Source organism: Lathamus discolor, chromosome 1 (genome assembly GCF_037157495.1).
Source record: "Lathamus discolor isolate bLatDis1 chromosome 1, bLatDis1.hap1, whole genome shotgun sequence".
NCBI classification, from domain to species: domain Eukaryota; kingdom Metazoa; phylum Chordata; class Aves; order Psittaciformes; family Psittacidae; genus Lathamus; species Lathamus discolor.
Window position 1 is genome coordinate 144,875,104 of NC_088884.1, and position 144,179 is coordinate 145,019,282.

Consider the following 144,179-nt stretch of genomic DNA (forward strand, 5'->3'; position numbering starts at 1 on the left):
TAGTTTTGCTGTAACTGTGTTACAGTTCTGAAAGGAATCTTCTTGGAATTTGAAAGTTTAAGATTCTCCAGATTTGGAGAATATAATGCAGGTTGTCCAGTTGTCACATTGCAAATCTGAGAAATAAGAGCCTTTTAAACTACTACTTGAAAGAGCTGAAACTAAGAAACAGGTGATGTTTCTTAGACGGATGTTCTGACCATATTTTCACTGTTTTTGAAGGAAGACATGAAAAAGAAGGCTGTAGGCAAAAAGAGCCTACAGGCAAATAGGACCTGTATTGAACATCTGTGCTTGCTTTTTATCTGCTACTAAAATGAATGTTAATCTGGTGATTTTTATATTATTTATGGTTGATAGTGTTCGGTCTAGTAATAGCAAACCAAACAACACCTGGTGTGGTGGAAACAAAACAATTCGGTGTAACACTTAAAAATCCCCATGTACAAGTAGGAAGCTTTTTTTGATGCTTCTAAAGGACATGTCAAGCCATCATTTTTAATGAATAATATGACAAGATGGGATGTGAATTCTTCATTAGCTTTTTATTTCATAACAAATCACTTCTTTTTCCTTTTTTTTTTTTCCCATTAGGAAGCTTGCAATAAAGGCAGGTATTATGCCTCCCCAAATATTCTCACTCTTTAAAGAAGATAATTATTTTTTTAATGTCATGTTTATTTCTATTTTAGCCTCTCTCCTGCTGCTTTCTTGAATGCTCAATGCTATGGACATATTAAAAAATCATTAAGATATACCTAGGACTATCAGAAAATGGAGTTTTAACTGAAGGTCACAATTCTTCAGGAACTGCGAAAACCTCTAACTGTATGTGAGGGTAGAATGCTGAAATTCAGTAATGATAAGGGCATGCTTCAGTGGGATTTTTTTACATATTACCTATCACAGCTACTTGCTCTAAGAGCTGTTTATAACATCATTTAATCTACTGTAAGTGTACTCTACAAATAAATAGTTCCTTTTTTTTTCTATCTAGAATTTATTATGATAATATGTCCACATTCTATACATGGCCATGGAATTTCCATAAATCTAGAGAAAGCAAAAATGGAACAAATAAGCATTCCAAATCTTTTCATACAAAATTCTTACCATGTGCAAACTCTTCTTATTTTTTGTCATAAGTAGAAGCACAATTAATGAAATAGCATTTTAAAACTTGCCTTTTTATTGTATTTATACCAAACTACAAAAAAGTTTTTGGGAAATTCACCTTTATATGAGCACTTGACTCATTGCTTAGACAGCATCTTAAAACAAAATGTTTTACCAATAATAGTTTGGATTCTGTTTAATTTCATCATATTGAAATGATTTTTTTTTTGTTTGACTCTGTATGTATGTGTGCATGTGTATGTATGTGTGTATTTACTTGGAAGATGTAAAGATGCTAGAAATGAATACGGAATCTGAGCCTGAAATAACACAAAAATAACTTATTGCTTTGCTTAAATTATGTTGTGGTTCATAATAACTCTGACAGATCTTAAAGATTTTTAAACTAGTTTTTGCATTTTGTACATATTACTTATTACACTTGGAAAGCATAGCTAATTGACATAACTGAAGTACATTAATAATAATGTGGCTTAAAACTACAAAAGGAAATTATGTTTGTTTCTTATAAATATATTATTAGACACTATGTATTATTTATGTTACAAATTTAAACAATGTATAATACATGAGGATAAATTTACTATATTTGGAACAAAATTAACTGAGCTGTCTGTTAGGACCTTTATTAATATTGCAAAATCACTATTATACTGCTGTATAATTGATTTTTGAAGATTATTTTCATATGCCCCCTAAACCACATCATTTAAGTTAGAAAATATTACATATCATATGCTAGTTGATGATATCATGACAAAAGTGTGTTACGATGAGTAAGACAAAGACTCTTAAAATTCTGGGAAACCGTGTTAACTTTGCACAAAATCTGAAATTGTTATTTCTCTGTGAAAAACTCATAACAAATTACTTAAATCTGAAGACAAAGAATTTTTACAGCTATATTTTTACAGTTATATTAAAATTCTTATATTTGAAAAAAATGAATCCCATACAGATTCATCTTATAATGGTCAAACTGGAATAAATGAGATATTTAGTTTCCTTAAAGCACCTGTTCGGAACTCTGAAATGTTTTTTGTCCCAGATTGTTCTTAACTCTAAACAAAAATAAGAATATTTTCTTCATAAATGGAAACTTAAAAAAAAAAAAGTACCAGGGAAATGAAATGTTAGTCAGAATTTCCCTTCTATTAAAAAGATATTTTCTTGGAAATATATTTTGTTTATATTACCTCAGGAAATGTCAGTAGAAACATTATTATATATTGAATATATTAGACAATTTTTTTCATGCTATTTTGTAGTAAACAATCAAGTTTGTAAAACACATATAGAATAAGTTTTATCAAAGCCGTATTCTTTATAGTAAAAAGACTTTTGTTCAAAAATGTTTGGTACTGGTCCAGCCCACCTGTCTTGCATAACTATAATGTGGGAAACTCAAACTATCTTAGTGGGCTGTAATTTTCTAATGCACTAAACACATCTGGTACCAACAAGGCACCTAGGTTCTTAAAATCACTGTTAATGCTTATACTGTAAATGTTTTAATAGAAAATTATCATAAGGCATATTGCCTTGTAGATGGCTCAGTTTGAACAACTAGTTGTAATTAAACAAATTCAGTGCATACTATGAACTATACACATTAAAGTTTTACCATCCTAATAAGATTTAAAAAAGAGAGATGTAGAAAATATTAGGGATTTCTTTTTTTAAATTTTATATTTTGTTTCTTAAGGCATTTTTATCTTTACTTCATTACTACTGTAGTCAACATAGTCTGAAATTAAATATTACAAACTAAAACACGCCTTTAGTACAAAATAAAGCAGACAGTCCGAGGTTCTTGGCCACCAAATAGTTAAAGCTCAGCGCCTTTCCTTTAAATTTAAGCTATTAGGGCTTTTCGTGTTCAGTATTTCAACCAGCTGAAGATCTTCATTGAGTGGACATATTGAAACCACTGTTTTGTGCTGGGAAATAATTAAAGCCCAATGATTTCTGCACTTCCTGTAGTTATCTCTAGTGTCACAGTGATTGATGGCAAAACATTTTTTCTTCTGTAAGTTTTTGGACTTTGTTCCTTGCCTTGAAGTGGATAATGTAGCCACAGCAAAATGTGAAATGACAGATAAATAATTTGTCTTGTTTTCTTTCCTGAGCTGCAACTAGAATAGCCGGGATATACTTGTTCACCTACCCTGAGACTGTTACTTGATAACATTCTGGTGGCTGACATCAGATATGTACAACAGATAACAGGGAAATTGGAGGAAAGCCTTCATTCCTCCTGGAAATGCAAGGTATTTTGTTGCCTGGATAATATTCTTGTTCAAGAACATTGATTTATCTGATAGATTCTGGCCTACAAATAACAGGATATTTTTAACATTATATGGTTTATTTTCTTTTTTCCAGATCTGAGGTAGTCCTGTGATCCTACCTTGTTTTACAACCAACATAGATGCCCAGGTGCCACCTGTTAAACATCTGAGTTTGGTGTAGACAATGACTGCCAGGTATGATGAACTTCTTTATTTTCTCAATATCTTCATCAGTCCGGTTTTGATAGCTTAATGGAAACAGTAAGAGCTAAAGAAGATCATGAGAAGGGCAGCAAGGAAGATCAAAGCTTTGATTAACTTCTCTACAGGGAATAAGTAAACAGATAAGAATCTTTTAGACTGAAAAAGGCATGACTCTAAGGTGACATGTTTAAGTCTATAAAATCGTGTTACACAATGAAAACTGAATACAGAACATTTTTTATTGTTTCTTCAAATGAAAGAATAAAGTGACAAAATATACTAATAGGTGTCACGTTTAAAATGTATCAAGAGAGACACACTTAGTTTAACTGTTGAACTTTATTGTATAATATGAAGACTATGAGTTCAAACGGATTAGACAAATAATGCAGAAAGTTCACCATGCCCTATTAAACACACCTATATAAATCTAGACACCTACACAGATAGTTTCAGGATATAAATGATATAATTTTTAAATAGTGTCAGGACTCTGAGTGCAACCACATGTCTCAGTGGCCCCAACCAGCCTCACCTGAAATTAACACCCTCACGCCAACACAGACACATAAGCACACATGCATACTGCCCCTCCACCCAGGAGCACCCAGTCCCTGTGTTCAGCACTGCTTTCTGAAGATCCTGACCTGTTTGGGTTTTTCTAAACTAACCCCAAACCTGACTTGTTACATTGTGGGTTTTGTGATGATTACTGAACTATCAATAGCTCTTCCTACTCCTGCTATGCTTACCCTACACAGAGACTGTAGGACTGTGCTCAGCTGGAAGGGCACTGCCCTGCCCATGCTGGGCTCACCCTTGACTCACTCCCAACTCACCTTTGTGGATAGCCTTGTTCTTGCTGCTCCTCAACAAAAGGCTGAAATAGATATTAATAAGAGTGTCTGTTTTCCAGATTTAGATACTGTACATTGGGAAAATGCGACTCTTTGTTTAACCTTGTAAGACATATTTCTTTGAAAACCCAGCGATGCTCCTTGCCAGAGACAAGCAAGGTATCAATCTAAACAGACTCTTGGTCTGAACTGGTGCATTCTTGTGCTCTTAAGCAACCAGAAACTCACTGATAGAATTGCTTGGGAAGCCCCCTTCAGCAATGTTCACCTGTAGCAACATTTTGGCTTTGTTAATGTAAGAACTGACGTAAGAGTACAAAAACTGCTTCTAGATAGACACAATTTATTGTCTCTGCATGCTGAATATAATATGCTTTGCACACCTACAAAACCTTTTTGAATCTTGTAATTTCACTGCAAAAATTACAAGGTGGTCTCAATTGCGTTTACTCTGTTTTCTACTATAAAGAAATTGTAGGGCCCCTATTTTTGTACATAACACTGTAAGCTACCAAATAATCTATTCAATGAATTATTTCCTACCTTTCCTGACCTATCCAGTAACTACTTTTTGTGTCAATCAATGGCACAAGTTTAACTAGCAGGAAAAACTGGCCTTATAAAGCAGACACAAATCTGTTTTAAACAAGGACAAGGACACAGGGCAGTAAGAAAAACTTCAATAGGTACGCTGGAGATAAAAGGAAGCCAAGGGAAAATATAGGCCCCCTCCAGAAGGAAAAGGGATACCTGGTCACCTGGCACATGTAGAATACCAAAGTACTCAAATATTTTTTTTTAACTGTAAAAGGGTAGATTTAGATTAGATATTAGGAAGAAATTATTTACTGTGAGGTTGGTGAGACACTGGAACAGATTGCCCAGACAAGTTGTGGATACCCCACCCCGGAAATGTTCAAGGTCAAGTTGGATAGGGCTTTGAGCAACCTAGTCAGGTGGCAGGTGCTCCTGCCCATGGCAGGGGGATTGGAACTAGATGATCTTTGAGGTTCCTTCCAACTCAAACCATTCTATGATTCTGTTATTCTATGAAACAAAATACTATGTCATGAGATACAGGTAAATTCCAGCTGCATGGGAGAATAACAAGTGTAGGCAAGGTGTCAGGCTTTGTAAAGAAAAGAATAAAATCTCATGTCTTAGCTTGATGGCATAAAAGACCTTGTACAACAGTGAAACAAAGTTCTCTGTGTAAAACTGATACTTACAACTCTGTGTCAGTCAAATAATTTTTCATAGCTGACAGCTCCTGAAAAAATTAGAGAAAAAACCACAACAAAACAGGTAAATTCTAATATCACAGAATGAGGCTTTAAGAGCAAAACGTTTCCTTCAGATTCTTCTATCTCAAAAAAAAAAAAAACAACTTTGATTTATATGATAAGACTTGCAAAAGTCATGCTATTAAAGAATCCTATCTATAGATTCATTGTAAACAATGGCCTGAAGAATTAATGGTATGGACAAAAAAAAAATTTAAATTCTTGTATACTGAAGGGACATAAAGGGACATAGCAATCTATCAGCACAAGTTACTATTTGGGGAGATACTGACTGGACATAAGAAGGAAATTTTTTAAAATGAGAACTACCAGCCATGGGAATAACCTCCCCAAGGAAGTGGTGGATTCCCCAACACTGAACACTTTTTAGGATTTGTCTGGGCAACGTACTGGGGCATCTAGTGTAAATCACGCTTGCTTAAAAAGGTTGGACTAGATGATCCTTGAGGTCTCTTCCAACCTTGTATTCTATAATTTTATGAACTCTTCAGAGACAGTAATCCTTTGATTTTTACCCTTTAAATGGGGGAATACTTGAAATATTCTCTATCTCTCTTCACATTCCTTGGAGGTCAAGGGATTTTGCTTTCTTTGGACAAATTTTGCAACTTCAGAGCAGCTGAAATTATTTCTCTTGACCCCCAGGCTTATAGCACATCAAAAGAAGAGATTTTGAAAGGATACGAATTGTAATAAGAACAAGCAAAAAAAAAAAAAACCAAAAAAGCATTCCATACAGAATATGACTCAGTCTTTATTTCTTGCAATTATTTTGTGCTTTTTTAGCTTATTGAATCTATTTTCTAATGTTCTTATGACATTTTTTTGTGCAGTGTTTTTTTAATACCATTAAATTTCCTCTTTCAACATAGTACCTATATGTACAATTTAAATAACTCTCAACATTTAAGTTTTCACTTAGTTACTATGGAAACCTTTCTTGCCCACTCCTTCCAGAAAGATAATTTGAAGGCAAATAGCCCTTGAAAAGGTTTGCACTGAAAAATTCTGACTTTTGATGGTTCAGGCTGCATATTATTGAAGCCAGAAAAAACACGCTGAAGTTAAACACCATTCCATCTTTTTCCATTCTAAGATCATTCTTCTTCTGCATAAAGGATCCTAAGCTTTGTTTCTGTATGTAAAATTATATTGGAGATAATTAATGAGTTTTTCTCTCTCATCTGTCCTCATGTGCAGCTAGACTCTGAGGGTCTTGATCATACCTTTTAAAATGAGTTCTAATAAGCTGAGATATGCAAACCTATTGAGCTGAATTTTGCAACATAACTCATGGACTTCTATATTTAATTTTATTCCACAATTAATATTAATAGTTGATAAATACCAGGCCCATTATCACTATCTAACACAGCTCATTTTACATTGGATTCTAAATCTTGCAATTTTGATTTGAGAGGTTCTATATAAATGTCCTGGGTTCAGCAGTAGCAGTCATTTTTCTCCTTCTTAGTAGCCAGTGCAGTGCTGTGGTTTTGAGTTTCAGCTTGGGAACAGCAATGTCTTTAGTTGCTGCTCAGTAATGTTTACTCTAACCAAGGACTTTCTGAGTCTCATGCTCCTTCAGGGAGGAGGGGAAGCCGGAAGGCAGCAAAGACAGGACACCTAACCCAAACTAACCAAAAAGGTATTCCGTACTACAGCACGTCATGGCCACTATATAAACTGGGGGCAGTCACCCGGAAGTGCTAGATCACTGCTTGGGTTGGGCTGGGTATCAGTCGGCAGGTGGTGAGCAGTTGTATTCTCTTCCCTTGTTATTTCCCTTATCATTATTATTATTGGTGGTAGCAGAGGTTGTTTTGTGTTATACCTCAGTTACTGAACTGTTCTTATCTCAACCCATGGGAGTAACATTCCTTCGATTCTCCTCCACATCCCTCTGGGAGTGGGGGGAGGAAGGGGTGGAGTGAGAGAATGTCTGCGTGGTTTCTGGGTTGCCGGCTGGGCTTAAACCATAACAGTAAATGAAATTAAATTTATGACAGATGTCAGTAATGATATTGCAGTTTATAGGCTGTCAATACTATTTTTGGAGATAAATAATAGTAGATCAGAAGAAATAAGTGCTATAATAGTGAAGATTCTTACTTACCCATAATGAAAATCTCTATTGTTGGTCAATATTGACTTCATTCTGTGTTTTAGTTTGATTTTTCTAATAAAAGTTAATATTGTTTTTGATTAATGGAAAATTCTAATAGAAGAACTAAAAGTTCTTCTTGCCTACAAGCTGTCTTCCAAAAGTATTCCACGTTTGAGATGAATGATGATGCAGAATATTTATAAATCTAGTAAAAACTAACTAAATTATACACATTGAGCTTCCCTCAAAACAGCAAGAATTTTCACCAAACTTCCTAAATTCATAATTGTGTCAAATATATGAACTAATGATCTAGTACTGGAACTGTTGGACTTTAAAAAGAGACTATTTTGTACAGTAAGGTAATTTATGCTTTCCAAATAAAAAACATGGAGAAAATAGAATAGACCCTACTTTTCATTAATAAATCTTAATTGCCTTCAGCAGTATTTCATAAACATTTTTCATCCATGTAGAATCATAAAGTAGCTAGGGTTGGAAAGAACTTAAAATCATTTAATTCCACCCCCGCTGCCATTGGCCTCACCCTAGACTATGTCACCCAAGGCTCTGTCCAGCCTGGCCTTGAACACTGTCAGGGATGGAGCATTTACCACTTATTTGGGCAACACGTTCCAGTGCCTCTCCACCCTCACAGTAAAGAACTTCCTCCTTGTATCTAACCTGAACTTCCCCTGTTCTAGTTTGAACCCATTACCCTTTGTCTTGTCGCTACAGTTCCTAATGAAGAGACCCTCTCCAGCATCCCTGTAGCCCCCCTCAGATATTGGAAGGCTGCTATGAGTTCCCCATGCAGCCTTTTCTTCTGCAGGCTGAACAGACCCAACTTTCTTAGCCTGTCTCCATACGGGAGGAACCCCAGCCCCTGATCATCCTCATGGTCCTCCTCTGGACTTGCTCCTACAGCTTCATGTCTTTCTTATGCCAAGGACACCAGAACCGCACACAATACTCCAAGTGAGGTCTCATGAGAGCAGAGTAGAGGGGCAGGATCACCTCATTTGACCTGCAGGTCACACTTCTTTTGAATCAGGATACAGTTGGCTTTCTGGGATGTGAGCACACACTGAAGCCAGCTCATGTTAAGTTTCTCATCAACCAACACCCCCAGGTCCTTCCCCTCAGGGATGCTCTGAATCACTTCTTCGCACAACCTGTAGCTGTGCCTGGGATTTCTCTGACCCAGGTGTAGGACCTTGCACTTCACATTGTTGAACTTCATGAGGTTGTCATTGGCACACCTCACAAGTGTGTCAAAGTTCCTCTGGATGGCGTCCCATCCCTTCAGCGTATCAACCAAACCACACAGCTTGGTGTCATCAGCAAACTTGCTGAGGACACACTCAATCCCTCTGTCCTTTTCACTAACAAAGATGTCGAACAGCATCTGTCTTAACGCTGACCCCTGAGGGACATCACTCGCTACCCATCTCCAATTTGACATATATATATATAAAATATGTATATAGCACAATATATGATAAATATAATATAATTAATATCTTATAGACAGGAATAATGGCAGATGTGTGTGATCATAATATGGTATGTCTCAAATGAGAAACCTATACAAAGACACATTGAAAGAGATGAACTCTAAACTCTAAAATGCTGTTTAAAGTGACTAAATAACAAATTCTTTCATCACTCAGTGTTACAGTCTCTGCTTCTGTTTGCACAGCAGAAGTCTAATGAACAGTGAAAATGACAACATACTGTAAACCGACAACACTGAAGCATTGGTTTATAAAGTCAATAAAACACACACAAAAAAAACTATTGTTTGCTAATTCTCTTTTTATGGTTATCAACAAATTCAGAATTTGGTGCAAGTGAACATGATACTTCTTCCAGTAGAGGAGTAAAGTTCAGCTGACGTCTCACAGGACTTCCTGACCTGGGGGAAGTTGTTATCTCAGCTAATTGAATTCTTCTGTGGGAATCCAACTAATTAGTCTTTTATTTCCTCAGGAAAAGGAAAACAGCTCTTCTATTGATGGATGAGAAATAGGGGGCAATGGAGGTGAGAGGATGAGACGCACTAAAGCAGCAGGACAATCTGGAAATCTTCAGCTTTCCTTCCAAAAACCAAACCTAAAATCTACCCCAAAACACCCTCAACAAGCAAACTACAAAAAACCCTACAAACAAACAGGCAAACAAGCACAACCCACTAAAAAATAAAAAACCTGAAAAATATGAGTACTCTGAGTTTACCAAAAATTGCAGATTGGTTTAATGATCAAATAGAGGTCTGCAAATGATAATATATACAAAACTATAACATCAGTTCAGATGTCTAATAGAATGCAACAAGGATGTTGCATTCAGCTGTCAAGTCAGAGTCCTGCCTAGATAATTGGGGAGGCTTTTTGTGCTATCGTTTGCTATTACATGAAATGTCATCGATAAAACTGTTTCAAATTAAGATTGACTATCTTGGAATAGAGTACACTGAAAGAAAGAGGATCCTGTGCAGAAGGATCTGGCTATCAGTCCACTCAACAGAAGCTTAGCATGCTGAAGAACATCTTGTATTATTTGGATTCAATCCATCTTTAAACATAAATGAGAAGAAGACTGAGATACACAAATGTGCAAATACCACATGGATAGATATATTAAGGAATCTGCAACCATCTGGACTCAATATGGAACCTAAAATATGCCCATTTATCAAATTATATTTCCCATGCAACATATCACATTAGTATTTCAGTGCCGAGTAAAAGTAAATTGTTTGGAATTTATCAAACTGAGTTCAGAAGCAATCATGTATCCTTTTATTTATATATTGTCTTGGGTTCAGCAGTAGCAGTCATTTTTCTCCTTCTTAGTAACTGGTGCGGTGCTGTGCTTTTGACTTTCAGCCTGGGAACGGCGCTGATAACGCCGATGTTTTTAGTTGTTGCTCAGTCATGTTTAGTCTGACCAAGGACTTTCTGAGTCTCATGCTCCATCAGGTAGGAGGGGAAGCTGGGGAGAAGCAGAGACAGGACACCTGACCCAAAGTAACCAAAGAGGTATTCCATACCACAGCACATCACACCCACCATGTAAACTGGGGGCGGTTCCCCGAAAGGGCTAGATCACTGCACGGTTGGGCTGGATACCAGCCGGTGAGTTATGAGCAGTTGTATCCTCTTCCCTTGTTATTTCCCTTATCATTAATATTATTGGTGGTAGCAGTAGTGGTTTTGTGTTATACCTTAGTTACTGGACTGTTCTTATCTCAACCCATGGGAGTTACATTCCTTCGATTCTCCTCCCCATCCCTCCGGGAGTGGGGCGAGGAAGAGAGTTGGGGAGTGAGCGAGGGCTGCATGGCAGCTGGGCTTAAACCATGACAATTCCATATATTCTTCACAGATTAAGTTATTCTCCACTAGAAATATGCAGCACTGAAGGCCTTGGTCCTGCAAAAACCTGTACATGTGCTTTAATGACTTAAGGAATTAGTCCTATTAACTTTAATAGGACCATTCAGTAAGTTAAATTAAATATATATAAGAACCTTTGAAATAAGAATGTTTGAAAAAGAAGCATTTGAACACTGAACTCTGTGTAAGAAAATAAGTATCAAGCAGCATGGAACTATCAAGAGGCCAGTCCCAAGGTTGTCTCTGGCTGGTTTTGAACATTAACAGACAGAAACAAAATGAGATAGACATTTCCTAACTTCCGAAACAAGGAGACTGGAATAAGCCATTTACTTTACCTATTCCCCTTGTCTCTACCACCTCATTGTGGTTGACTTTACAGCTTTGAATTATTTTAATTTAAACTAATTGAACAAGTTAATTAGTTAATTAACGAAATGAAATTCTTAGAACACAATTCTGTCTATGATATTAATGTGTCCTTTACCAAGTAAGAAATGAATAATGGTTTTAACCTAGTTTATGTAACAAACAATCTGGTGCCATATATTCTGTAATGGAAATGCAAGAATTACACTTGCGATAGAAGTCTTGTGGGACAACATGAAGCTATTAGGCAAATGTCTAAACCTAACCTTTGAAAGGACAATTACATAAGCCAAAATAAATTTTGACAAGAAAAAACAAATTTTGACAAGCTAAAATAAATTTTGATAAGAAAAGAGTGAAAATATTTTATTTTTTATAAAGTATTAAAAATGAAGATTTCCAGCAATCTCCATGTCAGAGCTATATGTAGAACGGTTTCTGTATCACAACTAGGTATAGGAGTACAAATGCTAAACAGTGACTAAATATAGTGGAACAAAATAAAGTCTATTAAAACCCCTAAAGTATATAAGAAAACCTAAAGTATATATAAACCTAGCATATAAAAACTATATATACTAGTATATATACTAGCATATATATATATATACAAGTATATGAAAAAATGAAGTATATAAAAAACTGGTATATAAAAATAACTAAAAACAAAAATATATAAACTTATGGAAATAAGTTTATATACTGGGCATGATGTGCACTGGTATGGAATAAGGGGTGGATACTGTCCTGGGTTCAGCAGTAGCAGTCATTTTTCTCCTTCTTAGTAGCCAGTGCAGTGCTGTGGTTTTGAGTTTCAGCTTGGGAACAGCAATGTCTTTAGTTGCTGCTCAGTAATGTTTACTCTAACCAAGGACTTTCTGAGTCTCATGCTCCGTCAGGAAAGAGGCGAAGCCGGAAGGAAGCAGGAACAGGACACCTGACCCAAACTAACCAAAGAGGTATTCCGTACCACACCACGTCATGGCCACTATATAAACTGGGGGCAGTTACCTGGAGGGGCTAAATCGCTGCTTGGGTTGGGCTGGGTATCAGTCGGCAGGTGGTGAGCAGTTGTATTCTCTTCCCTTGTTATTTCCCTTATCATTATTATTATTGGTGGTAGCAGAGGTTGTTTTGTGTTATACCTCAGTTACTGAACTGTTCTTATCTCAACCCATGGGAGTTACATTCCTTCGATTCTCCTACCCATTCCTCCGGGAGTGGGGGGAGGAAAGGGGGGAGTGAGCAAACGGCTGCGTGGTTTCTGGGTTGCCGGCTGGGCTTAAACCATGACAATAATTAATTTTTAAAATGTTATTAGGCAATGAGGTTCTATGTAAAAACTTCCTAGAAGTAAAAAGATACATAACGACAGCAACATTTCTTTATAAGTCAGGTCTCATCCAAATTTGTACTGATCTAAAAATGAATTCCATGCCAGGAAATGTGTTAATGGTGAGGAGGGGCTGAGAACTCCTGAAGCAATCTTTGATGCATACGAAAACAAACACATTTCTCTCACAACAGGACTATTGATGATGGCAGTATTGTATTGTATACAATTTCTCACCACTCGGTAAACATGATACCCAGCACATCCCTGAGCAGCAATTAATCTCTTCCAGTTAACTCTTTCCAGTTTATATACTGGGCAGACATGCTTTGGTATGGCATACCCGTTTGGATAGTTCGGGTCAGCTGTCCCATTTCTGCTCCCACCCGCCCAGTTTCCTGTGCCTCTCCTCACTGTCAGAGCATGAGAGACTGAAATGCCTTGGACAGGATAAGTGCTACTTAGGAGCAACTAAAACATTGGTGTGTTTTCAGCATTGTTCTCAGACTAAAGCCAAAACACGGAACTGTACCAGCTATGACAGAGAAAATTAATTTTAGCTCAGCTGAAACCAGAGCAACATGTAAGCTAGATTTTCTTTTATGGAGCTTTATATTTAAGGAGATTTTCACTACAATTTTTGGAGAGGCTAGAATTTTTCTTTAGTAACAAAAATCTTCAGTGTCATTCAAGTACTGTACTTAAGAGTATCTTCTATTGACTGACAGTTTTTAAACCAATACTAAATTGACCAAGGAACTACTGAGACATCAAACCTCATTGGAAAGCACCAAATCTCATTCTTAAGAATGCCATTTAGAAACTCCAGGGAGTTGCCTTGTTCTTACTGTTTAAGAAGGATAAGAAAGCATTGCCATAGCACTATAGCAGAAAATAAGTTTCTGATCTTCTTTCATCTTAGCTTCTCAGCTTCACTGGTCACTTCTCCTTTAGACTGGTTTTTATGCATTTAATTGCTGTAAACAGTAGTAATAGATATGATGACAGACAGAGTAGCTGGGCAAGTGATTTAGAGTGATGAATATTTTCACTGAATAATCAAATAGCTGGCAGCAAAATGGACTACATTTTACTCCCAATTACAGCAATATAAACCAAAGTTAAGTCCTTGGACTTACACAATTGATCTTCATTGGGGGATGCATCAATGTGTCAATAAATTCACCTGAGTACTATAGTATTTGACCCACCGTTGAGCAAAGGGCTGTTATATTTCACAAAGTGCACTGTGAATCTTGACCCTTATTTTGATGTTTGACATTTTCATTGATTTTTCTACATTTATTTCCATCTGGCTACTTCAGTTTTCATTAAAACTTGACTTCGCTTGCTGTCACTAATTGATATAAAGCTCGTTTTGTCAAGTAGTGTGGTCTTTTTCTAATGTATGCATTTAGAGAATTCCTACTGAGTTATGTTTCTCCTGCCTTTGTGTGATTGGCTTTCATTCTTTCTTTTTATTGTTTACAGCTGAAAGAAGGTAGGTTGATTTTTTTTTCTCTTCCTCGTCTTTTTTTTTTTTTTTTTTTTGAGATTGATGGCAAATTGGCATCAGTATACTAGTTTTTCAGCTGAAATAATTATTAATTGTATTGATGTCACTATGGGAACCAAGACATCATAGTATCATAGAATGGTTAGGGTTGGAAAGGGCCTTAAGATCGTATACTTTCAACCCTGCTGCCCTGGGCAGGGATGCCTCAAACTAGACTATGTTGCTCAAGGCTCTCTCCAACCTGTCCTTGAACATTTTCTTGGATTGAGCATTCACAACTTCTTTAAGCAGCCTGTTGCAGTATCTCACCACTCTCACAGTAAAGAATTTCTTGCTTATACCAAACCTAAATCTCCTCTGTATATTTTGAACCCGTTACCCCTTATCCTATCACTACAATCCCTGATGCATAGTCCCTCTCTGGCATCCATGTATGACATAATAAATAACCACCTCACCAATATATCAGATCCAAGTGATTAGTCAAGTATTACTCTTACTATGCATTTCTGTACATCTGTTTATTATACAAATATTACTTCTGACCAGCCTATTGTATCCAATATCTAGCTCTACTGATCAATATGTGTATGCATTTATATGTGTGTAATATACTTAAGAAGAAAGTTATTGTTATCTTTAATCTCTCTTTGATACTCTAAAGGTACCCTTTTTATAAATCTGCAAAACATCAAACCATATTAAGGTGCTCAGAGTATCCTGACCATATTCTCTTAATTTTTGAAACATGGGCACTATAATGTATTGTATTACTTCTTGCTACTGACATAGAATAAATATATCCTGACAGTTTGTTATTCACAATTTGAAAACAGAATTCACTGTATATAGAATGCATATTGTGATACATACTCCTTAAAGAAACCCAAAACAAATTCACGCACACAGGCATTTGAGATCGCAGGTTCTATCACTTGTAATTAGTGTTTGTAATGAGACTGAAATTAGTCATTTAGCTTCCCTATACAGACACAGAGAAACATACTCAGATAGGAGTGGAACGCAGTATACTGGGAAAGGAACTGATGGGTCTGTTCTTGGGAAAATGCTGAAAAAGTCAGTCTTGGGGAGGAGAAGCAACAATGTACTCCTGAGCATTTTTTATCCACTCAAGACACACAACCATTTTCCAGATTTCAGCTAAGTAACATTTTTCTTTAAAAATTCATGGACATATGCTATACATTTAGTCCAGAAGAGGAGGGGCATAAATAGTTTCCTTCCTCGTTCCCTCATATCCTCTTTCATTGGTTGTTATGCATGTCAGTGATTACACTGCTTGTCTAAAGAAACAGGTTCAATTACCCTCTTCCTCAGAAGCTATGTATCTGTCTCCTCCATTATAGTGTACTGTCTATTAAGTTATGGGTATTTTGGAAGAGCTTCAAAAGACTTTTTTTTTAGAAATCATAGAATCATAGAATAGTTAGGGCTGGAAAGGACCTTAAGATCACTTAGTTCCAACCCCCCTGCCATGGGCAGGACACCTCACATTAAACCGCATCACCCAAGGCTTTTTCCAACCTGGCCTTGAACACCGCCAGGGATAGAGCATTCATAACCTCCCTGGGCAACCCATCCCAGTGCCTCACCACCCTAACGGGAAAGAATTTCTTCCTTATATCCAATCTAAACTTCCACTGTTTAAGTTTTAACCCATTACCCCTTGTCCTATCACTACAGTCCCAAATGAATAGCCCATCCCCATCATCCCTATAAACCCCCTTAAGATACTGGAAGGCTGCTATGAGGTCTCCACACAGCCTTCTCTTCTCCAGGTTGAACAGCCCCAACTTTCTCTGCCTGTCTTCATATGGGAGGTGCTCCAGTTCCCTGATCATTCTTGTGGCCCTCCTCTGGACTTGTTCCAACAGTTCCATGTCCTTTTTACGTTGAGGACACCAGAACTGCACACAGTACTCCAGGTGAGGTCTTACGAAAGCAGAGTAGAGGGGCAGGATCACCTCCTTCGACCTGCTGGTTGCGCTCCTTTTGATACAGCCCAGGATACGGTTGGCTTTCTGGGCTGCGAGTGCACACTGCCGGCTCATGTTCATTTTCTCATCGACCAACACCCCCAAGTCCTTCTCCACAGGGCCGCTCTGAATCTCTTCTCTGCCCAACCTGCAGCTGTGCCTGTGATTGCTCCGACCCAGGTGTAGGACCTTGCACTTGTCATGGTTAAAATCACTTAATTTCTCATGGAGTAGCTAAATATTAATTGCCCCCCAAAGAAAAAGAGGAAATAAGATACCATACCTCAGAAAGGGGCACCCATTAGCCGTCTGAGACTTATATTTCTCCTCATTCCCTTTATTTAACAGATAACAAGCATTTCATATTTAGTATTCACTTCACTTTATTGTCTTCAGTAAATTCAGTTTGTGATCTCACCCACAATATGGATGAATGGATTGAGAACAGCCCTGAGGAGAAGGACTTGGAGGTTTTGGTTGATGAAAAGGTCAACATGAGGTGGCTGTGTGCACTTGCAGTCGAGAAAGCCAACTGTATGCTGGGCCGCATCAAAAGGACCTTGGTCATCAAGTTGAGGGAGATGATTCTACCCCTCTTCTCCACTCTTGTGAGACCCCACCTGGAGTACTGTGTTCAGCCTCCATGACACAGGAGGATTTTGGACCAGCATGAGCAAGCCATGAAGATGATCAGGCTGAGTTTGGCTTGTTCAGCCTGGAGAAGAGAAGGCTCAGGGGAGACCTTATGAAGAGTCTTCTAATGCCTAAAGTCACCTACAAGAAATCTGGAGGCCAGAAGGACTTTTTTACAAAGACATGTAGTGGTAGGACATGGGGTAATGGCTTTTAGCTGACAGAGGGTGGATATAGCTTAGACATTAGGAAGAAATTCTTAACTATGGGGGTGCTGAGACACTGGAACAGGTAGACCCAAGAATATCTGTATACCAAACCCTGGAAGTGTTCAAGGACAGACTGAATGGGGCTTTGAGCAACCTGGTGTAGTGGAAGGGGTCGGAACAGGATGATCTTTAAGGTTTCTTCCAACCCAAACCATGCTGTGATTCATTGCTGTGCACATATTTGTGATTAAAATGTGTTTCTTCCCTGGTTTTGTCTTCTTTTTTTTTTTGCAGTAAATATTTTACAATACAAGTTTAATGACCAAATTACCATATCAAAGAAGATCACTGTGACAAAAGGCACTGATAGGTACCCTTTTCAACTCTATAGGCAGAAGACAGACTCTAAAGACCCTCATCCCAGATTACTTTTTTCCTTCAGCGCTTAGAATATTTAAGAACAATGTAGAAAAAGTTTTTTAAGAAAAAAAAGATTCTAAATTTTATGACCAAACTGTTATTAAATAATATACTTTTCTGTTCTGTCTAAGCCCCTATTTCAAATATTTCATTATCTGGAAAAGAAGTATCTCTTAATTTGGCAAGACTATCTCTTGACACAGATAAGACAACAGCAACAGTGATCTCAAGTCATCTCTTTGACAAAGAAAGGATAACTATGAAATAGTTAGGGATTAATCCAATCTATTCAATAGCTATTTAAAATCTATTTCTGTTTTTTTGCTATTATAAATTACTTTGATGATTTTCTTCTTTTATAAAAAAAAATGATAGGCTTATCCACTATTAGAAGCCACTGGATAATTTTGATGGGCTATATTAAACTTTCTAAAGGAATTTCATGGTGTCTTCTTTTGCTTGCTCAGCTTTTTTCCATTCTCTAGTATTAGCTCTTCAAATTTTGGGCATATTTATATCCTCTTTGCTACCCTGTAGACTCGTTTCATGGTATTGCTATTGCCAGCAGGAAGTCACAGGCATTGAAATGAACTTGTAAGCCTCGGGTAAGGGAGGTCAGGCTTGTTTTCTCTGAACTTATTTTGACCTACCTTGGTCACTTGTTTTAGATGTAACAGCAATTGCTCTAGGTGACCATGTGGCAGTGGCTACTTTGTATGGTACTACCATAGTTTTAAAAGTCTACAGGGTTAAAAAGGGCTGGTGTGAACGTACAGGCCTGGAGTAGCAGAGGCAGAGGATGTGGTGTAGAAGATCACAGCCTCATGGTGACAAGGGATGGGGCACAAGGCCCAGAATGAGAGACCTCACCCTGGAAACAACTCACTGTGTGCCACAGAAACTGAAACTACAGCTGGACAAAACTGGTTTTAAGCTAAACACAAGCAAAAGCCATCATATAAAGTAAAACAGGCTGTAACATGAAGCTGTAGACCAACAAAGATAATCTGTAAAAGCATGTCAGCAGATGTACGTATGACCTTGAATAGATTTTGGAGAATGGAAAAAGAAACCGTATCAACAGCATCACATTATCACTAGTGAAGGATGACAGAGGCTGACAATGCATCATAACACACCTGCCACCTTGGGAATGAAAACACCAACCCTGAGATCTGGAAACATAAGGTCAAGAGTGAGCACACCACCAGGCAAAACAGTAGAAACAAAGAAGTGCACATATAACAGTTCTAACTCTTCTATTAGTACTGAAACTCTTTATGCGTAAAAGTATTCTTTCTTTTTCAGTCAGTAATTAGATCTGACTAACAGTGAAAAGATTGCTAAGATTTCAACTGCACCAGTAAAAAATTCCTGGCTTTAAATACAAGGTTTGTTTCCTCTTTGATCATAAACAAGATTGTGAGCTTTACAGCTTGACAAGATCAGAGTAGCATCTTTCAAGAATACATTTTTATGAAAATTATCCCTTGAACTTTGTTCCTTGAAAACAGAAGTTCAGATGATTTGAATCTAGACTTAAAGAGTCAAAATTTATGGTGGCTATTGCCACACACCTAGAATGGGTTTGATTCCCTTGCGGTGGAAGAACACTTGCAAGAAGGGGCTGCACTGATTTATCTGCAGTGAATTTATCCCACAGGATATATTTAAATTAATTCTGCTGGAATTTGTTTTAATGAACTATTCATAAAATGTTATGAACAGCTTTCATAATTGCTTAGAATTTCATCAGAAAAAAAATGTACATCAGTAGATTCAAAGCACTAGCTGGACTTTCCTATTCTGTCAATATCTTTCAGAGTTATTGCCTAGAGGGACAGCTAAAAGGAAGAAGGGTTAGGTGGAGAATATAAAAACCTCTCTGCCAGGTGAGGAAGAATTTATATTATTATTCTGTCTTTCTCTTTGTTCTTTTCTTTTCTATATGTTTATCTGCCTGTATTTTTGCAATAATTGCCATAGCAGTAAAAAACAGGTGATGTACATAAGGGTTCATTTTAATGGAATTGTGAAGAGATAATACTTTTATGGTATTCATTTCTGCTTCCTACTAAAAGAAACAAAGTATTTCATTTAATAGTCTAAATGCCACAACACATTCCTATATCAGCAGCTCAGAATACAGCCTGTTAGGACAGTATATTAAGATAAAAGTAATCAGAATAATTATCAAAATCTTCATTATGTTCCTTGAGGCACTGACGCCCATTAAGATTTATGTATAGTTCCACCTACCTATTTACCTACGTACTTTATGGCAATGACAGACAAACGAGAGCCTGATCAAGACTGCACTGAAATAATTATTTTAGGAAAAAGTTGAAATCTTTTCAGGTTAAAGTATAGTCTGTTGAAAAGTGTATATGTTTATATGTTAAATAAGACATAAATCATAAAAAATGATCTTCCTCCCAAACTCCATAGACTGATAAATAAAATTCCATTATGGATATTTGGAGAAAGAAAGCTCCTTTCCTATAAACCAATTCAGAAATTTGAATGCTCTGGCACCCCCTAGATACTGAGGTACTAAAAAAAGGTGGTATTATATTGCTTACAAGCTAGCTGATAGTCAATCAGCTAGATCTTCTTTCCATCTGACAATAAAATTTCCAACAAAACTTTCTATACTTTTTTAAGGACCAACCCTTTGCACTTGAATATTAACATTCACATTTAAATGTGTGAAGAAAAATGTATTTTTTACCAGTTGACTAAGAGATCTCTAAATACTACCCTGTTGTAATGTCAACCTAAAACTGAACACACAGAGCATTAAATTATATACCGTGGTTGGGTAGTCTTAGCCTTATTTGTCATCATTAAGAAAATAAATCCAAAAGGACTCTTAACGCAATGAAGTAGAAACTGTAGTATCTTTCTAGATTCTGATGTTAAGAAAAAAATCTGATGCAGTTATTCTCATACTGACCATCGGTCATCAATATCTGGTTCACACATCCATGAAAGGAATTGTGAATTTATATTTGAAGGGGATGTTAGTGACAAGTTTAAAAAATACTTTTGCATGTGTCTTTCAGTGCTACCCAAAACTTCAAAGACACTTTTTTTTCTTAATATGGTTCCTTAGAAAGTTATTAATATTGTCATAATGATACATAACTGAATAATCTTTATAGAAAATTATTCATATTTTCACTTAAATCCATGCTTTCCAGATGTGTTTCCAAAAGCATGTTCCCTCATGCGACATGAATAGTAGTACAGAAGATTCCAAAAGGGAACTCTGATGTCCTCCGCAACTTTATCTTTTACTATAAAAATGAAAGCAAACGCAAAGGATGCTGTGCTCACAAAGGAAGCTTTTGAAATTCAAGTGATGAAGTGTTACCTAGAGAGATATCTACCAGAGAAAGTAAAGGGCTAGATGCCATAATTCTGAGCTGTAAAATTTTTTATTTCATATGATGCAGAAACTGAGAAAGAGATTTTACAGTTTATCATTATTAACTATTTCACTCATTCTCAAACCATGTAATAAAAAAAAGTCTCATACTGGGGACATAATTTCTCACAGTGTTCATGTTGGGGGATAGAAATGAAAAAGTAGAAGAGGGATGTGTGAAAATACATAAAATGAGATGTATAATCTTGCTACACAGCATGATGGGGTTGCTGTGGGGGCTTTATTGGTTTCTTTAATTGTAAAATAGATAACCATACTTCCTTTTTGAAAAAAAATAAAGATATGCAGATGGATTTCAGTAAGGATGAAGTATGACATACTAAGGAATAAAAATTGGCTAAATATCCTTCTATCCCAAAGATGATGGAAGTAATTTTGAAAACAACTTTCGAAGCTGTTTAAATTAAAAAAAAAAAACAATAACCCACATCCCCACCCTTCTCTCCTCTCCCCCCTCCCCCCCCCCAGCCCTTTCAGTTAAAAACATGAACACATTAATGAGCCATCTAAATAACAGCTGAGCAATGTCTTCTAGTGCCAACTGTAGGTCATCCATAGAAAGAGAAGTTTTGCTGCTAGTGCTATTACAAGCAGATACCAACAAACAGCTGTATTATTCTGTGTCAGTGCAATGTATTATAGAAATGATAGAGATAACTGAGCTGCCACACAGAAAACTAAGATGCTTTCACCTACTTACAAATTAAATAATTAAATATATGTTCATTAATGTAATTATTTACATTTATGAATATTATATCTTCAACCATTTCTATCAAATATCTTGGACTTCAAAAGTGACCATTTTTCCATTTCTGTGATACTTCCTTTCATCTACCGAACTCGATTTCCCTCTGTCTCCTTCAGCTTCACTGTTGCCTATGCACAGAGGATAAATATTAGGTCTGCGACACAAAGAATATTGATTCATATTTTCAAAGAAAACAGAGACCACTATTTCAGAGGAACTTTAACAAACTTTACAGACAGGAAAGTTCCATTGTTAAATAGACACTGCATATAAAAAGCTTTTTTTTTCATTTGATACAGAAAAGTCTTTAAAAATAAATTTAGGTAGAATATGCTTTGATTAAATTTATACATCTGCTATGTAGTTGCCTGCATGCAAACACTGTCTCTGAGCCCCAGTTATAACCTCTGGAGTTCTAATCAATGAAGTTTATGCAGTAGTTGATGCAATGTATTTGACTAAAGGTATCCATGATAAGAAGACACAAATAATTTGTGTTTTCCATTGATCTTGCTGACTAGATTTCCACTGACTGTAGGAGAAGAACAGGCTCATGGTATTTGTCTAAATTTAGACAAAATCAAACTCTCCATATATATATACACACATATATACATTATGTGCTCACACACACACACATAAAAATTATGGAAATTATGGTTATATACAAAAAATTTAAGAACAATGTGAGCTGGAATAGACATCATATGCTGGTTTCCTCTGACAAATGGATCTTAAAGACATCATGGTATTGAACACTTCAGTACAGCGTAATAAGCAGAAGACATTCCTAAGACTGCCAGTGAATTTGGAGTACAGTATAAAATTATTAAAGAGTAATACCTTCTTTGATCAGCAGATGAAAACCAAGATGAATACATCTATCCAAATTACATGTCTTCATCCACTGTCTATTCTCATTAAAGCATGCTTTTAGTGATATTTTTTAAAAAACACCTATAGGAGAAACAGCCGCATTAATTAAGGGGTCTAGCTCCTTGTCCATGATTTTGTCATGGTGTTTAGTTGCTTGAATTTGTTCTTGTACTGTGCACATTTCTTCCTGGGATTAGAGTTCACAACATTGGACTCCATAATAGGACTTACTTAGGAAGAAAATTCAGAAGATTTTAAATGAGATGATTTTTCAGAGTATTGTCAGATTCTTTTAGAACAAGAGGGTGGAGGGTTCAATGTTTAATGTGGATGGTTTAATTTTTAATACCAAATTTACTTCTTTAAAGGTATTTGACATTGCACAAGAATTTGATTTAACAGAGTGATATGGCAATTTGCTTAAATCACAGTGCAGCCAGAAATTACATTTAGCAAAGCACAGCAATTGCAGTATGAATATGATTCTCAGCACTGATTTCTACATATTGCTCACTGGCATGATGCTGGGTGTCCACCATCTCTGGGAAGGAAGGCGTATAGCTTGAAGCAAGCTCAAGCTTACTGCTCTCTTCAATTTCTTTTTTTATTTTTTTTTTATACTTTATGATATATTTAGTCACATGTCCCGTCCACCTCTGATCCCATGCTTGCTGAGTTAGGAAGACATTTGCACTCTAGATTAATTCAGGGTTAAACATTTAAAGAACTGATACAGCTATTTATATATAATAAAGGACACCCACTAATTCTCTTTGTGTGAAGTCTGTCTTTCCTGCAGGTCTTTACAGCTGCCTTTACAGCTCAGTCTTCTCTGAGCTTCGTGAGCACATCGCCCTTCCCATCATCCCTGAGCCTTCTTCCATTGTAAGGTTGCAATGGATTGGTCACAAATAGCCATAGAATCAAATGGGGAATAGAAGAAATTAATGAATTGCAGGTTTTCCTCTTTTATGGCTGGTGGCACCATTCTGCACTCTCTATTTCATAATGTTATGATAAATTACTAACTCATTATGCTAGTGCTTCGAACACTGGATAATGTATTTTGGCAAAAGTCGTGAGACTTGCAAAAGAAGAGGTGTTTAAGTAGTGATTTTTTTTCAAACCATTGTTTGAGTTAAATACCTATGGTCTGCCTAAAAAAGTGCTTATGCATTTAAATCACTTTGAGAATCTCAGACTTACTGTCTTTTCTGAGAATGTAACAACTTAACAGGTTTTTAAATCAGCCAGACATGTGAAATGAAACACGTGAGTCTGCAAGTCTTCTACAAATTCTAAAAAGATTAGCAAGCTCTGACTCTAGCCTTCTTTTTTTGAAAACAAGCTTCAAGAAGGTAATGTTTGAAATAAAGTAAGCTCAGATTTTCTAAGGCATATTAAAAAGACCTTTTGAAAACACTCTTGCTTACTGTCTTCTTTCAGGATGGATAATTTTCTTTAGTCCTGTTTTACTCCAGCAAAATTCAGTAATTAGTGGTGCTTAGGAACACCAGTTATTTCAGAGACTTACTGTATTAAGTGCTATAAGAATGGGAGGATGCCTATCCTCTGATGTTTCTATGCGTCTGTGAAGTGAGATGATGGGTTATATTCACTGGATGGAGAATTTTACTAATGCAGACAATGTGCATAGTAAAAATATAAATTATAAACTAATTCAATTCCCATGTGTACATCTATGTGCACTTACCATATTTTAAACTTCTTAAGTATGTTCTTATGCAAAACTGAAAATTTTTAAAGTGTATCGTATGTAGCTGTCATATAAATTCTTTTTTTGTGAAAGAGGGAGTTATTATTAATACACTGGAGATCAAACCAGCTTGATCCATTGACTTTCCACCATATGTGTCTTCCCAATTCCTCTGTGTAATATCATAGTTTCTTTCTTGATATATGTATTTAGGATCATATAATGATGCTATCCTGATTAAAAGCTTTATTTCAAGCTGACTATCTGAAGTAATGAATAATAGCCAATATGAGTTTAGCAGGTGTGGAAATACTATTAGTACAATATTTTTGTATAAAACAGTAATTGTTATTGAAATAAATTACAAAGAAATTTACAGGACAGGGAAATAATAAGTTGCAGTATTACCTTTTCCCCCTCCACTTTCTTTTTTAAACACTATCACTTGTCAGAAAGCTTCAGCAAAAATAATTGAGGATCTTGTTTCTTCTCTCCTCCCCCCAGAATGAAAGATATTTTTCCTAACTAGCCCTAGAACCTTCACCTGGCTACAGCTTGTTTCTATGCATTGCACAGATTTGGAATCTTAAAATGGTTTTCCCTGCTCAAGCAGGAAAGTAACCAAGTTGGTCAGTACTAAAATGTCAAGGAAGTGGAGCAAATGATCATCTGACGCATAAATAAGCAGTAGCATATAGCTAGATGTACCTGTTTATTCATTTGTGATCCCCAGTGTGCTAATTTTTTAATATTTTACTAAGGAATTAAGAAACATTTCAATATTATCACTGTCTGGTGCTGCGCAGGACTTGACGTCAGACTCAGTGTCTATTTTTAATGCAGAGGAATATCCCTTTTCAGTGTGTCTTAAATCATTAAAAAGTTACAGAATGAGACAAAAATTACTAATCTCACTGCTCAGGGAATTTATAGGAAATGTGAGTTCAAGTGTCTCCTCCGATAAGTTTTGTAACATCATGTATACATGCATTGTTCTTCTCCCCAAAACCCAGAGTATGTTTGTGATTGAAGCTAGGCAGTCTTCAGGCACTTTACTTTTAGTATTCATGCTAGTCATATTTCAGTTTTAGGAAGAATTTTATCTTCCTTTTCAGATTAGCCTTCTGGAGGAAACATTTCATTTTTTTTGTTCAACACTGAAGGGACTAGGATGTACAGTTTAAAAACTTTATTGCACCAATGTAACAATTCCCTAATGTATGTAAACCATCAGATATGTTACCTCCTGTATGGCAAGGACTAGCTCTGTCACACTGATAGCAGGATTCCTGATGGTTGGTGTATAGAAGTGATGTCTATAGTTTAGAACATGTAAGCTCTTCCTACAGTTCTGGCCATTTGTTCACTATTCATGGGTCAGGATGGGGTAAGAAACTGCAAAGTGAATATGCCAGCCACAAAGCTGGAGACATCCCATATTTCCACAGTAAAAGTTCTTTACAAAAAAAAAAAAAAAAAAAAAAAAAAAAGAATACAAATCTGAGGACACAACAGCAGCTAGAGGGGGAAAGGGACTGTAGCTTTCCTGTACCTGATGGACAAAAATTAAGAGCAAGGAGATAGTTTACTTGTGTCACTATTATCTTATCTTTCATTTTCTGGCATTCATAATGGTTATGTTGGTAATGCACAAAGAGAAATGGAATCCAACCATATCAGCTTTACACCTTCTGACTTTGCAGTTCTGACAGAAATAAAAGTGTTAAGAGATGATTTTATAGTCAATGAAGTGAGCAGATTTTCTTCATGATACACTTATGAGAGAGTTCTGTTGAATAAGGTACCATTAAGACACATTTACTCTGAAAGAAATGACCAAATTTAGTTTTTACTTCACTTAATATGCTTAGAAAATTTTATGGAGACCCTTGAACAACCATCTTGCATTATTTCCTGCAATCTACAAAAATGGTGATGTCAGAAGGTGAAAAATAATATATAAACACATTTTGCTGCCAAAATGTATGTAGTAAAAAACTTTATATTGCGGTATTTCCTAACAGGGCAATAAGCCCGTATACCTGTGATCTTCATACCTGAAAACTTTATCCAACCAACAGTGTAAGCAAGAAACATAAAATCATAGAATCATTTAGGTAGGAAATACCTTTAAGATCTTTGAGTCCAATTGTAGACAAAACACTACCAAGTCCACCATTAAACCATGTCTCTAAGTGCCATATCTATGAGTCTTTTAAGTGCCTCCAGCAATGATGACTCAATCACTTTCCTAGGCAACTGTTCCAGTGCTTGACAACCCTCTCAGTGAAGAAATTTTTCGTAATAGCTGACTAAAACCTCCCCTGGTACAATTTGAGAGCATTTCCTGTAGTCTTAGATGCCTGATGCCTCAGCTGTAAGGTGTTATAAGGCACTTTTCCCTATAAATTGCTATCGCTAATAAAATTACCTTGATTTTCAGTTGTGAAAGAAAAAAAAAATAAGAGAAAATAAAAACCATGTACATAGCGCAATGAAATACCACCCCAAAATCAGTGTGACACCCAAGAGAATACGTTGACTGATTACAAGAAGACCTTTAATCAACAGTTGTGAGAATATAGTGGTTAACAGACACGTCCTCAGAGGTACCTTTTCAAAGGACAACTGTCTAATAGTATAATTTTTCTCTTCACTTTGATGTGGTCATTAATATACAGATTCAAAAATATACTAAAAGAGAGTAGGTCATAAAATCTTTAGTAACAAAATCATAACAATTCAGTGAGAACAAATTTTTAACGCACTACAGTGAGTTGAGACTGAGGAAAAATTTAGAGGCAGAACAACAACAGAAAGACAGAAGAAAATCTAATATTTGCAGTAGCTCAATTTCAAGCATGATACTCTCACTAGAACAGAGATGTTGTTCAACAGTGTTAGAAATGAAGAAGCACATAAATATTGGATGCACTAAAAATCGAAAATACAAATTGCATTTCATCTGCACTGCATGGGCAGTGATGTTGAAGACGTGATTCACTGACTAACAATAAGAAGTGGCAGAGATGAAGATGTCCTTGAAAATGCCCTTAGTATTACAGCTGACCTTTTCTTTCTAGGAAATAATATGGTTTATGAAACATTTGTCTTCAGGCAAGTCAGACAATAGGAGATAAAACACTGATGAGCTTTCCTGCCAGATCATACCAATTGGTATGCACATGGGAGTGTACTGAGCTGTACCCTTCAATCAAAATGTAAATCATGTATCATTACTTATGATCCAGGCTCTGAGCAAGCTCTTTGCAAGATGGAATTCCTGGCTGACAGTTTTGAACACTAAATGAGTAGTGGTACTGGTAGATACAGACTCAACACAGGAAAAATGATGTGCAATTTATTAGCATACCAAAAGGAAGCAAGACCACACTCCGGAAAAGCCAAGTCTCAAGAAATAGTATGGATTTTGAGATACTTATGAAGCTGAAGCAGATATCCTATATTGGAAAAGATATTCCTTTTATACAGCTTTGCTAATAGTAAACACAGTGAAAAAAAAAATACTTTATGGAGTTCGTTCTGTCTCCAACCACAATCATAGAGGAGTATAAAAGAGTTGTCATGGTGAATTTGAAAAAAATTGAGTAATTTCATCAAGGAGTATGGTGATAAATTATACAGATTCAGAGGAAAGAAAATAACATTATGCAAATCTGTCTGAAACACATAGAAAAATGTAGAAAGTGAAAGGTAAAAATAAGGCAAAATACTCAAGAAATACCACTGTTATTTGGAATATGATTTTTCAAGAGAGCAATCCACAAAAATTAACTGGGGAAAAAAAAAGAAAGAGGGAACTAAGAAAGCATATGCTGGAATATGTTACTTGAAAGCAGATTTAAGATTTCATGAAACTGGAGATTGACAGCACAGGATTCACAGGACAAAATAGAAGGATTTCTAAAAACCAGAAAACATGGTGGATCAGAGTGTAAAAAAGGACCATTGTTTAAAATAGATCCAAAAATTTAACATAACATACTGCTGGCAGAAATCCGAATGTACATTGATAGTAAAGACAAGGAGATAAATGGATCCTAATGTGCTTTTCTGAATGCTTCAAGGGTTTCAGAAATGAAGATGAGGTGATTTGTAAGGAAGAGAGAGATTAGCAAAAAGTTGACAGAATTCAGAAAAGTTCAAAGAGAAAAATTATTTTAATTCTTAACAATTCACTAGAATTATTAAAATCAAACTTCAATCTTGTTTTAGAGAATAAAGGAAGCTGGGCAGCGGGGAGAGTATGCACTTTCTTTCTCTGAAGAATACGTCAGTGTAGAGTAACAAAGATGTCCACAAAATTAGAACAGTAAAAGTGACTAATATAATATATTTTATATAACAATCATAGATTAATGGCATGGAACAAGATAGGATAACATAATAATGATGTTTGGTAAGTTAAGCATTCACATCAGAAGAAAACCCCAACTTGCATGTCATTTGTGTTACCTTATTTTCCATGCACTGAAAGCACCACCAGACCCCACAGGTCCCACTCGGCTTCCAGGCAGTCTCCCAGGACTGTGAGCCCTTGCCCCAGCAAGACCAGGCTCCAGCTTCTCACAGCCTTCCGTGCCCATGGGCACTGCCGAGTTGGGCCCACCTGCAGGCTCACATCCAAACTTGGTCTCAGCCTGTCCTCAGCCCAAGGGAACTGCCCGGTTCCAGGGCTGGACAGTGGTACAGGCCTGGCTGTGAGGCCCAGCCCTGCTGCCACTGGAGGACATTTTCTGGTCCATAGAAGTCCCGAAACTAAGATTACTAAGAACCCTAAGGCTTTTTTTAGTAATGTTTAGTAATCATGTTTTGTAGTCTATGTAGCAGCCACAAATGTACAAAAATTATTGCTCAGAGTTCTAAAAATTAATTCTGTGCTATATTTAATATTTTTTAAGTGATTTTCATGGCTAAACATCACTGCCAGCTTTATTTCAGTGTTCTGATCAGATAGGTGTTGGTGTTTGGAGCGCTCTCTCTCATGCACATTCGTAAAGGTATAAGAAGTAGCTTTAATTACAACACCATGAAGAAAAGCTGTGTTCCAGTGGCATCTCTGCTTCGATTACAAAGCAAAAGCTTCTGTTCATTATTGTTTCTTTAAGATCTGTACATCTTCTTCATTTAGGGCACCAAGTGGTAAATGTTCCATCCCTGGAAGTGTTCAAGGCCAGGATGGACAGAGTCTTGGAAGACATGGTCAAGTGTGAGGTGTCCCTGACCATGGCAAAGGGGTTGGAACTAGATGATCTTAAGGTCCTCTCCAACCCTAACCTTTTTATGATTCTGTGATTCTATGGTCAAATGGTTTATATGGATGATCTCTTGATTTTTGTTTTCTAATCCAACATCTACCTGTTGTGTATCTCTTAGAATGATATGAAATATGATTTTCCGACTACTGCAGGAATTCCCTTATATTAGTAGTGAGAATCACACTAGGCAGGACATGTAGCATGGAGCATGCAGTCCTATGAGCCCTAACACCTTTATTCCATTAAAATATTGTATCTTTAACACTGTAAACTGTGGGGTTTGATTATATCTTTAACAATATAGACTGGGTTTTGAGTTGCTTTGTGACAGGGTCTCCTGGCTTCCTGGAAATAAAGCAAAATTTCTCACGTTACTATAATCTCAGATATGTCCTTAATCAGGAGACTAATGGTCTTCCTCACTTTCTGAAATGCCTCTGCAGAGTGATTCCTAATATCTGCACCAGGTCAACAGAGGTGACACTGTCAGCCAGCCTGGCAGCTCTGCAAGTAGTGACAGATGTCCGTAGGTCACTCTTAGCCCTCAGAGGTACTTTTATGAAAAAACAAAAGACCAGTTTTATGGTCTGAAACTTGGAGAGGAAATGATTGTAGATGGGTAAGACCAGTTTGCTTTGAAGTGAAGAGCAAGGAGCAGTTAGCCGTAGCTGCTTAGCTTTTGAGGCAAAACAGCTATGCATTTCAGAAAAAAAAAGATTACCAAAGCATTCTCCTAGCCACATTGAAAAATCTAAACAAAATCCTCACTGAAAACAGACAGAAACTTCTTCTCAGAGACAAAGAACAAAGCCTTAAAAAGATGGAATTAATGGAATATAAGTACAAAGAAACACCCAAGTCAGGACCATGGTGTTTTTTCTTTTTTCTTCCCAAAAAGCAATGTGCTTCAACTTTGGCAGTTGTGGGGCTTGATGTTATGGCTGATTTTATTAAGAGTTAAGTTAGCTCATGCTCAAAATACTTGTTCTACTTGTGTAAATAATCAAAATGCCTTTCAATTTAGAAGGTCGTTTGGCTAGACTTATATCACAGAAATCAGACGCTTAATTCAATTACGCGCTTTGGAAAACTTCACTTACGGTTTGCCTGTTGCTGCAAAAACATGTGTCTGTGATGTTATGCTGTTCATCAGAATTATGTCTCTGTATAGTGTCCTTAAAAACTAGGTTTGCTGAGCTTTATAAAATGAATGTGATTTTTGGTTTGAAATAGGTGTTTAGACCTGTTGCAAGAATGAATGCTTGAAGGAGTCCAGCGCAGAGCCACAAAGATGATTAAGGGAGTGGAACATCTCCCTTATGAGGAGAGGCTGAGGGAGCTGGGTCTCTTTAGCTTGGAGAAGAGGAGATTGAGGGGTGACCTCATCAATGTTTACAAATATGTAAAGGGTAGGTGTCAGGATGATGGAGCTAGGCTTTTTTCAGTGATATCCAGTGACAGGACAAGGGGCAATGGGTGTAAACTGGAGCATAGGAAGTTCCATGTTAACATCAGGAAGAACTTCTTTACTGTAAGAGTGACAGAGCACTGGAACAGGTTGCCCAGGGGGGTTGTGGAGTCTCCTACACTGGAGATATTCAAGGCCCGCCTGGACAAGTTCCTGTGTGATGTACTGTAGGTTACCCTGCTCTTGCGGGGGGGTTGGACTAGATGATCTTTTGAGGTCCCTTCCAACCCTTGGGATTCTGTGGTTTGTGGTTGGGTTTAAACCTCGACACCTGTCTATATAGGAATGCCTAGGTTTAGTTTTGTTTATGTCAAAGCTCTGTTTTTTCAGGGAGAGGGGAAAGCTGTTTGCTACTTTTGTTCTATTTTGATGTATTTATTTTTATTAATTTCATCATCTTTATATGCACAATGTGGTTGAACCTTATTTTAATCTGAAATTACGGCAAAAATTGTTAAAACCCATAATATTCCAAATGTCACATTTTCTGATGAGATAAAAACATCACACAAAAGAATTGTGTTTGGTTTCTTAAAAACTTTTTCTCTTTTACTTTGTCATTTTGGTTCGTATAAAGTAATCTAATAAAAAATACAGTTTCACTTGTGTTTTTAATTTATATTCAGTATTCTATCACTAAGATAAATAAGAATCCTTTTATATTGTTTTCTATAATGAATAATAAACATTATTATATTAATAAATCTCTGCAAAATTAGTTAGAAAAACAATTATCTGTGTCCTGGGTTTAACAGTAGCAGTCAATTTTTCTCCTTCTTAGTAGTTGGTGCAGCGCTGTGGTTTTGACTTTTGGCCTGGCAACAGTGCTGATAGCACAGATGTTTTTAGTTACTGTTCAAATGTTTGGTCTGGCCAAGGACTTTCTGAGCCTCATGGTCTGCCAGGGAGGAGGGAAAGCTGGGAGGACGCAGAGACAGGACACCTGACCCAAACTGACCAAAGAAGTATTCCATACCACAGCACGTCATGCCCAGGATGTAACTGAGAGTTACCCGGAAGGGCTAGTCCACTGCAGGGTTGGACTAGGTATCGGTCGGTGTTTGGTTGGGTGGGTGGGGCAAGTTATTGGTCAGCTGGTGGTGAGGTGTTGTATTCTCTTCCCTTCCTATTTCTCTTATCATTATTATTATTGGTGGTAGCAATAGTGATTTGTGTTATACCTTAGTTACTGGACTCGACTTATCTCAACCCGTGGGAGTTGCATTCTTTTGATTCTCCTCCCCATCCCTCCAGGAGCAGAGGGAAAGCAAGAAGCGGGGGGGGGGGGGGGGGGGGGGGGGCGGGGGGCGGCGGGTGCTGAGAGAGAGATTGCGTGATTTATGGTTGAGCTTAAACCACGACAATCTGCCATTCTGCTTGAGCAAAATACATCTGGTAGAAGTGATTTACTTGCTTTTTTTCTATTTCTCCTTAAATACGATACAGGGATTTTAACTTTGCTCTCACATCAGAACGAATACATGTTAATGTTATTTAAATATAATTTAGCCTTCTTCCCATGCATGAGGTGACCTTGGTTCACCTAAAATATTCTGCTGATGCCCAATAATAAAAAACATATTATTGTCACTCTCTTAGTTTAAACCCAGCCTGGCAACTCAATGCCACTGAGCCCCTCGCTCATACAGTGGGATGGGGAGGAAAATCAAAAGAATGTAAAACTCATTGGTTGAGATAAGAACAATTGAAGAACTAAAATAAAGTACAATATAATACTACTGATAATAATAATGATAAGGGAAATAACAAGGGAAAATATTATAAAACTAAAAGGGGGGGAAGGAACCCCTAAACAGACAAAAGCCCAATGAACCCAATTGCTCACCACCTGCTGACTGATATCCAGCAAGATCTGAGCAGCAATCTGGGCCTTCCAGGTAATCCCTTCCCACCCCCCACGCCCCCCCCTCCCCCATGCCCACATACTGGACATGACATGCTGTGGTATGGAATACCCCTTTGGCTAGTTTGGGTAAGGTGTCCTGTCTCTGCTTCTTCCCTGCTTCTTGTGCCCTTCCTCCCTGACAGAACATGAGACACTGAAAAGTCCTTGATCAGGGTAAGCGCTACTTAGCAACAGCTAAAACATTGATGTGTTATCAGCATTATTCTCAGACTAAAGCCAAAACACACCACTGCACCAGCTGTAAAGTAGAAAATGAACTCTATCACAGCTAAAACCAGGACAGTCACCAGACATCTTTTTTTCTGGTGTGCTTCATATTATAATAAGCAACTTGTCATGTCAATTCTGACTTCCTTGCACAACTATATTTTTTCCTGTGTCTTTAAAATGTACAGGAAAGGTTACTAAGACCTTAAAAATGGATGAGAATCCAAGGCAAGTTCCCACAGAAAACAGCAAGATTACAGAAATTCTCCTTTTCAGCCTATCAGCTTAATGAGAAACAAGAATGATCTTATTCAAATATTAAACACTTACAGTGTAACTGCCTAAGTCATGGAGAAAAGGTGTAATGTGAGATTGCGGAGTGCCTAGCTTTTTCCTAGTGTCTATTATGATGTAAAAATTCTCTGTATAGTTCATTGACAGAATATGTCTGTCCTGTGAAGACTTTTGCTACATAAAAAGTGCTTCAAGCCACGTATCTACTGTGTCTGCTGATATCCCAGTACTTGATGCCATGAGGAAGTAGTCTCCCCCGAAAACCATGACTGCATGTGTTCCCCTACATTGGAGTAACTTAGTGTTAGACTGTAGTTTATGCTGTCAAAACTTGTGTGTGTGAGCAGATGCCAGATTTCTAGCGAGTTGATGCACAAAGTGAAAGTGCTGGAGCTCAAACTGTCAACACCTCTATTTGTGAACAGATGCCAGGTCTCGCCAGACTTACAACACAATGGAAAAATGCTTCAACTGTCAACACCCTATATGGGAGCAGATGCTGAGTTTTGGCAGAGTCAACATTAAGAGAGGAATATAGTACTAGCACCCATCTTGCAAGGAAAGTCTGGGCTTTGTGAGAGTTTATATCAAGAAATGATACAGCACTGACCAGTGCTCATACCTTGAGAGTAGATGCCAGGAATGAAAAAGTATTTGGAACCCTCCTCTAAAAATTTAAATCAATGTAAATTGGGACAACAACAAAAATGAAATAAACAAAGAGCCAAATATTTTTCTGTTTCCCTACTGTTGAATCTAATTTGTGGTAGCAAGGCTAAACAATCAATGTGTATCACTGTGGCTTGTAACGGTGAGAGAAAAAATGCTAAAGTAAAAGGGCTAAAAGACACAAACTTCTGCAATCATGTACTAGTGTGTCAGAAATGGTTGATTTATATGACTTACAGAGCTATTGCCAAAGTATCACCAGAAGTGATTTTATTAAGATGTGGTCTTATAAAATGTAACTTTATGTTCAGTGGCAAGGTTCATTCCATTACTTCACAAATATAACATTGATTCAAAACTACCAATACAGAATCAACGTTACCAAGACAAATTCAAACTTACTAATACAGAATCTTAGTGCACCATAATACAAGGTTATGCGCATTATCTATCACTTAACAAAGATCTGTGTATTGCATGATGTGTCTCTGCCTGTATGAGCAACCTTGAGAGGTGTCCTAGTTCAAGGAACACCATCCTGCATCCAGCTGCTTAGCAGGAAGGAACGTCCACTTAGACTGTCATAATTATGGAATAAAGTGGTTGGCTTGTAATCAAGTTACATGTGATGAGGAAGATATACATGAGACTCCCTATACCTACAACTTTGTTCCTTGAAAATTAGTCTTGGCAGAACCAACTGCTATTCACATGTCAATTGCATGATTGGTGTTCCAAGCTCATATGCATTAATGCTCACAAGCTCACTCTCTTCCTTTGTGGATTTTCAGAGAACAGGTTAGAACTAGATAAATTCTCGGGCCAATTAACAGCATAGCCCTTTACCTCCTTTGGAGCTAGAATCAAACTACTGCTAGTCTGCTTGAGGAGTTGAGTGTATCCATCGCAGAGGGCAATGCTTTGTCCTTTAACACTTACTTCTTCAACTACCTTTACAATCTTGTGTGTAGCTGCAACTGCATAGTTTGGGAATATTAATGCTGCTAACTAATAAAAGGGTTTGGGGGTATTTTGCTCAAAAAATCAATATAAGGGTAGTATTTTGAAGAAGTCCATTTCAAGTGATAAACAGAATTCTGATGTGCTGTTTGAAACCTCTGTGCAATTACATCTATACAAAGGCTTTCAAGAAACAAAAATTGTTAATATTATTAGTCTTTATGTATATAGAAGGTCATACTTTCTTTTTTTTTTTTTTTTCCCATCTTTGGAGGTGCTCCGAAATGGAATTCCTCAGAAAAGGAATGCTCAGAAACTCAGATATGAGGGCATTTAACATCAGATCTGCACTCTTTTCCTATAGGACTGAACTAAGTGCTGTGTTAGGAATTTTAGCTACTGTTTAGATCTTCCATTATTTTTTTTTTTTTTTCTGTTGTCAAGGTAGGTATGAAGTTGAATCAGACTTGACTGAGCAATGAAGAGTACTAATTCTAGAGATTAATCCCCAGGACTGGCTCAGGAGAACCAGAATCTTCCATTTTTGCTGCACAGGAAGTGCTGATAGAAGTAAAGGGCAACTCTGGATGGTGTCTCTGGGACAGTTTGTTGAATACCCACTAGCCACTAAAATAATTAAGTGTAGCCAGTGACTTAGGAAATTGAAGAATAAACTATTCCTGTTCACAGTATATAGGAAAAAGGAAAACATGGCATTACCCAAATGAAAATTGTGTAAACCTGCAGTTATTCTCAAGTACACCAGTTATGTCAATATGTCTTATGTCAGAGTCAGGTTGGAGCTTAATCAGGAAATTTTTACTGAATACAAACTATAATTTCTGCTTATTATTTGCTGACCTTAGGCAACTGAACCCAGCTAGTCTAACTCTTCAGTCACTCATAACTTTCTGAAAATGTCACGTATCAGTCTGAAGTTGACAAAATTTATCTCTATTCATGAGTAAACAAGGAGCTATGTTTTTCATTTTACTGAAAAATAATAAACAATAAAAACTTATATAACTTTCTAGGGCTTTCTTTTAAAGTAGCAGCTAATTAATATAATCAAGATATTCAGGATGAGAATGCCAAAGGTAATAGATCAGAAAAAAGGTATTGTAAAAAAAGGTAGAAAACTCTGTTAGAGCTCTAATAATAGATAAATTTGATTTGGAAAACAAACAAACAAAAAAAAAGAAAACCAAAAAACCAAAACCAAACCAAACCCAAATAACCAACCAAAAATGAAAAGCAAACAAACAAGCAAGATATGTCCTGCTTTATTTCCTATGTTGTATAATATCAAACAAGAAATCTCAAGGACCACCTAGAAAATCTTTCTTCTGATCTGTAGTCTGTAGCTTTAACAGAATAATAGACTTATTAAAAATGGATTCGACATATCTAAAGCCTGTTGTTTAGCTGAGAAAGAGTTTTTTTCCACAATATCATTTACTTAGTAGAATACTGTGGACTGGAAAATAGAACTGCAAACCACAACCATAGCTCCTATCCAGAAAAAGGATTAAAATACATATTGATAGCGATGAGCCTTCTTTCATTTTTAGCCTACATTAGAGGACAGTGGAGGGAAGGGAAACAGATCTCATATTCAGATCATAATGCACTTCTTAATAATCTGACACAGGTGGCAGGAATTCCTTTTCCAAAACAATTTATTTTTAACTATCAGTTTCTATATGGAGTGTCCCTGCCCATGGCATGGGGGTTGGAACTAGGTGGTCTTAAGGTCCTTTCAAACCCTATTCTATGATTTTATGATTCTATATACAACGAAACACCACCACACCCACCCCCCAAGACGCACAAACTTTGGGTCCCCCTTCCTAACTAGGGGTTTTCTGGGCATTTCGAAACAACATTCTGGATTTTAAAACAGAGAAATGCACTTGTTCCAGTTATATGCTACAGAGCATGTGTGCTAATTTACATGGCAAGCAAGAACAATTTAGCCAATAGAAGACAGAGTACTAATTAATCATGTATTTTTTAACTTTTGACCTATTTAAAGTAATTTCCTTGTTCTCTGAAGTGTATATACTCTGATGTATACAAAACTAAAGTGGGATTGTTTTGTGGAGCTTCCACCTAGCAAGCTGTTTTGCAAAATAGCTGACAATAAAAACAACTTGACTCTATGTATGTTGGTATTTTCCACACTGGGTAAAAATCCCGCTTTTGGGACAACAACAGAAGCTTCCATACATCATGCAGTAAAAGTCTGTGGATTATGAAAACCCTTGTTATTACTTTGGGAATGTCATTCTTGTTCAAAAAGTGGGAGCATAAATTTTGCAGCCAGTGAAAAGATTTCCTTTGTTTCTATGTCATATCAAGGTGGTGTACATAACAGTCTTACATATATGTTTTTTAAAATTGTTTGTATACAAACATGCAATTCTTAAAAATTCTTGTAATTTTGTTTTCATGTAATCCTAGAACCTGAAATTTAATGCCCAGAAAAATAGCGTGTGACAATTTCTTGTAGACCTGATGTCTTTTCCTGATATTCAACATACACTTAATCTACTCTCATGACATTAAATAAATATTTTTATCTCCTTGGAATCAACTTCTGGAAAATACTGTGCAGCTAATGATTCATAAGGTTCTTCTGGAATGACCAGGGAACAGATCTTGCTTCAGCTGTGCAAACATTAAAACTGGTTTGGTAGAAGAATTGATACAACTCCTTTCTGCAAAATGTATAAGAAAAATTCTGGGAACATATGTAGCTCCCATAAGTCAGCTTGCAATCTGTAGATCTCCTTGATGAGACACATTAGGTGACATGTACACATGACAACATCTAGTTTTGGTGGGCCAGATGCTCAGCTGTGAATAGAAGTACATGAAACTTATCTGTGAACTATTGAATCTCTTCAACTGATGTAAATCAATGCTGTTACTACCAAAGTCTGAGTGTTCTCACCTCTTAAAAAAACAGGTCCTAAATAGACAAACTGGTCGGAGTTATTAGATGAATGAATAATCACTTGTTAAAAATTCTATTGCATCATTTATCCATACTGTCACCAAAACAAGGCAACTTAAGAACTTTTTACCTGCTTGGTGTGCTTGGGGCACCAGATATACTCCAGTTAAATGATATAATTTCAGCTGTTCTATTGAGAAGCTGTCCCCTGCTTCAGTTAGATTTTTTTTTCTAAGTGTAACTTTTTAATAAGAAAAAAATATGTAGCATATACCTCAAGTATTCCCAATACCAAACCAGCCAGATAGAAAAATATTCAGACACTTAAGAAAACTTCCCTTTATAGTAAGTTTGCACTGCATACAGCAAAGTTTCTGTCAAAAAACTCGGCACAATTTGATAATTAACCATACTAGAAACATTTAAACTTTTATTACTCCACTTATAGAATTCTCAAATTAATCTGTGTTGAATCACTTACATGAAATTTATAAATGTTGAAGAGATTACATGCAAAGATTATAAAGGTACAACATAGCTAGCAGGTCAATATCTAATCTAATTAAAAATTAAAGTTATGCAAAAATGCAAGGTTAGCATTAGAAATTGACTTGCTTTTCAGTATGTGAAGGGAAGGGAAAAGAAAAAAGGAATTGTAAAAACACACATAACCTTATCTACAAAGTTTCAGGTCAAATGTTTGCCAAGCACAGTTTTGCAGATAATTAACAGTCTGTATTAGAGGAAAAAAAAAAAAAACAAACACAAGCAACAACTTATTCCTGTGCGGTATGTAGATGATATTTCACACTTCAGAAGTACTAGTTTTCTGAGGAATCTAATTAATCTTCATAGCATTCTTGTGAAGTAAATCAGCATTATTATCACCGTATAACAGATAAAAAAAGGGATAGATGACAGGCCAGGTGTCACCAGATGACAGGTGATTTAGCCAACATCATAGAAGATCTTTTCAGTGAACCAGTACCAGACTAACTTCTGGGCTTTTGAATTCCAAATATTTGCTAAACAACTTTCTTTCAAAACTGTGGGTTTAAATGACAAATTGCCATCTTTTTTTCAATTCTTTTAAAATTATTTCTCTCCTCTCTATGCTTATGGCTATCACTGAATTATACAGGTAAATTAAAAAAAATCCAACATGATGAATATGGGAAACAGATTAAGACAACAGGTACAGTTGCAGTAGAGCTATTTTTGTGATTCTGTCTATATGCTGACAACTCTTCTGTTCACCTTCAAGCTTCTTTGCTATAATTCATTTTTTCTAGGATATGTTGATATATAATCCTTCTAAAACCATCTAGGCCTGAATCAGGTTAGTATTAATTGAATTTGTAAGGCTGAATTGGTGTAGAGGTAGATGTAGAAGGTCCCACTGAAAGTGTATCTGTGCAACCAAATCAGGGAGGATATAATTTTTTTTAAAGCCATAGAAGTTCACTTGTTAAAGAGCAAAATACTGTGGACACTCTTATTTCCACTTGATCAGTTTTGTGATTTATAACAAAATTGCACTGAACTGAGAAGCTTCGCTTCAGTCTCATATTACTTCAGAATTGAGTAGGTTATTTGAAAAGCTACGGTAAGACAATTCCAGTTGTTGTCCGACAAGCAGATTCATGCCCGGCATGCAGTAAACCAATTCCACAAGCTCATGAGAGATACTGTGTTTATTCAGGCTTGGGTGCTCAGTGGACTGTTCCACAAATCAAGCACACCAATGCCAGCTTTCTCATTACATTTATATGCAAAAGTTACAAGGTCAGTTACAGTTACAATGCAACAATGATTGGTTGCAATCTACATATCATAGAATCAGTATCTGCTGTGTCACTCATTTTAATTACTATGCATGACCAGAGGAGGGGTCTTTGACTGACCTGGGGTCTTTCTGACCTGTGGGTGTGATTTTTAATATTATTATGAATACAGTTAATTCCAGGACACCTTGAAAGCTAGCTTTTTTGCAGAGTTACTAATTGAATGGTCACTTCAGCAAGCTGACAAGTAACTCATCCTTGGTATTACCAGTCCTGGATGTTCTCCCATGATTTTTCAAACAGGACCAGGACCAGGGTTTACTTGTGAATTCCTTATTATTAAACAGCCCAAGATGCAGTAACTCTGACTGCCAACTGCAGGTGTACACTATACCACAGTTTACTCTTTCTTGGCCATACGGATATGTGAAAGACTTCATAAACCAGCCCTAATAGGCCATAACCAATAATATCCAATATATATGGGATACACATATGAACCACTGCATGGGATTGATGTTAAAATTTCTGTATGTCTGTATTATTTTATTATTTTTTTTGGTTGGTTGGTTGGCTTTTGGTTTTCTTTTCTGTTTTGTTTGAGGTTTTTTTATTAATTTACTGTGCTCCAAATGGTCACAAGCAGCAAGCAGCAAGCAGCACACCCTAAACAAATTTACTTGCTTATTTCTGATTTTTTGTCATTATTTTTCATCAGCCAAATAATGAGAGCTGATTGTACTCTATGTTGTTGAAATACATTGCAAGCGTAAGATAAAAAGTTTACACCAGTTTGCACTCTACTAACTTCTGATAGTACTTGTGTTTTCTTGCAGTAAAATTAAAAAATATGAATGAAATTTTCTTGCCCTGTATCAGTGAAAAAAAGAAGCAAACAAAAACTGAGACCATCATGTAAACTTTCTAATATCCCACAATACTTTCAGCTGAAAAATATTCTCATATGTTTAGTACAAGCTATGTTTATACCCCATGTCTTTCTTGTGTGATCAAGCCTTAAACCATTACCTGCTTATCACCCTTTAGCCTCAGCTGTGAGCAGCCTAATGGTTATATACTTCCTGCCTGCTAAAGCTAGACTCAAATACCTTTTTTCCTTCCTATTACTTTTTAACTGATATCAAGCATTGATCTGAGTAGAAATTATTACTAACATCTATATTCCTGCAACATAATGAGGGATGGTTCCAGTGACTGACATTTCTTCCATGAAATGGACTATTTTTCATGTATGGCTAATTAAGTGCTTTTCTCTTAAAAGGACGAGCATGTTCTTGATTACATTGCCATATAGTACAGTAAAAATAAACATAACAAAGGTGTTTTTCGATTGTGGTAATGTGGGGTGGTTTGTTTTCTCTCAGAGTATAGAACTAAATTGTGGAAACCTTAAGCACAAAGCTATTTCAAAAGCTTGTTAAGAAATCTGGGGAGAGACACAGGACTACACTAAAAAAAAAGAACCATGGAGGAGGTAAGTGAAGAGAAATATTTGGAGAAAAAGGAGGAATGTGGAAGGGGATATTGTTGGGGACATGACTGAAGATGGTCTCTTGGAAGCAGGCACGCCTGATAAAAGAGGAATGCTCTGAAGGACTGCAGCCCATGGAGGACCTATATGGGAACAAGGACACCCTCAGAGGGACTGTGACCTGTGAAGGGCTCATGGTGGGGCAGGAGAATAGTAAGAAGCAAGGAACAACAGAAAGAAAATGTTGTGCACTGACTAATGCATCACTAAATGGTTGAAAGGGGTTCAGCGTAATGTGTGGTGAAAACAAGGGGAGTAAAAGGAAGGGGGTAGAGAAGTGCTGAGATGAAGCTAACCCTGGGGAGTAGATAGAAAAGTATTTTTGCTAAGTGTTTGTTTAATTTATTTTCCCCTCACACCCTGTTAATACCTGAATCAGTAATTAAAAGTTCCTGTTAATTTAAAATTAATAAAACTAAGTGAAGTTCTTCAAGTAAAAACTGTTTTGTTTATGGCAGGTTCATATGTGTAAATTTTCATTGTTAATGTAGCTACTATAAAAATAATCTATTACACATTTAACAACTAACACAAACATAGCATAAATATTATATCTCCCCTGTTAACATGTTAGCTTCTGTCATGGTTTAACTCCAGCCAGCACCCACACACCTGCTCACTCAAACCTCCCCAGAGGGATGGGGGAAAGAATAAGAAGAATAAAAGTGAGAAAACATGGGCTGAGATAAAGACTGTTTAATAGGTAGAGCAGGAGCTGCATGCACAAGGGAAGGAACACAAGGAACTCATTCACCACTTCCCATGGTCAGGCAGCTGTTCAGCCATCTCCATGAAAGCAGAGCTCCATCACACATAATGGTAACCTGGGAAGACAAATGCCATCACTCTGAATATCACTTTCTTTCTTCTTCCCCCAGCTTTTATTGCTGAGCATAACACCATATGATATAGAATATCCCTTGGGTCAGTTGGGGGCAGCTGTCCCAGCTGTGTCCTCTCCCAACCCCTTGTGCACTCCCAGCCTCCTCACTGGTGGGCTGGGGGTGAGGAGCAGAAAAGGCCTTGACTCTTTAAACACTGCTCAGCAGTAACTAAAACATACCTGAATTATCAACACTGTTTCCAGCACAAACCCAGAATATAGCCCTATACTAACTAGTATGCAGAAAATTAATTCTATTTCTGAAAAATCATCACAGTTATTTTAATATTTTCTTCCTTCATCAAGACACAGAACCAAAGCTCTTAATCCTTTTCTTGAAGAGCTTTCCTGATGGCCAAGAGAAACAGTCAGTCCCTTGACATTTACAGCTTCACATACGTGCATTTTCTAGGTGGAAACCTTAGTTTTTCCAAATTTTCTAAGTTTATAACATTTTGTCATTGAAAATAAATAGAAATGTCATAGAATCACAGACTGATTTGGGTTGTTAAAGAGCTTGGAGATCATCTAGTGCCAACCCCCCTGCCATGGGGAGGGACTCCTTCCGATACACCAGGTTTCTCAAAGCCTCATTCAACCTGGCCTTGAATACTTAAGGGGACTGGGCACACTGAAATTCGTTGGACAGCCTGTTACAGTGTCTCACCACCACAGTGAAGAAGTTTTTCCTAATTTTTAAATGTCATAATTGCTTACTGTTTTTCATTTTATCCTAAAAAGATGAGTTTTTATACAGGGAGCAGATCAAGCTGCTTTACTCAGCCTCAACAGAGGAAGAAACAGAAGAGTTTCCTATGAAAGGCCATCTGTCCTGGGTTTAGCAGTAGCAGTAAGTTTTTCCCCTTCTTAGTATCTGGTGCAGCGCTGTGTTTTGACTGCCAGCCTGGGAACAGAGCTGATAACACCGATGTTTTTAGTTGTTGCTAAGTAATGTTTATTCTGGCCAAGGACTTTGTGAGTCTCATGCTCTGCCAGGGACGAGGGGAGGCTGGGGGGAAGCAGAGACAGGACACCTGACCCAAGCTAGCCAAAGAGGTATTCCATATCACAGCACGTCATGCCCAGGGAGGTAACTGGGAGTTACCCGGAAGGGTATGGGCTCTCTTCGGTGGGGGGGGGTCGAACTCGTTCAGTGAGTGGTATTGTATTCTCTTTCCTTGTTATTTTCTCTTATCATTATTATCATAGGTGGTAGCAATAGTGATTTGTGTTATACCTTAGTTACTGGGCTGTTCTTATCTCAACCCGTGAGAGTTACATTCTCTCGATTCTCCTCCCCATCCCTCTGGGAGCTGGGAGGGTGTGGGGGTAGAAGGAAAGAGGGAGAAAGAGGGGGGGAAGTGAGAGAACGAGCTGTGTAGCTCGGTTTAAACCATGACAGTTCTTTTAAACCCGGGTCAACTGCTTGGAAGGCAGCTACGCTCACCACTATACCACAAATGCTATACCACTATACCACCAACGTTGTACCACTATACCATATTTTTATCCACCCCTTATTCCATACCATTCACGTCATGCTCAGATCCCACATTTTCACCATCTTTCTTACATATATATACATCCACATACACGCACAGACAGAGAGAAAGAAATCATTTCTTAGTGCATGGACCAATCCCAATAATGCTGTCAAGTCCATTTGGTCCATGATGTCAGGTTCCATCCTTTGTAACAGTCTTTCAGGGCAGGCTAAACCCAGGTCACTATCTCATTCCAGTAGGATCTAAAATGAAAAGTAAAACAATTATCCCACTCATAGAATTTGCAGTCTCCTTTATTTAAAATTCTAAAACAATTATTTTAATGTCACAATGATATTTACTGTTTTCTGACTAAATGTTGACTGAATGCTAAGTGGAGTTTAGTGATGACTGTACTTTGGTACTTGAAAGTGGCTTTTATTGTGTGCAGATCATTTGCATTCTAGATATGATTAGCTAATTACAGTAAGTGAAGTTGAAATCAAATGGTGGCATGAAGAAAACTAATAGTTTTTCTTGTTTACAAATACAGGTTCTGTTGAGAAAGTGTCAAGAACTGTGCTTGAGAAAAATGAAACAGCATAACTGTTAGTATCACATCTGACAAAACTTCTTAATCTCTGAGTATATAAAAATAATTCTCATATTCTAATAAAAATAATTTTAATTCTGTAGTAATTTTATTATTTCTCACTGTTGTTTATTTTACCCTAAAAAGATTGTGGATGCTTTAAGTATACTGAGATTTACCCTATATCTTTTAAAGGGCTACAATTTAGAAGTAAAAACAAGCACATGTTCTAAGCATCCTTTTTTTAATTTATGGTGATAAATAAATATTTCTCAAGCTTTATTTAACTCACTCTGAGACAAGAATCTAAACCAACTCAGATGACTAATTTCAAAAGTTTCTATTTCTCTTTGTGGCTGCAGAGAAAATCTAGACAATTAATATGAAGAAAATACGTGGATCACAGGTAGTTTTCCAGTATTTGCTTAATAATAATTTCATGACTAGAAAAAGATATTTGCTTCCCAGATTTTCTACCAGGTTCGATACTTCTAAATATAGGACATTCCATAACAAAATTATTTTTAAAAGAAGTATTTGCATGTTCTGCTGACATATATTTCATCTAGGGGCGTGAAGTTGATTTAATGCTTTTTCCTTCTACATGAATATAACGAACCCTGTGATATTTTTAAATTAATATTCTGTGTTGCAAACAAAGCTTAATGAAAGTTGTCGATTACACTTTAGTAGAATAGTACTTTACATCTGTCTTTATTCTCATTAATCGGGTAGCATTAAAACTATCTTGCAGAATTGTAAGGCAGAAACTGGAAACTGAAACATCTTCTGATCTGTTGGTCATGCTGAAATATAGTTTTCCAATCCCCTTCAAGCCATAAAGCGATAGGAATAATTTCATATCTGCATTGAATTTCTTACTAGTTAAAAATATGTCATTGGTATTTTGAAGTACAATATCAATATTCAACACAAGAATTGCCATCAAAAAACATCACCAAAAGGGGCAGTAAACAGTGCAGAAATGTCAAACAGAATTAGCAAGAAAAAGCTCATTTCCTCTGTGCAAAAGTTATCACCACAATCCCTCTGTCAAGTTTCTTCTTCCTCTGTTATATCTCCTCTCTGGTGGATGTCATATTACAGACGGCATCCAAAACATCCTTCATTCTTCACCTACTGGTGCATGAAGGAATTTGTGACAGATTCTGCAGCATCATGCAGTATTCAAAGACCAATACATTAATTTAATAAATGGTTTTGCAGCTTTATAGCCTTTCCAATGATTACATTCTTGCTTAAATGGAAAGATAAAGATTGCCTCCTACAGGAACTAAAGATGGTGCTCAATATAATGTCATACGCTCATATATAATGCTCATATAATTTCGTACAATGGCATACATCCAATGAAACAACCACAAAAAAATAAACAACACAGGTAAGAAATTTCTGAGATTTATAAGACAAATGGTGTTAAAGGAAATCGTAACAGTTCTGCCTAAAACCATAATAACAGTGGAAAAAAAAGATTTTAGGCTCACAGAATGACCTTTTTTGACCTACAGAATAAGTGTCATCTGAAAGCTGAAACTTTTCAATCAATGACCAACTGAAACTGAACTTAGATAGTTGTGGTGGTTTTTTTTTTTTGTTTGTTTGGTTTTTTTTGGGGGGGGGAGGGGCAGGTCAGGTTTTGGAATACTTTTTGTCTGAAAAATTAGTTATTTGTTGTTAGTAAATTTAAATTCCTCTTTTCTGGTTTACCTTTGTTCCAAAGAAATAACTTTTTTTTGGTGAGACTTGATTTACTGGCCAAAGTTCAGGTGCAAGAGGAACTCTGACTTGTTGAGATCATCATTGTGACTGGCCAGATAAATCATGGCAAAGGAGCACAGTATGGAAGGGGAGATTTAGTAGATGTCACTTCTCTCAGAAAGGCAAATAAGCACTTGAGATCCTGAGGCAGGGTAATGAAGAGAACCTTTGAAAATTGTAGCAATGTACACAAAATCATTGGAGGATATTTTCCTAAGAACTTCAGTGGCTAGAACTTAGTGACAGGAGTTGCATTGCGCAAACACAGGCAAGAAAGTACAATATTCACCAAATGTTTTAAGCAACAGTGAATATAGATACTTACAGAATCATAGAATCATAGAATAGTTAGGGTTGGAAAGGACCTCAAGATCATCTAGTTCCAAACCCCCTGCCATGGACTGGGACACCTCACACTAAACCATCCCACACAAGGCTTCATCCAACCTGGCCTTGAACACTGCTAGGGATGGAGTACTCACAGTCTCCCTGGGCAACCCATTCCAGTGCCTCACCGCCCTAACAGGAAAGAATTTCCTCCTTATATCCAATCTAGATTTCCCCTAAGTTTTAACCCATAACCCCTTGTCCTGTCATTACTTGGGACCCTTTAGTGATGTTCTTGTTAATGTGTAGGGTTTTTTTAAATGCAAATACATGCTATGCACAATGCTGGTCACATGGGATCATTTACTGAAAAGGAAAAGAAGTTGTAAGCATGACGGATTTACCTGTTCCATAGAATTTAGAAAATAAGAACTTTTTTTTTTTTTAGACAGTATTGTTGATTTCTACTGCATGTGCTTCAAATTGGGACTACAGAATCACAGAATCACAGAATCCCAAGGGTTGGAAGGGACCTAAAAAGATCATCTAGTCCAACCCCCCTGCAAGAGCAGGGTAACCTACAGTACATCACACAGGAACTTGTCCAGGCGGGCCTTGAATATCTCCAGTGTAGGAGACTCCACAACCCCCCTGGGCAACCTGTTCCAGTGCTCTGTCACTCTTACAGTAAAGAAGTTCTTCCTGATGTTAACGTGGAACTTCCTATGTTCCAGTTTACACCCATTGCCCCTTGTCCTATCCCTGGATATCACTGAAAAAAGCCTAGCTCCATCATCCTGACACCTACCCTTCACATATTTGTAAACATTGATGAGGTCACCCCTCAGTCTCCTCTTTTGCAAGCTAAAGAGACCCAGCTCCCTCAGCCTCTCCTCATAAGGGAGATGTTCCACTCCCTTAATCATCTTTGTGGCTCTGCGCTGGACTCCTTCAAGCAATTCCCTGTCCTTCTTGAACAGAGGGGCCCAGAACTGGACGCAATATTCCAGATGCGGCCTCACCAAGGCTGAGTAGAGGGGGAGGAGAACCTCTCTTGACCTACTAACCACTCCCTTTCTAATGCACCCTAAGATGCCATTTGCCTTCTTGGCCACAAGAGCACATTGCTGGCTCATGGTCATCCTCCTATCCACCAGGACCCCCAGGTCCCTTTCCCCTTCACTACTTTCCAGCAGGTCAACCCCCAACCTGTACTGGTACATGGGGTTGTTCTTCCCCAGATGCAAGACTCTACACTTGCCCTTGTTAAATTTCATCAAGTTTCTCCCCGCCCAACTCTCCAGCCTGTCCAGGTCTCGCTGAATGGCAGCACAGTCCTCTGGTGTGTCAGCCACTCCTCCCAGTTTTGTGTCATCAGCAAACTTGCTGAGGGTGCACTCAGTTCCCTCATCCAGGTCATTGATGAAAATATTAAACAGCACCGGTCCCAGCACCAACCCCTGAGGAACTCCACTAGTCACAGACCTCCAGCTAGATTCTGCGCCATTGACCACAACTCTCTGCCTTCTTCCTTTCAACCAGTTCTCGATCCACCTCACTACTTGATCATCAAGCCCACACTTCCTTAGCTTATCTATGAGGATGCTGTGGGAGACAGTATCAAATGCCTTACTGAAATCAAGAAAAACTACATCTACCGCTCTACCATCATCCCTCCACCTAGTCACTTCCTCATAGAAGGCTATAAGGTTGGTCATACATGACTTCCCCCTCATAAAACCATGTTGGCTGTTCTTAATGACCCCCTCATCCTTGATATGCCTAGTGATGGAGTCAAGAATAAGTTGTTCCATCATCTTTCCAGGGATGGAGGTAAGGCTGACCGGTCTATAATTACCCGGGTCCTCCTTCTTGCCCTTCTTATAGATTGGTGTGACCTTTGCCATCCGCCAATCCTCAGGCACCTCGCCCGTTTCCCACGACTTACCAAAGATGATGGAAAGTGGCCTAGCAATGACCTCCGCCAGCTCCCTCAGCACCCGTGGGTGCATTCCATCCGGACCCATCGATTTACAGATGTCCAGTTTGCATAGCTGATCCCTAACCCAATCCTCATCTACCAAAGCAAACTCCTCCTTTGTCCTGACTCCTTCTGGGGCTATAGAAATCCGGGGCCCTCGGGGAGAGTCTGCAGGAGTAAAGACAGAGGCAAAGAAGGCATTCAGCACCTCTGCCTTCTTTATATCCTCTGTCTCCAGGGTACCCACTTCGTTCAGCAGTGGGCCTATATTGCCTCTTGTTTTAGTTTTATTTGCTATGTATTTGAAGAAGCCCTTTCTATTGTCTTTAACCCGACTAGCAAGATTGAGTTCCAAGGAGGCCTTAGCTGTCCTAATTGCCTCCCTACATCCTCTAACAACTGTCCTATATTCCTCCCAAGCGGCCAGCCCCTCCTTCCATAATCCATAGATTCTCCTTTTCCACTTGAGTTTGCCCAGCAGCTCCTTGTTTAACCACGCCGGTCTCCTAGATCCCTTACTTGACTTCCTACTCATTGGGACGCTCCGATCCTGAGCTTGGAAGAAGCGGTCCTTGAATGCTAACCAACCATCTTGAGCCCCTTTACCGCCTAGTACACTTTCCCATGAGACTTCCCTTAGCAGTTGACTGAAGAGGCCAAAGTTGGCCCTTCGGAAATCCAGAACTGTGGCTTTGCTAGGTATTCTATTCCTCCCACACAGGATCCTAAACTCCACCATTTCATGGTCACTGCAGCCAAGGCTGCCATTGACCGTCACCACTTCAACCAAACCCTCCTTGTTGGCGAGTACTAAATCTAGCAGCGCTGCTCCCCTAGTTGGTACGTCCACCATTTGCATTAAGAAATTATCATCGATGCACTCGAGGAACCTCCTAGACTGTGAATGACTGGCTGTGTGAGTCTTCCAGCAAATATCGGGGTAATTAAAGTCCCCCACGACGACTAAGGCATGTAGTCGCGAGGCTACTTCTAGTTGCCTGTAGAAAGCCTCATCAACTCCTTCGTCCTGATCAGGAGGTCTGTAATAGACCCCCACAACTGTATCACCCGTGCCAGTCAGCCCCTTGATTCGTACCCACAGACATTCCACTTGCTCCTCATCCGACCCCGGACAGAACTCAATACATTCTAGTTGCTCTCTCACGTAAAGAGCAACTCCACCACCTCGCTTTGCTGACCTATCTTTCCTAAAAAGGACATAGCCATCCATGACCACATTCCAGTCATGTGAACTGTCCCACCATGTCTCTGTAATCGCCACTAGATCATAACCTTTAGCCCGCACACAGACTTCTAACTCCTCCTGTTTATTCCCCATGCTGCGTGCATTGGTGTACAGGCATTTCAGGGAGCCAGTCCTAGTACCCTTTTTCCCCTGCGGGACAGGGTCTAAAGAGCTATCCTTTCCCACAAGTGAAACAAGAGATTGATAGTCCTCCTTAGCCCGCCATCCTTCAATCCCTAGCCTGTTCCTCTTGGGCTTGTCCCCAACAGGCCCAGTTAAATCCCCTCCCCCCTTCATAACTAGTTTAAAGCCCTGTCAATAAGCCCTGCTAACTCCTGCCCCAAAACCCTTTTTTTTCTCTGGGACGGGTGTATCCCGCCTGTCACCAGCAAACCAGGTGTCCCATACAGCAGCCCATGACTGAAAAACCCAAACCCCTGCCTTTGGCACCAGTCACGTAGCCATACATTAACCTGCAGAGTCTTCTTATATATCCCTTCACCCTCGCTTGCAACAGGTATGGAGGCAAACACCACTTGCGCTCCAGACCCTTTAACCAGCCGTCCCAGGGCCCTGTAGTCTCTCTTCATCGCCCTTACGTTCCTCGTAATAATTTCGTCACTGCCAACCTGAAAAACCAGCAGTGGGTAGTAGTCAGACGGCTGCACCAGTTCAGAGAGCTTCTTTTTAACATCTCTAATCCGAGCCCCAGGCAGGCAGCAGACCTCCCTGTGGGGTGGATCCGGTTGACAAATGGGCCCTTCTGTTCCCCTCAGAAGGGAGTCACCCACCACAATTACTCTTCTTTTCTTCTTGGTTGGGGAAGTTCTGAGGCATGTGGGTGAGTGACTAGCCCTGGGTGACTCACTAGATAGATTTGCCTCTCCATCTCCATTCACCTGGCCCTGAATTTCCAAGACCTCGTACCTGTTATTCAAGGGCAACTGGGAGGGAGGAAGGGATTGTGAGGGTTTTCGCTTACCTCTCCGAGGAGGAACCTCCCTCCATCCATCCTTGTCCATTAAGCTCTCTCCTTCTGTCTGATGGTAGGAGGGAAGGGGATCCATATCTTGTTGAACCACTTCCCTCTGCCCTTGCCTTAGGGTGTGGTTCCACCAATCTATTTCACTTTCACACTCTCTAATGGCTCTCGACCTTTCTACCTCCTCCCTCAGTTCAGCCACCTGCCTGAGCAGGTCATTTATTTGCTCACAGCGAACACAAGCAGTGTCACTGGCTCCCTCCAATACAAGTGCCAGGCTCAGGCATTCGCTGCAGCCAGGGACCTGCACAGCTGCATGTCTGCAGGAAGGCTCAGTCTGGATACCCACATTAGTACTCACTACAGCTTTCGATTGTGTTGTAACCATGATCTATCTGGTCAATCAATCCGTCTACGTCCCTCAGCACTCCTTCCCCCTCCTGTACTCCAGGCGAGTCCTCTCGATGAGGCGGTTGGAACGCTCCCCTGCCCGCTCGCCTGCCAGCGCGAACTGCAGCGCAAACTGCCTCGACCCTCTGCCTCGACGCTCTCTGTTTGCCGGCTCTGTTCGCCGCGCTCCCTGGGAAGGTTTTTTAGCCACTCCCAGCTGGTGCCACTCCTCCTGGCTCCGCCCCCTGTGAGTCAGCCCCTCGCGGGAGCTGAGCTTCCGAGTCCTGGGCAAGTCCTGTTGAGGACTTGAGGCTCCCTCCTCAGTGGCTCTTGTCGCTCTGAGGTGAGGCTCCTGGACGCTGATCTCTCCCCTCTCCGCTCCGGTGTTGCAGGCGTCCTCTCTCAAGCTACTCACCTCAGCAACTCAAAGGCATCTTTGCAAATGAATTAATATAGACTGAAAGAACAAGATTAAGTTTATGGATAAGCAATCTGCTTAAATTAAATTTTGAATTTAATGCGTTCCGTGCTTGTGGTTTGTTTTTTTTTTATTTTAGAAAGTCACGGCTTAATCTTGAATTAGTTTATTTATTCAAGTAAATAAAAAAATAATGACCTTGGGGTTTTTTCTTTGGCATGAGCAGATTAAAGTGATGATAACCCTAGGTTTCCCAAGTAGCAAAATTGCATTAGTAATAAGCATTTACAAGCTACTGTATAGATGCTATAGATGTTAGTCTGTAAATCACAACTGAAAAATAAAAAATTACATTACCCTAAACAAAATACATTTAGGTTTTTTTCCTAATCTACTTATAAATATGAGGGGCAAAATCTTTAATAAGAGAATTGGAACATCAATTGATTTAACTCAGATCTAAATTATACAGATATAAACAAGATCTATCCTATTTAGGCAGTCTTTCATATACACAAAATCACATGGATTTCTTGTTTAGCACAAAAGAATTTTTATCCTAAGAAATGTAAATTGGTTGGGATAAAGTTTTTTTAATTAAATGCCTTCTCTGCAAAGCATGCAGCAAAATTTTGTAAGTTTATGTTAATTTGTGTCATATTTCGTTGTCGAAAACTTAACTGCAAAGATCAGTGTCTCATAGAATGGTAGAAAAGATATAAACGAAAACATGTTTAAAAAAACCCCCAACAAACCAGCAAACAAAAAAAAAACAACAGTCCAAAACCCAAGCAAAACCAAGATTCTATGCTGGCTTTTTAGATCAAATATATATAGAACACAATCTTCCACTTCATAATGGCTCACCATCGAAATATGGTACTACCACAAAAGAATCAAGGTACATTGTGTCCTCTGTACTTTCCTTACTACTTAGAAGCAGACTTACTCCATTAATGTTTAGTCTAGGTTTCATAACCTTATACAGTCTTTTCTAGTTATTCTAGAATCTACAGATGTGCATGTAGAGGTGCACTAAGTTAAAAGAAATCTCACTTAAGGCCCCAAATAAATTAGTGATAAAGTCAAGAAGAGAGCAGAGATTCCTGAATTCTTTACCATTGGTCTAATCAAGAGAGAGATTTTTTCCTTCCTGAAAGTCAGTATACAGATGAAAAAAAAAAAAAAAAAAAAGAGATGCTCAGAAGACACACACAAATTATAGAGCTGTGACTTATTCTTCACAGATCACTGAAAGTTAATCCTAGATCCTTCCTTTTCTTATACATACTTTCCACTTGAACATTTAACTCTGCTACGAGTCATAGTTCTTTTAAAAGAAAGTCTACAGCCAGTTTTAGATAAGAATAAATTGTCTGCAGTTGGTATACTTGGTGTCAGTTCAATGACTAATTGTGAATTTAAAAGGCTGCAGAGCTCAGTATCATCTTAAAATTCAAGCATCCTTTCTCTACATCTGATTAGTCCATGGCAAGAGGCAATGCTCCTTCTTCACTGACCTTGGTGTCTGCTGAGCTGTTCTTTCCACATATTCTCACTCCTCTTTACCGCTGCTATCTTTGCACAGAGGTTGGGTGTTTTTTTCACCTTCTTAAATGTCTTATCCCTGAGGCACTGCCACTGTTGCTAATGGCCTCTGCATTGCCCATCAGTGGGTCTGTCTTGGAGCTGACACTGGCTCTCTCGGACACAGGGGAAGCTTCTAGCAGCTTCTCACAAAGCCTATTCGTGTAGCAGCTCTCCTGCTACTAAAACCTTGCCACGTAAAGCTAATACAAACACTTAGTTAAACCTGTACTGATTTGCCAAACTTTGTTGATAAGTGCCGTGAAGGAAACTAAATACATTGCAAAATCTTACTCGCATTGCAAAATCTTACTCGCATTGCAAAGATTTGATTTTATTTTCTTGTGTGTGTCCTCCATTTTTGTTTTTATAATTATTCCTTGTTTGTTTCATACAACTTCTTTTGTTGGTGGATTTGTTCTCAGTTATTTTTGTTTTGGGTTTTCTTTTAGGGGGAGGAGTCTAAAAAGCGCAACACCAAAATAAAAATCATTGTTAAATAACTTTATTTTTTAAGTATTTTTGGTGTTTCGGTTTGTTCAGAGACATCAATGATAACAGGAATATTTTGTGACTGAGACAGCATGTTATCTTTTATAGAACCTTTAGTACTTGCTTTTCTCCGTGCTTCTTCAACATTAAGTTTTATTATACTTTCTGACATTTTGTAAAAATGAATTGGGTTTGTGCATTTGGATATTATTCCTTTTTTTGTATTATATAAGTGGTTAGATATTGTAGGCAGTGGGCAGATAGTGTGATATTATGTAGGCAATTTAAAAGCTTTTTATCAAAATTTTTTTAAGATGTCAATCTTTTCTCTTTGATAACTATCAGAAGCCCTAAAAAATTATCTCCTTATCTCATATAATCTCTTTCTTACTTATTACTTGCTTCAGTGCAGTTTTCAGTGCAGACTGGAGAGTGTTCATAGCAATTCAGGTTGGAAAAATACAGGTCTTAGAGTCTCTAGACAGATCAATCTGTTTATAATATTTTTTTTTATAATTACTTGGATAGTAAATATTTATTAATTTTAAAGATTTTTCTGACAAAGACATTCTGTTGCCATATATATGTGTACACCGTTTTGTGTAACAGAATCTTAACTTCTGCTCAGCTTTCAGAGAAATACATTTTGTACTGTAATTTTAATAAATGTCGTGTCTAAATTATATTACCAGTGTGATCTTTTCCTACTTAATCTAAACCAAAGTAATTTTAAAATGATCATGTGGGAATGTCAAACAATCTATGAGTTTCCTTTACAAAGGAAACTGTTAGGAGTCTGTTTGTATAAGAACATACCCTACTTGTTTTTATTCTTGCTAATAATAACCAAGATAGAAATCAGATACTGAATCATATAACTGTGTTGCTTGGAAGAGGCTGGACAAGAGAAAGACACATACAGAACCATTAAAGCACTTTCCAGAAACAGGAATTAGTTAGGTTGATAAAGGTTTAAAAATTATTGTAAATGAATCATAAAATCACAGAAAAGGTTAGGGTTGGAAAGGACCTTAAAATCATCTAGTTCCAACCACCTCTCACTAGACCAGGTTGTTTAAGGTCCTGTCCAACCTGGCCTTGAGCACCGCCAATAGAGCATTTACCACTTCTTTGGGTAACTTGTTCCAGTGCCTCACCACCCTCACAGTAAAGAACTTTTTCCTTATATCTAACCTAAACCTCTTCTGTTTAAGCTTGAACTCATTGCCTATTGTCCTATCACTACAGTTCCTAACGAATAGTCCCTCCCCAGCATCCTTGTGGGCCGCCTTCAGATACTAGAAGGCTGCTATGAGGTCTCCACAGAGCCTTCTCTTCTCCAGGCTGAACAGCCCCAACTTTCTCAGCCTGTCTTCATATGGGAGGTGCTCCAGCCCCTGATCATCCTCACGGCACTCCTCTGGATTTGTCCCAAAAAGTCCATGTTCTTCTTATATTGGGGACCAGAACTGTACACAGTACTCTAAAAATGTTAGAATGGAGGTTTGAGAAACCTAAACATATGAGGCTACCCTATTTGAATTTTTCTTTGCTTGCAATATAACTTAGAAGAATAAATAATGCTTAGATGTGAAGAAGATGTTTTAAGGAAAAAAAAAAAAAAAAGCTATAGGTGGGAAAGGGTATGTGCCAGTAAGATATACTCTTTTTGATATATATCCAAATAGCCAAAAAAGGACCAAAGTTTGTGTTTCAATGTAACTAAAGCATCATAACTGCTATAACAATAGCAGTAATAAGATCAATACTAACCTTACTAACATTTACCACTAAAATGTATTTTGTTCATTCCTTAAAAATTTATAAATACTTAGGTAAGTCATTAAGACACCAAAAAAGTTGATATTTTTTGTTACTTATAACTTAAGGACTATTGCCTCTCTTACCTTGACAAAATAGTGATCAGTGAAATAATTCGGAATTATTTCTGATTTTATATAAGGAGTGTGGACTAAAGAGATAAGGTACATTCAAGATACATTCTGTAGATAAACCCTGAATACCTTAAAATTGGTTAATATATTTGGCTTTTGAAATTAAGTTTAGGTAAGAAAAAAAAAACAAAAAACCCTATGAACTGAATTTAAGAATTTTTGATGTTCTTCACATACTTAATCTAATTGTGCAGGTTCTTTTTACAATATGATAGACAGCTTCAGGAAAAAAAAAAATGAAGGAGTAGTTACTGGTGCTAAGATTTGTACTTCTCTAGAGGCTTGTTAAGTGCCAGCATACAGTAAAGGAAAAAAAATTGTAAATCTATTGCAAAATATTTTTTCAGGTAATAAAATTTTTATAAACCTTCAGAGAAAAGTGTCTTGGTGTAATTGTAATGCAGGACTGCAGTTTCTTGCCTTACATAAATGAGAGTATTTCAGAAGGAAATTCTATATCAAGATAGGAGTTTAGCAGCTTAAAAGTATGTTTTGTGTAATAACCTTACATTGAAATATATTGTTTACTTTTCCTTTTTGTTTCTTAACATCTGTACTTCATAAATGTACTGAAAAGGTTAACCAGTAGGTATATTTATTCTAAAATAATTATTTCTTTTGTCAGAACTCATATTTGACTGCAATAATTATTGTTTTTATTTAAAAGATCATACTAATTAAAACTGTAGATGTGTGCATATTTAACACACATAAAAATATATATTAAAATATATTATTCTTTCACAGTGTTTAAACACATATTTTAGAATAGTCTCAACAGTTTTCCTCTTGTCAAATCTTTTTTTCTCAAGTATGTACTTTCTACCATTTCTCTCTTTATTCCTTCAGAGAAGAAACTACTAGGCGTATTGACTGTATCTTGGAGGGTGGCAAATACATAGAAAACTCCAATTAAATCCTAATAAATAGCTAAAACACAAAAAGACTGTTCTGAAAATTTCTGATATTTCATAGTTCAGAGACCTGAAAAAAAACAAAAACACAAAACTAACAAGCAGCATAACCCCCAAAATAGCTCCAACAAACCAAACCATCCAAACAACCAACCAAACAAAAAAAAAAAAAAAAGCCAGAAGCAAATCAATGAGTCATTGCTCTAACTTTTTATACAATCTATATTACTTTTACACTCAGCCAGTTACTGACAACCAAGACTACATGTCACAACCTTAATATGAACAGTGGAGCTGCAATCTTTGACTGTTCATTTCAATTCAAATTATACAAATCCTAGAACATATCTCAATTTTTCCTTCTGTTCTTAATTACAAAACCATAACTTCAAAACCATATTTTCTGCTTCTATTTTGCATATATGCAAACACTATATTTTATATAGTGCAATATTTTGTATTTAAAATAAAAGAACAGGTGAAAAGAGACTAATTCTATCATATGAAGTAGATATGCTTTAATACAGAGCTATTCAACTCTAAATATTGAACCCACAGCAGAAAAACACAACCCACAAACTGGATGCTGTCTTTTGCCTTAAGAGTTAAATACAATCTAAAGTCTCTTCTGAGAAAAACAAACAAACAAACAAAACAAAACAAAAAAATTAAAAAAAAAAAAAACAAAATGCAAAGCAAGAAAGTAGCTTGAAAATTTCATCAAACATTAAAATTTATTTTTTTTTTAAGAAAAAAATTCTGGCTCAAAAGTTGTCACTTTATAATTATTTGTATCATAAAATATATTTTGGAAAAGTATAAAAAATCCCAAATATATTAGTTACAATTTTTTTCTGATTTTTTTTTTTTTTTGGTTTGTTGGCTTTTGGGGGTTTGGGTTCTGTTTTTGGTTTTGTTGTTTGGTTTTTTTTTATTTAAAAAATGATGTAGTTATGAAGAATTCTCACTTTTGAAACATAGCGATTCTCAGAGGAATACCTGAGAAAAGATAAATGTTGATCAGCTCTAATTATAACACCAGAAACGAGTAAAAATTAAACCCAAAGTTCTTTCCATGTTGATGTATATATGTGTATATATATATATATATATATAGTTAGTGCATTGAATTCTTCTGTTCATGTTACCTGACCACTTGAAATCTGCTTTCAGATCCTGCTGACACAAAGAGGATATATTTTGAAATGGGCTGACAATATGTTGAAAAATCAGCTCTGTGTGCAGACGGGAAAGGAGTGTTTAATTTGTTGCATCTTTATTATTCCTGTTGTCCCTTTTAACACTTGGTAGCCCCAGAAATTGTATGACTATAGATGGTTTTCTCCATTAAATTCTCACACTGTAACAAATTTTTAAAAATAATTTAATGCAACAGATTTTTTTTTTTTTTTTTAACTTGGAAATAAAATGCTTGCTGCAGATCTGCAGGCTCAGTTTCCCAACTACTATTGCAAAGTGAGTCTATGCCCAAAGAAGTCTTACTCAAGCGGATGCTGCCAGAACATCAGAAATACAAAGCTTCTTTTCAACTCAGCTGAAAGATTTAGGTGCCTTGACTATCCTGTCAAGAAACCCCCTCTCCATGGAGTATCCTGTCTACAGATAGACCTCCCAGGTGATGAGGTATCCAGTTTTATGGCAGATAGTGGATATTTTCAGATTGCCAAAGAGATAGGCTTGCTGGCAAAACCCTGGGAAATCTGCCTGCTTTCTGTCAGAAAATTCAATAAATATCAAAGCCTTCCTACAAAATTTAACAATTTTACTCATAAGTACTCAAAATTTTAAAATACTTAAAAAAATCCACAAAGATCTGTTCTTTCAAAAAGCTGTCTCAATGACGTATGACTCAATACCAAGGCTGCCACTCTGAACCCTGTCCTTAATATTGACTCAGTTATGTTAACTTTAATGAGGTTATCTTACTTCATAGGTATAGCTCCAATTTTGCATTACCAATTAAAATGTCACCTAACCAGTAATGGGATCAACTATAACAATTTATAATTTTGCAGGTTTTAGAAGAGATTAGCAGTTCAGTGTTTTAATTTTTTTCTGCTTCTTCTTCTATGGAACATTATATGGGACTGTTTAACTAATACAAGTATATCGTAAAATCATCGACATAATAAAATATCCTTTTTCAAGTAAATAAATTTTCACAGTGCTTTACCCATTGTACTTTCCAGCTACCATTGATGGTTTTCCTAAAGTATACCTCAGTCTTTGATGGAGAAATGTATCTAATTTGAATGGATCAATTTGAGCAACATGTTTTGGGAGAGCATAACAAAGTAGAATCAAGACCAATTACATAGGTGATCTGAAATTATAAAATAACTTTGATTAAAATAATGTAGGTGTCACACTTCTCTCAGGCAAAGTAACATAATAATTCTTAGGTGCTCTCTAGATTTTTCTGATAAAATCACAGTCAAAGGCACAGTGACCCATTAAATAATTTTATCTATCTCAATGCTGGCAAAAAAATGCTTCACAGTTTTATGGTCCATGTATTTAAATTATGTAGGAGTGGGTGAACATCCGACTTTGGACAAGTCTCAAAATATAAAGTGGGATTTGTAAGTGGACTTACAAATACTAAAAAAAAAAGAAGCTTTGCTGATCCTGGTTATTTCCTCTTCGTGTCTCTTTTTCTGAGGCTTTAAGACTTTTCATTTTCCTAGTGCTAGATGAATGTAACATTATTTTAAGAAGGTGTACTGTCCTTAGCATGTTTCAAGTGTTCCTAGATCATCAGATACAATACATTTCTCATTATTTTATTACCGCATTCCTACCTTTAATATCAGAGATTGCAAAAAAGCCTACATAAGCCACATCGCTAGCTCAAAAGAAGAAATAGAATGTGGGTCTGTGGCAGATCAGAAGCACCAGAATTCTAGATGATTTATGTGTTTCTTATATTGAAGGAATTGCTTTGAAGGTATGACTTTAGTCTTCAAGCTGGATGTATAATATAGGAATACCCATCAGAGTCTGGAGTTTCTATAATGTGGAAACCCATGAATTTTATCAGGAGTATCTTAAAAAGAGTATCTTTTTAATTTATTTAATTTAAACCCTCATTTTTCCTTTACCCTGTGTTAAGCAGGGACTATAATAAAGCAATAAAGTTAATTATTCATCTGATGACTTGTCTCCTTTGAAACTCTGCATCCAAGTCAGTTTCCAAAATAAGCTGCAGACATGTACCCCATGTTGATCATGTTAGTACCTTTACAGTATTGCAACGGTGAGTAACTCAGTAAATTGAATCCTGTCCAATTCTGCACGATTATTGTTGGTTTTCCAATCTGCATGAGAAAAGACTCCTTAACATTGGGAAAGTCACCATAAAATGAGAACACTGTGAATGCAAAGCTTAGTAGGTCTTTGAATAGACTAGTAAAATTATGAAACTCTCAGAACTGAGTCTAGGCAGTATTTTTATCCTAAATAATACTGAAAGAAATAGAAAACTTCTAAACACAGAAATCCAAAAATATTATTATAATTTTCATAGTGAATTATTCCAAAAAAGATCAGATATGTTAATTTAACATATTGTAGAAAGAAGATGTTTCAGGTCATCTGGCTTGTCAAAAGCTGAGAATAGAGGAGTTGAGAAAATCAAAATATACAAAAAACAAAGAAAGAGAAGCTGTGAAAAGGTAGTGGCTCTTTGGCTTCTTTTATACTACACCTATTTATGCAACACAGTCATTTAAGTCTACATGGGCTTTACTACTTCAGTGACACAAGGTTTTATTAAACAATATATACTGCAATGAAAATAAGGTTTGAACATAAAGCCATAGAATCATAGAACAGTTAGGGTTGGAAAGGACCTTAAGATCATCTAGTTCCAGCCCCCCTGCTATGGGCAGGGACACCTCCCACTAAACCATGTCACCCAAAGCTCTGTCCAACCTGGCCTTGAACACCGCCAGTGATGGAGCACTCACAACTTCCCTGGGCAGCCCATTCCAGTTCCTCACCACCCTCGTAACAAAGAACTTCCTCCTTATATCCAATCTAAACTTTCCCTGTTTAAGTTTTAAGCCGTTACTCCTTGTCCTACCACCACAGTCCTTAATGAAGCGTCCCTCCCCAGCATCCTTATAAGCCCCCCCTTCAGGTACTGGAAGGCTGCTATTAGGTCCCCACGCAGCCTTCTCTTCTCCAGGCTGAACAGCCCCAACTTTCTCAGCCTGTCTTCATATGGGAAGTGCTCCAGTCTCCTGATCATCCTCGTGGCCCTCCTCTGGACTTGTTCCAACACTTCCATGTCCTTTTTATGTTGAGGACACCAGAACTGCACACAATACTCCAGGTGAGGTCTCACAAGAGCAGAGTGGAGGGGCAGGATCACCTCCTTCGACCTGCTGGTCACGCTCCCTTTGATGCAGCCCAGGATATGGATGGCTTTCTGGGCTGCAAGCCCACGATGGCAGCTCATGTTAAGTTTCTCATCGACCAACACCCCCAAGTCATAGAATCATAGAGTCATAGAATAGAATCATAGAATAGTTAGGGTTGGAAAGGACCTCAAGATCATCTAGTTCCAACCCCCCTGCCATAGGCAGGGACACCTCACACTAAACCATCCCACACAAGGCTTCATCCAACCTGTCCTTGAACACCGCCAGGGATGAAGCACTCACAACCACCCTGGGCAATCTTTTGCAGTGCCTCACCACCCTAACAGGAAAGAATTTCCTCCTTATCTCCAATCTAAACTTCCCCTGTTTAAGTTTTAACCCATTACCCCTTCTCCTGTCACTGCAGTCCCTGACACAGAGTCCCCCCCTAGCATCTCTCCACCGGGCTGCTCTGAATCTCTTCTCTGCCCAACCTGTAGCTGTGCCATGCATTAACTTGCATATAAATACCTTTCTACTGCATCATAAGTTAAGTATTTGTAATAATGTGGGAGCTAGTGCAAACATTTTGAAATGGTAAAGAAAGTGTCTGTATGTGTTACTTTGTGTTTGACAAGGGGTGAAATTGAATGTCACTCCAAGTGCAATTGGTCATTCAATGATATATATGCGATGGAAATTTAGGGGCAATTCAGGTACATAAGAGGCTGTGGGCCTTCTTGTGCTATTTATTGTTTTGAAGTTGCAACTTTCCATTAATGTTTTAAAGGTATATCTCAAGGAAACTTGGAAAAGTGGAGGAAATACAAATTTGTTAATAACAAAAAGAAATGTAAAAATTAATTTGTCTAAACCTTTTTTTTAATGAGCCTCTTGAAGCTTTTTGAAAGCCCAGTTTAATTTATTTTCCAAATTTTAAGTTTAATAGGTCTGCCTGGCCTTTAAGGAGAATAGGAAAATACAAAGTTAAAAAGAATCTTTTGGTGGATATGCATGGATGGTTGAAGGTAACGAGAAGAAAACCAGAGAATTTCTTGTTTTCCCTGTTCCTGAAAAAAGCAATCCCTTTTAAGAGCATTCAATGAACTTCGTATATGAAATTATAGCAACCAATTTGGCAGATCCTTTTTCAAAGTCATCACTCTAAAAAGCATCTCTCAGTTTTCAGCTGCATTAGACTTCATTCTCTCATTTTAAGAGCTAAAATCTTTTAATTCTTTAGCATATTATTTTTCTGTGAGTTTTTTTTTTTTTTTTTTAACTAGGAAACCGCTCTATTTTTTCAAAGCACTTTCCAGTCCTTAAGTTAGCTTTCATTTATTTTAACACTATACTTTAAGAAGCTGTATATGGAGATGTTAGGTGCAGATCTCACTGATCTCTTCTAAAGAAATAGTATTGTAGTATATCTAATGTGTTCTTCATGTCACTGTTTAGGGAGGGAGAAGTGCTGTGAAGACAGCTAAATTACTCTTCGTATGTAAAAGCTTGATTATAATAGAAGTACCAAATGCTTTTAAGGCTTTCTAGTATACCAGTGAATACGATGACCGTGTTTTACAGACATTTATGAGTGTTTTAAACTTCCAAGTCACATCTGTTTTGGAGAAATGCTTTTGTATACCAGAAGTTGTAAGCTTCTTGATTTTCTGGTCCCTTTTTGACATGTTTTCATTATGGAAAAAAACAAGCAATTAGATGAGCCTTGTCAGGGTGATCTGAGCAAGTCACATTGACTTCTCTCCAAGACATAACCTTGCAAAAATTAAGTATCTACTCTAAGCTGTTCTGATATGCTTGCTCCTTGAAGGTCTCTTCTTCCTAGAACTTCTCACATTTTTTTTTTTTTAATCCATGCAGATTCATAGACCTCCAGGGCAAACAGCAGCTTTCTCTTTGTATGCTCATTTTATTGTCAGTATCTCCAAGGATTCCCAAGTTTTACCAACTTACAGATAAATTGTCTAAAATCATTCCTCATTCAAATGTTAGACTTCTATTTTTCCCAAATTTTGAATGAAGAAAAAGATAAACCAATTGACAAACATAACTATAGTTGTGAGTGTGGGAATATATTGCTCTCAACAGTGTGTAATCATTTTAGCAGTGGAACACACTGAACTTGATTTCTTGATTGCATGAAAATTGCTTGTATAGTTTGTAATCAAGTTTTTAGATTTTACATTGTATATATTTTGTCTGAATGTACTAAGGGTACTCATTTATACTAAGTGTCACAACTACGTTTCAAGGCTCTTAGTACTAACATATGTGAATACAAATGGAATAGTTCTGTAAATCCTAGAACACATGAGACTTAATTCCTTGCAGCTCTTCCCTGCCTTTGTGGCCTTGTGTTTATAATACAACTGACCTCACCGATGATTCTATGATTCTGACCATTCTATGATCTCTGAATTCATACTGAGGGGGAAGGAGTGGCAGAGAAGAGACACAGAATAATCTGGATTATTTTTGTGTTCATAAAACATGCAATAATATAATATATTACATATATTATATTGGTATCTTAGTGAGAAATGATTGCAGACTGTTTAGGAAACCTGGTATAAATGATAATTCTTCCCTAAGTGCTTACAAGCTAGGATATAGCACATCATAAACAGATGAGACAAGCAAACAGATTAGAGTGAGGTGAGGGACTGTGTGCTTAGACAATTTTCAGCAAACAATAGATGTCACAATTATTTTTTCCATTGTCAAGCTGTAGTTAATTGATAATCTGTATCAATTTCTACTTTCTCAAATATCAAATTTCACAGCAATGCCCATTTTATTTAAAACTGGTAGGTGAAGAAACTATATAAAATACAGACCTTAGTGTAGAAAGAGTTAGTAAGTTCTCTTTAAACATGTTTAAATAATCTGTTCACAAGGTACACATAGTTCATGAAGGGTAGTCAACCCATAGAAAAGGAATGCCCGAAGCAAACTAAGTTTAGAGAAGTTTTTGAAACAAACGTTTGAATTCCTGCTTAATGCCATCAGAGAGAAGTGTAAAATAGGCTTTCAGTTGGGCAATTAATGCTACATGAATAATCCTCTCTAAGGGTCTCTCTTTTTTTTCCTTTTCCTGAAATAGTCCTGCACAGGTTGAAACCACTTGCCCCACCATGTCCATCTCCTTTCCAGGTGAAGTCAAGGTACAAGTTCTTACTGAGCCCTTAGGGTTCAATTCACCTGAAAAATAACTGTGACCTTCTGTATTAGCAAGTCTACAAAAAAGCAGCAGGTGGCTGTGGCAGTTTGACCTTTCAGCCTCAAGACTTGGCATGCAAAGTACACCCTTGTTATATTGACACAGGGCAATTTGGTCCTGGGGAGGAGGAATTAAAAATAGGAGTATGTTGTGGGAAATGGAAGAAACGGTTTTAACAGATGCTGCTTAAGGAAACTCCATTAAAATATTTAATGGAATAAATGGAACCTAGAGCAAAACATGCTAGCAAAATATATTGCCCTAGTTTCTAAAGAGTGACATGTAAATCTATAGCTCTGCATGGATAACTGTTATTAACAGTAAATTGCATAAGGAATGTGAATGCAATATCACCTACAACTATGACTTTTGATGGGCCTGATCTAAAACAGAGCAAAATAACTAAGATTCTCTTTGTTTTTTTAATGGGCTTTTGCCATAGTAAACTTGTCTTATTGAAGTGTAGTGGCAGTGCCAGGATACAACATTAGAGAGTTAGGTCCAAAACAACCATTTTTAAGCTGTCTTTGTGGTAGTGTCATGTTGTCAAGTAAACAATTAAAAAATAAAAGGGTCCTACAGGAGTGAAGATGTTCCCTTCTGCTTGAACACATTGCATTTAACGTTCTGCATGACACAAATTTTAAAAAGCAAAGCAAAATATCTCATGCAGCATTTTTAGATGGATTTGGTGTATGATCTTTGTCACTGGCTGCACAGATATCGTAACTATACTGTCAAATGGCCTGATTATTTGCAAATTTTTACACTTCATTGCTTAAGAGAACTTTACTTAAACAATTAAAATACTTTAAATGATATGAAATGCCTAATGAAAGTATAGATTTGCAAATAATGAGAAGGAAATTTTTGGTTGTTTTCTTGTTTCCCAGAATTCCCTTTTTCACCCTGTACTTTTTATCAAGATGGATTATGTGATTCTTGAACAAGATTTTGGACTTTATTGTCATATATTACCCATTCCAATTTATTTCATTGAAAATAAAGGTAAATATCTGGACCAGATTAATTTAAATAAATTTTAACTAAGGTCAGTGCCAAAGCTGATGGGTTTTACATTCTTCTTTGCTGAGATGTGATGAATCAATATACTTCTAGGTCAGTTCTGTTTTAGCAAAAGAAGTGGAAAAGAAGTGATAAAAGACAGTAACAGAAAGCATGAATTTACCAGTCAAACACATAGAATATAAGGTTTGGTTTGGGTTTGGGGTGTTTGGGGCTTTTTTCTGGAGAATACATGTACTTATCTTAGTTGAAACCTTACATTTCTAAATATGGCATTTGTGAATCTTTCTGAGTAAAACATTTAAGACAGTGGTGTGTAGTAAGATAACACTTTCTAATTAAGTATGAAACTTTCACATTATTTTATTAAAGGTTAAGATATTTTTAACTCAGAAATACTACTCAAGGACTTTCAAAAAAAAAAAAAACAACAGTGAGGTACCTTGCTTTCAGTAATTAAGTACCCCAATGCCAAATGCTTTTCTAACTGGATATTATATTATCTTATTGTGGACTAAAACACAGACTTTTCTGTCACTCTTCTGCAGTGTAAAATTTTAAACTTTTGTCTTCTGAGAGCTTTTTTCTGCTGCTAGATGGCATTTTTAGTGGGGTATCATTAGCTTGTTGAAATGAAACTACCATTTTTATGCAAAACTTCAGTACAGAACTAGCACAGGCTAACCTGGTATCAGGGTGGCTTTGCTGCCTTGACAAAGACGTGTTCTGATAAGGTCTGTCATGTTTGGCCATGTGCACATAGCAAGCAATTAAGATTAACACTCAGATAGCATAGTGTTAATGTTATTAAAAGTAGTTCTTTAGCTGTATTTGAATGTAAATTACACTAAATTGCAAGCATGTCCAGGAAAAAAAAGACTGTGGACAATTAACTAACTTTTCATCAGCAATAAATTATTCTAGCTGTAACAGAGGCATCTATATTTCAGTTTAGTTACCATTTTCTGAAGTTCTCTGGGTGTGAAACCTAAGTCTTCTATCTCTAGAAGTTCTTGATGCATAAGTGTAGATTATAAGACCAAGAGGTTTCTTGCTTCTGAGCAGGTAGTCACAGAGCTTTTTGAAGACTGTCCAATAGTTTTGTTCTATGAAGACTGTGCACTTCTACTCTGAGTATTGGTTTGGTTGATCTACTACCTTCAGAAAGGGAGGGCAAGGCAAACAAGACTCTGCCTCCAGTCTAAGGACAGGACAGATGTCTGCTTCATAGGGAAGGAGGCGGTGTGATAATTCTAATAGAAGAGTAGGAAGAGGGATTCACAAGAAAGGAGGATTTATTCCAAGAGTACAGGAGGAATTCTTAGAGCAGCCTGAGAATAAACCAGTGTTCAGCATGTACTCACTGTGGCTATTTCCCTTGTGCTGTCAAAGCAGCAACTGACCTGTGGAAATTCTGGTGGTTTTAATTTTGCAGGTGATGAGATAATAAGTTTATAAAACCAAATAAGAATAACTGCTGAACTTTTGTTAAGGCTAAATTATGCATCTCCCCTCTCTCTTTTTTGTTTATTAATGAAATAATAAGGAAGCAGTCTATATTTTTTGTTTCCACCAGTGATAATTGTTTTAATGACCATGATAAAACTTTCCAATCTTATGACCACCTGGTGTGTGATGTATAAGGGGTCACTGATCATAGTCCAAGTCAAGATAATTCTAAGAACCCATCAACAAACAATACATTTCAGTATCATCTATTTCTTCAGTTCAGCGCAAACCAAACTCCTCTCATTTTAGTATGAATGAATTTATTTTTGATAATAACTGCCTATTCTGTACACTTTGAAAGCTTTATTTATTTTAGAACAAAATGTTTTTTATTGTTCAGAAGTTATTTAATCTTTTTTTTTTCTTCATGGGTTTTTGTTTCTTTTATTTAGGTTCATTTCTGTAAAAGACAACTTAAAAATGTAAAAAGATTCATTTTCAGAATGCAAAAGTAAAATACTGACATTTCCAAGTGGAATAATTTTATTGAGAAAGTAAAATATTTTGACATTTTCAAAATACTGCCCTTGATTTTTGCAGGAGACAAAAGCTGCTAGAGCTGAAACTATTTACTGAGTTTAGCTCATTTTTTAGACCAGTCCAATTAACTTCTGGCTTAGTGGATTTACTTCTCATAAAACAATTATTATCATAGAATCATAGAATAGTTAGGGTTGGAAATGTCCTCACGATCATCTAGTTCCAACCCCCCTGCCATGGGCAGGGACACCTCACACTAAACCATCCCACCCAAGACTTCATCCAACCTAGCCTTGATTTTAAGCTAAATATAAAAATTTAAACATAAATTTATTTAATTATTAAAGTATAGCAATATTTTAATGTTCTTATGTTTATGATTTCAGTAGTACTTGCTAAACTATACCAGATATAAATCTTTCTACTGTTTTAGGCATGCTATTGTGTATTGTATGAATTAATCTCAATACACAAAAGATCGACATATTCTTCTCAATCATAATTTAACTAAACATCTCATAGACTGAATTTAAACAGTGCTGTAATTCAGCATCAAAACATTTGCAGGGTCCTAAACCATATTTATTTTCAGGAAAGGAATACAGAGAAAGTTTTAAAAATGCCTTAAGCTGTAAAACAAATTATCCTACTCTGTGTCTCTCGTACAGCTGATACTCTGTGAAACCTCATTGGATTGCACAGTAGGTTCAAATTTTGCATCTTTAATGGCTTGTGCAATTCCTGTAACTATATCAAGAGCATTAGGCAGATTTAAATCTTTTTATCTTAACATTTTTCCCCCTTTCTCTCTGTAGACTTCATGTTATTTGTCTTTTCAGCTATTTAAACATGAATCATTCTATAAACTGGGCCCTCAAATGTCCACATAGAGATAAATTCCTGCAAAGCAGTTTCTTCCTTATCATTTGGTTCTCGGGGATTTTGCTTTCCAAAGGCAATAACAGTTTCTGCCAAAGTATTTGTCCCCAGTCCAAGTTATTTATCAAATGCAGCAAATGTTTTATCCAAAGCTGTAAAATTAAGAAGAGTATTTGATATGGCAGTTAAGTTATAAAATGCCCTTCATTAATCTGGGCTTCTGAAAGTGCAAGACTAAAAGTGACAAGAATCCCACAGAAAAGATCTTGATTAAGTGAAAAATTAATCAATACAATCCCATAACTATTATCTCTCATTTGTCTGTTGAATAAGGAAGTTCATAACTGTTTAGCGGCACTTTTGCTGTTCATACCTTTCTGTGATGCTACTATTGCTGCATGTGATGAGGCCAAACAGATCCCAAAAAGGTAAGACTCTGTAGTAGTAGTAACAACTACTGTACATTATTTATATAATACAGTAAGGAATTGTTTATATATATGTGTGTGTGTATGTGTGTAAAATTTGCTATATTCCTGTATAATTAAATAAGATAAATTATGATAGCAGCTCTTTTTAATATACACGTTTACAGTGTGAGTGGGCTAGACTGAATAAATGACAAAGCATGAAATATTAGCAACCCAAATATCTCAGAAAATTATGGTCCTGGTCTTTATGTCCAAGATAAGACATAGAACTCACAGAGTACTCTTTTGTTTAGATGAATGGAAGCTACAAGAAAAGGTCTTCTGAAATTGTTGGCACCGTGATTTTTAGTAAGAGGGAGGAAAAAAGGCCATTTCATAAAGTGTGCAGGGGATCCCTGAGGGAACCCATAGCACAGTGAAAGTTAGTTTGATATACCACTAATAGATAAGTACAGCACTTTCATTATTAGTGCCATGTAGCTATAATGTTTCTCCAGTTTATATTTAAAAGCTGATTTTGTCTTGTTTTTAAATTTCAGAATTATCAAAATGTTTTATCCTCAGATACTATTAACGTCTAGCTAAAATGGCAATGGAAAAAATAGTGTGAATGTTAGTAGGATGACAAAATTTATATTATTGAAAACATATTAAATATATTTTAATATAAAATATTAAATTTTTCAACAAGACTTTAACAAGACTTATTTAATGTAGCCTGAATCTTTACCTAACTTGTAAAATCTAGAGCAGATGCATTATTATGGACCAAACTGTGAAGTATTAGGCTTATTGTAAAGCAGTGGACTACTAAACTCAGCACAGGTTGAGCTTGACATATGAAATGTAAGCTTCTTTTGTAACTTGATGATCATGAGAAGGTGCTTTGCTGGCTCATAATTTCAAAATCTGTGAAGCCTTCTTGTGCTTTGCCTTTCAGTAAAAGGTGCTAGCAACTGTCTTGACTTTTTCATTTATACTGCAACATTTGGTACTGAATTTTCAATTAATTGTTTCAAAGATGCAGCCTAATTTGAGTTCAGTAGGTAATTTTATGCATTGTCTGAAATGTCTTGCTTCATAGTAATAATAAAATCTTTTTCTAAGATGTTTATCAAGGTCTAAGTAATAAAAGATTTTAGAGTAGGCCTTGTCCTCTAAATTAATATACTTTTTTCTACAGAGACAGAAAACCCTGTATAGTGTTTCTCTAAGAAACATTTCACTTGTTTGAACTATAGTGGTTAATTTTCAACAGAAGTCATGATTTCTAAATTGAAAAGAAGAAACATGCACTGCAGCAGTGACTGATAATAAAATTCCTAATACATTCCTTCTTCATGAAAATAAAGGATTTCTTATACCTTAATTGACTTTGTCATCTTTTTAAGCTTCTCTAGATGCTGTGTTTTAAACCTTGACAGTTTGCCTGCAGGCTGCTGCAGAGGAGACTGTTCTTTGTACATTATATACCACAGAAAAATATTTTTTGAAAAATCATAATGCAGCATTTTGTGCTGAGGTGAACATTTCAAAATATAACTATAATGGTCCAAAGTGGGAGTATTTTATTGAAAGGAAAGTTTTGGATATGGGAATTCAAATTCATTAACCCTGAAGAAATATATTTTAAAGTCTGTTATTAGTTTCACAAGCCAGTCATTATAATTTTCAATGCTATGAATGCTATGAAGAGCCTTGTCATTTGGGAATTGGAAGGTTTTTGTGTGCTTGAAAAGAATACGTGTCTTCCTCACCCACTGCCTTTCCTTGAGCCCCGTAAAGTCTTGCAAAAATGTGCATGTTTATGAAGCACTGGGTGTTTGCATGGTCTGAAAGCTAGTTTGTCAGTTTGACCAGCAGATACTTATCAACATATATTAAAAAGGAAGGATGTAGGACAAAACTGACTCTTTTTCATGTTGAACCTCCTTTTTCCACTTTTTAATGAAATAAAGTACTTAAAGATATAAATAGTGTTTCTGTCTTTTGGCTTTATGTTAGTGCTAGTAATATTTACTATTGAAGTCTCAAAGTTGTGTTGATTTTTTTCTTCAATAAACTTTCTTTAATTAAAAGCTCATTATCAATCTACTGGAGGAACAGTCTTTCTGTATGCTTTATGATTCCTAAAACTTTGAAGATAGAAGTTCCAGTAGCAAGGAACACTAAATTTGCTTCTCAGGTCAGTAACAGGAAAAATAGCAGGTTTGAATATATCTTCCACATACCTTTTCTCTCCATGTCTCTTTTCTGATGCCAAGATGGTTAGCATATGGATGACTAGGTGAAGTTAATTCTAGATTCACTAGTATACAAACTGCAGAACGAACCGTTAACAAATGAGAGTGAGTGCAAACAGAATGGAATTGCTCAGTTTAACATGTAAGGAAGTATTTTACTTCAGACTAAAAATCAAATGGTAGAAGAACTGCAGTTGTCTTTTATCAATCTTTAATCTAAAACACCTAACTTAGTCTTCTGAAAGTAAAACAAAAGTGGCATTTTAATTGCCTGAATTAGGTGTTAAAGTACTTACTTACATACTTTTTGAGAAGTCCGTAGTGTCCTACAGACATTGAAAAAAGGATGAATAAAAGTTAAACTAGCAAATTACTCTTTTTTTTTAAATGTTTTTTTTTTCCAGCACTGCAGTATGAGACATACTGAAAATACAGACTACTGAAATCATGCATGAAAGTACACCATGGTGTAGTTTGCCCCATCCTGTAAATTAATGCATAAGAGTAGTAGCAGTAAAGGAGTTCAAACAAAAAACTTATTCCCAACACTGCTAATTCAAGAATGATATTAAGCCCAAAGAATAAAAATGTTGCCATCCCTTGATAAGTCTAATTTACATGGGATTTCTTCAGAGAACCCAAGTACCCTATTTTCTGGCTATGACTGAGTTCAAAACTTTTTTGTGTTTGAGGGGCTAAGATTGGAAAATAAATCGTCCAGTATGATCATTCCATATCTGCTATCTACAGATCAGCAAATCTACGTACATGCACCAAATTTAATATATCCCCCCAGAAGCTTTTTTCTATTGAGAAGTATGTTTTCCTGGCTTTAAATGCATTAATTATCTTTCCATTACTTGTTCTTTATTTTCTTGTCTCTTGGTAGTCTATCTCAAATCTCTGTTGCATCCACATTATTGTAACAATGCACCATCTGATTAGTTTTGTTTATTACAGCACAAACTTCCTAGAGCTTTGCCCTTTTTCTGTAAACTGAGGTTCAGCACATATGGTTCATATACCTGGGGGTTTTGCTGTCTCATCTGTAAGCTGTGCTCAAACAAGTTTTCAATGATAAGTTTATTTGTTTTAGTAGTTTCCTTTGCATTTAATGTGGATGTAGCAAAAGAGCTAGAGGAAAAGTATGGTAGAAAGCTTACATGTAAATCACCTTTGAAATTCTCTGGTTCTCCTCATATGCAAGTACATTCACATTTCACAAGGAAAACTTCAGAATATACTGGCTTTGTACTGAGACAGGGGGACACAAAATCACAAAATCTCCGAATCAGTACGGAACACAAGTAGTAACTGTGGCATTCTTAAACATATCAAAATCAAAACGATGTCCTCTCATCTAAGTGTATTACTGGAATGGTCAACAACCTTGTTTTACCTTATCATAGATTTCTTAAAACAGGGAAAGTGGTGTGCTTGTGAGAGAGCAGTTAGCCTTAACACTGTGAGTTAAAACACTTTATCAACCTTCATAGTTCAAAAATCGGTGTAGTCTTCATATATATATGTATATATTTCTCCTAAATTTCTTTGTATATTTTCTGTTTTCTAACACAATGCTACTTACATTAATGAAAATTTCCAGTGGAAAGCTTTAGCCTTTTTTGTCTCTTCAGCTGTATGTTGAGTACTCACTTATTTTCTGTTATTGGTTTCTTTCATTCCAAGGAGGAATAAACTAGTCAGTTGTTATGTCTGCAAACTCACCAGACCTTCAGAATTATTCCATATTTTCACTTGCTCAGTTTAAAGGTAAAATACCAAATACCCAAAAAACTTACATGACCTGCAAAACTAAGCTTTACACTGAAACAGTATGTTTTTAGCTTTTTGTATATGTAAGGACTCGAGGCTTGAATATTCATATACTTCATTAAGCAGAGAGGTGAACTGGTAAAAGAGTTCCATGAGTTGACTGATTTTTTTCTGGAGGTCAGACCTGAGGCATTTTATAGAACCTTTTTCCTGGGTTATTTTATTGTGCTTTTTTTGTTTGTTTGGTTGGTTTGTTTTGGTGTGTGTTTTTTGTTTGTTTCTTTGTGTGTGTTTGTTTTCTGCTTTGGATTTGTTTAGCAAAATAAGCAGAAAGTGACAAGGAGGGAATGGATGTCACTTCTATCCTTGAGAAAGGAGGAGGGGAAGGCATAGATCTGCAGTTTCAGAACACCTCCATCACCCTGGTAGAAGGTTAGAGAAGAAGACTCCATGAAAGGTGGCATCAGAGCCAGCCAAGCCTGAAATACAGGTAGGTATGAAGAGAAAGCAGCAGGTAGTAATAGTTCGAGACTCCTTCCTCTGGGGAATGGAGGCCCCCATTTCCCAGTCCCATTTGCTCTCTAAGGAGACATCACTTCCTTGGGTCTCAGGCACCAGGTGATGGGGAGACACTGCACAGCCTTGTCTCACTGCACAGACTTGTCCAGCCCTTGGACTATTATCTACTACTGTTCATCTACATGGACAACATTGGTACTGTGAGGGGGGTGACAACCATGTCAAGAGTGGCTTCACAGCTCTGGGTGTGAGGGCAAAGGCCATGGTAACCTCCATCCTTAATCCTGATGGTAAAAGGGAAAGTCTTGTTTAAGAGCAGAGGGCTACTGCAAGTCAATAACTGGTTGAGCAGCTGGCATCAGACAAATTTGGCTTTTATATCACATGACCGTTTTTGAGGATTGAGGACTCCTGGACAGGCAGCGGAAGGAAGCAGATGTAGAGAAGAAAGGAAGGAAATAATTGCTCCCTTTCTTATACTCTGCCATTAAAAATTTATTGATAATTTCCAAAACAGCAAATGTTTTCCTGTTTCATCAAAAAATATATTTCCCGCATCAGTTGTACATTTTGTATACCATTCAATTTATATCTTTACCCTTTTCCTCTGCCCCCTTTTTCACATATCTGGTGTGAAGACCCAGTCTTCCAATAAATACCTCAACATTAGGTGTATATTATGTGTCTTGTAAAGATTCAAGGATGCTGTCACAATTTACCCTTGATGAATTCTGAGAAAGTCATATATATTGGTAATTAGTGACGATTCTTCTTCTTGGGTATATGGTAATCATAACTGCAAAAAGCTGGATGGTATGTTGTTAATGAAAGGAATGCACTTTATGTGAGAAGCAGTCTGGAGATGAGAAAGAATGCAGATTTACAGAACTGTAATGACATGAAGGAAGGTGCATATTTTCATCATTTGACAAGAGGACATATTCTTTTTTAATCTCATCTAACTCACTTTTTCTGCTAATGTTACGGGGGAATGTGCTTAGGAGGAAAAGGATTATAGTCCACTGAAGGCTGCACAGTTCAATTTGCAAGTTTTACTCAGGATATCATGATACTGTAAATTTCTTATTTAACATAAACCACACGCAAGCCATTTAAAAGGGAATACACGTCTCCTCCTACTTGTACATATGCTACCCCTCAAAGAAAAATCTCTCCACCAGACCTTTCAACAATGGCTTCTGAAAGCTTGTGGGCTTTCAGTTGCAGAGGCACTGTCAGTGGTGCTTCAATAGAATATTGATGCTTAGAAGTAGGTGAAGACATGAAAGCAGTGGGTGTGAAGAGTTATCACAGAATGGTTCTGCTGTAACCCTAGGATCTACATAAACTACAATATATATTCATGAATTGGGACAAATTCTTTTAACGAGTTAAGATAAATGATCATGTAAAAATTGACTGAGCCACCAGAATCAAAGGGTAGTGATCAATGGCTTGACATCGTCAGTTACCTGTAACAAATAGAATACCTCAAAGGTCAGCACTGGGACCAATAGTGTTCAGCATCTTAATCAGTGATCTAGATGATAACATAGAATTGACCTTTAGCAAATGTGTGCATATTACTATATAAAGGTAGTGGCTGATGATAAACTAAATGACAGAGCTACAGTTCAGAAGGACCTGAAGAAAGATGATAGCTAAGTCAACAGAAATATATTGAATTTCAGCGTGTAGAATGTCAAAATTGTGCACTTTGAACAAAATAAATACTATGCATCACTGCAAGTTAAAATTCAGTACTGGCTAAATATCCATGTACCATGCATCTAGGTATGATTTCCTCCTATCTCCCAGTCTCCAGTTTCTTGAAGTTTAGAGATTATGTTAACCAACAGTGTAACCTTTGTGTAATCTTCTGGAAAAAATTCTAGGGAACTTTGAAGTGCTGAGCTAGCTCTGGACAAAATAAGTCAACAGTATCCTGAAACTTTTGTTTCTTTTTTAGTTGTATGGAATTGAAAATATATATGGTGCCACAACTGATTGCTCATACTCATTGCAAGCACTTGCTAAAGGAGACACTCACCTAAACTGGAGTTGGTGGAATTTCACAGAATTCTTATCAAAAATCAAATTTCTGCATCAAATCTCTAACACCAGCAGCCTGATTCAAACACTTCTGAAAGCAGTGCCCAAGGAGCTGGAGTGAACTATACTCCATTTTAGTGGCAGTTCATTGTTCATACACATAGAATAGTCAGTATCTGTAGCAGTAGAAGGAAGGTGTACATCTGCACAGTCATACGCACAAGGAGGAACATACTCAGAAATTTATTTGGGAACTTTGATTTGAAATCAAAATAATCAATTTATGTCTGCATGGTATCTCGAAAGTAGAATTGTAATCATGGAACGTCTAGTGGAAATATTTCTTGTGAGTTCCTGATCTGGACAAATCTTGTCCTGTTAGTGGTGTGATAGAGGATATTCATCTGAAGAGATGAAAAGAGGCTTATGATTGATGTACTCTGCTTTGTATCAATAGATGGGATGAGGAAGTAAGCAAATTGTATCCTAGTCAAACTAAATCTCAGTCACATATCTAGTAATGTGTAAGCTGTAATTCATGACAGAAAACTCCTTATTATTGTTTCTCAAAAGAATTTGGAAGCCACAGAGGAAAGTTAATGGAATAGGAAGTTTCCAGTGTGATACTGACCAAAAAGGCTAATATATTGCATAAGCAGGGCAATACTGGATGTCAGCGAAGTGATTATATAACCTGCATATGGGCTAGTGTTGAATATGATGGATTACCTGTAGCTAACATGCAGGAGGGATGTGAGAAACTAATAGAGGTTTGTAGAAAGAAATACAGAACTGAAAATCAGCTCTTGAAGTATCAGCTATTGAAATCATAATGGAAAATTAATTGGTGGAAGAAAAACATGACTGGTATAGGCTGCATTTGTTTTAACAAATACTGTGGCACAAAAGGAATCTATTGTTAGATCAAAGTTGAGGCTGTTTTATTTTTTATTTTATCAGTTCCTGTTTGGAAGATTTCACTTCAGATTAAGCTTGATTTGGTCTCCTGGGTGTAAAGTCCCCGCTATGCACATAGTTAAAAGCTTTCTGAGGAAGAGCTACCGTATCACAAAGCTTTGCTTTGGGCTCTTTGGGGAATCTACTTGGATGCATTGCACTATTTCTTATTTTGTCTCATGAAGCTGATGAGAGCAGATCAAGAGACATGTCAGGTGCCCCCACCACCATTGCCTATATAAATATTAATGTATAGAAACTAAAATTCTGGTCTTGAGCATTTTTCTGGTGGCACCATGTGCTTGTCACCTCCTCCATCTTCCTATTGAGTTTGGCAGTGCTCAGCATGAGGCACCTTAGACAGGGTATAGGAGATTTAACCCTGAACCCCCAGTCAATATATTTGCCTGAAAAAAAAAAAACCAGGAAAAGTGCTCAGGACACCTTTTTTCCAGGAACAGAATGGATGGGTGATATAAATAAGGTCACTCAGGCCTTTGCTTTCCACGGGTTTCTCTGTTGTGAGGACAGAAGGGAAGGTATGAGGGAATCTATCCAACCACAAGGTGTTGAAACCAAGGTATACATGAACACATATATTGCAAGGTCTATTACTCAACTGTTTTGCAAACCCTGATGTATGACTGAAGTACATCTATGAAAATATGACAGGTTTCAAAAGAAGGACTGAACTAAGAATCAAAGGAGAAACTGGTGCTTTCTTCCTGAGCGAGGACAGCAACATCTATGACATTCTGGCAGTTTTGCATTGTGTTAGACGTTGCAAGCCCCTGTGCACTGGGTCACAAGACTGTCATTTGACAAGGATAAATATATGAACAGTACAAGAAAAAGAGTAACACGGCATAAAGTTTCAAAAATCAAGAACAGAGGCAGAAAACTGAGAGAAAAATGTGGGATTTATACGGCCAAAATCAACATAGAATCACAGAATAGAATCATAGAATAGTTAGGGTTGGAAAGGACCTCAAGATCATCTAGTTCCAACCCCCCTGCCATGGACAGGGACACCTCACACTAAGCCATCCCGCCCAAGGCTTCATCCAACCTGGCCTTGAACACCGCCAGGGATGGAGCACTCACAACCTCCCTGGGCAACCTATTCCAGTGTCTCACCACCCTAACAGGAAAGAATTTCCTCCTTATGTCCAATCTAAACTTCCCTTGTTTAAGTTTTAACCCATTACCCCTTGTCCTGTCACTACAGTCCCTGATGAAGAGTCCCTCCCCAGCATTCCTATAGGCCCCCTTCAGATACTGGAAGGCTGCTTTGAGATCTCCACGCTTTTCTATCTACTTCTGTGAAGGCTGTAAATGATGTTTGAGTTTGTGATTTTGGTTGCCTGCTTGTTTATTTTAAAGGTCGTTAGACCTTATGCAGTCAGATTCTAAGCTCAGGGCTTTGGGAAATACATAAAAATATGATTTCAGGCTACCTCTGTAGCCTGAATAAATAAATACTGTAGTTCTCTTGGAGAAGCATCATACCCTTTGAACCACATCATACTTCTTGCACTGTAGTGATTGATGGCATTAATGGTTTACAATAAATACAATTAAGCAACCTGCAGTCATTTGGTTAAAAATTAAACTAATTAAACTTTTTTTTTCTGAAGACAAAACAAACAAGCAACAGAAAATAAAATTAAAAAATATAAAAAAAAAAAAAGAAAAAGAAAGAAAAACACTAAATGCACCCACTTTATTAGCTGTAACTTTTTCAATGTGGTGTTTTTTGGTTTAATGGTGGGGGTAAATAAGCTTTTCCTGCAGTGCAGGTACTGCCAGCATATGTACCTGTACTAGATGAAGAAAGTAATCAGAAATAGTCAGGATGTAAATGACTTCTGCCGCTGGGAATGCTTAGATATGAAAATTAAGTAGTAGAACATTAAAAGGGTTTTTGCTAATTGTTTTGGAAAATAAAAACCTGTGGACTATTTTGTAAGGGTCAGTTCTGAATGAGGCATTTGAGCACAGAAGTTTTCTACATTTCCAAAAATCAAGAACCCTATTAATTTTTTCATATTTCCCTCCAGAGTACACATATCATTTTCAAACCATTGAAAGATGACATGCAAATATGTAAAAATATGTGGAAAGATTGCACATAATTGAATGAGCAAACACATTTGAATGGGTGGAATTTTAACAGTATCTTGGTCCTTCATTTATTTTGCATATCAGAATAATATAGTTTAAAAAAAAAATAAAAATCTCATTTTCTCCTTTTCTTCCTCACACATGGCATTGGGTTTGTGTGGTAAGGTTTTGGTGGTGAGAAGAGAGCTTCTGTGAGAAGCTTTCCCTATGTCAAATGTCAGATGGCTCCAAGATGCGCCTGCTCATGGCCAATGCTAAGTCCATTAGTGACAGTGGTATCAGCTCTGACTTAAGAAGACATAAAAATACTGCTGTACAACAGCTGGGAGAGAGGAGTGAGAATATGTGAGAGGAACAACTCTGCAGACACCAAGGTCAGTGAAGAAGAAGGAAGAGGAGGTGCTCCAGCTGCTAGAGCAGAGATTCCTCTGCAGCCCGTGGTGTAGACTATGGCGAGGCAGCTGTGCCCTGCAGCCCATGGAGGTCGAAGGTGTAGCAGATATTCGCTTGCAGCCCATGGAGGATCCTGCACTGGAGCAGGTGGATGCCGAAGGAGACTGTGACTCTGGGAAGCCCCTGCTGAAGCAGGCTCCTGACAGGAACTGTGGGCCCGTGGGAGACCCGTGCTGGAGCAGTCTGTTCCTGAAGGACTGCACCCCATGGGAGGGACCCAGGCTGGAACAGTTCGTGAAGAACTGTAGCCTGTGAGAAGGATTCACTTTGGAGAAATTCGTGGAGGACTGTCTCCCATGGGAGGAACTCCACTTTGGAGCAGGGAAAGAGTGTAAGGAGTCCTCCCACTGAAGAGTAACAAATGGTAGAAGCCATGTATGATGGAGATCCTGCAATCCCATTCCTCATCCCTCTATGCCACTGGGCAGGGGCAAGGAAGGGAATTCAGAAGTACAGTTTAGCCTGGAAGAAGGGAGGAGTGGGGCAAATTTGTTTAAGGTTTAGTTTTTATTTTTTCATTATCCTACTCTGATTTGATTGCTAATAAACCAAACCAATTTTCCCAAGTCGAGTCTGTTTTGTCCATGACATTAACTGGTAAACGATTTCTCCCTGTCCTTATCTCAACCCTTCTGTTATATTTTCTCTCCCCTGTCTAGATGAGGAGAAGAAACAGTAATGCAGCTCATAGTGGGTACCTGGCATCCATTCAGAGTCAACCCACCACACAGATTGCTACCTACTTACTGCACACAATCAAATTCATCACACTTTGAGGGTAATGGCTAAATATGAAAATAAATCAAGACAGTGCTGTATACTGAGTACATTTGAAGAATCACCTCCATTGAAAAAAAAAATTTAAAGCTTTAGAGCTTTACAGTGACAGACCTCATAGGCCACACAGCCTGCATGAAATTGGATTCCATGTGATTATTTCTGGGCAATAATTCAGAGCAAATAACATCAAGAAAGGCTTGCATAAATCCTGACAGAAAAAGCGGATTTAAATCAAACTAATAGGTTGCAAAACATATGAAATATGCTTTGTACTGTGCCTTGGAGACACATGGGCAAATCCATATTCAAAAAGTAAAAACAAACCAGAGTGATTTGAAGAATAAATCACTTGTCATCGTGATCTTTAAAAATGCCAGAATTTAATGCAAAAATATAATCCTAACATTTATTGCAGCAAAAATAAATGTCAACATATTAGACGCAACTGGCTAAGCCTTGTGGTAGCATTTCTACAAAGTGAAAGGAACATGACAAGTTGTATTTCACATTTATTAGAATGAGATTTGGTCTTCTTTATCATAAGCAGTAGATTTAAACACTTTATTTTAATTTACTTCACAGTATTGAGAAAAACATTGACTCAGATAAGAAGTGGAATGCCATATACACTTTTCTCTGAAGCAATCAATCAATTTTAGAAGCTAAATATGTAATATGACAACACTAGAGCTTTGCGATATAATACAAAATGTAACATAAAATGTTTATGACATTTCACAGACACTACTTAGAAGCATACCTGCTATATCTAGAACATTGTAAAAGTCATGGTCTATTATTGGTTATAATCAATAAATCTTCATAAACATTACTACAATGAAGGCAAGGAAGTGCACAGAAACATTGTACAATATCAAAGTTTAAGAAGGAATTAGAACAATGATTGTATCTGGATATGTATCTGGCTGCAGTCAGAAGATGCTCAATTTCTTTCAAATAACAAATAGTATTTATGTAAGTCTTTTATGTAGAGTAATAAAGTAACATAGATGTTAAAACACTAGTATCATAACTGCACGAAATATCTATTTTGTATTGTATCTATATTGTAAAAAAGGGTAGAAACTGAAATAAAAAAAAAAGTGTTGAATGTTTTTTAACTTGCTGAAATTAAACAATTAGGAAAATTAAGAAACTAGGAGATGACAGATTTGTACTTCTCTGTGTGGTATTACTGCAACACCTCAGTGTTTTCTACCTCTACAATCACAGAGGTAGTTAGCTCTTTAAAAGTACACCAAGAATGTCTTGTTTGGTCATGTAATTAAAGAACAAAACCATGCAGGGTTGTTAGAATACAGCATAGTTATTTATGTGCGAATTACTATTTAGTACAACCTGTTCATTTTCCCATGCAGTTTCCTCCCCATCTTTCTCACTCCAGGAGTGACAGTGAAACAACCTTGCATGTGCCAGAGCTGCCAGGAGTTGCTGCTGTGTAGTAGCTGCTGTGCAACTGGTGATGCTGCTGGCAGTAGTCTTGTTGGAGCTCCCTGTGAAACCTAACCTGAGAACTAGGAAACCAGAGTAGATGAAAGAGGAAGGGCTAGGGAGAGGAAAGAGAATGCTGACGATATTATGAAGTTACTTGTAGCAGCATAGATGAGACAGTTAGGGGGGGTCCAGAGGGATAACTGGTCCTATTTACTAAAGCTAATGGGACAGGTAATAGAAAAAAAAAAAAAAAAAGCTTTCTAGTAAGTAGGCTTAAAAGCTTCTACCTCGGAAAGCTAAGATCACATGAGAAGATCAGATAGGATCAAAGACTGATTTGAGTGACTTTTTTTTTCTTTTGATAATATCAACCATAAATATTCATCCCAATCTTTTCATTAAAATAAACTAAACATTTTTAAATTTTCACTTAACTTTCTGCATGCGTAGGCTTGGTTAGTTGTTGCTATGAGCAGGCTAATTTTTCATGAAATAATTTTCCAGAAAACTGGATATTTTCAGTATCCTATGTATAGATGAGACAATCTTTATCCTTACCTACAGGCAGAAAAGACTTACACAAACGTGGTGCTAGGTCTGGTAGAAAGCTTTACAACCTCTGAGAGTGTTTATTTTTTAGGAGACTCTTCTATAGATCATCTCCTAACACTATTTTGGCATTTGGCATAGATCAGCTTTGGCTCTCAGGCGTTTTAATGGATTTCACTCCAAGCAAAAATTTCCCTTGGAATACAACTGCTGAAATAGCTGACTGACATATTGCACCCTTTTTTTTTTTTTTTTTTTTTTTTTTTCTGGGGGGGTTAACACTCTTATATGTAAATGCCTTCCCTCCTCATACTATAAATTTATTTCACCGTTCATACTCCTAACATATGACACATGGGTACCACCAGTAAAAGTATGTCTCTTAAAGGCTTGACATAACAAACTTAAGACATTCTGACATATATTATTCACAAAAGTGTATACTATATACTCCTTATATTTGTAAGCTAAGGAGATGAGTAATCATAGAATCATAGAATCATAGAATAGTTAGGGTTGGAAAGGACCTCAAGATCATCTAGTTCCAACCCCCCAGCCATGGGCAGGGACGCCTCACACTAAACCATCCCACCCAAGGCTTCATCCAACCTGGCCTTGAACACTGCCAGGGATGGAGCACTCACAACCTCCCTGGGCAACTGATTCCAGTGTCTCACCACCCTAACAGGAAAGAATTTCCTCCTTATATCCAATCTAAACTTACCCTGTTTAAGTTTTAACCCGTTATCTTACATTTGGATGACAAACTGTGCAATTACATATTTAACTCTTAAATGCATGCAGCGAAAATGAATTGCAACTTATGTAGATAACTTCATTTACATTTGAAACCAGTTAATACTTTTGATAATAAATAGAGCTCCCAAATGTCTTAAGTACTGCGCTGTTTTACACTCTTCATAAATAATATGGACAAAAAAATGTAATTATATACACTAAACATATGCTACAATGAAAGAGTGATAAGTTACTATAATGTGCTTTTTTAGAGGAAACTAAACTCCTCTTTTCGGTGGAATCTTATTTCCATATAGTTTTTATATCATTCAACTTAACAGACACATAAGGATGTTTACAGACCTGGAACACATAACCATTTGAAAATATTTAAAAATTTCTACAGAAAAAAAGTATTGAGCTTCTGACATATCACAAACTACATATACGTTTGGTCATATACTTTTGTAGGTTACATGAAAATTTCTCTTTTATTTTCCTCTCCAAAAAATCTCCATTGTATTTTTATGCGCTCATAAAACATTCACTAAAGCAAACAGAATGTTCAGGTAGTAATATTCTATTTTATGTTTCCTCTGCTTTGTAAAGAAGCTTTTTTTTTATTTCGATTTATGTTTCATTGCCCCCTGCTGTTTGAGAAAGTACCTTTTTTTTCCCTAAAGAATCAACATTTCAGTCTACATTTTTCATCAGTGAAAAAAAGAGTTGGACTTGAAATCATCTCTTGTTATGATCTCAGGTTCAATATGCTTTTCTTTTCATAAGAAAGAAGTATTCCAATAATGCAGTGAATGCAATTAAAATATTATGGCAATGCTGCAAAATGAAAAACTGTTTTCAAGTGCCAATTCCTGTCTTTTACACAAAAAATTGAGAGAATTTAATATTATTTTCATATGTAATATCTCTTCTTTTTCAAGTTACTTTCTTGGGATACAGAATGCCTTAGGTGAAAAAGGAGCTTTCCTTAAGTACGTAGATCTCTTAACCGTTACTCCTTCAGGAGGATGCTTGATGAAACTGTTCATATAGATCTGCTCATCACCTACATCAAGAGAGCTCTTTTATGTTTTTCAAGATATTTACCTAGGAAAGCTGAAGATATTAGTGGTGTTATTTTTTTTTTTTTCTTCTGGAAGATATGCAGAAATTTTGCCCAAGCTGTACTTGTTTGTGTGGAAAACAATACTTCCAAGACTTCTTCGGTGGTACCATGACATTATAAACCTGGATATGGCAGGAATGGACTACGTCCACCAGCAGAAAATCTGTGTACTCTATAAATTGTTCCATTCCTTTCTGATTTTCTTTCATGTTAGAGAAGCAACAGCTGTAGCAGAATGAGATACACAGGCAATGACAGCCAAACCTTGGTGTAAAAATCTTCCAGAAGTCACAAAATCACACTGCTATCATCAGAATTATGGGACTGTATTGAAAACTGTGGGATTACTTTAAAAAGTTATTTTGGCAATATTACTTGTTCAGTTGGTTTGTTTTTGTTTTTTCTTTTTTTTTTTTTTGCAAACCTCTGCATTTCAGCTTTTCTCTGCAACAATAGTATCTACCAGCTAAAAAGAAAAAAAAAAAAAAAAAAGATTTTATAAGTTTCAAACCAAATCCACAGACATTTCATAAGACTATTGTAACCCACGCAGAAGAGCAGTGGCATTTTTTACCGTTAACACTACAGCCAACAAGTAGGTGTAGTTACATAAAGTGTAGCCTGAAGACAGGCTAATATCTGTTTTATCTTGGCTGATGAGCTAGCCTGAATTAAAAAAATCTGATATCTGGTTGTACCAGAGATAGCGTGCCTTACCCTTCTTTTGTTAAGATGTCATTTCAATTCACATTTGTCAGAGGCAAACTAAGAACATAATTAATTAGCTCAAATTATTTGGATGACTTGATCATTTGTCTGAACCCTGAGGCTGCTTAGACAATAACCACAGTTTATAATGCAGTACAGAGCTAGTATACCCGAGTCAGATCAGATGCTGTGTAGACGTGTTACGCCAGTATAGATGCACAGCCCTGTACAAGATGATTTAGAGTGCTCCCTGCTTAAGGACAGAAGTAGCTACAGATAGAGCCACAAAAGAGTTTTTCTGCTTCTTAGTTAACCAGAATCACAAGTGGGGTCTTTGGAACAGGTAACTGTTTCTATCTGCCTATATCACAGAAAAGTGAGTAACTAAGTTGTTTGCACAAAGATTGACTTCGAAATTACCAAATGGCAGAAAGCTTTTCTTCAAAAATTATTGTTTGTGGATTTTAGTAAGGTTTTCAATACTGTCCCTCACAGCAACTTTCTGGACAAGTTGTCCAGCTGGGGGATGAGCAGATTTATGGTGCACAGGGTAAACAACTGGCTGAAGTGCGGAGCTCAAGGGGCTGTAGTGAATGGGGCTACATCTAACTAGTAACTGGTCACCAGTTGTGTTTCTCAGGGCTCTGTTCTAGGGCCCAGTCTGTCTGATATTTTTATCAATGTTCTCGATGGAGGAGTTGAACGCACCATTCGTAAGTTTGCTGATGATACTAAATGGGGAGGTGCTGTTGACTTTCTTGAGGGACAAGAGGTCCTGAAGAGGGATCTAGATAGATTAGAACATTGGGTAATCATCATTGCCATGAAATTTAGCAAGAACAAATACCATATTCTGCACCTGGAACAGAGTAATAGAATCATAGAATCATAGACTAGTTTGGGTTGGAAAAGACCTCAAGATCATCTAGTTCCAACCCCCCTGCCATAGGCAGGGACACCTCATACTAAACCATCCAACACAAGGCTTCGTCCAAACTGGCCTTGAACACCACCAGGGATGGAGCACTCACAACCTCCCTGGGCAACCCATTCCAGTGCCTCACCACCCTAACAGGAAAGAATTTCCTCCTTATGTCCAATCTAAACTTCCCTTGTTTAAGTTTTAACCCATTACCCCTTGTCCTGTCACTGCAGTCGCTGAGGAAGAGTCCCTCCCCAGCATCCCTATAGACCCCCTTCAGATACTGGAAGGCTGCTATTAGGTCCCCACGCAGCCTTCTCTTCTCCAGGCTGAACAGCCCCAACTTCCTCAGCCTATCTTCATATGGGAGGTGCTCCAGTCTCCTGATCATCCTTGTGGCCCTCCTCTGGCCTTGTTCCAACAGTTCCATATCCTTTTTATGTTGAAGACACCAGAACTGCACACAATACTCCAAGTGAAGTCTCACAAGAGCAGAGTAGAGGGGCAGGATCACCTCTTTCGACCTGCTGGTCACACTCCTTTTGATGCAGCCCAGGATATGGTTGGCTTTCTGGGCTGCGAGCACACACTGCCGGCTCATGTTCATTTTCTCATCAGCCAGCACCCCCAAGCCCTTTTCCGCAGGGCCGCTCTGAATCTCTTCTTTACCCAATCTGTAGCTGTGCCTGGGATTGCTCCGACCCAGGTGGAGGACCTTGCACTTGTCATGGTTGAACTTCATATGGTTGGCATCAGCCCACCTCACAAGCGTGTTGAGGTCCCTCTGGAAGGCATTCCTTCCCTCCAGTGTATCAACTGAACCACACAGCTTGGTGTCATTGGCAAACTTGCTGAGGGCGCACTCAATCCTGCTGTCCATGTCAGCGATGAAGATGTTAAAAAGATGCCAAGCACAAATAAAATTGGGATGTGTGGGAATGGGTCAAAGTTGTGCCAGGGGAGGTTCAGACTGGACTTCAGGAAGCATTTCGTTACCAAGAGGGTGATCAAACACTAGAACAGGCTTCATAGAGAAGTGGACCCCTGTCTGCCAGTGTTTAAGAGGCATTTGGACAATGCCCTTAATAATTTGCTTTAAATTTTGTTCAGCCTGAGATGATCAGGCAGTTGGAATAGGAACATGCTTTCAGTAGAGAAAGCTACAAGGAAAATAAACTTTGGAGAAATATGAAGGAAGATAGTGGAAATTTGGGAGAGAAAGGAAGAAATGTCTACAGAACACAGGCATTTACTTCTTTAGAAGTAAAGAAATTAATTGTAACCCACAGTATAAAGCTGGAACCTTTGATAATAGTGTTGTTATAAAGATATGAGCCTGTATCCTGTTCCTCCTGTAGCACACCAATCCACACATCCATATCCACATATTTCAGCTTTGTTTGCAATCATATCCCACTGAATCTCAACCTCGAACTCATAAAATAAGAAAATATGTATTTTTTCCCCAAGAAATTCTTCCCACAGCTTTTGGTCTAGTTTAGTGTTGCTTTAATTTTCCTGCAACCCAGCATAATGTGTTAATTTTTTTAATGTTTAAGTAAATTGATGGTATTACCAACTTAGAGTTTGTTTGCAGTCTTGTCAAATCTGGAGATTGTTGGTGGTGAAGCTTGAAAAGACAAATTATCTTTGCTATTTATATGGAAAGCTTAAGCATGTTATTACAAATCAATGGTGTTTCTGTTTTCCCCTTAACTTTCTGGCTGCAGCATTTATTGTTTTGACATTTCTTGACTCTTATTTTAGAGTTCTGAAATTCATTTATGCAAGTATTTTGTGGCATAGCTATTGGCACTACAAGCTTAATTGACTTGCATAAAGACTTCCCTTTGGTTTATTTGTAATTTACAAATGAGTATCATGCTACATAGTCTAAGATAGATCCACATTTGGGATAATTTTTCAGTCAGTTCTCTTCTTCCTTAAATTTATGACACATTGCTCTGATTTTCCATTGTGATCAATGCCTTTTTATAAAACAACTTTAACTGAACTGCATTACTTTTTTCTTTTAGTCACAGAAAGCTTAATAAAAGCCTCACTTTCTCTGCTGAGTCAGGCATTGCAAATAACCTTGAGTAATAAAAAGAAAAATAAATGTATAGCATAACAAAACATTCTGCCTGTTAATGGAAGTTCCTTCTTTGTTTTCAAAAGTGCAATGAACACAGAATGGTTTTTTGGGATGCAGAAAAGGGAAATGATAAACAAGAGATTTCTAGGGCATGAACAAAACAAAAACCAGTATTTTCAAACCTATTTATAAAAGATAATTGAATTTAATAAGTGATGAAAAAAAACTCTGAATCTTGATTTTCAATGAAACTAAGGAATTGCACATAAAGATTTTGTTTGGAACTTAAAGTTCCAGACCACTTCCTTGTGAAGAGCTCTGATTTTGAAATATTTAAATTTAAGCCACTTCCAGATAGATTCTATAGTCTGGGTCTTCTCAAACTTTGTCATGCCATATTCCCACATCCACTGAAACACTATTTAGCAGTCTAATGTAATCCTTGGTAAACTCATCTTCCAGGAATACAAAGTAGCGAAGTTACATTTAAGGATGCCCGGAGTCATCTTCTTTTTTATGAGGTCTCTGCTAAAAAACAGCAAGAAATTTGTTTTGTAAATCTCACACAACTTTTTAGAAATATGTTTTCTGTCTGTTTTTTTTCCTAGGTATTTGACAGCTTTGCTGAAAACTATTTTCTTAGAAAATGCCAATGTGTGCCAATCTTTCTCATTTGTTTCTCTTAAGGCTCCATGTCTCTTAAGGAGTGGTCTATTTATCTTTCCATACTAACTTTCTGCTATTGTTTTTACACATTCTAGCTGATAGTACAAGCATCAGAGATCAATCCCTTCAACTCTTATATGGAAACTATATATTAGGTCAAATATGTGTCAAATCTGAGGCAGAACTTTGTGGAGGACTGGTGTCAGCTCTGAATGTCTTACAATACTACAAGACTACTGTTTAGTTTTATAAAGAATTTTAAACAACAGCGTTTCTTTGAAGGCAATTGCAAATTTTCCTATTCTCTAACAAAGCCAGTTGAATGAAGTAGAAAATCTTCCTAGTTTGTGTAGAAATGGAAGAAGTAATCAGCACAACTTCTGTATAGGTTTCATTACTTTCAGCCACATTCTGCTCTCCTGCAATACATGTGAGGTCTTGTAATCTTCCCTGACAATGCTAATTGTTCCAGCTTGTTGCTTATAGAAACAGTAACAGAATCTGTTTCTAGACTGTAATTTAGCAGAACATTTAACCATCAAAATAACTGTGCAAGGATGCTCATTATGTACTCATGAGACATAAGGCCATTTCTGGAATATTTCTCAGTTTACATAAGCTATTCTTCCCAAAGTAGAAAGTACACACAAACATTTGTATTATACAAATATGTCAAAAAAGCCTGATGACATATAATAATAATAAACCAGTCTAGACATATCTGTTGTTGCAGGTTGCACTTTAGAGCTGTTTTTAGTTTGTTCCTACTATTCGTAATAAAAAAAATAAAAATGTCATAGTAGAACAGCTCACCATAGCAATAGGTTTGAAATACTAGGCTAAGAATACATTTGAGGCATATCTGAAGAGGTCTGTGTTAATGTTTGGGAATTTAGATCCTTATTTGAAAAGTAGATCTTTAATATAATTAAAAATGTGTCAGTATAAAATAGTTTTCAGTTTCAAATTTCACAAGAGCAGCTGAATACTGCAGTTAGAATATGTTAAGGGATGCAGCTGGAGAAATTAATTTATTTTCTTTAAGTGGAAATCCTTACTTACTTGTGCATCTTGATAAAATGAGACAAATGACAAACAGGCTTTGTTATTGTTTTCTAAAAATTCTGATCTAGATCACAATCCTACTGTTCTAAATAAACTCCAAATAAACATTAAGAAGTAGTCTTTGTTTCAACAGGTCATAATGTAGTCAACAATATGGGAAAAAGAAAAAAAGAACTGGAGGAAAAAACATTATTGTGAGGTTAAAGAGAATTAGCAATTTGTACCCAGCAGAACTCCCACAGCAATTTAATAGAAGAAAATAATATTATTTGTGAAAGGGAATCAAGGTTGCCATTAACTATAAGTTATAATTATGTATACTTATGTAGATGGAGAAGAATAATTAAAATTCTGTATATACTAAGAGAAAAAAATATCACATGGTCTATTTTTTTCCCACTGTTTTCTCCAGATGTTTTAGTTCTTTAAATAAGACCAGTATCTTTGTAGAATTTAAAAAATATTATTCCACAGCCAATATTGACTTCCTCATATACTTTTAACTTTTTAGTCTGCATGACAGCTGTAGGGTTATGAGAAGTAACAAGCTGAAACAAGCCAGGACACTGAAACAGTCTTCTCTCACAAGGTAAAATATTGATGGAGAGCAGATTCTCTGCTTAGGGAGAGCTTCCATAGGATTATCATAGGTAGACCATCCAGATGTTCAGATTTAACTCAGAAAGCATGATTTTACACGTTCAGGTTTAAAGATTAAAACCCCATTTTACCTGGATTGTTGTTTACAGTCATGCTAGCTTCTCTTTATAGTATTTGCAGGAATGGAGTAGATGGATGCTGGCAGAATTTGGACCAGAATAGACCGGGCATCAAATCAAAAGAAGAAAGACTGTTCATAAATCTCTGTTTCTTTAAGGATTACATAACTTTTTGAACTGTTTCAGGTTTTTGTTTTATTGTTTATTTGTTTGAGATTAGATCTTGGTAGAAATTTTTATTATTTTGGATTTGGAGTAAAAAGCTGATAATCTTTTTTCTTTGGAAGATTTACTAAACACACAGCCATGCTATCTATGCTAAAGACAGGTAGCAGTTGTGGGTGTATAGCTATGCTTATACATATATATATGTATATACACACACTTGTACAAACACATACACATATACATATCTGTATATGGATGCTCTGTAGACACATGTATAAATTTACCTTTGTGTGTAAATACATGTAAAGTGAGGGAAACATGGTTTCTATGTGAATGTAGTATATATTGTGAAAATAAGACAACTGTATAATATTTCTCATTATCTTCACCATTCAATGCATAATTCTAACATGTATTTCTGCAGTGTCAAAGGTCTACACTGAATACAGAATTATTTTATTCATGAGGCTCTCCTTCAGCATCGTACCGTATGAGTTTTTTGCCTTAACCCTCACAGTGAGGTGAAATACTTACTGCAGTTACAAAACTGCACAAGCCTTTTTCAAACTCACTGTCACAGTGAGGATTAGTCTTCGTGACAGTCTCATTCCCATGTCTTTATTTATTCTCCAAACTGACAGTTGCACAAATCATTTGCTCTGCACACTGGTTTTGTTTGCTATGTCTTATTCAGGAAGATGGCTCTTAGGTGTAACAAACTAAACATCCAGATAAAGTTAACATAGTTACAAATCATATAAGGTTTATCTTAGGCAATTTAACTAATCAGGATCCTGTGACATATATTTACCTTTCTGTGTGATTTTAGTAAATGGACCTTTATGTTTCTTGGCTGGTTGTTATACACTTGCTACGTTGTCTATTAAACTTTCTAACTTCTGAAGCAAAATCTTCAGTACTTACAAAGCCATGATGGCCTGTGTACTGAAGTTTCATTTTAATTTCGTCTTGAAAAAACTCAGTTATGAAATTTGATGCCCTGACACAATTATAGAAAACAAATTTTGTGACACAGGCATCCTTCCTTTAACAAACATTGTGGTTATCTCTGAGGCCCATCAGCATTATTGGTAGCACCTTGAGGTCATTTCCTTTTGTCCTACAGCCTGTTACTTAGGAGATGAGACCCACACTTACCTCGCTACAACCTGCTGTGAAAGTTGTATTAAGCAACTGTGAAACTTCAAATTCTAAAGAAAATTGTTGTTGCTGGATCACTCTGAAATCTGCAAACAGGCAGTGCTCTAGAAATGTCAAGTGGCATTGTTATTTTCATATGAAAATGCTGAGACTAATTAACAATACTTAAACCACATAAGATAAATGTCTGTTGTGGTTAAAGATAAACTAATGTAATTGTTCACCCATCTTTAAACCTGTGTCCTCGGACATGTTGACCCAGCAATGACCTGCTGGAAAACATTTAAACCAGTAATTCCAGTTAATTAAAAAAAAACCCAAAATATGTATGAATGTGTCTGAGTCTACATAATAATGTGGAGAACCATTAAAATATATTCATGGCTTAAACATTGTCATGGTTTAAACAAAAGTCATCCATAAATCATACAGTCACTCTCTCACGCCCCCCCTTCTTGCCCTCCCTCTACTCCCGGAGAGACAGATAGGAGAATCGAGAAGAATGCAACTCCCACGGGTTGAGATAAGAGCAGTTTAGTAACTAAGGTATAACACAAATCACTACTGCTACCACCAATAATAATAATGATAAAGGAAATAACAAGAGGAAAGAATACAACACCTCAATGCCAGCGACCAATAACTCACCCCACTCCCCCCAGCTGAGTACCGACCGATACCTTGTTCAACCCTTCAGTGCCCTAGCACTTCCAGGTAACTCTCCATTACATCCTGGGCATGATATGCTGTGGTATGGAATACCTCTTTGGCTAGCTTGTGTCAGGTGTCCTGTCTCTGCTTCCTCCCAGCTTCCCCTCTTCCCTGGCAGAGCATGAGGCTCAGAAAGTCCTTGGTCAGACCAAACATTTGAGCAGCAACTGAAAACATCGGCGTTATCAGCACTGTTCCCAGGCCAAAAAATCAAAACACAGCACTGCACTAGCTACTAAGAAGGAGAAAAAATAACTGCTACTGCTGAACCCAGGACAAACATATACTATACACTCCCATATAACAAGTATTGAAAAACAAAAAAAACCAACCACAAATAGAACTGATGCTACACAGGATTGCTGTGTTTAAAGTACATAAAGAACATCAAATCACTCTGTTGCAGTCTTTATTTTAGAGAGACTTTGATATTTTAAAAATTGATTAATTTGATCCCAGTCTCTTCAGGATGAAGTCTGAGATGATTAAGGAAAAATCAATATATATTTCTTCATTGCACATTGCCATAGTTGTTAGAGAATCATTATTATCCTTCTTAGCAAAATAACTATGCTATTATTCCTCTCTGGCATGGTGCCATTGACAGTATCTTCTAGACTTTCACTACAATTATATTGCACTTAAGACATCAAAGGGATTTAGAAAGCACTTAAGAACCTCATGTCCAACTTCTTAGCAGAAATAGATACATATATGCTCCTTCCAAAAACAAAAAAAAAAAAAAAAAAATTTAGGTTTAAGAAATTTCTTTTCGGAATTAAATGTTGCTATGCACTTTGTATGTAATATCCTTTAAGTCTTAAAACATATTAATTTTTGAAGTGTCTGTAGACTATCTGGGTTACAATGTACTCACTGCGAATACAGAAACAGTGACTTGTAAAATGAAGATTTATTTATTTTTAATATGAAGTCTTTTGTTAAGTGCAGTGTGATATTTTATAGCTGAAATTGGCGTGACGGGACACAATGTTGCCCCACCTTTATTATTGAAATTAACACCTACCATAAATCCAGAGGTTTTCTTAAAAGGCTGGCTCAAAACCTAAATGGTGTTTTTTGTGAACTCAAAATAATCTGTGATTTTATTTTTTGTAATTGTATAGTTTTAATACTCCTTTCTTTCCTTCCTCTGTAGAATTTGTAAATTCTTGGGGTTCCAAGCTACTTTGAGCTCACCCTAGTCACATGTCTATTACTTTGAGCATGGATTAAGGTCTGTTTTTCACATGTCTGAATATTTTTCTCATTCATGCTCTGTGAATGTAGAATTATTTTCAAGTATGTATATGTGAGGTCTGTCTCAGAGGGCCATGAAAATCTTTAGAAAGTTCTGAAAAATTAGGAAAATATCAACTATCCTATGCCAATCCACATCTCACTTGGGATCCCTAGGTTCTTTTTGGGAAATTCTGTCAGTTGGTATTAAGCAAACTAATGATCTCAACCTCTTTCTGGAAGTTTCTAAACTTTGTGTAGTGTGAAGAAAGTAGAAATTATGTTCATGTGGATGCGTAAGCCAAATGCAAGAAATGTGAAGGACTGTAGCCCACTTTCTTGTTAAGGAGATAACATATGGCATAGTTATTGAGTTTGAGACAAGGGGGGCACAAAATTACAAAATGGAATATATAAACCTTTAGAATTAGTTTTGAGTAATGTTAAGTTTGATGGCTTTGTAACAGTAGCAGTGGAAAATTACTGAGGTGCAGGATACATGGAGAAAAAATAGAGTACAGCTAGAGAACATACTGAGAATTCTCACACGAGATAAATTGTTATAGTTGACATAGTTTTAAGAAAAACAGTCTAGAAAAACAGGACATAGGGATAAGGAGTATCTGGGAACGGCAGGTGTCCAGGATGGGCTACAGCTAAACTAACTGATAAGTAGGAGGATAGGAGTCTCTGGTGCTAACGAACCAATTAAACTGGTATAAACATCTACTGTGCATGCTTCAAAGGCTGCCAGAAGTGATGAAGATTGTTGGAAGAAGTAAATGACCCTCAGAGACCACCACCACAATTCTGTACACATGTGGGGAGCTTTCTGGAAAATGATGTAATCAATACGTAGCCTCATGAATATGTATGTATGCCCAGTGACTATAAAAGGACAGCGTGTGTGGCAACTGAAGAGACACACGTTAGGAGGAGCTATTCCCCGTGTCTCCCGGCGCTGCAATAAAGAATACCTGCTTGTCAGCTTGAAAACTTTGTTGGCAAGTTTGTTCCGGGAGTTTTCTCCGAATCATCTTAGACTTAAGGAGTTTTATGCAGTATTACTTCCTTTTTTCATTCAGTGCCCAACTTACCATTCAGTGATATAGCATCTATATGGAGAAAACACCTGTGAAGCTGATTTTTGGGGTGCACACAGAAAACCTGGTGATATCGCAAATGCCAAAGTGAGATTGCATGGTTAAAGTAAGAAAACAGAAGTTTAAAGGACACTGAAATATTTAACTTTCAACAAAAAGTGAAAACACAGTTTGTAGGTATTGCAGCCTTTCAGGTGCACAGTTGTAGAGCAGGTGAATTATTACCGGATAGCTCTGGATGAATGATTTAAAACCCCTCTTGAGACTGAACTAAAAGTGACCATGATATATAGTTGTTTGGGCTTGAGAGAGGAAGATGATTTGGAATATGGTACTGTTCATAAAATTGCCACCTAGATCTTAGCTGCACACCACTTTGATAGTTTAATTACAAATCTATCACTTAAATCTTTCTGGAAGATGGGTTGTTGTTCCAGCAAATTCTAACTTAGTCAAGCAATTCAAGATGAAGTGCTATGGCTTATAAAATAAAACAGACTGCATTGTTATGTGCCAAAGATCCTTCACTTTTCCCAGATCTGAAATTTCAATCCTTATCTGCTATTCAAGGCTATTTGGAATGCTATCCAGTATCAAAAAATGATGTTATAGATCAGACTGGTTTCTAAAGTGCAAATTAAACAATTTTTTGTATAATTTTAAAAACTTAGCTTTTGTTGGATTCCCTTGAATATTGCTATGTCTCATGGGACAGTGGTCTTGACCTAGTGATCTGGCATCATTTCAGCAAGAATACTTGAAGTTGAATTTTGATAATATCATTTATTTATATTCAAGTATCTTATATTTTCTGAAAACTAGGGCTCAGACTGTCTATAATCCTTTCAAAATTATCTCAACTTCTTAAGGGTTTATTTAATTATGAGTAGCTTTTCCTATCCTTTAAGGGAATCATTATTTTCTAAGTTAATGAAGTTAAATTAGGACTTTGGACTGGTGCTAATTAATGTGGTGAAGACGATGCATCATGACCTTGATTTGGTTCAAGTCTGGTGGGTTTGTAAGTAGTGTGTTATAAGAACTGGGTTACTGGAGAAGACATGTTTGGATGATGCATGCTGTGCAGTATCTTGAAGACATTGTCATAAAAGCTGTTATAAATTGGGTCAGCGTGACTCAAACATAACAAATACTGGAGAAGTATTTACTGCAATAGGATGAAATAAAGACTGTTTAATTGGTATAGCAAAAGCTGCACACACAAATAAAGCAGTACAAGAAATTCAGTCACTACTTTCCATGGGCAGGAAGGTGTTTAGCCATGTTCAGGAAAGCAGGGGTCCATCATGCATACTGGTTACCTGGGAAGACAAATACCATCACTCCCAATGTACTCTACTTTCTTCTTCCCTCAACTTTGTATGCTGAGCATGGCACCATACTGTATGGGATATCCCTTGGGTCAGTTGGGGTCAGCTGTCCCAGCTGTGTCCCTTGCAATTCCTTGAGCACACCCAGCCTCTATACTGGTGGGCTGGGGTGAGGAGTAGAAAGGGCCTTGACTGTGTAAGCACCTCTCAATGGTAACTAAAACATCCCTGTGTTATCAATGCTGTTTCCAGCACAAATCCAAAACACAGCCCTGCAATAGTTGCCATGAAGAAAATTAACTCTACCCCAGCTAAAACTAGCACATGGTGTTATGCAAAATTTAATATTAGGTGTTAATATATAATATAACGAGTCCAGTAGCAAAATTTCAGCTTAAGAAAAGAAGCACCAGCAGAACAAATATTGTTTCTGTTAATGACTCTTCATGTGACCTTTTATGGAGTGAGGTTCTTGTTATGCCTTAAAGACAGTAGAAAAGATAGAAACATTCACCATGCCTGCTTCATCTATGATGAAAAGCAAAAGCTAAAAAATTATGAATTAATTTTCAATGCTTTCTGTGTCTCTATGCAATATTAGTATAGATCTAACCTTTCAGCGTGGTGATACCTTGAATAAGGATGACATTTTTCATAAAAATAAAAACTTAGCAGCATGATTTTAAAGAAATTATGTTACCATGTCATAATTAGAGAAAACAGTATACAAATATCTATTTTCAATACCTTCAATTAGAACAATCACGATTTTTCCCACCAGGAAGTACAAAAAAAAAAAAAAGACTAAAAGATTTCAATTCTGTCTTTTCTACTCTTTCCCTTCCCTTAACAAAGGAAAAACTCTACTGATCATTGACAATCTTCTCTCAAGAGATGCTTAAAATGACTGTGTCCTTCATAGCACTTGTCCTAATTTGGTGTCTAATTAAGAGCCACATATCTATTCTTTACTTTCTTTCCTTTACAACATTTCTGGTGGTCAGGGCTAAGGGTATTAAAATTCCTAATGTTTCAGAAATATAATAAATAAGAACAATGAAGTTTTTAAACAAACAAACAAACAAAATCCCAAACAAACAAACAAGCAACCAAACCAAATCCCCAACACTTAGCTTCAGAGAAACCATGCTGACAAAATAGGAGTGGGAATCTGCTGTGAAGTGAAGTTGCTAAGACACTGGCCATCATATCTGAGAAATCATGACTGTCAGGTGAGGCTTCCAATGACTAGAAAAAGGGAAACATAACCCCATTTTCAAGAAGGGGAAAATGGATGACCCGGGGAATTACAGACCAGTCAGTCTCACCTCTGTGCCTGGCAAAATCTTGGAGCACATTCTCCTGGAAGGCATGCTAAGGCACATGAAAAACAACAAGATGCTTGGTGACAGCCAGTATGGCTTCACTAAGGGGAAATCCTGCCTGACCAATTTGTTGGCCTTCTGTGACAGGGATAGAGGAGTTCACATCATCTGCCTGGACTTGTGCAAAGTGTTCAAAACTGTCCCACACAAAATCCTTGTCTCTAAATCGGAGAGACATCAATTTGATAGCTGGACCACTCAGTGGATAAAAAATGGGCTGCATGGCCGTGTGCAAGGAGTTGTGGTCAATGGCTCAATGTCCAGCTGGAGACCAGTAATGAGTGGCGTCCCTCAGAGATCGGTGTTGGGACCGGTCTTGTTCAACGTCTTTGTTGGTGACATGGACAGTAGGACTGAGTGCGTCCTCAGCAAGTTTGCCAATGACACCAAGCTGTGTGGTTTGGTTGATAAGCTGGAGGGAAGGATTGCCTTCCAGAGGGACCTCAACACACTTGTGAGGTGGGCTGATGCCAACCTTATGAAGTTCAACCATGACAAGTGCAAAGTCCTCCACCTGGGTCGGAGCAATCCCAGGCACGGCTACAGATTGGGTAAAGAAGAGATTCAAAGCGGCCCTGCGGAGAAGGACTTCGGGGTGCTGGTTGATGAGAAAATGAACATGAGCCGGCAGTGTGTGCTCGCAGCCCAGAAAGCCAAACATATCCTGGGCTGCATGAAAAGGTGCGTGACCAGCAGGTCGAAGGAGGTGATCCTGCCCCTCTACTCTGCTCTTGTGAGACTTCACCTGGAGTATTGTGTGCAGTTCTGGTGTCCTCAACATAAAAAGGACATGGAACTGCTGGAACAAGTCCAGAGGAGGGCCACGAGGATGATGAGGGGACTGCAGCACCTCCCGTATGAAGACAGGCTGAGGAAGTTGGGGCTGTTCAGCCTGGAGAAGAGAAGGCTGCGTGGAGACCTCATAGCAGCTTTCCAGTATCTGAAGGGGGCCTACAAGGATGCTGGAGAAGGACTCTTTATTAGGGACTGTAGTGACAGGACAAGGGGTAATGGGTTAAAACTTAAACAAGGGAAGTTTAGATTGGATATAAGGAGGAAATTCTTTCCTGTTAGGGTGGTGAGGCACTGGAATGGGTTGCCCAGGGAGGTTGTGAATGCTCCATCCCTGGTGGTGTTCAAGGCCAGTTTGGACGAAGCCTTGTGTTGGATGGTTTAGTGTAAGATGTCCCTGCCCATGGCAGGGGTGCTGGAGCTAGATGATCTTAAGGTCTTTTCCAGCCCTAACTATTCTATGGTTCTATGATACTATGCTTGAATTTCTGTATAGCATAATACTGTGCTTATGATGCTGCATTAGCATACAGTATGAATGAGCACCTCCACTGGAAACCTGGCTTTTCAGAGTTTCTTTCAGGTAGAATATTGGGCCATATTACCACACCCTTTGTGTTGATTTTAAGTATTGAAGTTTCAGTAAGGTAGGCAGGGGTGCTGCAAGGGTGACTTCTGTAAGACAACAGAAATTTTCCCCATATCAGACAGAGCCACTTCCAGACAGCTCTAAGGCAGACTGCTGGCCAAAGCTGATCCCATCAGTGATGTTAGTAATGCCTCAGAGACAGCATATTTTTAAAAAGGATAAAAAATACGGTGCGGAAGCAACTGGGAGAGAGGAGTGACAAGATGTGAGAGCAACCATGCAGACATCAAGGTCAGTTAATAAGGAATGGGAAGAGGTGTTCCAGGTGCTGGAGCAGAGATTCCCCTGCAGCCCATTGTGAAGACCATGGTGACACAGGTTGTCCCCCTGCAGCATATGGATGTCCAGAGTAGATCACCACACTGGAGCCTGTAGAACCTGAAAGCATCCCATGAAATTCATTTTATGTCAATAATGATGCAGGGGGGTTTCCTGTCTTGCTGACAAGATATTAATTACATCTTTCAGCACATTAAGAGGAAAATCTGGCTCTTGCATACAAAAATTTGTTCATATACTTGAATTAAGAAATAGTAACATAAGGACAGGAAGTGATTCAAGACAGTTGGCATGGCTTCACAAAGGCAAGTCCTGCCTGACAAGCCTAGTGGCATTTTGTGACGCAGTTACTATCTCAGTGGACAAAGCAAGGACTACAGATGTTGTCTATGTGGGCTTTTGTGAGGTCTTTGACACAGTCCCCCACACCATTCTTCTCTTTAAATTGGAGGGATATTGATTTGATTGGTGGACTCTTTGGTGGATGAGAAGTTGTCAGGATGGCTGCATCCAAAGGGTAGTGATCAAGAGCTTGATGTCAAGATGGATATTGGTGACATGGGCTATCCCTCAGGGGTCCTTACTGGGACTGGTACTATTTTCATCAATGACATAAACATTAGGATTGGGTTCACCCTCAGCAAATTTGCAGGTAACACAAAGGTGACTGGTGCAGTTGACAGACCTGAAGGATGGGATGCCATCCAGAGGGACCTGGACAAGAAGTAGGGCCATGTGAACCTTATGAGGTTAAAAAAGGCTAAGTGCAAGGTTCTACACCTGGGTCAGGGCAACTCGTAGTATCAAATACAGGCTGGAGGATAAAGGGATTGAGAGAAGGCCTGAGGAGAAGGACTTGGCAGTATTGCTGGGTGAATAACAGGTTATGATGTGGCATTGTGTGTTTGCAGCTCAGAAGGCCAACTGTATCTTGGGCTGCATCAAAAGAAGTGTGGCTAGCAAGTCAAGGGAGGTGATTCTGCTCCTCTGTCTAGTCTGGTAAGACCCCCTTCTGGAGTACTGCATTCAGCAAAGGAGAGGCATGGACCTGTGAGGATCACAAAAATTATCAGAGGGCTGGAGCACCTTTCCTATGAAGAAAAGCTGAAAGAGCTGGGGTTGTTCAGCCTGGAGAAGAGGAGGGTCTGGGGAGTCCTTATAGCAGCTTTTCAGTACATAAAGGTGGCTTATAAGAAAGATGAGGACAAAATTTTTAGCAGGGCCTGTTATGATACAACAAAGGGTAATGATTTTAAACTGAAAGAGGGTATATTCAGACTAGATATAAAATTGAAATTTTTTACAGTGAGAGTGGAACAGGTTGCCCAGAGGGTTTGTAGATTCTCCATCTCTGGAAACATCTGATATTATGTTGAATGGGGCTCTGAGCAACATGGTCCAGTTGAAGATCTCCCTACTCATGATGTCCCATTTCTTACTGGAGACAAGGATCCAGTATGACATAGACCAGTTCTTACCATCTTGATTATCACTAATTCCAGTAATCAGAAAGAGTGGTCTACTGGGTTCATCTCAATAACCTCCAGCAGTAGGAGAGATTCTTTTGCTGTTGAAAGCCAGCATCTGCACTGCATATATATAATTCAGAGGATTTTAGTTCAGGCTGTTTTAGATAGCTATATACCTGCGATTGTTAGATGTGCTTCTGAAACATATTTATCTGTTTAGTTGCATCTGGAAGGAACCTACAGAAAGCTAAAGCAGTAAGTAGGAATGATGAAAAGACTTGCTTAAAAACACAGTTTTTATCTGAATTTAGAAAACTTGAAGAGATACGTCTTGACTAAGAAGGTGAATTTCAGTTTACAGGTTGTTTTGCAGTGTGTTTTGTATCTCATGTTTCTGTGATATGAAGTAAGGTACTGTCTGCCTTTCTAAGCATACCATAGATTAGACTGTGAAATTATATCAAAATATTCCACACTCCATGAAACATCACAGGAATTATGCAATATTTCATCTTTCAATTTCACCTAGGCAATTTTACAAGGCCTGATTTTACTGCTAAAAACTGAAAGCCATTCACATGACGTGTAAACCTGACAATGTCATTATATTCTCCTTCGAAATGTTAATACTTATCACATGCTCAGTGGTCAGTCTGATATTTTTGGTTACAAAGAGATCATGTAATCTCTTTGAAGAGATGAATCTTTATAGCTGTAAAATGACAGTTATAAAGTAGAAACATGGTGTAGTCATATCTTACTTTTACAGAAGACGTTAAAACTTTGCTTGGTAACAGAACAACAGCTTAGACTGTGAATGCAACTTTATCTGCATGAGATTTTTCTTGTATTCATGCTATTTGGTGTTAAGGTGGTGTACTTTTCTCCTTTTCCCTCCCAAAAGGAGTTGTCAAACACTTGGACTAAGTTGTGTTTTTTTGTTTGTTTGTTTGTTTTTTCCTTCTTCCTCTTCTTCCCCTTAACATCTCCTTTAAAACTTCACTTGTAATTAAAAATAAAGAAACTTAAAAGTTGAACTGGTACACTAAGGCAACTATCTGTCACTCAACACAGTAAAATCTCACTTTCTTGAACCATACACTTCACCTATTTTAAACAAATTCTTTCATTCTATAACCCTGATTGAACAGTTGCTTTAATATTAAATGAAATTAATATTTTTTGCACAGTATCTAGCAGCCTGAAGCCAATTACTTCATTCTGTTAATAATAATAAATATAACTAAGTAATATTGCATGCTGCTCATGAATAGAAGACACTTTAATAAGAGCAAACCCCTAAACCATATCTCACTATAGAGGAATACTTTCTTAAAAATTACCCTATATAATTGCTTCAGTGTTCTTACCTTCTGTTCTTAGTTCTCTATAGAAAGTTTTTACCCTACTTCTCTTGTCCCATGAATACCTTTTTCTTATTTCAATTGTATCTGAATGGAGGGATTTACATATTGTTAATTTGTTCCTTGACTTCTTTTTTTAAGCGTCTTGATTCTCCCTGAACAACACTTTTCAAAATAAAGAATGGCAAGACTACAAATTGGCAGAGGTTTGGGAATCTTCTTCCAGAAATTGGAGGATTTGCAGCAGGAGAACATAGTCTAACATCACCCTTGGGATGCAACGTTCAAAACTTCATTTACTAGCCTTATGAAGGAATTCACTCTTTAATTAGCAACTTGGAGTGTGAGAAGGAAATTACATGATTGGTAACATATGATGGAAATGAAGTATGAAATTTTTTTCTGGACCAATACTGCTGATATATGAAAATCTGGTATTATAAATATTACTTACTCTGAATTCTGCAGCTGCAGGCTGATTAAAACTCAGCAGGAACAGCTATAATAAACAAATACCACCTGCTGCAAGAACAGGTGTTTGTGTCTTCATTTAGAAACCAAAGTAAAACAGAAGATGCCAAAGGGCTGAAGTAGATCAGTATTTGTATTAACATAAGTTGTTACTACTTGTCCTTGAACTTAGAAGCATATTATTCTGGTCTCCTTGATAGGGATTCAACACTCATTTCTAATAGTTAAGCAGCTCTCTGCCTTTTCTGTGAAGCTGTCCATTCTTGATACTAGGTGCATTCATTTAAAGTATTTGTTTCTCCATTCACTGGTGTATAGCATAGTATTTTTGACTAAAAGCACATACACACTAAAACAAGTAAAAAGCAGCATTTGATATTTTATTTAATTGCATTAGTCTCATGATTTGTTTGACATTTGTAGTCTAAATAAATAAATATAGTCATGGGAATCTATCATGTCTTATTTGTTTCTTGTTGGATTGTATAGATGTTTACAAAAGAAGATATATATATTTTAAAATCAAAGTACAAATCCTTCTGATTCTGGTATTTGTCTCAGTGGAACTTCTGATGCAAAGGAAGCCAAGGAGTATCTCAGTGAAAGTGAAGGTCTGTTCATTGTGTGTCTTTCATATTTGCAACTTCTCAGGGATGAAGAATTTTTTCTTCATAATAGAAGAACTTGAGTAATAGCAATCAGTCAGAGTAGTTAAAGTCCAGATAAATGCAGCCAGCAAGGAGACAATGACAAGGTAACAAACAAAGTTTCTGACAGCTCTGCTGTTTTGCTTTTTTGTTTTTTTCATTTGCAAGAGATGTCATGATAAATAAGTTCTGAAATCCCAAAAAACTTAAAGATGTGAAGAGTTAATACTGGGGATACAAGCAATACCACAAAGTCATTTAAAATCTACACACTGCCAGAAGTGGATTATAAAAAGGGGAAGCTGAGAACTGGAAAGCTTTGGGAAGATTTAGCGTACTGAAGATGTAAAAACTACTTTCCTGCCTTGTTTAAGGAGCCTGCATAGGTTAACAGGAGCTGGAAAAGTATGCTGTCAAAGGTAGGATTACGTGGGGTTTTGTTAGGTTGGCTTTGAATTTTTGACAGTCTAAACTCCTAATAATCTTGGGGGTAAATGGTGTTTAAATCCTTCTTAGGTCAATATCCTAAAACAGACAGTAGAAAGCCTAAGTTATTTCCTTCAATAGCCATAGAGCATTTTGACGACAAGGTGACTAGATGTCTTTCATGCTACTGAGTACTGGAGGAAAAAACTTCACTCTCTCAAAAAAAAAGAAAACAAGCAAATGTTATTACATGGGTAAAACCCAATTGCACTAATAAAAAAGATTCCTGGAATTTATTTAAAAATGCATTTTCTATATTAAATATAATGAAATATTAAAATGAGATTTGACGTAAGGGAGAATACATTTTTATAATAGAACTAAATATCACTTCTAATTCTGTTCACAAGAGCATTCGCATTGTTATTATAAATTATTTAGAATTTAACAACTGTTATATTTAAATCAGTAATGTAAATAGTTTTTTATTTGAAGATTTTTTTTAATATAACTAGATATGAGTATGAACCAAAGAGCTGTGAAGGAACTTAAATATGTTTTTAAAACTAACAAAAAAAAGTAATTGTCGAAATAGTCTTGAAGTAGGTTATAAAAGATGTAACTATATTGAGTGAATACTCAAATATATATAGAAATATAAGCTATCAGTACAGTCCTTTTAATATGGAAGTCAAACTAAATGTTCAGTTTAACAAAGTTAAGAGAAAGCTCAATTAGTCTGTAGAATTATGAAAATAAATAAAGCTGATATGTCAAATATTCTGTAGGTAAAATCTTAAAATAGATCAATCACATATCACTGAAACTTGTAATTTTAGTTACAGTTGCCTATTGGCTGTTGTAATTAGTTGATTCATTGGTAGATAAAACTTTCAGTGACATGCAAAGTTGCTGCAGAATTTGAGTGGGGTCAACACTTTTTAACTTACAATCTCTGGAACTTTGAAATAATTTATTGGAAAATGAAGTTGCGTTGAATTTGGAAAACTGTATCATAGAATCATAGAATAGTTAGAGTTGGAAAGGACATTAAAAATCATTTAGTTCCAACCCCTATCATGGGCAGGGACACCTTCCACTAGAACAGGTTGCTCAAAAGCCCCATCCAACCTGCCTTGAATATTGCCAAGGATGGGGCATCCACAACTTCTCTGGGCAGCCTGTTCCAGCGTCTCACCAGCCTCACAGGGAGATTTTCCTCTGGAGCCTTCCACTCTCCAGGCTGAGTAATCCCAACTCTCTCAGACTGTTCTCATAGGAGAGGTATGCCAGCCCTCTGATCATCTTCACAGCTTCCTCTGAACTCACTCAAGCAGATCCACATCCCTCCTGTGTTAGGGGCTCCAGAGGTGAATGCAGTACTGCAGGTGGGGTCTCATAAGAGAAGAATAGAGGTGCAGAATCACCTCCCTCAACCCGCTGGCCACACTTCTTTTAATGCAGCCCAGCATACGGTTGGCTTTCTGGGCTGCAAGCACACACTGCCTGCTCATGTTGAGCTTCTCATCAACCAACGCCCCCAGGGTTCCTTCTCCTCAGGGCTGCTCTCAGTCCATTCTCTGCCCAGCCTGTGTATGTGGTTGGGGTTGCACCAACCCAGGTGCAGGACACTTCACTTGGTATCAATAAGTATTGCCTTCACATCAGTAAGTAGAACAGTGTAATACATTCTTATCACTCTATCACATAACAGAGTAACAAAAAATATCTTTCACCCACTGCCAGAATCAGCCTTCAACTTTTTTGTATTTTAAAGTATTTTTTTATGTTTCTTGTCAATCTGTTTCCCCTGATAAGGTTTCTTCTTTTTGCTCTTTTAAAGCTATTTCTTTGTTTATTTGAAAAGTTGTTTTCTGTGATAGCTATCAAAACAAGCAAGACCAAAAGTCTGTCCTCCGTGGAGGTACTTCTGTGCCAAAATCTGTTTCATGTTGAGCAACAGTGCTGTATTTTTTTACCTCACCTCCATGCAGGCTGAGGCTTTGTTTCTTCAGTGTCACATGGAATACCTATCACACCACATAGTTATTATTTCCCTGTGCTATTATATAATATATGCTATACAATGCATAACTGATATGTGTTTTTTTTTTTTTCCTCCTAATGGTCTTAACCATTAAAGCAGTTGCTGTTGGGAAATACTCAAATGCCTAGGAATGTAGCGTTGCATACATGCACATTAGGGTAGGCAGGACAGAAGGGTCCACAATGAAAGTAGATCACTAAAGGTAAATAGAAATGAAATTTCCAATCCCAAATAGAAGAACTGATAGAAATGAAGTTTCCAATCCCAAATATAAGAACTGATCACAAACAATCAAAAGCTATCTTTGCCTACCTTTATTTTGTTTACACATATAATTTCTTATTTTATCTCATAGATGGCAGTTTTGGGACCAACCAGAGTGAACCCTGATTTTATCTCCAATGATAAAATTGGACTAGGCTATAAAGACTTCTTATGAAACTAACCATATAAAATTCTTAAACTACCTATATGTGTAGAGACCTGACTGTGGATAAGTACCAGCATCTTATTTTATCATGTGTATTTTTAGGGAATATCAAGAATCCTGATCTAATTGTTAGCTGGCTTATTCACAATTAAAAAGTTGGAGAAAATTAATTTTAAACATTGTCATTGTGTGAAGTCTACCCTAAATCACTGCCCAAATAAAGTAGTCCTTGGCTAAATTTATGAAGTCTGAGTAGACTACCTAAGGATGAGCTGGAAAACAAAGAAGCAATAGATAAACATTGCTACATCATGTGATGTTTGCTGACTTCACATTTTTGTGATGTATTTGAGGTTAGAGACCAGTGGGTGAGAGAAAACCTGATGAAAATTGTGACAACTGCTAATTGGCATTAGATATAAAGCAAGTCAGAGATTGGCCCCAGGCTACATGGTTAGCAAGGCCATTAGCAGCTTGTAGTTTATAATGTAATAAACAGAGAAGACAGTTGTCCGATGGGAGGCGAGATTAACACACCACTGTGGACCTCAGACACCACACAAAGGCTAAGCCTAATGTGGAACAATTTTGCTCAAGGGGCAGGCCACCAGCCAGCACTAGGACACATCCAGTGGTCAGCATTAGTGTCCTGTGCCCCTGTGTCTGTGAACGGCTGTGTCTGTGGCTGTAGGATAAAACCATTTACCTAGGTATTGGTATCCATCACCATACTAAAAATGTTTAGTAAATAAACTTTATATTACATCAGATTACATTAAATGATGTGGTTCTGTTCTTGTAGACAGTGCACTGAATTACCTGATCACAAGAGTAAATCTTTTTACATACCTGCCGTACAAGGAAAGTCTTAGAGAACTGGGTTTTTTCAGCCTGGAGAAAACAAGGCTCAGGGGAAACCTCAGCACCATGTTCCAGTATTTAAAGGGTGGCTACGAAGAAGACAGTGACTCCCTTTTTACAAGGAGTCACATGGGAAAGATGAGAGGTATAGTGGGTGTAAGTTACTCCTGAGGAGATTCTGACTGGATGCAAAAGCAAAATTTTTCATGACAAGAACAATGAGCCATTGGAATAATCTCCGTAGGGAAGTGGTGAATTCCCCAACATTGGACACTTAAGATTTGGCTGGGCAGGATGCTGTAAGAGCTAGTCTAGATCATGCTTTGATAAGAAAGTTGGACAAGATGATTGTTGAGGTCCCTTCTAACCTTGGATTATATGATTCTATGAAACACCAAATGTCACAGTAAAGGGCTTTCTTGTCAAACTGTATACCTCATGATTCTTTTAAGAGAGCATAGAGTTGGGGGCGGGGGGAAGGAAGAAAAACCGATCAGTGCTTCTGCAGGAAAATAAGATAACTCACTGCCTCACTAATTGAAAGAAAGTACTTAGAGGTGGGCAGCTGGCACAGAAGTTGTTTTCTAGAAAGAAATATGTTTTCTTATTCTTACAAAACATTTTAACCCATCAGTCCACATCTAAAATAAAATCCTACAAAATCCGATCAATTCTTGTTTTGTTCAAGACTGTGAAAAAGAGATTTACAGGAATGTCCAAGATGTTACAAGCCCAAGACTGTTAATATTATTGTTATTATTATTGTTATTATTACTATTGTTATTATTATTGAATGCTACAAAGGATGGAGAATGGTGCATGGAATAGTTCTTTGTTTCTTAACCTTGGTGGTTTTTTCATATTTTGTAGGTCCAGAAGCTTTCATGCACTGTGTTCTTTTAAAAGACAAAGCAATGAACTTTAAAAGCAAAGCGATGCTTTCAGTGCTCTTGAAAGCACACAATAATATCTTATTATTAGGTAAAGGCTTTCTGAAAGAGTTCAGAATCTTTGAATGCTCTGAAGAGTCTTCCTTCCATTTATCTTTATTTGAGTTTATTAAATTGATTTTAGACACAAATTGTCCTCTATGACTAAGATGTCAGAGGCACTGTTTGTTCTGGCAGTGCCTGAAGTGCTGCGGGTGTCTCATTGCTAGTATACGGTATACATCCATTTGCATCGATATAAGGTTAATCACAGTATAGTGGCTGGTTAGCCCCCAAAAATTTCTGAGTTACTTGAGATGGAGTAAAAAAAAAACCCCAATTATTGAAATGTATGTTATTAGAAATAATCTCTCACCATCTTGAATGCTTATCTGAATTCTGTTTTCTTGTCCTCCTCCAGGAAAAGCTGACATTGCCTGGTGTTGTTTTACTAGGCTTTACTAGAAGAAAATCAGTAAAGCTGCTAAATGGCTCCAATAACTGTGTCGGGAGTACATGGTTCAAGTCTAGAATCTATTTTGCAGTTGTTAATATTTAATATTTTCAGAACTTATGTTCACATGGATTTTATTTTGTGGTCCTTTTTCCTAGGAAGTATTTTATTTGATATTTAGCACTTAAAGAAAACATTCTCATTTCGTGAATAGGGTGGAAATCTCAGGAAATATTCCTAATTTTCTAGAATTTGTCGAAATATGCTATTGTGTCTGGAATTCTGGTGGGATCTCCAAAACCAGAGAATACTTGTACCTTCTTTGTAAAGAGAATTTCCCTGAGAGGTAACTACAGTTGGTTGATGTGGTGGGTAGTGTCATAGCAATATTCCAGCAGCCTTTATATTACTTTTTCCTAAGAGGTTCTATGTGTGCATACTTTACCAGACTACTCTTTTAATTAAAAAATAGGGGTTTTTTTACCTGCTAATATTAGTGTACATTACTTAACTTTTGTCTTTTCCCCATTTGCCTCAATTATGATGATTTCAAAAGTTTTACAAATTGCTATTTAAACTTCAAGTACTCCAAGTTATAGCACTGCATAAGTGTTTATTATTACTGTGAAAAATAGCAAGGAAAAAATGTTTCACTAAATTTGTTTTCTTTATCACAGAGAAACCAGAACAATTATAACATCTTTGCAGATTATTTTTGTGTGTGTGTGTATTATTGCATATTAGAATCATAGAATCATAGAATAATTATGGTTGGAAAGGACCTTAAGGTCATCTAGTTCCAGCCCCTCTGCCATGGGCAGAGACACCACACACTAACTATGTCACTCAAGACTCTATCCAGCCTGGCCTTGAAGACTGACAGGGGTGGAGCATTCACAATTTCTTTGGGCAGCTTGTTCCAGAGAGAATCACAGAATAGTTAGGTCTGGAAAGGACCTAAAGATCATCTAGTTCCAACCCCATATTTTGTATGATAACAGCTTCAGCATGTGCATCAGGTACTACAAATGCCAATAATACACACATGATTAAAAACGTCACAGAGTTAAGGGAAAATGTATTTGATAAGATTAACGAAATTACTGCCCAGCTTTTGTGCTTTCCAAACTGCATATTAAAGGTCTAGTTAAAACGCACAGCAACAAGCAATATAGTTAAACCGTACACACAGGGTTGTAGTATTGCCATGATAATATAAAGATCACTATTGGCATGAGCATTACACCTTTTGTAGAATAATATATTATAGGGGTAATGATACTGCATATCTTGTCTCACGTTCTGATGAGAGCTGCTGCTGTTATTGCCCTGTTATTCTAATGAAAATCATAAGGTTGAGATTTCATAACTTCTTTTCCTCATGTTTGTTTTTTAGTTTTTGTCTTCAGACTTTTCAACATTAAGCCCTAGTCAATTTATCAGTCCACACAGAGTATATATGTTTGTACTCATACACATTTTCTCTAAAGCCAGTGAAGTAATTATAGATGCAGAAATTCTGTATTAATCATTTTTTTCTAAACTTCAATCAAGCACACATTTTAGTAGTCTACATCCTATGAATCTTTGAAGCCTTCAACTTGGAAGTCTAAGCATTTGTTTATTGAGAAAAATGTCTACCAATTTTCCTCATCAACAAACACAAACCTCCCAATCTTTGCTAGGAGAATCTGTGATTTTGGAATATTATATCAGTAACATCCACCACATCTTTATGTATAGTCTGGCTGGGGCAAAGTCAGTTTTATTCATACCAGCCCCTGTGATGTTGTGCTTTGGATTTCTGGCTAAAACAGTGTTAGCAATTTGCCAGTATCTTGGCTATCACTGAATACTTGCTTGTGTACTGTTTGAAGTCTCTCCTTCCTACTCTGCCCTCCCCAGGAGGGAATGTAGCTGGAACAACTGACCCAAGTTGACATTCCATACCAGCTTATGTTATGCTCAGCAGTGAATGCTAAGGGAAAAGGAGAGATAAGAGTGAGCAAGTGGCTAGTGGGCATTTAAAATTTGATTGTTTAAATTTTAAATCTGTAAAATATTTTTTAAAATCAAATTTAAGTTAATTCTGCTCAAATATGTCTTCTTTCTCATTTATTTTATTTTTAATTAAATCTCTTTAAGAAATCAAAATGTTGAATAGGAACTCAGTATTTGCAATTCTGTAGTTCTTTCACAATCAGCCTAGTGCTGATCTCTTGCTCAAGATAGTGATCTTAAATATATTCTATTTAATATTCTATATTCATTCATTTCCCATAGTTTATGCAAAAGTTTTGACAGTACCTCAAGAAGCAATTATTCAAGTAACTGTTATATGCTATATAATTGTGATGAAACATTCAATTGAAAACCCATTTATTCCCTCTGGTCTCCGAAGCCTCTAAGACAAAGATGGGATTGAAAGGAAAGTGTAAAGATCTAAAAGTATAACATGACTGACTAGGTTAGAAAATTTGCCTGTGTGCCTGTCTTCTATAACGTTTTATAAATGTCAGTTAGGGTGCTATATCAATGGTAATAACTTTTAAAATCCTCATACAAAGGTATGGACCATAATTTTGGAGAAATTAATATTCATATATTTTTATTCCAGTTCACTGGGTTTCTGAAGCAAAAAGTCATGATCAATCATCCAGAAATATTGCAAATTACTTATAATATTTAGAGCTGTGCAAACTTCCAGGGTAAAAAAAAATCTTGGGTATTACTGGGTTTATTATTCAACTAGTTAGTATTCAACTAGGTTAGTATTCCCTACTTGTAAACACTCTGTTTTTTGAAAAAAAAAAATTAGTGAGGTCTTTTCAAGAGAAGTTTTTAAGGTCAGAAAAACAAAATTGCAAGATTTATAAATAATCATTTTCAACAAAATGGAAAATTATATGCAATGTATTAAACCAGTCAAAAATATAAATTTACTGTTTTCTACTGTGTCCTCTCCCAAATCAATCAAGTTAGTTACATTTTTGGTACCAAACTTGTTTTGGCTTATATAAAGTCAGAGAACTAAAACAGTACAGGATATCCTCTGTGCAAAAAGAAATTATTTAACTCATGCATAACATTGGAGGGAAGCAGAAGGTGATAGATTAAACTTCCTTGTAGAACAAACCCAATCTTCAGAGAGAAGAGTAGACTAGAGAGATCTAACATACACATAGATCTAACATACACATATACTGCTGAAAAATTTCTCGAAGCTGTTCCTGCCAAAAATGGCTTTGGAAATGCTGTTATCTCAAAAGCCTTTAGCCTAAATACTCCCATAAAGTAGAATGGAAACTCCTGGAGTTTTCTATAAACCTGTCTGTCTGCATACATGTGTGCCACTTCATTCAACTGGCAGGTGGTTTGATCAATACCTGAGTCACAGAGATTTAGAGATCTGAGCCTTTTCATTGTCCCATTTCTGTGTCAATGATGAGCCTAGTATAAATGTGAACAGAAAGATAGATGGAGGAAGTGTGTCTCAGGTAGAGTTATTACCCCCCGTTAACCTTTTCCAAGAGAATTTCAGATCACAGCAAGAGAACCGTCTCCAGTTTAATGTTGACCTGGAATCCCTATAGTAATAACACTGAGATGAGGCAGTGGATTGAAAACTATTTCCCAGAGCTCATGGTCTTATTTTTTAACTGTTAAATACCTAACAGTGTGTATGTTGTTATACTAGAAACAAAGGGCTGGATGGAAAGTCTCCTAACACATCAGTGGAAGTCAGTTTGAACAGCTAGCATATACCTCAAAGTCCACCAGAAGTAGTCTTCAGTATAGTCATGGAGTACCAAGCTTTCAGCAAATAGAAAATATTGTCACTTAAAAGTAAATGGTTTCTCATTAGCAGGATTCATTCATTAAAAGCAGGCAGGGACAGTCTTCAGCTTAATCACTGTTCTTAACCTTCTCCTATACTAAAATATAAATCTCTTGAATGGTATAAAACACAATACAGCTCCAGATATAAGAAAGTAGAGAAACAACGCCTAAATCTCGTTTAGTAAATTGATTCTTGCCCCTTTGTAAGACTGCCAGCATCCTATAATTTTCTCTTCTGTCCATCTTGAATAGTATTTCTTACATACGAATCGCAAAAATATGAATCCCTGCAGAGAACTCTAATATAAATGTCTCAAATAATTTCAACAAGTAGAGAACATATCTTTTAACTGGCAAGTGAAATATTTATCTAATAAATATTTATCTAATAAATCATATCTTACCCAGAAAAGATTCACAGTATCTTAGATGTTTGTAAACTAGGCATCTAATTTATAATAACCCTAAATTAAGCTTTTTCAGTACTTAAATTGAGAAAGACGCTTCCAGGAGTAGTTCATCACACTTTCCACAGAAAGGATGACTTTAGAGCTGAGTGACTGACTTCTTTCTCTTCTCAACCCTACGCTGACTGTTAAGGGAGAAGGAAAAATATCTTTGACTGCATGTCCAGTTTTAGAGACTAGTAAGAATATCCCAAGTTTCCTCTATCCTGAAATACCTGGATAGAAAAAATTACTTGGACCTGTATTTTTTTGACTGTATTTTTTTTTTTTGACTGTTCAACACAAACAGTCAAACAAAAATCTTTATCCCATCAATAAACGTTATTTTGTCACATTAATAGATTCTAATATCCAGTTTGGCTGCTGTGAAGGAGAGGATGGAAATGTAATCTGAGGATAAACTTTGAAATTCAGGTATTCAAGCAAAAGTACTGGATTCATGACCTAGTCAAATAAGAAACAAGTTTTGTAAAAATACAGATTTTGAAGCAAGAAGCACTACTTGTCATCTAGAACTTGAGGAGGTATTACTGGGATAGAATTATCAATGAGATAAAATTAATACTACAATGGGATGGAACTTAGTACAAAAAACACAAGGTCACAGACTAGAAACAAGTTTGAAAAACTATCATTTTGATGCAATTTGCTAGATATTTTGACTCCTCTGTCCCTAGATGATGTTTCCTAGTGTAAAGCAAATTTCTGTTGATTACATAGCTTGTTTCAAACTTCTAGCTTCACTCTCCCCACGCAACACTACAGGCTTGGGGAAGAGTGGCTGGAAAGCTGCCCTGAGGAAAAGGACCTGGAGGTGCTGAACATGAGCCAGCAGTGTGCCCAAGTAGCCAAGAAAGCCCAACAGCGTCCTGGCCTGTATCAGAAATAGTATGGCCAGCAGGCCTAAGGAAGTAATAACCCCCCTGTACCCAGCACTGGTGAGGCCATACCTCGAAAACTGTGTTCAGTTCTGGGCCCCTCACCACAAGAGAGATATTGAGGTCCTGGAGCAGGTCCAGAGAAGGGCAACAAAGTTGGTGAAGGGTCTGGAGAACAAGTCTTATGAGGAACACTTGGAGGAACTGGAGAAGAGAAGGCTCAGGGGGAGCTTTGTTGCTCTGTACAACTACCTGAAAGGAGGATGGAGCAAGCAGGTGGCTGGTCTCTTCTCCCAGGTAACAAGTGATAGACAAGAGGTAATGGCCTCAAGCTGCACCAGGGGAGGTTTAGACTGGGTATTAGGAAAACCTTCTTCATCAAAAGGGTAGTCAGACATTAGAGCAGGCTGTCCAGTGGCAGAATTATTGTCCCTGGAAGTGTTCAAAACCACATATATGAGGCCCTTAGTGACATGGTTTAGTGTTGAACTTGATGATCTTAAAGGTCTTTTTCCACCTAGTTGATTCTATGACTCTATAAAACAGATTGACCAGTAACTGGATACTCCTGTCTATATACAATGACTGTAACTGGATAAACAATAATCTTTTTATTAGATTTTTATTACTTTAATTAGACTATCAACAAAATGACTGGTTTAGTATGTTTCTCTAGCCCACATAACTTTTATGATGGGGTTGGTCTGGTACCAAACCAGGTTTAGCAGTAGTTTGCATACAACTTTTTGCACTACCTGCTGCTATACAAGAATGATACGAAGGGAAACATTTGGTGACAACACTACTTAGAAGATTTGGGTCATTTCAGATTTCTTTCCTGTAACCAATTGCAGACTTAGTTCTACTGACACTTGTAGCCTTTCCATTATTATTCAATTTTTAGCATAAAGCCTGTACATGTCACTATGGTAGAATGGTAAGTAATTTCTCTGATAGTTGTATCTATAGAGACTTTGCTTTTAATTAACATGGTATATTGGAGATTAAAAAGCATAGACTATATATATTTACAAAGTAATAGCTGTTTAAAAGACGTAAAAACTTAAATGTTACCATATAATACTAAGTTACCCTATGGTGTTGATGTTGCAAGATAAAGCTTTCAACATTTATTATTTATTAAAAAAAGATAAAAGAAAAAAAAAAGAAAAAAAGAAGAAATCTGTTTCAGGAAGGAAAGTTAGAACACAAACATAATGTGACAAATTACTACTTACCTGCAAGTCTTTATTTTTGAGAGAAAGTGAAAGCTGTGAAAGAGAAAATGTATCAACTTAGCCAAATGAATGGTTTCTGAATAATATTCATTCCACAGTAGATTTACATTAAATGCTACACCTCTGCATTGTATGTCAAAGTCTTGGCTTTGTTGAGATTTTTAGATACATTGAAAGGTTTAAAGGCTTTGTCTAGGCTTTCCCATAATTGACAACTGAGAGAAAATAGATGAACAGTGTTCATATGTAACTGGCAGAACTGCTGAATACTGAGCAGAATGGGTTGGCAGCAGAATGAGAAAGGGACTAGAGGGTTCTATACAATACAGCGAAAGAGTGGACTCATGGTTAAAGAATACAGTGAAATGTATTTCATGATATTCTTTATATAAGAATATATAGGTCCCTTCCAGCCTAAAACATTCTATAATTGTATGATAATGAGCAAAAGGCCCAGGGGATTTGCCCTCAAATACCACACAAAGCAGAAGAATCAGCCAATGGTTCATGATTCAGAAAATTTTATTTCAGGTCAGTTTCACACAGAGAGGGTGAACGACACAGAGATCTTCTTGTCCATGGCTGTGGGGAACGTCCAGGTACCTGTGGGAACATAACATGGCGCAGTCTGATGCTGACTGTCCTTAGATCAATGGCTTTGCTGAAAGCTACAGAAATCTCTGGCTGCATGGCTGATGAGAGAAGGGAGAGAGTGCGTCATGGTCTGGTCCTGTCCTTGTCTGCGTCTGCATAGCTCAGGTACTTGAATTTTCAGCTGTGTAATGTCACTGTCAACATTGTCATTCTTCTCAAGAGCACACAAATAAGCTGATTATCCAGTATCTCTGACTGTCTGGCAGAGGAATGCACCATGGTTTGCTCCATTCCCTGTCAGGTCCTGAATCTGCAAAAGGCGGGAGAACAAACAACACAGCAGCCACCCTTGTTCACCATGGGTAACCCCTGCCCAGGGCTCTGCCAGACTCCGTGACTTAACTTTGTGTCAGCGTCCTTTGTAGAAGGAAACCAGTCTCTGCCTGTGTGGCTGAGGACAGGAGTGCACCATGGTCTGCCCCATTCCCTGTCTGGGCCTGTGTCTGCAAAATGTAGGAGAACAAACAACACAGCAGCCACCCTTGTTCACCATGGGCAATCCCTGCCCAGGGCTCTGCCAGACTCCATGACTTAACTGTGTGTCTGTGTCCTTATGGAAGGTAGCGAATCTCTCTGCCTGAGTAGCTGAGGACCAGAGCGTGCCATGGTGTGATTCTGTCTTGTTCTGTGCCTGTCGTTACAAAAGGCAAGGTAACTTCAGAGCAGCCACCGCTGCTCACCACGCACAGCCCTTGCCCAGGTACTCTACCAGACTTCATGACTTAACTCTGTGTCCTTGCAGCAGGTGGCGAGTGTCTGGCTGCGTTGCTGGGGTCAGGCATTCACCATGTTCTGGTCCTGTCCTTGTGTGAACTTCTGGCTCTGAAAGTGAAAGGAGGAGCAACCACCATCTGCCGTGCCTCAGGCACCCACTGCCTCCCTGCCTAGGCCCAGCAGCCCAGCACTCCCCTCCTTGCCTTCCTCCTGCCCTCTCTCCTCAGCCCTGTCTCACCTGCCTGCTTGCCTCCAGGCTGGTCTGACCGTTGTCACAGCACAGTCCTTTCTATACTCACCCTAGTGTCTGGGATACCAATCCCTGGCCACCACCAACATTCTATCCACTGGGACATCACCACCACCAACATTCTATCTGCTGCTGCATCACTGGGGCCATTCAGGGTTGATGGAAGTCTCAGCCCTCAGCTGCTGGTGAAAACGGGCTGTTGTTTTTCAGCCTTGTTAAACGCAGTGGGATGGACAAACCCGACAACTCAGGCCCATGAGGTAAACAGCCAAAGCAGAGAGCCCGCTATCACTCCTGGTCTGTGCTGAGACACAGCCTCTTGACCTGGGGCTGCAGTCACCTCACAGGTCCTCACTGTTCTGTTCTACCCCAGTTCTCCTGGGCTGCCTTCTTGCTGTCCGGGCTGGGGCAGAACAAGGTGGAACTCAGCATGAGGGTGCAAACAAATAAATGTTATGTCTAAACACCAGGAGCAATTCAGGTGTTTGACATACTGACTAGAGCCACCTGGGTTGTCGTACATTCCAGTATCCTACGGATATACATGAAACCCGCAGACAGGACATGGGACCTGGGAAAAATGCATACTTCTTTAGATCACTAGTGATACACGAGGGCATCTCTCATTGCACTAAATGCTTTTTTTAATTCCAGTTGTAACACCTAGAATTCTGCTGTCTCTTTGAGTTGCTCAAGGATATGGATTAGGTGAATCTCCACAACTTTTGCAGTTTTATGTGTATCGCTTTGACTGAAAGTCAACAGAAAGTAGTCTCCTGTGACCCAAAGTACTTAGAACAACAGCACACAGAAGTAGAGGTTTCTCAAAGCACTTGGTACCTCTTTGTTAGGTCTTGAAGGGCATTGCACGTATTAAAACACTTTGCAAGTTACAATATCCATTTTCTAATCTATAGTCAGAATAATGCTTAAAAAATAATTTGCTTACTTATATGATATCTACTCTTTGGTAAAATTTGTAGATGTAGCAGTAATTCCTAGAAGCAGTATAAGCATATTACTGAATTGTGGGGTTCAAATGAATTACTGGGAAACATAGTAAATTAATCCAATGAAATGGCTACTCTTTGATTCTGCTGTTATGGTGTAAGCTGTTTTCTCAGAATGGGTCTCCATTGAGCGGATACAGAGGCTCACAGAAGTTTGGAAGCACCAGAACATGTTACTGAATGGGTGATAAAGTCACACTGTGTTTCATTTGAATTCTGAATAGTAATTCACCAATGTTCAGTGACCATAAATACTGAACTGGAGAGAAATATTGACTTGCTCTTTTATTACTGGAGCAAGGAGGTCAGTGGAGGAGAAGCAATTTGTTACCATCCTACTGAAACATAGGTTTCTGGGCAGCTTTATCCTGTCAATTCTGTAACTTAAGAATTTTATTTTAGAAATACACTTCTTCTAAATATTACCTTAGAGCATGGGATTACATGCTCCTTCCAAGATTAGACTTTCTCAAATATATGTTATATAATCTATAAACAACTGATCTAACAGTCACACACTGCTGAGAAGGGCTATCTAGCCCCTTCAGCTTTCACCAGACTAAGTGATCATGTAACGTGATGAGTCACTTTAAATCTGGAAGGAAACTAACCCAAGTGGGAGGGAATCTTTAGTAATCCAGACTTATGACTTGTAGCATGGTTTACATACCTACTTTATGAAAGGATTTTGTACATATAATTGTTGATTAATTGACCTGTGAAAGTTTTAATTCTTTATCAATTCTTTCTTTCAGATATAGCTTAAGTCTTTAGTAGCCTTATCGAGTTTGGCAATTTTTATTCTGCAAAGAGAAGATGCATAACAGCAGTGCTCATAAAATACTTCTGAGACTGACAGAATGTATTGCAATGCAGTCTCTCACCTGAATGGCTAATAAGCACATACTAAAAATGTCAACATCTTACACTGAAGATTGGAATAGCTTCAGGCAACCTGCAGCATTTTGGGAAAAGACAGAGAGAGACAGATGGAAATAGTTGCATATAATTAAAAATGACAAAATAAATAGTTAAATAATAAGCTTAGTTAAATAAAAAAATGCACTATTTTAATTCTAGTAAGTATCACTATTAAAATTTGCGTATTTATGTATTTTATTTATTATGTTTATATAACATATTAAATTTTCTGGAAAGCCGCTTCTTTGGAGATCAAAAAAACCGAAAGCCACAGAACATTAAAAAATATAATTGGTGTATTTGGTTGGTGATAAAGCAGGCATTTTAAAGTGGATTTGTGGGCTTTTTTCATGCACATGTGCAAAGATACGCTAATCTGTTTTGCTTTCTTATATCTTGTCTTTTCATCTTCTAAAAATATTAAAATAAAGGATCTGTATCTAAGGCATTGAATTAAAAATAATTGGGGCCTTATAAACTTGTGATAATGACCAAAGGTGGACAAAAGATATCAAAAGATGTGAAAATCACAAGCAACAAAAATAACTTTTCACATTTACTATTTAATATCAACAAGCATGTTAATGAGGTGATAAATAATTAATTATCTGTTTGTTGAAGAAAATGAAAAACCTGTAACAGACAAAATCTGTTCTTACCTGGGAAATCAGAAAACAAAACAAAACAAAATTAAGACAGTCATAGTGATGATGGTAGAGTTCACACGGTAGTTCTTCACTTTTTTTTTGGTACATGTAAACTGAATAGATAATAACTTGAGACAAAAAAGGAAAGCAGACTGGAGTACAAATACTTGTTCAAACTTAAGTATTGCTTCATTAAAATTACTATATGTTTAATCGCAAACAGAATAGTTGACAAAATTGTATAACCTCTTATTTACCACTGTATTCTTTCTTGATGTATAAAGGGCTTTAGTGTTTGGCAGCCAGAAAGAGCAATTACTGGTGTTAAAGTTGCAGATCAATAACACAAAGAAGTTCTTGTGGTGGTGATGTATTTTCTAAATATCTGTTTAATTTTAAGAAAGGCAGAGATTTTCAAGTTGGAGATTTGTTGACTACCGTATAATTTAAGAAGTAGTTAACTATTAAGAAATACACAGCATTATCGTAGGGTTTGGTGGAGGATAAAATATCTCCAGCAAACTCCATACCTTTGTTGAAGGTAAAACCATGACAAGACATGGTCCTAAATGCTGAAACTCAAATGTTTTATTTCTTAAAATGTTACAGAAGTTCTTGGTATGGCTTTGCACAGAGCTCGCTCTTAAAGTAATCCCTGACAGGATTAAAGGGTTAGCATGGCTGAATAATCTTTCCCATTTACATGCAGCCACATTGCTTTACCAGCTAAATTTTATAACGCATGCATGTATAAGCTGTCCTTGTTGGTCTAAAGCCTAGGGAAAGGGTCACTAGCCTTCTAGTACAGCTGTAATCAGCAAGGGAACAGGTGTATTCCTGTTGATTCATAGTGCCCTTTACCGCTTTACTTTGAAGTACATGTATGCACTATATACCCATTGGTCCCATTGCAGCAGCCATGGCATGAATTGTCCTCACCCAATTTTAGATATCAGAGATCTTCAGTTCACATGCTGTCTAAAGTTGACAAACCAGCCAACTTTCAGGTGAACTGAATCACCCACCCAGGGGTGGTGGTGGTCTTGTTTCACCTGTGCAGTTAGATGTTGATGTACATACTTCCAGGTTTTGTCAGTGTTAGCTGTGTAGAAGGATCCACACTGTTACCTAAAATTGCAGTTCAGTTTGAGGTAAAGACATAATATGATTCCTTTCCAACCTGAAGTCAGTCTGAAACAAAAAATAATTAGTAAACTATGAATTTAGGAAGCTAACTGAATAGTACTGAAAACTAACCAGAAATGTTGTCTCAGTCAGCGAGAGGTTCATGAATATGGATGACTATACATATACACAGACATAAGTCCCTCTTATATACAGGAGTTTTTTAATGACAGTTAAAGGAAACAAATTCACTTAGCTATGATGCGCTACCTTTTAGGGTCCCATTTTTACACAAAGTAAGCAGTATTATTTAAAAAAAACCACTCATACTTTGTTTCAAATTTTCAAGATTTGCAGCTTTTCTTTTTCAATTATTTTTCCTTTGGTTGATGTTAACTGTTTCTCCCTTGTCCCACGTGCAGGGAATAACATATTTTGAAAAAAAGTCATTAAAAAGACTGATCTAGAGGCCAGGATGAGTTGGTTGAGACTTCAGTTTGCACTCTCAATGTGATACTTCAAAACAAGAGCCTAATAAGTTAGAAATAAGTGTCTTTTTTTCATTCCCAGGTCTTCTACGGTTTGCTTATTAATGTGCAGAATCATAGAATCATAGAATTGTTAGGGTTCGAAAGGACCTTAAGGTCATCTAGTTCCAACCCCCTCGCCATGGGGAGGGACATCTCCCACTAAACCATGTCACCCAAGGCTCTGTCCAACTTTGCCTTGAACACCGCCAGGGATGGAGCATTCACAGCTTCCCTGGGCAACCCCTTCCAGTGCCTCACCATCCTTAAAGAATTTCTTCCTTATATCCAATCTAAACTTCCCTTGTTTTAGTTTGAGCCCATTACCCCTTGTCCTATCACTACAGTCCCTAATGAAAAGTCCCTCCCCAGCATCCCTATAGGCCCCCTTCAGGTACTGGAAGGGTGCTACGAGGTCTGCACACAGCCGTCTCTTCTCCAAACTGAGCAGCCTCAACTTTCTCATCCTGCCTTCATACGGGAGGTGCTCCAGTCCCCTGATCATCCTCGTGGCCCTCCTATGGGCTTGTTCCAAGAGTTCCATCTCCTTTTTATGTTGAGGACACCAGAACTGCACACAGTACTCCAATTGAGGTCTCACGAGAGCAGAGTTGAGGTGCAGCAACCTCCTGGTTGCTCTCCTTTTGATGCAGCCCAGGATACGGTTGGCTTTCTGGGCTGTCAGCGCACACTGATGCCTCATGTTCATTTTCTCATCAACCAGCACCCCCAAGTCCTTCTCCACAGGGCTGCTCTGAATCTCTTCTCTGCCCAACCCATAGCTGTGCCTGGGATTTCTCTGACCCAGGTGGAGGACCTTGCACTTGCTGTGGTTAAACTTCATAAGGTTGGCATCAGCCCACCTCACAAGCATGCCAAGGTCCCTCTGGATGGCATCCCTTCCCTCCAGCATATCAATGGAACCACATAGCTTGGTGTCATTAGCAAACTCGCTGAGGGCGCTCTCAATCCCATTGTCCATGTCACTGACAAAGATGTTGAACAAGACCAGTCCCAACACTGATCTCTGAGTGACAGCATTCGTTACTGGTCTCCAGCCAGACATTAAGCCATTGACTACAACTGTTTGTGTGCAGCCATCCAGCCAGTTCTTTATTCACCGAGTGCTCCACTTAGCAAATTGATGTCTCTCCAATTTAGAAACAAGGATATCATGTGGGACAGTGTCAAACGCTTTGCACAAGTCATAGAATCATAGAATCATAGAATCATAGAACAGTTAGGGTGGAAAGGACCTCAAGATCATCTAGTTCCAACCCCCCCACCACGGGCAGGGACACCTCACACTGAACCATCCCACACAAGGCTTCATCCAACCTGACCTTGAACACTGCCAGGGATGGAGCACTCACAACCCCCCTGGGCAACTAATTCCAGTGTCTCACCACCCTAACAGGAAAGAATTTCCTCCTTATCTCCAATCTAAACTTCCCCTGTTTAAGTTTTAACCCATTACCCCTTGTCCTGGCACTACAGTCCCTGGTGAAGAGTGCCTCCCCAGCATCCTTATAGGCCCCCTTCAGGTACTGGAAGGCTGCTATTAGGTCTCCACACAGCCTTCTCTTCTCCAGGCTGAACAGCCCCAACTTCCTCAGCCTATCTTCAGGTAGGTAAGTAAGTCCAGGTAGATAATCATTAAAAATGATAAATATCATTGCTGTTTGTCTTTTCACTATTGAAGTGCTCTATAGCTACACTTTTAGATAAGCTTTAAGACTTTGAATGCAGTTTGTGAATGGCTGGAATGCGTAGAACTCTGGCATCAACCAGCCCAGTTTCTAGCAAGGCTCCTTTATGCAAAATCAGCTGGAACTTCCATTAAGTGTTTGCATGTAGCTAAACAAGACAGAACACTTAAAAAGTAATGAAGTGACAGAAATTATGATCTCCATTATAAAGTAATCACCTGAGAGGAGGGATAATCTTCTGCTCCTGTAGTGACATTCACTGCAATATCTGTATCTGAAAGTAACAGAATTCCAGAAGGAAATAATTTTACATGGTGTCTTCACAAGTGTTTGATGTTTTCTGAAGGCACAATGCAAAGAGACTGTAGTCTTAACTTCAAAGCATTGTACTTTTGGACATCATCTGGTCCTCTGGTCAAACATGAGACAACTCTTTTGATCTGCATGAATATTTAATACAAATACAGTAAAGAATCCTCATAAACCTGAAGTTACAGTTTAAAAAGTAGTTAATTACTTGCAGTGACCTATGTCAAATAACTTTGATTGTTACTGACAGAATGTAATTATGAGTTATTCAAAACTGAATATGAAGAGATTTTTTTCTATGACCTTATCATGTCATCGTAAATTCTGCCAAAAATATTTTTTTGTTACAGCTTCAGTATTTTATGTGTATATATTCAGCAGTACAAAACGTTAGAATAGCTGAACAACATATACTCCAGATGGTTCCTCCTACATAGATACTGTGGAAATTCCATCACATTTATTGTAAATGAGTCAAAATAGAGGCCTTATATTGCAGTGCGAAGCTCATAGTCATATTGAGTTCACAGAATCACAGAATCCCAAGGGTTGGAAGGGACCTCAAAAGATCATCTAGTCCAAATCCCCTGCAAGAGCAGGGCAACCTAGAGTACATCACATAGGAACTTGTCCAGGCAGGCCTTGAATATCTCCAGCGTAGGAGACTCCACAACCCCCCTGGGCAACCTGTTCCAGTGCTCCGTCACTCTCACAGTAAAAACGTTTTTCCTGATGTTCACATGGAACCTCCTATGCTCCAGTTTACACCCATTGCCCCTTGTCCTATCACTGGACATCACTGAAAAAAGCCTAGCTCCATCATCCTGACACTCACCCTTTACATATTTGTAAACATTGATGAGGTCACCCCTCAGTCTCCTCTTCTCCAAGCTAAAGAGACCCAGCTCCCTCAGCCTCTCCTCATAAGGGAGATATTCCACTCCCTTAATAATATTTGTGGCTCTGCACTGGACTTTTTCAAGCAATTCCCTGTCCTTCTTGAGCTGAGGGGCCCAGAACTGGACGCAATATTCCAGATGTGGCCTCACCAAGGCAGAATAGAGGGGGAGGAGAGCCTCTCTTGACCTATTAACCACACCCTTTCTAATACACCCTAGCATGCCATTGGCCTTTTTGGCCACAAGGGCACATTGCTGGCTCATGGTCATCTTCCTATCCACCAGGACCCCCAGGTCCCTTTCCCCTTCACTACTTTCCAGCACGTCAACCCGCAACCTGTACTGGTACATGGGGTTGTTCTTCCCCAGATGCAAGACTCTACACTTGCCCTTGTTGAATTTCATCAAATTTCTCCCCGCCCAACTCTCCAGCCAGGGAGTTGGGTCCCTTCTTAAGTTTTCATACTTTTTCAGCTTTATTATGATCAATTAAATTAAGTCACTACAGAAAGTTGTATCTTTATTTCAGCAGAAATTACGAAATCATTTAGTTAAGCCAGGTTTACATGCTTTACATGATCAAAATCCAATTTCACTCTTCTGAAGCAGCTTGAGTTTCAGACCATTTATTTGCAAAACTAAATCACCTTCAAATATTTAAAGGTACCATCCACTTTTGACAGGCCTTGGTGCTATTACATTATATATTTCATTAGCTTTATTCTGGATGGTTCCACTGTGGACCCATGGACTGGAAGCTCTTTGGCAGCTGCTGTACAGTTCTAGAACATTTCTTCAACTTTGGTTTCATCTGAAAGGCAATTAAGTCCGCAGGATCCAAGGTTAACCCACAATGAAAACAAAAATGAAGTAAAAGTTTATGAGGAAATCCTGCTCAAAAAATCACTTTCCTGTTCTGAGCTGTTCTGAGCCTGTAGGTATGTTGAAATACTGAGACACCTAATCGTATAGTGACATTTCTACTTTGCATATAGCAATGAGTTATAGATAAGGCCATTTTACTTTGTGACTTTTACCTGAACAAAGTAATATATGTTTGCATTTAATGAGAATAAAGAAGAAAAATACACTTTATTGAAAGGGGTGTCATACAGGCCTCAGATTTTTTTGGCACTGTGCATAACAGTAACAGCTAACCCAAACAGACCGAAGTGGTATTCCACACCATATGACATAGTGCTCAACCATAAATGCTAGGGGAAAGGGGGAAGATGAAGGGACTTTTGTGGTTGTTTGTCTCCCCAAGAATTATATACCCATGCTGAGGCTCTACTTCCCCAGGAAATGGGCAGAACTCTGTGTGCTGATGGGAAGTAGTCAGTAATTTCCCCTTTGTTTTGCTTCCACATGCAGCTTTTGCTTTTCTTTTTGAACTGTTTTTATCTCAGTCCATGAGTTTTTCCATCTTATTTTTACCTTCTGTCCTGTTAAGGAGGGGAAGTGAGAGAGCAGCTGGTTGGCGTCTGATAGCCAGCCATCCACCGCATTTCTTTTGATGGATCTTTTTCCTTGCTGCGTCATTTTCCAGAGGACAGATTAAAGTTTTTATGTCTTGGAAATACTTTTTTAATTGTGCACATCAACCTGTTACATTTAAGCTTTGAACTTCAGCTTAAGATGTTCAGAAGATGTTGTTGATGACCTAGTGATACACATCATAATGTTAGACTATTAATTACAAACAGCAATATGCTTTAACAAATGGAAAGACATACCAGATGTTTTCCTTTATCTTTGTAAATACTGAATATTCCTATTTATTTATTTCTCTCCTTTCATTACTTCTCCTCCAAGATAATATTTCCAACTGAGGGTTTTTCAAAATTTGCTTCATTTAGTATTTTTGAGAAATTGTGAGTGCAATTTAGCCAGATGTCTGACAGAAGAATATATAGCACAGATAGGAAGTACTTTGCCTCAATCACAGTACATTTATTTCAAGAATAAAATGTCTATTAAATCAAGCATACTAATCTTGCCAAAGAGAACTTTTACAAATTCTTAGGAGTGGAAGTATTAAGGAAATACATGAAGACAAGGAGGGCTGGGGGGAAAGAGTCACTCTCTAAAACTGCTGACTAAAAACGCTTCTTCAGGGAAAGGGCCAGAAATATGTTCCAAAACAAACAAAGGGAAAATGCAGCAGAACAGTTCAAAGAAAAATGCTCTGAAAGAATTTACTGCCTTGTGGCTAGAGGTGACATTGAAAGTAGCATGGACGAGAGTTGATTAAGCTGCTGTCAACATATTTGGCCCCAGGAATCAGTTACTATTGATTTACAGCTTACAGTAGAAGCAAAAAGTCAGAAACCTATGAAAAGAGCTGTATTCAGTAAATTCTGTTAGCATATTCACTGCAAAGGATGAAAAAAACAAGGTGGAATTAATCTAAGGAAAAATTCACATCAAAAGACTCTGTTAGAACCTAAAGGGCCCTTTGTGTTGCAAGCATATTTAAAAAAAATGAAAGTATAGCTTTTTTTTTTTTTTTTCTAATACTTTCTGCATCCTTAAAATAGTGGCAGCTTATAAGTTTTGGGTTTTTTTTAATGATATTTAGTATATAACACCGGTGAGTTGCTTAAAATAAGACATGATTGTTTCATACATGAGATGTTCACATTATGTTTATTTAGACATTCCGAAATATGAAATACAAGCACTCTTCTCTGAATAAGTGACTGGCTTCTCAATTATTTAGATCCAAATAAAAATATAAGTCAATCAGACCTTCAGACCATGTTGTGCCTACTATAGCTGCCAAGAGTATTGTCAAAGACTACCACAAAGCATCTTGCAAAAACGAATAGTGTGACTGTAGAAATACAAATAGAAATACAGGAGCTGTCAGCAGCTATAGGTCAAATAGATGGGCTATCAGCTAAAGTGAAATTAAAGTATGGGCTGCATAATTTGTAATACCAAGACTTGGTAAATCTACTCTTTAGTAAAATTTAATTAAGTAAATTCTATACACAAGCCTAGAACAGTATCATAAAGCCAGTTTATTTTTTCCTACATATAGAAAAAAGCATTTTTACTCTTTAAACACTCTTTCACAGAGACGCAGCCCTACCTGTAGTTCACATTTATTCATTCTATTATTTTAATAGCTACAGAAGCTTAGATAGCACTGCATTTTCTTTGTTCTTGTAATTTTTGCTGGTTGGATGTTTGGCCTGCAAAACTGTATGTGTTGATTCAGTTCATAAGCCCAGGATATTTTTGTTTTTTTCTTAAACACAAAAGAGGTAACAACCCTCCCCCATTTTAACGTTGAATATGTGTTGTGCTTCTTGAATTTTTAATATAGTTATAGCACTTATAATTCTGCTATATTTTCTTTCCAGCCCAGCACATGCAGAAGAACAAGGGAAATATGCAGTTGTCTGCTCTTGTTTTGAAAACCAAGAAAATACTTGAAGCACCTGAAGCTGCTCAAAGAAGTTATAATGAACAAGGATTTGGAAAACTGACCAGACGTCTTCTCTTACATGTTTCAGACAGGCAAACTCAAATAGATACAGTGTGCTATGAAAAATAAAGAGGTGGTTAAGAGAATTGAGAGACTATCGTGCAACAGAAGAGCAAGATACTCATTTTAAAAAACTAAGAAATAATGTGTGAAAGAGGATAGGTATCAACCCTGGGATAAATGGGGAACAATAAGAGTTTATTAAGCTTCAGGACAGTACTTGTGGCAGCATTGTTTTATAAGATAAATTGTCCTTCTTGAAGTTTATCAGTCTACCCTCCACCTAGTATGGCATGTCAGATAAGAATAAACCAGTATCTCTGAGGATAGTTAGTGAGTGTATGAGATAGTAAGGTGGTTCCAAATATCAAAATTGTTTCTTTGTTTTTAGTTCAGTCTGCTGACCAATTCATCTTTTTTTCTTTTTTTTTCTTCATATTTTATTGTTAACAGAAATGTTCTGACATTCACTTCATGGAATTGCGTATCAGTTATTTATTTGTTAATAATTCCCTTCTAATACTCTATTAAAATCAGTTGTCTGATGCTTAGATATTTATTTACTAGATTATCCTATTTTGTCAGATGAATCCATTTGTTGCTGTTTCCCAGCTGTCTACCACAAGGTGCTCTTAAAATATCCATATCAAAGTTAAGATTTAACTCCAATTTTACTCTTTTCCCACAGGCTCATTTAGCTCTCCTAGAAATAGTAAGCAATGTTTAAATTGTGAGTTCATTTTACCCCAGAACAGTTCCCTCTCAGAAAACTACTGAGAAAGCATGAAGTTCAGAACTATAGTTTCTGGCAAAGATGTCTCTTTTCTTTTTCATATATATTGTAGATAGTTACATAATCTAGAATAATATGTTAATAATATTATTGCAGAATCCATATTTTCAGTTGTAACGTAAGCTGAAGTTCCAATCCATATTTCAGAACATGATGTTCAGTCACATGGATTTTTGGTTTTTTTTCACTACATTCATGCCACAAATAACCTCTGACTATCATAATCCTGCTCTGCAGCTAGCAAAAATAATCAAAAAGGAACATTTTGTTAACATGATAATTTGTTTTATTTATGGCTAAGATAGGTGGGTGAATGTATCTTAGAAATGGGAAACATTGCTGCTTTATGGTAAGTGATTTATTAAGCTTTGAAATCAGTTCACAAGTAGTAATACTGCAGACAGACAAAAAGAAACAAAGCAACTTAAATAGGATTAGAATGGTACCTACATGTGCTATGCAGTTTTTCTGGAGTTTTGGGGACTTCAAAGATTTGCACTAGTTTAAGCTTTGGTTATGCTAAGTGAAAAAGACTTTAATTTTTTTTGGTCCAAAAAAGAATATTTATTAACACAATAACAAAACCAGCAAATACCTGTTTCAGAAAGTAAAAAGTGATGCTAATGTAATCTTTACAGTTTTATGAAGTTCCTAAGAAAATATTATGATAATATGCCACTGTGAAGAAAGATACTTGTGATCCCAGCAGTTTTGCAAACCATCATTTGCACAGGCAAAACAGTCTCTGCTTGGGGAATTTCACTCAATTTACTACAAAATACCAATTTTTTTATTAGGAATTCAGATATTGGAAAAAAAAATAGAAACAGTTAAATGCTTCAGAGAAACAACTCCTCCCTCTTCCCCAGGCTCACCTTCCCTGTCCTTGCCTCAATTTCCCCTTGCTTTCAACACACATTACACTTGCTCCCTCCCAATCATTTCAGTAGGCAATGGAGGATGCAGAAGGTAGGAGTCAGTGTGCAGTGGTTTCTTTCTGCTGTCCTTTACTTCTTACTGCTTCCATGCTCCAGCATGGGTTGCCTGTAGGCCACAGTCCCTCTGAGGGTGTCCTTGCTCCAGTGTGGGTCCTCCGTGGCTCGTAGTCCCTCAGCAGCATCAGAAGTGCCTCTTTCCAAGATAGACATCTCCAGCCCTATCCACAACAATGTCCTCTTCCACATTTCACCCTTTTCTCCAAAGACACCTTTTTACATACCTTGCCAAAGTTCCCCTTTTATGCATCTTCCTGTGCCTCCTCTCACATATCTCATTTTTGTGCTTTCTCCTTCCAGCCACTGCAATCCTTTCTCAATCACACCTAGTCATTGGCATCATGTACTCCTCTGGCAGACTGAAGGTTTGAGGCAGGTTTGTACCAGAATTAATTACATTGAGAAAGAATTTGCATTTTGGTTTGGTTTGTTTCAATGAGAAGAAAGAAAGAGGAAATAGATTTTTTTTTTTAATTAAATAAGAAAGGCTAATTTTGGAAACTTTATCTTAAAGTAAACCAACCAAACAAAGAAACAACAACAACAAAAAAACCCAAACCTGGGAAGCTGCTGCTCTGCAAAGGAAATATGATCTGCCCATGGCGGGGGGGTGGAACTAGATGATCTTAAGGTCCTTTCGAACCCTAATTATTCTATGATTCTACAATTCTATGATCTGAGTTCCTCAAAAGAGTAAAGAAACCCTATTGAAGAGTGTGCACATATTATGTCATGTACTCAGTCCTGTCTTCAGAACCTGCTAATTGGATTACGGCACTGCAAATGAGGTTTAATATATCTTTATCCAAAACTTTAAAGAATATTGACAGGGTTTTCACATTAATTGTCTTACATGTATCCTTGTATTGCTTTACAAAAATGGGAAAAAAAAAAAAGCTATTTAAGTTAAAGGCTATCCTTGAATTATTTTAGTACAAGTCAAGATTATAAAACAGAGTTTTGTTCACAAACAAAATTAATAAATCAGAAATATTTAGCAAAGATTGAAGTTTTATTAATGAGTGATGATGATAGATATATGTAATTCTGTATTTTAGGAGAGAAACTTCTCCATGGCAGCATTTAAAGAATGTAAATAATATAATTTGTGTTTCTTAACTGCATTACACATTGTTCAAGGAATCAACATAGAAAAAAATGCAAGTGTTTTCTGAAAAATTGGGAAAGAGATTTATAGCTAAAGAGAATATTACGGAAAGCATATCTAAATTTGAGTCTTGACTGAGTCTGAGTTAAAAGCATACAGAAAGCATCAAAATACCATGTGGCTACATATTATGCCATTTGAATTTTATCAAGTTACTATTGTCTAGATACCTATCTCATCTGTGGTTCATGTACATTTTCAAGAAAAATATGCCATTTTAATTAGCTGAAAATTGATCACAATGTCAAGTTATCTGACACTGAAAATTATTTCCTGATTTTTTTTTTATTTTGTCAGGCTTCCACCTCCAGTGATTTTTATTACATTTAAAGAGCCTTCTACTTTTCCCTTCTAATGAAGTCCTTGACTCCATATTTGTATGCCACAAACTTCTTCACTTTGAAACAGAAGAAAACAGATTGAGATACAATCTTTAAGATGATCGAAATGCAATCTTTAAATTCCTTAAAAGAATGCAATGATAGCCCACATAAATTTGAATCTAGACTTCTGTGTTCTTCAGCCATGTGATGGTATTCCTCCTTCACTTATTACCTCCTGCAGATTATGAAAATCCGGCAGCCAGATTAGGGAGGTGAGCTGAAAAATAACCCAGTGTAAAAAAAGAATTACTTTCAAACTGAACAAGCATCTGAGTCATTTAGTGCACACTCACATGAATGTTGCTGCTATAGTAGAAAGTGAAGGCCAGTAATAGGAGCAGGGAGGAAGGGGAAGGCAGAACTGCAACCTCTCAGTCTCAGTTTAGTATGAAATGAACCAGAACTATACCCTAAATCTTTATTGCATGACATTTTATTTGGTCTTCAGTTGTTTCTCATGTTCTTTTCTGTTATATGTGGGTTGTCATCATAACCTGATAATTGTGTTTTTCAGACACAATAGTATTAAAAACAGGGCCTAAACCTTGAGGCTGAATTTGTTCTAAGAGGGATCACATAAAAGCCAATTAAAGGGATTTTTTTGGAAGTGCTGAGACTGTTTGGAGAAAAAGTATAAAACCAGGAGTATCCTACTGTTTTCATCACATGTAGCACAGATTTTCTTATAGAGTTGGTCATATTCATACTTTACATGTGACACTTCAAGTAAAATAAAAGGCCAGCTTCAAAGCAACATTATTAGTCTTGGTTTTGAACAGTAGCTTTCTGCATAAGAAGAATCTATTGGGTTCAGTCAACTGTCCCATCTTGGGAAACTGCTTCTGCCACAAGTGTACAGTTACTTCTGAAGTGGAATCATAGAACAAGTGATCATACAGTACCCGGCATTCAGTAATGAAGATTAGTTTTCAAGTGTTGAAAATACATATACAACGGAAATGGCAGAGTAATGCTAATAAAGAAAGCAAAGTACACAGCACAATGGATTAAACTGTGTGTGAATATGTAGAATAACCCCATTTACATTTTTTCAGTGGACTTTTATTTTCCTGTTAGACAATGTTTTTCTCCTCTCCAATCCCCCCACAAGGGAAACTGTTTAATGTTCATCTTAGAAATTTTCCCTCTGTTTCCCATGTTCTCCTGCAGTGACTAAAATTAAAATAGGGTTTATAATCTGATGGAGAAGTAGAGCAATTTTTAACATGTAGCTTCTTCAAAAGTTATTGTATTATTAGATATAATATACTTTTATTTCTAGTAAGTTATTCTTTTTATTAGAGGCAATTGCAATTTAGTCTCTCTAGAGCTTCTATTTTTCTGAAAACTTGTATTAAATATTAACCTAACACCGACATATGGCAACTGTAAATCATTAAACGTACTATAATAATTCAAATATCTTACTCTTTCCAGATGAATAAAAGCTTAATTCTAAAGACTGTTGTAATGAAGTGTGATATATTTGCATTTCAAAACAATAATGACAGCAGTGAAAAATATTTCACAACTCACTTTTTTTTTCTGTAAAGCCAGATATGGCTTTAATCTTTATTATAATGTCACCTGCTGCTGCCAATATTCTTAAACATCTTTCACAGTTTCCCTATATCCTCAAAAAATTGTTAAGCATATCACCTGTAAAAATCATTTCCAGCTTCATAGGGATCTGACATCCTGTGCAAAGCTGAAAGCATTTCCTTAGCCTGTTTACTAAAGAAAAATATTTTATTCAATCTCTCTCTCTGTTTCTAATAACTTTCTGAATCTACTGGTTAATTTCAACTAATTTTAAATAAAATTACACAAAAAGCTGCAAGATATTATCACTTCTATAGAGAGACCTATGTTAGGCATTCCCTGAAAGGGAGAGGGCAGAAACTTGTTTGCATACTTCATTTAGGATCAGCTGTCCACCCAAAGGCAGACAAGTTCTCATCACCTGATAAGCTTGCATTTGGCAGCAGACTAGTCTTGATGCTGCTGTTTCTTGCCTAATATGAATATTGAAGAACTATAGGAAGAATTGGGGAAGTGAAGGAAACAGGACTTGACAGAAGAGCTGACTAGGTGACAAAACACATGAAGTCATAGTTTTTATTGCACCATTCAAAAAGAGCTTGGTTTTCTGCTTTATTTTCACTGGTTTAATTTATGATTGAATGAAGAAAAGATTAATTTTACATAATTCCTTTGTTTTAATGCCTTTTATTCCTGAAAGTAATGTGTGCTTTGTAACTACAAGAAAAGTCATAGAAATTCCAATGTTCAAATATGAATTTGACACTTTTGAAAGAGATGCAAGGATCAAGCTCATCAGATTCCTAGGTTCAGTAAAATTATGAGCAAGTTTTCTAGTATTATATGATTATTCTTTTACAGAACATGTAGATTTTGTGAGGGTTTATTGCCTGCGACCAGCTGCTACTCTGAAACATGAGCATAGTGTCATACAGCTCAGCTTCCTCTTGTGAGCCTTGGCCAGGATAGATGACACTTGAACAAATGTATCATGGTTCCAAGCAGACATTAATGTACTTTATAAATCTCCAGGATATACACATATAGCCTCTGGGTTCTGTGAACCCAGTCACAGGTTTTCTGACAGACCTGGCTAACATCTGGCTTACTGAGATGGCAGCTAAGTACAGCTGACTCCGAACATATAGACCTGCTCTGTGCAGAGCCAGTTATAGTGAATGTCACTATAACTGTGGTTCACAAAAACCTTCTAGTTGTGAAAAATAACTTTATTAAACAAGCCAATACCAGTAAGATTCTTTTTGAATAAAGGTGCTATTGATATCCTTAGTTTAGCCAGGATATGGTCAGATTGAGTGATAACTGAAAACTTACCTATGGAGGTAGCGTAGAATCATAGAATCATAGAATTAGGGTTAGGGTTGGAAAGGACCGCAAGATCATCTAGTTCCAACCCCACTGCCATGGACAGGGACAGCTCACACTAAACCATGTCATCCAAGGCTTCATCCAACCTGACCTTGAACACTGCCAGGAATGGAGCATTCACAACTTCCCTGGGCAACCCCTTCCAATGCCTCACCACCTTCACAGTAAAGAGCTTCTTCCTTATATCCACTCTAAATTTCCCCTGTTTAAGTTTGAACCCATTGCCCCTTGTCCTATCACTACTGTCCCTAATGAAGAGTCCCTCACCATCATCCTTGGAAGCCCCCTTCAGATATTGGAAGGCTGCTATGAGGTCTCCACACAGCCTTCTCTTCTCCAGGCTGAACAGCCCCAACTTTCTCAGCCTGTCTTCATACGGGAGGTGCTCCAGTCCCCTCATCATCCTTGTGGCCCTCCTCTGGACTTGTTCCAACAGTTCCATGTCCTTTTTATGTTGAGGACACCAGAACTGCACACAATACTCCAATTGAGATCTCAAAAAAATAAGTGAAACTTAGTTTCCGAACCCAAATGAAATGTTTAATGCGCAAGGTTGTTAATGACATGAAGGCTGCGTGGAGACCTCATAGCAGCCTTCCAGTACCTGAAGAGGGCCTATAGGGATGCTGGGGAGGGTCTCCTCATCAGGGACTGTAGTGACAGGACAAGGGGTAATGGGTTAAAACTTAAACAGGGGACGTTTAGACTGGATATAAGGAGGAAATTCTTTCCTGTTAGGGTGGTGAGGCACTGGAATCGTTTTTCCAGGGGGGTTGTGAGTGCTCCATCCCTGGCAGTGTTCAAGGCCAGGTTGGATGAAGCCTTGTGTGGGATGGTTTAGTGTGAGGTGTCCCTGCCTATGGCAGGGGGGTTGGAACTAGATGATCTTGAGGTCCTTTCCAACCCTAACTATTCTATGATTCTATCTGTTTAGTCCTGTGAAAACAATCTTGCTTTGAGAATAGGTGTTTTAATTTAGCGTATCTTAGAAGCTTAATATTTTAGAAGCCCAAGTGGTTGGGTAGATCTGACCTGTTGAGTTTCTTTAACCCCCAATAAAAAAAAATCTACCTGAATTCTACTTTAGGCATCATAGCCTGCTTTTTAGAGTCCATTTGTTTTCTGTTTCTCTCATCTTACATTGAACATATATAGATGGAGTTATCCTTGGAACTGTTACAATTTCACATATGGCTACAGTTTATAAACGGCATTTTTCTTATTGAAATAGCTTTTAACCTAATAGCTTTTAATCTAAAAATAATAAATGATCTCTAGCTGTCATGTGATTTTAACTTGAGAAAATTCCTTTGAGATAGAAGCATTTACCTACTGCTTTCAATTCTTACTTAAAGCAAGTAACACTTCCTACAAAGAAGCAACTGAAACATCACGAATTTTGCCTTCTTTCAGCAATGAGAAGATTCATGTTAGGACAATTAATTGATCTTCAGTAGCTCAAAGGCTGAAGAGTTTTCACTGCTCATTTATGAAGCAGTTTCCACAAAAAGTACAATACCTCATTTTTTTCTTTCTCCTTATTTTTCTGCAAAATAGTGGAAGGTAAACTGCTCTTTACAGAATGAAGTACTTGCAGTTATTGAAAAAAAGACAAAGAGATATCACCTACTTAGGAAAAGTCTTACTATTCTGTTAAATTAACTGTAAACATAGCTCTCAAATTCATAAGATGAGAAATAAGCAAGAGGAAGATGGCTGGAGCAATAAAGGAATAGACTAAATTTTCAGCTAGCTTAGTCATAAATTTGTAGATTTATTTCAGAATCTTTGCATGTAATAAGAACTATGTTATGTAGAATTAAATCCTAACATAAACTTAAGCAAATTTCTAATACAATAAAGTTCAATGACAGTCTTTGGAAAAATGGCTTTATGTGATGAAAACATGAAGCGGGGCAGTTACTAGTATGTTCACAATCACAGTCTTATTTGTGAAATCAGTTGCTTCATAGATTACACAACTAGACTGATTTATGTTTTAGGATATTTTAATATCTTTAATATTTAACTGGGATTTCCATTTGCTTTCCAACTCTGCCAAATAATGGAAATTTGTTGCAGGTAATAGCTTGTTTGGATTTATTTAACAAGATAGAATATTTCACTTTGTCTTAAAATTCTCCTACATTGCAAGTATAATCCTCAATATGAACGTAAATAGGATTCAAAGAAACATAGAATAACAAGCCAAGGATGACCTGGGCATACAAACCCAGAGTAAAGTCACTGCAGATTCAGAGTTGCAGGTCCAGCACGAGGGTTTTGTCTGATCATCAGTTCTCACCGATCTCTTTGTACAAAAAAGCAAAGCAGATGGTCCTGTTTGCTGGTTTTGTAAGCTATTTGTGAAAGACAGCCTTACATCACTTCAGGAGTTCTGATACTTGCTGAGGTAAGTTTTGATTTTTTTTTTTTTTTAAGTGTCCACAACAGTAATTTAAGAGTCACTGAGCCCAGGAAGAGATACACTGCATAAAGGAACTAATTAATTAAACAGGGTTGAATAGAGCAGCATGGAACAGAAGATATTTAAAGTACCTTTTTTTCCTCCCAGTTTCTGCGCCATGGTGACTAATGTTTATTAAGGCCCCAAAGTGAGATATTGAGAGATTTTTCTCAAGATCTCATGCTGTTTTAAAAGGAAACAATGGCTTGTGGTAAAGTCAACTCATGCTGAGATACATTAACTGCACCATGTTATCAGCTGATAATGGTGCTATTAACACATTACCCACTGTGTATATTTGTGAAATAGGATGTTTCCTTGTTAATGGAATTGAGCCATTTTCTTTGAAATGGCAAGTATTGGACATTTTTACACCATTTTGAAGGAGAGGTGAGGAATACAACCTCATTTATTGTTGTTTGTTTGTGGGTTCTGTTACTTTTTTGGTGGATGTTCCCTCTTTAATCTTCAGGAAATACATTCACTTTTATTCTGTTGCCTTGCTTTGAGATTTCATTGAGACTATTAGAAGGCAAAATTCTTATAATGAAGAAAAATATAGAAATATGCTATGTTGGAGAATTACCACACTATAATTTCTGAACATACAAAAATACCACCGATCTAGTGCAAGAGTAAATAATAACTCATATTGAATAACTGAAAGGCAGTTGCCTAAACATAGCACGTTTTTTAACTAGTTTGATGGCAGTGGCTAGAATCCAGAGTGTAGAAGTTTAGTTTCTTATTCATTAGAGGAGAGCTGGAGGTAAATACACCTCCTGTAAATTCAGCAAAATCAGTAAGCCCTTCCAACCACACAGTTTTCACACCTGACCAAACAAAACAAAATGTACTCTTCCTAAAAACATTAATTCAAAGCATGCTGTTGAGATTTTTTCATGCTATATTTGCTTCATTCTGAATTTGAGCTCACGGAATTAATAATGTAATCATTCTTCAAATACATGGAAACAAATGACAGTACTATTATATGATTAAAAACAAATGTTACTTGTGCTTTCCCATGTATGAAATACACATACTTACTGCTCAATTTGCAAACATTGGCAAAACCAATGCAATATTTTTCTTCTATGATCACTTCATGAACTTGCTATAAAAGACAAAGTGCTTTTTAAAATTTGACACTGAAACAAAGGTATAGTAGAAGGACCAGTAAATCCTGAAAGAAATCTATTCTAGATTTCAGAAGCTAACCAAATTTTAACTTTCTGTCTACTCACAGCTTCAGAATTCTTCTTGACAGCATTTCCAAGTGAAAATACATAAATAAATAGTCTTAATGAAATAAAAATAGGTGCGTCTTGCTGGAACCCATAAATTTTAAGGTTAATAACATTGCTGTCTTCTAATTTTGTGATGAAAAAAATCCAGACCATGATACACATTGCCATAAAGTATTATGCAATCTGTCATATCATAAAATTTCTTCACATTTCAGTACCATACATTTATAGCCATAAACCCCAAAAGTCTGAAATATGTAGCATGTTAATTATCTTATCAACATTCTGTGACTTAGCAATAACTGATATTAAAAAATGTTATCTTTCTAGCTCTACTATGCATATTGTTCAAGATCTTGGGCTTCTTTATCCTCTCTTTGACTAAACTCATTTGTGTTATGGATGCAATCAGTTTTTAATGTTTTTAGACTAATTTGTATTTTGTTTTATTTTTTTAATTCAGGCTTCCTCTTTCTGTATATTTGGATAGTAATGAAATGCAACTCATCTCTACATGCGCTCTGATTTAGAGGAACTCACCAACAAAATTTAAGTTAACAAGCAGGTATTTATTGCAGCTCCAGGAGACATGGGGGATAGCTCCTCCTAGCATGTCTCTCTGAATTGCTAAACAAGCCATCCTCATATAGTCACTAAGCATACATATTCCTTACATACATACATGCAGATTCATGAGGCTACCTATGTATTACATCATTCTTCTAGACAGTTTTCCCGCACACATACAAAAATGTGGTGGTGGTTGTCTTTGGGGGTCATTTACTTCTAACAATCTTCCTCACTTCTGGCAGTCTTTGAGGCACACACAGTAGGTAATGCTTACACCAGCTTAATTGGTTCAGTAACACTGCAGACATAATCATCCTGTCCTTCTACTTACCAGCTAGCTTAACTGCAGCCCATCCTGGACATCTGCTAATTTCAGTTACTCTTTATCTACAAATCCTGTTTTTCTATCCTGTTTTTCTTACACTTATTTTTGTACTAAGGTCATAAGGACCTAAAACTGCGTCAACTACAACGGTTTATCTTATACTAGTATTCTCATTATGTTCTCTAGCTGCGCTCTATTTTTTGTTCTATGAAACATACCTCAGTTATTTTCCATTGCTACTGTTGCAAAGCCATCAAATTTAACATTACTTAGAACTGATTCTACATATCTACAAAGGTTTGTATTTAATTTTGTGCCTTCTTGTCTCAGCTTCTAAATGCTTTTACAGTGAAAATACATCACAACAGATTCTAATTTCAGAATAGGCAGTGGTATCTGCAGATCCTACAATTACCTGAGAGTCCTAAAAATCTCCTTTAGATGCCCTGGACAGCTGAAATGGAGATACAAAAACTCTTTATGCGCTTTAGGAAACTTTAGCTGAAGTCTTTTTGTTTCATTTTTCCAAGTCAAAGGGGACTAAACTTTAAGTGTTCTTTATTTTTCATAATTTACACAAAATGCGTGAAAGACAAGACTATCTTTCATTCATGTGCATTTTTATTTTTTTTTAATCCTGAATCTACTGCAGCCTATACAGTTCAGATAATGTTTCGTGCTAAATGCACTGCTAGATATAAATGGGAAATGCAGAATTTGGAAGTAAAGTTCTCTGTGGGGTTTATAGTCCTTTTCTCACATATAGCCGTTAAACTATCAAGTTGTTTACATTTTTCCATTCTGTATAGTGAAGTTTCACCCAGATTTCACTGTTAAGTGTGAAGACATGTTTAGAAAACATCTTTTTAGGTTATTATAAACATAGATTTTACCAAATTTTTATAAATAACTGTGAGAGGCCAGCACATCTGAAAGGGTTTCTAGCAGCAAAATAATAATCCAGCAACTCTTTCAGAGTGAGCTAGTGACGTCCATTTTACATATCTATCCATTTAAGCTCTTGGAAAAGGTGTTACCTTTTTCTTTGCTTTATACCGTCTTTTCAAATAGATTTTAAATAGCATCTTTAGATACTGCCATTGGAACTGCTGTTATGACTGTTCTTAGAGCTCGTAGTTGCTGGATGCTACACAAAATGATCTTCTGGTAAAAGTTCAGTAGATAACTCAGAGCTGGAAGTGGAATTAGGAAAATGGCTTGGAATGAGAGAATATCACAGGTGACATTAATAAAAAAATAAAAAAAATGGTGATATCAATAAAATACTGTTAAAATCAGGTGGCAGTTATTTCACTAAATAGATGTCACCTCACAACCATTCTTTGCTTTTCATATATTGTAGTGATCTGAAAAAAAGGTAATTTTTCAGGTGAAATAAGTCATAAATGAAAGCCAAAGTATCATCACTGCAATGCTGGTTTTGGTTTGTTCTTGTTTGGGTTTTTTTTTTTTTTTCCTGAATATCTCTTAACCTGTACAACTTCTTCTTGGGACGCTTCATATGAAAATCCATTACACTCTCAGGAAAAGTAGGGAGTTACAGAAAGCCTTTCATTGCTATCCCTCTTTGATTTAATGTTTTCATCTCTCTGTTTTCACCACTCATAACTGGCAGCGAAATGGAATAAGACAGGATTTAGTATAGATCTATGCTATCAGATTTTTAATAAGTGGGCTGAAAATTCTTTTGTTAGAAAAAGAAATGTCTAAATATATTTATTTGCAATAAAGCAAAGGAAAATATAGTTTGAAATTAAAAGAATATAATACTGTTTTCTAAATTTATGTTGCTTTTTAATTTCACTGCTACATTTCCTTATTAATTTATGTAGTTTACAAAGTTAAACTTGCGTGCACAGGTGAACTGATTTTACAGTTTGATTTGCAGCAAAGGGGGTGATGTGCTTTTAATAAATACCTTGTTCTTTCCAAACATATTTTTAGTTAGGAAAATTACATTTCTGGAAGAGTGACCTCTAAGAAGAATTTTTTTTTTACCCCTTTGCATTTCCAAAGAAAAACTATCCAGTTAAATGAGGAAAAATAATTATGTGCTTTACATTTTAAAGATTCAATAGCTTATTTCTAAATACAAGTTCTGCAGTTTTAAAACTATTCTGAAAGGAAGAATAAAAGTTATGGGGTTTATGAATATGTTGCATATCTGTCTTGGAGATTGAAGACTGATTGAAAGAAATGGGTTCTACCTGACTAAGAAGGGTGGGTGACTAAGAGTTCCTTATCTCAACTAAGGAAAACCAACTACCGCTATGCAAGTGGTGAGCTCAACGTCTGTACTTAGAAATACAGACTGCCACAGATGAAAATGGTAGTTTCATCTGATTTTTCTTTCTTAAGACATGATTTTCTTAAAATCACTTGAAAATTTAAAGCTGAGGGTTAGCTGTGTTCTACATAAAATTCTACATAAAATTAATTCATTAGAACTTCTCTTCTGCTTATGACGTACTCATCCTCCGATAATTTTCAGCTCTTCTAAATCAGTTTTGTTTTTCAAATATCTGCTTCGAATTTTAACATTAAATTGTCCTCTGAAAGTCAACATTTTTAATATAGCTCAAAGTATAAATTTATTTACTTTTCTGTTCCTAATAGTTCTCAAGTGTACCTTCTGGGGTTTTCTTTTATAGAATAAGATTGTTTCTGAGCTGCACTGTTGCAAATTGTGTATGATGTATGAACTGCTATCACGTGTATGCAGTGTTAGTCAGCCACATATCGTGGTTTGCTGATATTTCCACTCAGAGCTCAAAAAAATATATCCCTCTATTTGTGCACCAGTACAAATAACTAAGAAACATGACACATTTAGACATATTTTAAAGATTACTTCTTTCTGATAAGCAACTAAAATGCTGTTACATTAAGGTACTTGAGATAAGACTGAGTGACTAGGATGAAGGGGAAGGTAACATGGATGTAAGAAATTAGAAGAGCAAAAAATTACTGCTAGAGTTGCATGGGTACATAGAATCTTAGAATACTTAGGGTTGGAAAGGACCTTAAGATCATCTAGCTCCAACCCCACTGCATGGACAGGGACACCTCACAATAAACCATGTCATCCAAGGCTCTGTCTAACCTGGTCTTGAACACTGCCAGGGATGGAGCATTCACAGCCTCCCTGGGCAACCCATTCCAGTGCCTCACCACCTTCACAGTAAAGAGCTTCTTCCTTATATCCAATCTAAATTTCCCCAGTTTAAGTTTTAACCTGTTACCCCTTGTCCTATCACTACAATCCCTAATGAAGAGTCTCTCCCCAGCATCCCTGTAGGCCCCCTTCAGATATTGGAAGGCTGCTATGAGGTCTCTACACAGCCTTTTCTTTTCCAGGCTGAACAGCCCCAACTTTCTCAGCCTGCCTTCATACAGGAGGTGCTCCAGTCCCCTGATCATCCTCGTGGCCCTCCTCTGGACTTGTTCCAACAGTTCCATGTCCTTTTTATGTTGAGGACACCAGAACTCTACACAATACTCCAAGTGAGGTCTCACTAGAGCAGAGTAGAGGGGCAGGATCACCTCCTTCGACCTGCTGGTCACACTCCTTTTCATGCAGCCGAGGATACGGTTGCATTTCTGATCTGCAAGTGCACACTGAAGCTGGCTCATGTTCATTTTCTCATCAACCAATACCTCCAAGTCCTCCTCCGCAGGGCTGCTCTGAATCTCTTCTCTGCCCAGCCTGTAGCTGTGCCTGGGATTGCTCCGACACAGGTGGAGGATCTTTCACTCGCCGTGGTTAAACTTCATAAGGTTGGCATCAGCCCACCTCACAAGCATGTCAAGGTCCCTCTGGAAGGCATCCCTTCCCTCCGGTGTATCAACGGAACCACACAGTTTGGTGTCATTGGCAAATTTGCTGGGGGTGTACTCAATCCCACTGTCCATGTGGCTGACAATGATGTTGAACAAGACTGGTCCCAACACTGATCCCTGAAGGACATCACTCGTTACTGTTATCCTGCTAGACATCGAGCCATTGACCACAACTCTTCGTATGTGGCCATCCAGACAGTTCATTACCCACCGAGTGGTCCACCTATTCAAATTGAGGTCTCTCCAATTTAGAGACAAGGATGTCATATGTTTGTTGAATGTTTCGCACAAGTCCAGGTAGATGATGTCAACTGCTCCATCTGTACCTGTCCATCACTCCTGTCCATCCGTTCTGTAGCCCCATCACAGAAGGCCACCAAACTGGTCAGGCAGGATTTCCCCCCAGTGAAGCCATGCTGGCTGTCACCAAGCACCTTGTTTTTCATGTGCCTTAGCAGGCCTTCCAGGAGAATCAGCTCCAAGAGTTTGCCAGACGCAGAGGTGAGACTGACTGGTCTGTAGTTCCTTGGGTCATCCATTTTCCCTTCTTGAAAATGGGGTTCTATTTCCCTTTTTCCAGTCATCAGGAGCCACACCTAAATGCCATGACTTTTCAATTATGATGGCCAGTGGCTTAGCAGCTTCATTTGCCAGCTCCATCAGGACCCGCGGATGGATTTCATCAGGTCCCATGGACTTGTGCATGTTCAGATTTTTAAGATGGTCTCAAACCAGATCTTCTGCTACAGTGGGCCCAAGGTCTTCATTCTCACAGTCCCTGTGTCTACCTTCCAAGACTTGGGTGGTATGGTCAGAGCCTTTGCCAGTGAAGACTGAGGCAAAGAAATTATTCAGAACCTTAGCCTTATCCAAATCCTGTGTAGCCAGTTCTCCTGATAGCTTCCAGAGAGTGCCCACATTGTCCCTTTTATTTGTAATGTACCCATAGAATCCTTTCCTGTTATTTGTAATGTACCCATAGAATACCTTTCTATTATCCTTAACATCCCTAGCCAAGTTTAATTCTAACTGGGCCTTAGCTTTCCTAACCTGGTCCCTAGCTTCCTGGACAACATCCCTGTACTCTTCCCATGCCGCCTGTCCTTGGTTCCACCTTTTATAAGCCTCTTTTTTCATTTGAATTTTCCTCAGCAGCTCCTTATCCATCCAAGGAGGTCTCCTGCCCCTCCTGCTGTACTTCCTTCTAGTCGGGACACAATAATCCTGAGCTTGTAGAAGGTGTTCCTTGAATATCAACCAACAGTCCTGAGCCTCCCTGCCCTCTAGGGCTACATCCCATGGAAACTTACTAAGCAGGTTCCTGAACAGGCCATTGTCTACTCTCCTGAAGTCCAGTGCAGTGAGCTTGCTGCACGCTCTTCTCACTGTCCTGAGGAGCTCGAACTCCACCATCTTATGATCCAAGGCAACCAAGGCTGCCCTGGAGGGTCACATTTCCAGCCAGCCCCTCCCTGCTGGTGGGCACGAGGTCAAGCATGGCACATCTCCTTGTCTGCTCCTCTATTACTTGCAGAAGGAAGTTTTCTTCCACACAATTGAGGAACTTCCTGGATTGCTTGTGCTGGGATGTACTGTCCCTCCAAAAGATATCAGGGTGGTTGAAGTCCTCCATGAGGAGAAGGGACTGTGAAAGTGAAGTTGTTCCTATCTAGGCAACATAGATGTGGTTTATTTGCTTAGCTCATTTTGTCAATACCTTTTGATAATTAAATTCACCAAAAAATAAGTATTTACTTTTAGTTTGTTTGGGTTTTTTTCTACTGTTGCCTGTAAGCACATGAGAAATGAATTAATTTCTTTGGTTATATTCTGTCTTCTGTTAAATAAATGGTATCTTGACAATTACTAAAATTAACCTAAATAAGAAGTATTTTATCCATTTTACAATTTAAAGCAAAAATTCAGTTAAAAGAAAGGAAGTTAAAAGACAGAATCATGTATAAAGAATCTACTGTTCAAAATGAAAATATCTCAGCAAAAAAATGTTTTATATATATAGACATAGACATACTGGTTAGTGGTCTTCTTTTTCATTTCCATGCCCAGGACAAGTGAAACTTAAATCTGCCTCTCTTTCTTTATTAGGTGTAGTATTTCTTTATTGCCTTGCCTGTTAACTCATATTGACTGCAAGTACTGATACTCCCAGCAACTTTTTATTGTCAAGTTGTTTGTTCTACTGAGCCTTGGAGAGGGGCAACTGTATCATGTTTCATGACCAAACAATACTATTGTATAAGAGAGGCTTGGAAACTAATCATGGGATGACAAGTTTTCCATGCCAAACCTTTGGAATCAATCAGGCTGTAGTAGGTTTCCCTCCAGGTGGCAAAGATCCTTCTTTTATCTCCCAATTCCCATGGCCTAATTACTGGAAATACTGCAAAACTGCTTCAAGGCAACTCTAAACACCATTTTCTGTCTTAAATGTTAAGAAATACATGGCCCTTAGTAGAGCTGCAAAAACAGTGGGATAAGAGGGGCATAAAATGGGAAAAAAACCAAAACGTGCAAAAATGTAGTGTAATGTTACTGCAGATAAGGCTTTTTCAAGTCAATGCGGAGTATATGACAAAGGCATCCTGAAGGATCTCAATTGGAGAATGAGAGATGGGCAGCAGTTATCTTGTCCCAAGAGCACAAGAAAATGGGAGAGAGTTTTATTCTTTTACATTATCACGAAACAAATCTCAGTGAATATTCTATATAATTGTGCTTTAAATTCTTGCATTAAATTAAATGAAAACACAAAGAGGAGCAAAACCCACACTGAGAAACTATCAAGTAAAACAAACAATTCCACAAATACATTGTGCTTTTATCTTAAATCAGAGAAGTCCTAACACAGGCATGGAAAAATACTCAGGTTTAAACCATGCTGCAGAAGTAAACAGAAGTACAACTGGCAGACTAGCAGCACTGTAAAAAGGATTTGACAGATCTGGAATTAAAATGTGAATGTAGCATTGCTGGGTTCCCATCTCATGAAATTATGCATACATCCCATTTTTTTTGAGATGCAAATTGTCAGATAAATTATGTGAATTGTAAGAAAATATTTTTATCATTCATGGGCATGGAATACTTTGACATTTTTGCTACATGGTATTATCAAGTCAAATTTATTTAGTGGTATTTGGGCCAACACATTTTCATTGAGAATTAATATAATTCAAATTATCAAGCAATAAGAGATTTTAAGGGTGCTCTTCAAG